Source organism: Bos javanicus, chromosome 2 (genome assembly GCF_032452875.1).
Source record: "Bos javanicus breed banteng chromosome 2, ARS-OSU_banteng_1.0, whole genome shotgun sequence".
Lineage (NCBI taxonomy): Eukaryota > Metazoa > Chordata > Mammalia > Artiodactyla > Bovidae > Bos > Bos javanicus.
The window spans coordinates 20,598,561-20,742,739 of record NC_083869.1 but is presented as its reverse complement, the minus strand read 5'-3'; the positions used below and the strand labels follow the sequence as shown (position 1 = coordinate 20,742,739).

The 144,179-nt window shown below is 37.5% G+C and overlaps 1 protein-coding gene across 5 annotated transcripts; it reads left to right on the top strand.

Moving 5' to 3' along the window:
• Positions 1-27,649: 27,649 nt before the first annotated feature.
• MTX2 (metaxin 2) lies at positions 27,650-104,530 on the top strand. 5 transcript variants are annotated; one of them, XM_061434519.1, is made up of 12 exons: positions 27,650-27,902; positions 51,546-51,708; positions 61,251-61,298; positions 62,500-62,546; positions 85,079-85,149; positions 88,008-88,080; positions 90,788-90,864; positions 92,708-92,800; positions 93,293-93,331; positions 93,685-93,810; positions 94,803-94,879; positions 104,069-104,530. In XM_061434519.1, the coding sequence occupies exons 5-12, from the start codon at positions 85,081-85,083 to the stop codon at positions 104,241-104,243; spliced, it is 729 nt and encodes a 242-aa protein (XP_061290503.1). In that variant the 5' UTR covers positions 27,650-27,902; positions 51,546-51,708; positions 61,251-61,298; positions 62,500-62,546; positions 85,079-85,080; the 3' UTR covers positions 104,244-104,530. The 5 variants fall into 5 exon arrangements, with proteins under 5 accessions (XP_061290503.1, XP_061290496.1, XP_061290522.1 ...); XM_061434538.1 differs by lacking the exon at positions 85,079-85,149 and adding an exon at positions 67,954-68,051 and having other exon boundaries at positions 27,652-27,902; XM_061434529.1 differs by lacking the exon at positions 85,079-85,149 and having other exon boundaries at positions 27,652-27,902; positions 87,990-88,080.
• The last annotated feature ends 39,649 nt before the right edge of the window (positions 104,531-144,179 follow it).

The following is a 144,179-nucleotide window of genomic DNA, read 5'->3' as shown; positions in this document are numbered from 1 at the left end:
GTTATTATACAGTATCTATGATATGTTGGCTGAGCAGGGTATGCACATTTGTGCATTGTGGTGTTTTTTCGAAATGTAAATCTAGTCCCCAGAGATATAACAAGAGCAAGACTGAATAAATTGTCTGAAAAGTAAAATTCATATTTCTTTTTTTATTGGTAGTTTAAAAGGTGGGGGAAGGGAAAAAGTAAGAAAACAAATTTCTCTATTAAATGATATTTTTTCTTATCAAAGTTATAAGCAAATTCTTAATATTATTGATATGAAATGAATAGTTTTTTATTTTGGCATCAATTATTCCTATTACCCTGCTTTGAAAGGAAGCAGTGGAAACCAAATATGTTCATTTACTTAATAAGTTCTCTTGCTGAGGTACTGACCATATTATAGCATACTCTATTTTTAAAGCTTCCTGTATTTTAAGACAAATTTTATCTAAGATGTTCAAAACAAAATAAAGCATGGTGATTTACAACATCAGAAAGTTGTACCTATATTATAGAAGTATTTTGGAGAGTTTAGTAGATGTTCAAAACAAAATAAAGCATGGTGATTTACAACATCAGAAAGTTGTACCTATATTATAGAAGTATTTTGGAGAGTTTAGTAGATGTTCAAAACAAAATAAAGCATGGTGATTTACAACATCAGAAAGTTGTACCTGTATTATAGAAGTATTTTGGAGAGTTTAGTAATTTGTAAGGTCCCTTGTCCTTGTTGGAGTTGGTAGCAAGGATAAAATAGTAGCAGCAGTTTCATTCTGGAAGCTTTCTCCTACTTAACTCCATTTGGAGTTGAAACTCAGTGGTAATAACCATAAAGGACATTTTTTTTAAGTGCAAAATTATTTTGGTTAACCCAAAGGACAATTTTTATCCAGTCACTATCTCGTTCAATTATTCAATAGATTTTGAACTCAAAATATCATTATAGAAAGCGGAAGGGGAAAGTTGTCAAGTAGGTATATTCTTTATAAAAATAACACAGCTAATGTACCATTCTCTAAGTACTTTGGCGTTAGGCAAAAGCTTTCAAGGTACAGATCTGGAAATGAGGTTTCTACATTCTAACACGAGCTGGTTGTGCGACCTCGGAAAAATAATGTCAACTCTTTGGAACTATGTTTCTCTATTTTAAAAATAAGAAAGTTAAGTTAGACCAATTTTTCTGCCCTGCTTCATCATCAGAGTATCTCATTTCAGCAGTTGTCAGAGGAGTCCTAGTTGGGAACCTCTAATTCACTTATGCAGTCAATCTGAGGACTAAGGCACAGTATCTGTTAGATGTTAGGCTAGGATCATGGGGTTTTCAGTTTCCTTCCAACTCTAGCAGTCCATGGGCCTATGACTTATTTGGTGCTTATCCTTCAATCATCTTCAACAACAATGTGTTATGGGGTGCCTATTATTTTACCATATTGGGCAAGGCTAGGAGGATACTAAAACTTTTGAAAGATTCCTCTTCAGCCTGGTTGGGAAGAGAGGTTACACGGATAGAAATTTGGGAATAGAATAACGTGTACTGGTTGGGAATGATGCTCCAGGGCCAGAGTGTTGAGGAAGGCCTTCACAGATGGGACTGGAGAGAGGTTAACAAAGCAGAAGAGGGTGGACCTGTGGAAAGGAGTGATAAGATCTTTCTAGGTGGGATAAAGAGAGTAATTGGGAATATGGAAGCAGGGATATTTAATGCCTGTCTTGGAATAATGTATAGGCCAGTTTTACTGGAAAGAATTGTGTTATTATTTAATGAGTTTTTAATCCCAAATTGTGTATAGCAGCTTAGCTGTTATTTTAGCAAATGTGGTAGCTATTATTGCTATATTTAGCCAGTCTGTAGTATAGCAGACTATCCAACTGTTCACAATTACTTTTATTAACCCTAGGGAAATTATTGATGTGTCTCAGAATCTAACATGGACACAGTGGAACAACTGACAAATACTTATTGAATCCATATAGTGTGCAAGTCTTCATGGGGTGTAAAGCTGGATTGGACAGTTTCTGGCCCTAATGGAGAAGACTAGTTGCTGTTATAAAATGCCCTCAAGGAAAAAGCAAAATAAAATCCAAGACCATACAGCGCATTTAACACTTAAAAAAAAAAAACCTTCAAGCCAACTGTACTTAGAAAAATGATCTTAATCATGCCCATGTTGAGAATGATTATCTTACTACACTGATCAGACTAAACCTCTAGCTGTGGCCCAAGTCACTTTGTTATTTTTTTTTGGCCTCATTTTGTGGCTTGTCTTAGTTCCATGACCAGGGATTGAACCCTGGGCCATTAGCAGTGAAAGTGCAAGAGCAGAGCCCTAACCACTGGACTGCCAGGAAATTCCAAGACACTTCTTATCCACATAAGCTCTGAAAGAGCATGCCCTTTATTTTTTTTCACTTTGCAGATCTTTACGTGATATCTTGCAAGCATGCCAAATTTTAATCTCCTATAGTATACATAATCCTCTTTCCTCAGTGTATCATCTCTCTTCTAAACAACATATAACAAAAACAGAAACCAATTCCATGGCCACTGCTATCATAAAAAGTTCAGTTCAGTTCAGTTGCTCAGTCGTGTCTGACTCTTTGCGACCCCATCATTCGCAGCACACCAGGCCTCCCTGTCTGTCACCAACTCCCGGAGTCCACTCAAACCCATGTCCATTGAGTCGGTGATGCCACCCAGCCATCTCATCCTCTGTCGTCTCCTTTTCCTCCTGCCCTTAATCCCTCCCAGCATCAGAGTCTTTTCCAATGAGTCAGCTCTTCGCATGAGGTGGCCAAAGTACTGGAGTTTCAGCTTTAGCATCATTCCTTCCAAAGAACACCCAGGACTGATCTCCTTCAGAATGGACTGGTTGGATCTCCTTGCAGTCCAAGGGACTCTCAAGAGTCTTCTCCAACACCACAGTTCAAAAGCATCAATTCTTCGCTGCTCAGCCTTCTTCACAGTCCAACTCTCACATCCATACATGACCACTGGAGAAACCATAGCCTTGACTAGACGGACCTTTGTTGGCAAAGTAATGTCTCTGCTTTTGAATATGCTATCTAGGTTGGTCATAACTTTCCTTCCAAGGAGTAAGCGTCTTTTAATTTCATGGCTGCAGTCACCATCTGCAGTGATTTTGGAGCCCCCAAAAATAAAGTCTGACACTGTTTCCACTCTTTCCCCATCTATTTCCCATGAAGTGATGGGACCGGATGCCATGATCTTCATTTTCTGAATGTTGAGCTTTAAGCCAACTTTTCCACTCTCCTCTTTCACTTTCATCAAGAGGCTTTTTAGTTCCTCTTCACTTTCTGCCATAAGGGTGGTGTCATCTGCATATCTGAGGTTATTGATATTTCTCCCTGCAATCTTGATTCCAGCTTGTGCTTCTTCCAGTCCAGCGTTTCTCATGATGTACTCTGCATATAAGTTAAATAAACAGGGTGACAATATACAGCCTTGACATACTCCTTTTCCTATTTGGAACCAGTCTGTTGTTCCGTGTCCAGTTCTAACTGTTGCTTCCTGGCCTGCATACAGATTTCTCAAGAGGCAGGTCAGGTGGTCTGGTATTCCCATCTCTTTCAGAATTTTTCACAGTTTATTGTGATCCACACAGTCAAAGGCTTTGGCATAGTCAATAAAGCAGAAACAGATGTTTTTCTGGAACTCCCTTGCTTTTTCGATGATTCAATGGATGTTGGCAATTTGATCTCCGGTTCCTCTGCCTGTTCTAAAACCAGCTTGAACAGCTGGAAGTTCACGGTTCACGTATTGCTGAAGCCTGGCTTGGAGAATTTTGAGTATTACTTTACTAGCATGTGAGATGAGTGCAATTGTATGGTAGTTGGAGCATTCTTTGGCATTGCCTTTCTTTGGGATTGGAATGAAAACTGATATTTTCCAGTCCTGTGGCCACTGCTGAGTTTTCCAAATTTATTGGCATATTGAGTGCAGCACTTTCACAGCATCACCTTTTAGGATTTGAAATAGCTCAACTGGAATTCCATCACCTCCACTAGCTTTGTTCATAGTGATGCTTCCTAAGTGCCACTTGACTTCACATTCTGGGATGTCTGGCTTAGGTGAGTGATCACACCATTGTGATTATCTGGGTTGTGAAGATCTTTTTTGTACAGTTCTTCTGTGTATTCTTGCCATCTCTTCTTAATATCTTCTGCTTCTGTTAGGTCCATACCATTTTTGTCCTTTATTGAGCCCATCTTTGCATGAAATATTCCCTTGGTATCTCTAATTTTCTTGAAGAGATCTCTAGTCTTTCCCATTCTGTTGTTTTCCTCTATTTCTTTGCATTGATCATTGAGGAAGGCTTTCTTATCTCTCCTTGCTATTCTTTGGAACTCTGCATTCAGATGGATATATATTTCCTTTTCCCCTTTGCTTTTTGCTTCTCTTCTTTTCACAGCTATTTGTAAGGCCTCCTCAGACAGCCATGTTGCTTTTTTGCATTTCTTTTTTGGAGATGGTCTTGATCCCTCTCTCCTGTACAATGTCACAAACCTTTGTCCACAGTTCATCAGGCACCCTGTCTATCAGATCTAGTCTCTTAAATCTATTTCTCACTTCCACTGTATAATCATAAGGGATTTGATTTAGGTCATACCTGAATGGTCTAGTGGTGTTCCCCACTTTCTTCAATTTCAGTCTGAATCTGGCAATAAAGAGTTGATGATCTGAGCCACAGTTAGCCCCAAGTCTTCTTTTTACTGACTGTATAGAGCTTCTCCATCTTTGGCTGCAAAAAATATAATCAATCTGCTTTCGGTGTTGATCATCTGGTGATGTCCATGTGTAGAGTCTTCTCTTGTGTTGTTGGAAGAGGGTGTTTGCTATGACCAGTGCATTCTCTTGGCAGAACTCTATTAGACTTTGCCCTGCTTCATTCTGTACTCCAAGGCCAAATTTGCCTGTTACCCCAGGTGTTTCTTGACTTCCTACTTTTGCATTCCAGTCCCCTATAATGAAAAGGACATCTTTTTTGGGTGTTAGTTCTAGAAGGTCTTGTAGGTCTTCATAGAACTGTTCAGCTTCAGCTTCTTCAGCATTGCTAGTCGGGGCAGAGACTTGGATAATCATGATGTTGAATGGTTTGACTTGGAAATGAACAGAGATCATTCTGTCATTTTTGAGACTGCATCCAAGTACTGCATATCGGATTCTTTTGTTGACTATTATGGCTACTCCATTTCTTCTAAGCAAAACACAGAAGCAAAAATAACACCCAGTTGTGGATGGGACTGGTGACAGAAGCAAGTTTCGATGCTATCATAAAAAAACAAACACCAAAAAACTCCAAACCAAATATATCCAAACTCATCTTTTCACTGGCAAGTCCCACCTCGGTGAATGGCACTGCTTCCAATAACCCAGTCACTAGGTCTGAAATTTGGGCCTGTGGAAGAATGGTTGACGAGATGAAGGAGTACAGCATACAGAAAGGGGGTAGGGAAAGTATCCATTATGAGGCCAAAGGATATGTTTGTCTTAATTACTGTGTTTCTACAGTACTTGTCACTTAGTAATTGTCTAATAAATGTTTGTTAAATTAAGTAGAAAGTTGCCCAAGAGCAGAAATTATTGCTTTGTCAAAGGGGAGGAGTTAATATTTATACTATTGCTTTTTCTGAACAGCATAACATTTCGACGCACAGATTTTTGAACTGGTACTGAGCACTTGAGTTCAGTTTCCTGAAAGGCCTTAGATTTCTGTGAGCTAGCTTCAGAATCTAACCAGATACAAATGAACTTATTTACAAAACAGAAACAGATTCACAGACTTAGTGAACAAACTTATGGTTACTGGAGGAGGTGGAAGGTGGGTTGAGGAGGGGAGGAATAGCTAGGGAGTTTGGGATGGACATGTATACACTGCTGTATCTAAAATGCATAAACAACAAGGTCCTTTGTAAAGCACAGGGAACTCTGCTCAATATTATGTAACAACCGAAATGGGAATAGAATTTGAAAAACAATAGATACATGTATATGTATAACTGAATCACTTTGCTCTACCCTGAAACGAACAGAACATTGTTCACCAACTATACTCCACTCTAAAATAGAATGTGAAAAGCAATCTAACTATCATTTATAATCTGACTTCTGAGGGAGATGGTATTCAGAGCCACTTTATTATTTTTTAGTATTTAATTAAATCACAATAATGCAAAAATCAACCAAATATTACTGAGCATTTTTTGAACTGCATCAGATCAGATCAGATCAGATCAATTGCTCAGTCGTGTCCAACTCTTTGCGACCCAATGAATTGCAGCATGCCAGGCCTCCCTGTCCATCACCAATTCCCGGAGTTCACTGAGACTCACGTCCATCAAGTCATTGATGCCATCCAGCCATCTCATCCTCTGTCGTCCCCTTCTCCTCCTGCCCCCAATCCCTCCCAGCATCAGAGTCTTTTCCAATGAGTCAACTCTTCGCATGAGGTGGCCAAAGTAGTGCAGTAATGGAGTATCTAATTTTTGCCTTCCCATTACCAAAAGTTACCTAAATGTTCAATTTTATTAAACAATGACCAACAAAGTAGACCCACTCAAAATACACTGTTAAGCAACCACTTTATAAAGATACCTTTTCCAAACTTATTTGTAAATTGGGGATTCTCTTTATTATATGTGACAATAAGTGAGTATTTCAGCTGCTAAACACTAATGGAATGCTCAAAAGGGCGAGATATTTCCAAGGGGTAGATGAGAGAACTTTTCAAGATGAAAGGTTTAAACAGAAACTTTAAAAATGGGCAGGGGTTGGAAAGGAATACAGAAGGAAGAAGGACATTCTAGATGAGAATAAAATTATGAACAAAGCAAGAATTAACAAGGAGTACAGGGTGGTTAGTGAGTAAATATCTAAGTTGTGTAAGGAAGTATGAGAGATAAGAAGCATGTCTCTACAAGAGCAGCTTTTTAGGAGGATTAATCTGGTGATTATCTGTGGCATGATTTGCAATTGAGGGAGACTGGAAATGGTAAAATCAGTTAAGAGTCTGTTTCATAAGTCCTGGTATGAGGTTCCATCCTATTTATTTAATGTTGATATTTAAAATGCGAGACATTTTGGCTGAGGCTTAGTGGTAGGGATCTCCATGAAGTAGGGCTAATTTTAGTCGAATAATAAATAGTGGTTGTGGGATTTCTATCCAGCTGGGAGCCAGACCCCAGCCATCAGGTAGAGCACAGGAATAGTGGTGGTGGTGATGGTGGTGCCTAAGGGATTAGAGTGAGCGGTGGAGGATTAAGCATGTCAACCCGCTGACACTAGGGTGATTGTCAAGACCCCAGTCAAGAGGGCTTGAGTTTAGGGTAGATGTATATCCTAGGAGAGGAATGAGCTACAAAACAAACTGGAAAAGAAGTCCTGTAATGCAGGTTAGATGTGCACAAACAAGACAGGGGGTAGGGAAGACACGACACATTCAGGATTTGGACTACTGGTGTCCAGGCTACCAGACTTCAATCAACAAGACTAATTCCAGAGCCCACATAGTTATGGGAATGAGGTTTCCAATATGCTGCCAGGCTTGGTTAAGACTTGATGAGAACTTAAGCAAATTTAAGACCTAAAACTGAATGAAAGTCCATGAGACAGGCATGAATACATCTGATTGTATTTATATACCCACTTATCCAATGTCCTTAGGACTTAAAAAATGAAGATTCTTACATTAGCATTGGGTAATAAAGCAATTGTCTTCCTCTTTAATTTACTAAAAAATATACAAATATTCCTTTTGCACACAATATAGTCTCTATTTAAGTGAATTCTAGTATTCTTGCCTGGGAAAGCCCATGGACAGAGCCTGGCTACAGGCTACAGGAAATCCCGTGGTTAGAGGGCTACAGTCCATGGAGTCACAAAGGAGTCAGACACGGCTTAGTGACTAAGCAACAAGGAACATCTTCATGAACAGATTTATCATAAATTCATCCAACTCTTTTTTATCTGGCTTCCACTGTCACTAGAACTTCTTTTTTGGTGTTTACTAGAGAAATGTTTTTTCCTTTGATGATAAAGCATCTTTTGAGGAGTGATTTTTTTGTTTTAGAAAATTTAAAATAACATTTTAAATGAGTGAATTTAGAATATTTTGTTTGCAAGGGGAAATTCCAGTAAGCCCTGTGCCCACCCTAACTGCCTACCATGTTGGTTGGCTCTATCTGGACAGGCTGTGTCAGGAGCTGCTCCCTTCTGGAAAAAGCCAGACTCCCAGCATTGAGGATCTGCTTCTGAGAACCAGTCTTTCTGGCTCTCTGGCATCAAACCTCTTGGGAACTGTGCTACCAGATTGCATGTGAGTTTCCAAATATTCTTGGGCCTTTTGATTCCATTGGCTTGGTGTTCTCTCTGCCCTCACAGAGCCCCTCTCTTCCTCAAAGCACCCTCCTGTTCCCCCCAGCTCTCAGGTGCCTGCTTCAGAGTAATTCGCAGCACGCTGTTCAGCTGGGGCTGCGGTGTGTCAACACCGCGAGTACTCTGTGGCAATATTCCAGGGTAGGAAAGTTCTGTTTCCTGTAAAATAAAAATAAAATTCCTAGATTCTGTTTTTGACTTTGAAGGCAGAGAGGAGGCTGAAGAAAACTGATTTATGGCATGGTCTAAAATTTCCAAAGTGTATTCCAAGATACATCTTGTCCTGAGAATCTTTTTTGGAAAAAAATGTTTTAAGGCATGATTAGGTTAATTTGATACAAAACATTATGCAAAATATTTCTTTTTGCACATAGTATAAGTTCTGTTGAATGCTACTTCTCAATGAATAGATTTATGGCAAACCCATCTAGCTCTTTGTTATCTGGCTTCCACTATTGCTATAACTTCATTAACCTTTAGTTGGTTAGAAAAAAAAAGTGTAGAAATCTGCATACTGCTGTCTCTTGTGGGAATTCATAATCCATGGCAGCATGCTAACAGCTCTGAGAAGTCTAATTTGATTTTGATTAATCCAATGTTTTTCAAAACTTTTTGATCTCCATAATGTTTTTTGAATAATACCTATTCTGAAGGAATCAATGCAAAGAAATAGAGGAAAACAACAGAATGGGAAAGACTAGAGATCTCTTCAAGAAAATCAGAGATATCAAGGGAATATTTCATGCAAAGATGGGCTCAATAAAGGACAGAAATAGTATGGACCTAACAGAAGCAGAAGATATTAAGAAGAGATGGCAAGAATACACAGAAGAACTGTACAAAAAAGATCTTCACGACCCAGATAATCACAATGGTGTGATCACTCACCTAGAGCCAGACATCCTGGAATGTGAAGTCAAGTGGGCCTTAGAAAGCATCACTATGAACAAAGCTAGTGGAGGTGATAGAATTCCAGTTGAGCTATTCCAAATCCTGAAAGATGATGCTGTGAAAGTGCTGCACTCAATATGCCAATAAATTTGGAAAACTCAGCAGTGGCCACAGGACTGGAAAAGGTCAGTTTTCATTCCAATCCCAAAGAAAGGCAATGCCAAAGAAGGTTCAAACTACCGCACAATTGCACTCATCTCACACACTAGTAAAGTAATGCTCAAAATTCTCCAAGCCAGGCTTCAGCAATATGTGAACTGTGAATTTCTTGATGTTCAATCTGGTTTTAGAAAAGGCAGAGGAACCAGAGATCAAATTGCCAACATCCGCTGAATCATGGAAAAAGCAAGAGAGTTCCAGAAAAACATCTATTTCTGCTTTATTGACTATGCCAAAGCCTTTGACTGTGTGGACCACAATAAACTGTGAAAAATTCTGAAAGAGATGGGAATATCAGACCACCTGATCTGCCTCTTGAGAAATTTGTATGCAGGTCAGGAAGCAACAGTTAGAACTGGACATGGAACAACAGACTGGTTCCAAATAGGAAAAGGAGTATGTCAAGGCTATGTATTGTCACCTTGTTTATTTAACTTCTATGCAGAGTACACCAGGAGAAACACAAGCTGGAATCAAGATTGCTGGGAGAAATATCAATAACCTCAGATATGCAGATGACACCATCCTTATGGCAGAAAGTGAAGAGGAACGAAAAAGCCTCTTGATAAAAGTGAAAGTGGAGAGTGAAAAAGTTTGCTTAAAGCTCAACATTCAGAAAACGAAGATCATGGCATCCGGTCCCATCATTTCATGGGAAATAGATGGGGAAAGAGTGGAAACAGTGTCAGACTTTATTTTTGGGGGCTCCAAAATCACTGCAGATTGTGACTGTAGCCATGAAATTAAAAGACACTTACTCCTTGGAAGGAAAGTTATGACCAACCTAGATAGCATATTCAAAAGCAGAGACATTACTTTGCCAACAAAGGTTCATCTGGTCAAGGCTATGGTTTTTCCTGTGGTCGTGTATGGATGTGAGAGTTGGACTGTGAAGAAGGCTGAGCGCCGAAGAATTGATGCTTTTGAACTGTGGTGTTGGAGAAGACTCTTGAGAGTCCCTTGGACTGCAAGGAGATCCAACCAGTCCATTCTGAAGGAGATCAGTCCTGGGTGTTCTTTGGAAGGAATGATGCTAAAGCTGAAACTCCAATACTTTGGCCGCCTCATGGGAAGATTTGACTCATTGGAAAAGACTCTAATGCTGGGAGGGATTGGGGGCAAGAGGAGAAGGAGACAACAGAGGATGAGATGGCTGGATGGCATCACTGACTCTATGGACGTGAGTCTGAGTGAACTCCGGGAGTTGGTGATGGACAGGGAGGCCTGGCGTGCTGCGATTCATGGTGTCGCAAAGAATCGGACACGACTGAGCGACTGATCTGATCTGATCTGATCTGAAGGAACTAGAATGCTAGGAACTCAGCTTTGGAAAAGATTAGAATTACCTGCATCTAATGGCATTTGCTTAGGTCTCATTGACTTTACAGCTTTTGCAGAGAGGCCCACTTTTACTCTGGACTGTTCTTTCTTACTTTGCCAACAAAGGTCCGTCTAGTCAAGGCTATGGTTTTTCCAGTGGTCATGTATGGATGTGAGAGTTGGACTGTGAAGAAGGCTGAGCGCCGAAGAATTGATGCTTTTGAACTGTGGTGTTGGAGAAGACTCTTGAGAGTCCCTTGGACTGCAAGGAGATCCAACCAGTCCATTCTGAAGGAGATCAGCCCTGGGATTTCTTTGGAAGGAATGATGCTAAAGCTGAAACTCCAGTACTTTGGCCACCTCATGCGAAGAGCTGACTCATTGGAAAAGACTCTGATGCTGGGAGGGATTGGGGGCAGGAGGAGAAGGGGACGACAGAGGATGAGATGGCTGGATGGCATCACTGACTCTATGGACATGAGTCTGAGTGAACTCTGGGAGTTGGTGATGGACAGGGAGGCCTGGCGTGCTGCGATTCATGGGGTCGCAGAGAGTCGGACACGACTGAGTGACTGAACTGAACTGAACTGAGCTGTTCTTTCTTGGCCTCTGTGACTTCCCTTATTCTGATGTTCCTCCTATCTCCACTCTGTGTCCTAAGCCTGGATATTCTTCATGGTTCAGGCTTCAGCTCTCAGTTCTTTTTCTTCTTCTTCTTCTCCCTGACCCTTTCCTTTTAAATAACTCTCTTCCTCTTTTATTACATTTCCTCTGTAAATTCCTTATATTACATTTATATTACATTATAAAGATTACATGTCACACTTTATATTTGTATTACATTTAATATCTATATTTACATTTTATATTATTATGTAATTATTTTATATTTATTTATATTTACATTTTATATTTATTAGGTAATTATTTTATATTTATTATGTAATTATTATTATATTATATATATTTATATTTACATTTTATATAATAAACACATTACATTTATATTACATTATATATATATTACATTATAAACATTTCTTTATATTACAATCATCACGCACATATAGATTAAAAAATCAGTCCATAATTATTTCTCTTAGCCTTAGTCCTGTACCTCAAAATGCCTCCAGAATATTTCCCTTGAATATTGTTCTACCACCTAAAATTCAACATGTTTCCCCACTTCTCTTCCTGTAATACAAGTCCCTTTCTATGTATATACACAAATAATAACCAGTTACAGACTATAAATTTAGAGAAAATCCCATTTTTAATAGCAATAAACAAGATTAAATACTCAGGAATAAACATAATAAGAAATGTGCATAACCTAGATGTGAAAAATTTAAAACACACCTGAAAGCCAAAAATGTAGACTTGAACAAATGGAAAGACATTCTCTGTTTCTGGATAGGATGACTCAACATTATAAAGATGTCAGCTCTCCTTAAATCAGTTTATAGATTTAATGCAATTCCAATAAAAATACCAACAAGCTTTTTTTTATGAAGCAATATAAGTTGATACTAAAGTTCATGTGGAAAAACAAACATGAAAGAATGTACAGGGTAACATTCCAAATTTATGAGAAAAGAAAGACATTGATGAAGATGAACTACTTGGTGTAAAAAGGAAGGAGATTTTAAGAAAATAAACATTTATCTGCTAACGTGTACAAAAGAAACATAGGAAGGATAAATCAGAAATAATGAGATACAAGGAGTGGATGAAAGTGAGTAGAGACAATGTGTACTATGAATGAGAGGAGCTGACATTTCTCTGTGACATCCTTTTATATTTCTGTGACTCTTATAACCATGGTAATGCTTCACAAGCTCGTCCCTTCCCAAAACAAATAATTGAAATAAGCCAAGACTTGGGGATAACCTCAAATAGAACATGAAGAGCAATAAGTGAAACTAAGTGTATTAAATGAAGAAAAGAACTAACCTAATTAATCTTGGAAAAATAGTTTTTTGGCTATAAACTATAATGCTTAAGCCAAAAGTCCTGCACAGAAATGTTGTACTCAACTTAGTGAATTTATTTCCCATGGGGATATGGTTTGCAATTCGGAAAGCACTTTATACGTGCACTGTGTCTGTGTGTATGGTAGTTGCTAGTCGTGTCCGACTGTTTGAGACCCCATGGACTGTAGCCAGCCAGGCTTGTCTGTCCATGGAAGTCTCCAGGCAAGAATACTGGAGTGGGTTGCCATGCTCTTCTCCAGGGATATATACACTATGATTGAACAAACAAGAAAATATATTGCAGATAATGAGAGCCAGACTTCTCCATGTCAGATAAGGATGTTATAAATAAGGAAAGTGGGGAATGGGGTGGGGGTTGGAGGAACCTTCCTGGTGGTCTGGTGGTTAAGACTCTGCACTTCCAGTGCAGGGAGTGTGGATTTGATCCCTGGTTGGAGAGTTAAGAGCCCATATGCTGTGGGGCTTTGCCAAACAAATAAGGAAAGGGTGATAGGCTAAAATGAAATTTGGATTAAACTTGAAGGTATCCATATGAACTCATGGTTTTATATATATATAATATATATATTTAATATATATACATATGCATTGTGAAAATAAAGGAAACCTTATTTTAAATGGTTGTGAGGGAGCTCTCATACACTATCATTTGCCATTCCTTGCAAGATGCCAACAAGAAGCTTGCTTTACACCTCAGCAGAAGGTGGAAAGATTTTTCTCTTTTCCTAGCAACAGGCTAGCCAATGAGAAACCACCACCCCCAGCCAAGAAGAAGCTACCACCACCCTGAACTTCTGCTCTCCTCCAATAAACCTGTGTGGCAGACAACCCCTCCTAACCTCCTCCTTTGCACTGTAAAAGAAGATGGCCTCTATTGTGTTCTCTAGACTTGCCTATGGTTCTCCACGGTTTGCATGTCCTGAATGCAATTCCTCTGCTATTCCTTAATAAACTTGACTTTGCGGGCTACATCACTAACCCTTTTGTTTTAAGGGTAGAATATATATATTTGCTGTTTGTTACTCTGTCGCTCATTCATGTCCTACTCCAAAGAGTAGGACCCTATGGACTGCAGCATGCTGGGCTTCCCTGTCTGTCACCATCTCCATGCTCAAACTCATGTCCATTGAGTTGGTGATGCCATCCAACCATCTCATCCTTTGTCATCCCCTTCTCTTCCTGCCTTCAATCTTTCTCAGAATCAGAGTGTTTTCTAATGAGTCAGTTCTTCACATCAGGTGGCCAAAGCATTGGAGCTTCAGCTTCAGCATCAGTCCTTCCAATGTATATTCAGGACTGACCTTTAGGATGGACTGGTTGGATCTCCTTGCAGTCCAAGGGACTCTCAAGAGTCTTCTCCAACACCACAGTTCAAAAGCATCAATTCTTCAGCACTCAGCTTTCTTCACAGTCCAACTCTCACATCCATACATGACCACTGGAAAAACCATAGCCTTGACTATATATATATATAGATTGTATATGGGCTTCCCTGGTGACTCAGACGGTAGAGTCCACCTGCAATGCAGGAGACCTGGGCTCTATCCCTGGGTTGGGAAGATCTGCTGGAGGAGGGCATGGAAACCACTCCAGTATTCTTGTCCGGAGAATCCCATGGACAGAGGAGCCTGGCAGGCTACAGTCCATGGGGTAGCAAAGAGTCAGACATGACTGAGTGACTAAGAACATAGCACATAGACTATATATATAGTGTCTCTCTCTCTCTCTCTCTCTCTCTATATATATATATATATATAATAAAATGAATAGTTTTAGAAATAAATATAGGTGTGTGCCTGGAAAATCCCATGGGTGGAGGAGCCTGGTAGACTACAGTCCATGGGGTCGCTAAGAGTCAGACATGACTGAGCGACTTCACTTTCACTTTTCACTTTCATGCATTGGAGAAGGAAATGGCAACCCACTCCAGTGCTCTTGCCTGGGGAATCCCAGGGACGGGGGAGCCTGGTGGGCTGCCGTCTATGGGGTCGCACAGAGTTGGACATGACTGAAGTGACTTGGCAGCAGCAGCAGCAGCAGTATTACTATACACGTATTTTTATTTCCTACCTCTGTCCACCGAATGGGTCTGAAAGCAATAATGGCTCAGTAGTATTGGGCATACCTAGCAACCAGATGCTGGTTTCTAATTACCACTCCACTAAAAGGGATCAGGATTTCTTGGGAAATTATTGATTCTATGACTGGAGCAGGAAAAATGCAAAATGAGCCTGGAACATCTAGCTCTCGAAAATAAGGAAATGTTCAAAAATTGATAGTAAGTGAAAGTGAAAGTCACTCAGTTGTGTCCGACTCTATGCAACCCCATGGACTATACAGTCAGGGAATTCTCCAGGCCAGAATACTGGAGTGGGTAGCCTTTCCCTTCTCTAGGGGATCTTCCCAACCCAGGGATTGAACCTAGATCTCCCACGTTGTAGGTGGATTCTTTACCAGCTAAGTCACAAGGGAAAAAATTGATAGAGGCATTTTGAAAAAAGACACAGGAATCAACTTGAAAGATTTACCAATAGCCAAATCTGGGGAAATTTGAGCGACAAAACAAACAACGATAGCTTGAATTTTAGAATAAAATTAATATTCACAAATCTATACTGATAAAGATGAAAAATTGAGTAAGTAAAAGGAGAGAAAGCACAGCTTTCTTTTTTTTTCCCAGAAAATGAAAATGTTTATTTCTTACTTTCTTTAAAAAAATTTTTTTTAATTGAAGGATAATTGCTTTACAGAATTCTGTTGTTTTCTGTCAAACCTCAACCTGAATCAGCCATAGGTATACATATATTCCCTCCCTTTTGAACCTCCCTCCCATCTCCCTCCCCATCCCACCCCTTTAGGTTGACACAGAGTCCCTGTTTGAGTTTCTTAGCCATACAGCAAGTTCCCATTGGCTATCTATTTTACATAAGGTCACGTAAATTTCCATGTTACTCTCTCCATGCATCTCACCCCCTCCTCCCTGCTCCGCATGTCCACAAGTCTATGTCTGTTTCTCCACTGCTGCCCTGTAAGGAAATTCTTCAATACCATTTTCCTAGATCCCGTATATATGTGTTTGAATATGATATTTATCTTTCTCTTTCTGACTTACCACAGCTCTTTCCTGAAGTAGGATACCATTTACAAATGTGGGAGGGAAAATAAAACCAGAAAATCATTACTAAGCAAAGATCAAAGTAATAATCGTTGCAGGCAAGAACAATCAATAGATATCAAAAATAGAGACAGAATTTTGTAGAGTCTCAAAGTATCTTCCACAATGTACGTATTAATTGCAAAAACTGTAACTGTATAGTGGAGAAAACTCACAGATAGTATCTTAACCAAGTGATCAAACTGAAGATGACTAGTAAGATGTATTGATGTGTACCCCTGATATGATGCACTGAAAAAGACACAGCATCAGTTCTGGGCAATTCTTGCCAAAAACACATAACCTCAGTTTATCATGGAAATATCAGAGAAACTCAAATTGAGAGACATTCTACAAGATAACTGGTGAGTATTTTTCAAAAGTGTCAATGTCATGGAAGACAAAGAAACCAGAGAAGCTGGCACACACTGGAGGAGACTAGAGATATGACAACTAAATGCGGGTGAGATCCTGGACCAGAAAAAGGAGGTTAGTAGGAAAATTGGAGAAATTAGTATAGATCTGTAGATTAGCTAATGGTATTACATCACTGTGTTAATTTCTTGGTTTCAGTAATTTTATGATGTTTTATTTTACATTTACCAATGCACATACATTTTGCAAATATATAACATTTGCAAATATAATTTTGCATGTACATAAAATACAAAATTATCTTTTACCATAAGATATTAACATTAGAACTAAATTAACAATAGAAATGAATAGAGTCCCAGATGGTGCTAGTGGTAACGAACCCGCCTGAACCCGCCCGCAAGTGCAGGAGACATAAGAGATGCGGGTTCAGTCCCTGGGTCAAGAATATCCCCTGAAGGAAGGCATGGCAAAAAGTACGGACAAAACTAAATAGACGATCTCAGCAAAGTTCATGTGGGTTCATGTGAATGACTGGGCTAAATGGCAAAGAGAGAAATATTCAAAAAAACTTTGCAGAAAGAAAATGGAAAACACTGCCGTGATTGGGGAGAAGTGCTGCTTTCCAATATCAGTTGTTTTTATTCCTTTTGAGTTCCTGTGTTTTATTTCTGGAATACTGTTTTTAAAAAGGGGAAGCTGGTAAGATATCAAATGTTTTCTGCTGAAATTTGAACTGACCAACAGCTTAACATGGTTGCTTTTAATTTTGAAATGTTTTCACTTTATCTAGAAAGGAAAAATATAATGAATTCCTATGAAGAGAAGCACGTTGTGCCCCTAGGACTGTGAAGTTCAAGCATATGCCAAAATAAAATTGTTCATTACCCCTGCAAAAGCTATTCGATAAGCTGTAAGATTACTGAAGGTGCACTTTATACCAGCCTGGGTAGTTATTTTTTTTCAGACATCTAATTTCAGAAAGACATTTGATATCCTGGTAAGGGCATCATTTCACTTACCCTGAAGAGTTGTGGTAGCTATGGCAACGCAGCGACATAAAACATTTCTTAGGTAACATTTCTTGCCTATAACTTTGAATGGGTTTGGTCACTCATAATGCTTATTACACTGTGTTGAAATGGCTTGTTTGTTTGTCCATTGTCTCAGCTGGGTCCATCTCAATTAGGCTGTAATTCAGAGCAGACTCTGAATCTTGTTCACCATGGTATCTCCGTGATCTTTAGGGCCTAACATTACAAAATAAGGTCCAATAATTACCTGATGAGTGGCTAAATCTCATGAATGAGTGACTAAATCTCACTCTGTAACAGAGATTCTGATTTGACAAAAAGGCAAAGGAGAATAGTGGTGGCCGTGTTGATTGACATAATCTTATAGATGCCAAATGTGTGTCAGAGGTGACCTATTTTTCCACCGTGGGAACCTTTTTTCCAAAGTGTCTCCAACTGTTCAGGGGTCCTTTTAAATTGTCTGCTGTCTTAGGCCCCTCTCTTTACCAGTTGTTGGTGACACATGTGTTGTAGACACACTGGCTTCAGTCTCCTTAATCACCATCATCAACTCTTCAGCTTTGCTTAAGAATTATAAGGTAAAATGTGATAACTCAGGTAAAGTTTAAAATCAATGCCAAACCATCATCAAAAGCAAGAGTGTCTATAATTGGTCTACAAAGTTTGCTAGTTTTTCTCTGTTCAACATATAAATCAGTATTTGACAACAGGAGTCACACATTGAGATATGTCTTGCCCAGGTGTATACAGCATTGACCAAGGACACACAACCAAACAATAATGTATTTTGCATCTTCTCAATCCTTGTCTCCAAGCTATTTATCTGTGATTCCATTTTAATTTCAAGATTTTGGATCAATTTCACTATCATTATTCGGAATTCTTTATCAGGTAGATTCCCTATCTCTTCCTCTTTTGTTTGGTTTGGTGGGCATTTATCCTGTTCCTTTATCTGCTGGCTATTCCTCTGTCTCTTCATCTCGTTTAAATTGCTGAGTTTGGGGTGTCCTTTCTGTATTCTGGCAGTTTGTGGAGTTCTCTTTATTGTGGCTTTTCCTCGCTGTGTGTGAGTTTGTACAGGTGGCTTGTCAAGGTTTCCTGGTTAGGGAAGCTTATGTCGGTGTTCTGATGGGTGGAGCTGTATTTCTTCTCTTTGTTCAGTCGCGCTCCTTTCGAAGAGTTGGATTGCTTTTCTGGGTGCCTGATGTCCTCTGCCGGCATTCAGAAGTTGTTTTGTGGAATTTACTCGACGTTTAAATGCTCTTTTGATGAATTTGTGGGGGAGAAAGTGTTCTCCCCGTCCTACTCCTCCGCCATCTTGGCTCCTCCCTAATGTATTTTGGACATTATTCTGTCTGCATGTATTCTTCTCTCATTACCACAGGAGTGAGTCTCTGCTATGGAAAAAGGGGCTGGTTCAAGGCAGGTTCTCAACAGTATAATTAAGGCTCCGGAGACCTATGCCATGTGAGGCCTGGATGTAGACAGGTCAGAGGGCTTGCCATATTAGCCACCTTTAAAAAAGTTCTACTCAGTGTGATAAAAGTACTTATTTTTCTAAGTGGTAAAAGTGGCTAAAAGTATAGAAAAAAAATCAAAATACCATCCCTTTGTTACGACAGCTTTATTACATTTAAGAAATCCCAGACAGTTTTTTTTTTTGGTACATATTTTTACACAATGGGATTCACAATAAGGGGCTTCCCTGGTGGCTCAGAATGTAAATCTGCCTGCAGTGTGGGAGAACTGAATTCGATCCCTGCGTGGGGAAGATCCCTTAGAGAAGGAAATGCAACCCACTTGAGTATTCTTGCCTGGAGAATCCCATGGACAGAGGAGCCTGGCAGGCTACAGTCCATAGAAGCTCACAGAGTTGGACAGGACTGAGGCGACTTCGCGAGCAAGCGAGTGAAGTTTATGGTTACAGTAATTTAGGACTGAGTTAGCTTATTACATTTACATGAAAGTAATCACTACTTTCACGTAAATATAATAATGTCATGATAAATTATATAAATAATAAACATAAATTGTTGACAGTTTCCTCAGCTCTTCCTTTTAGTTAACACAATCATCTGAATTTCTCTCCCCTTCCCTCACCTCAGAGGCTGTAGTTAAGGCATCATTACATTTTATTATCCCCTTTGCAGAAATAAAAATTACCAAAGAGCTTAAATGACTTTTCTAGTTTTAACACTAGCAGTGGCAGCCGCAGCATAGGACTCTTGGGTCTTACTGTAGGCTGTGGTACTCTGATTTTGGCTCCTGGCATCTTTTCTTCCATTTTGCCTTCTTGTAACAGGTCCCATTTCTCCCTGGCCTGATTGATCATTGAACCCATTCACCCGGACAGAACATTTAATCCAGAGATGAGAAAGAAAGTGCAAGTGAAAGTCACTCAGTCGTGTCCGCCTCTTTGCGATCCCATGGACTATAGAGTCCATGAGATTCTCCAGGCCAGAATACTGGAGTGGGTAGCCTTTCCCTTTTCCAGGGGATCTTCTCAACCCAGGGATCAAGTCCAGGTCTTCCGCACTGCAGGCAAATTCTTTACCAGCTGAGCCACCAGGGAAGCCCAAGAATACTGGAGTGGGTAGCCTATCCCTTCTTCAGCAGACCTTCTCAACCCAGGAATCAAACCGGGGTCTCCAGCATTCCAAGCAGATTCTTCACCGACTGATCTATCAGAGAACATACAAACAATTATCATTCTTTCCTGGAATTAGCATATGGAAGTTGGAGCTGCCAAACCAGGAAGATGTCATGTTAGTGCTGCTGGCAGCTATTTTTCCTGCCATCTGTGAGGTGTGTCTTCAATTAAAAAAATTAAGCTGAACATAGATGAGAGGTGGTGAGACAGAAAGCTGAAACACTAAGTTCCTGGCTCCTATAGCTCTTCATTCAGTTATCGGAATTACCCTTGCGTCTTTTTTGCCACTATGAAGCAAAATATTTTATCTTTCTTATGTTAGGTTTAATTGTGTTTATATAACTCAGAACCAGAAAAGTCCTAACTCAGTTTCTGTAACCATAGGTAAGACATTTATCCACCATAAGAGTACTTTCAGTAGATACGATGAAAAGACTCAGCTCCCAATAATAACAAAAAGCTATGAAAGTGAGGTAGGGGCTTCCCAGGTGGCTCAGTGGTAAAGAATCTGCCTGCCGATGCAGGAAACGAGACAACAGTTCGATTCCTGAGTTGGGAAGATACTATGGAAGAGGAAATGGCAACCAACTCCAGTATTCTTGAATGTGAAGTCCCATGGACAGAGGAGCCTGGCGGGCTATGGTCTGTTGGATCCAAAAGAGTCCAACGAGACTGAGCAGGTGAAAGTGAAGAAACGTACATATTCTGCAGAATTTTTTGGAAATTAAACATTTTAATTTCTTTTGATAATCAGTTAATGTTTGTAGAATCCAGGCCCGTTAGAGTTAATAATGGAGTTATTTCCCGAAGTGTAGTTTTATAGACTTGCAGTTCATGTGAGGGTGTGCTAACTTAAAATGTAAAAGGGTGGGATCAGAAAGTGAGAAAAAGTTAAGAATTTAATAGTACTGGATTGGTCATGATTTCTTAGGAAATAAAGTGGGGGAAAGAGGGATTGAGAACGATAAGAACCAACGGCTGTCACATTTCTGTACCCTTTAAAAAATGTCTTTGTAATATATCAGATTGCTTATAGTGGTCTACAGTTCCATTGTTTTTAAAGAATGAATTTGTTAACAGATGAATAGAAAAGCTCTGGGGCATAACATGGGTACCTTAGTGGTTTTTTTTAACTGTATTAAAGTTGATTGATTAATCATAGTTAATTCTGTTGATGGGATTGGGGGGAACTAACTTGATAAAAAAGGCCTGAATTTATGAAATCATTGTAAATAGTATAATTTTGAAGAAATCTCAGCCCCCCATTTTTTCTTACAGGCATTTTTGATAAAAGAAAATGTTTATATTTAAAATATTAACATTCTGCTGCTGCTGCTAAGTTGCATCAGTCGTGTCTTACTCTGTGCGACCCCACAGACGGCAGCCCACCAGGCTCCCCCGTGCCTGGGATTCTCCAGGCAAGAACACTGGAGTGGGTTGCCATTTGCTTCTCCAATGCATGAAAGTGAAAAGTGAAAGTAAAGTCGCTCAGCCATGTCCGACTCTGTGCGACTCCATAGACGGCAGCCCACCAGGCTCCCCCGTCCATGGGATTCTCCAGGCAAGAGTACTGGAGTGGGATGCCATTGCCTTCTCCTATTAACATTCTATTACATAAAAATGAGGATAAAGTGCTTTAGTACTTTAATCTTAATAAAGCATATATTCACTACGATTACCATGTATTTTTTATTTAACATGATAATATAAAATTCAGATTAGAGACATGAAAATTACATGACAGAACAGTTTTTCAAGAAAAGTGATTTTATTAGAGCAAACAATAAGGCTGTTAGTGTCATGCATTAATACTTTATTTTAAACAATTACGTGATTAAACTTTTAGTAACATATGAATTCCTTAGCACTTTTTTTAAACCTCATTCTTAAAAATTCCAGTGGCTTGTTTTCTTGTATTTTTCTTAATCATGGTGATCTTAAACAGATCTTCAGTTTTAAATCTGCCAGTGTTCTAATACAGATGCATAAGTATATTTTATCCAGTTGGCTATTTATTACAAAGACAACTTGTTTGTGGGCATTGTCAGGACATCTGCATTTTATTGGATTTAATTTTCAGTAATAAAGACCTCCCACATTATAGATTCTTTCCAGCCCAAATTAGCCTGTGTGGGAAGCAAAGAACCATCAGTCAGGGAGAAAAAGTGAATCCATATGGCACCAATGATTCAGTTTCTCTGGCTACAGTGAAGAAAGAGTTGAGTATAGACAGTTTCCCCCAGCAGATCTTTTTTTTTTTCTCCCCAAAAGCTTGCTACAAGATTGGTGTCAGTCCCAACCCAAAGCCTTTTAGCTAGCCCAGCTAATCCATGTACCATGTATCTAGCCATAGACACCTAACTGAAATTTCAAGGGCGAATTCTCCTTCCGCTAATACTTCTGTTTCTCTTATACGCATGCCCAGTCCCTGGCTCTCACCATACTCTTTCATCTTGGGGCTCACTTATGCCTTGTGATTCATTTTTGCCCGTCCAAATTCTTAGTGCTTTCTCAGGACTTTGGTTCAGGTTCCTAAACAAGGTCTATAATATGGAGAAATCTTAAAAAAAAAAATCATTGTGTCAAAAAGCAGTCAAAACATTCTATCTTCAGCTTTAAATGTGACAAACTAAACCTGGTAATAGAACTTGAATAGATGATGGATATTCTTCACTTTTAAAAGTTATATATAATTCTCTGCTGTACAGAGAACAGACAGGAACCGAAAGATTTTCTTTCAATTGACACTTAAGTACCTGGAACAGTTCATTTCTCTTGGTCAGTGTCACTCATGGGATGAGGAGGAGGAAACTGGGAATAGCATACACTTTATTATCAGTGTTAATTCCCTCAGCACAAGAGAAAGAAAGAAAGAAAGAAAAAGATAGCGCTAAGTCGTGTCCAACTCTTATGATCCCACAATCTGTAGCCCGCCAGGCTCCTCTGCCCATGGGATTCTCCAGGCAAGAATACTGGAGTGGGTTGCCATTTCCTTTTCCAAGGGATCTTCCCAACCCGGGAATTGAACCCAGGTCTTGCGCATTGCGGGCAGATGCTTTAGTGACGGAGCTATGCAGGAAGCCCAAGAGATAAACCTATTATCTCTACTTCTTGGCAATTCTGAATCTCAGCCAGCAAGATGCTGCTGCTTCTTAAACACTGCTATGTTTATGTCCATGTGAGTTTTTGGTAAGTTGAAATGTAGTTTAGCAAGTTTCCTGGTTGCAGAGGGTGATATTGATGTGTGTGTATGTGTGTGCTCAGTTGTTCCTGCTACTGTTAAGTCGCTTCAGTCGTGTCCGACTCTGTGCGACCCCATAGATGGCAGCCCACCAGGCTCCCCGTCCCTGGGATTCTCCAGGCAAGAACACTGGAGTGGGTTGCCATTTCCTCCTCCAATGTATGAAAGTGAAAAGTGAAAGTGAAGTCGCTCAGTCGTGTCCGACTCTTAGTGACCCCATGGACTGCAGCCCACCAGGCTCCTCCATCCATGGGATTTTCCAGGTAAGAGTACTGGAGTGGGGTGCCATTGCCTTCTCTGTCAGTCGCTTCAGTCATGTCAGTCGCTTCAGTCATGTCCTATTCTTTGTGACTCTATGGACTGTAAGTCACCAGGCTCCTCTGTCCATGGGATTCTTCAGGCAAGGATACCAGAGTGGGTTCTCATGCACTCCTCCAGGGGATCTTCCTGACCTAGGGATTGAACCCACATCTCCTACATCTCCTACATTGCAGGTGGATTCTTTACCATTGAGCCATGGGGAAAGCCCACAAATGTTGCTTTATCCTTGAAAAAATTATCTACTGTAGTCAGTAAAATTATGTCCCTTCTCTCCCACAATAAGATAGGTAAATTTCTGATCTCTGATACCTGTGATCTTATTTGGAAATACGGTCTTTGCAGATGAAATCAAATTAAGATGAGGTCATCTTAAATGAGGTGGGCCCTAATCCAATGACTGGTGCCCTTATAAGAAGAGGGAAATATGCCCACATAGACACACAGCCTCTTGCCTATTGATGAAAGTGAAAGAGGAGAGTGAGAAAGCTGGCTTAAAACTCAACATTCAAAAAACATATAACCATAACATATAACCATAAATTGGGTGGCATCCAGTCCCACCACTTCATGACAAATAGATGGGGAAACAATGGAAACAGTGACACACTATTTTATTGGGCTCCAAAATCACTGCAAATAGGGACTGCAGCCATGAAATTAAGACTCTTTCTCCTTGGAAGAAAAGCTATGACAAACCTAGACAGCATATTAAAAAGCAGAGACATTCCTTTGCCAATAAATTCCGTCTAGTCAAAGCTATGGTTTTTCCAGTAGTCATGTATGGATCTGAGAGTTGGACTATAAAGAAAGCTGAGCGCCAAAGAATTGATGCTTTTAAACTGTGGTGTTGGAGAAGACTCTTGAGAGTCCCTTGGACTGCAAGGAGATCCAACCAGTCCATCCTAAAGGAAATCAGTCCTAAATATTCATTGGAAGGGCTGATGCTGAAGCTGAAGCTCCAATGCTTTGGCCACCTGATGCGAAGAACTGACTAATTTGAAAAGACCCTGATGCTGGGAAATACTGAAGGCAGAAGGAGAAGGGGATGACAGAGGATGAGATGGTTTCATGGCATCACTGACTCATTGGACATGAGTTTGAGCAAGCTTTGGGAGTTGGTGATGGACGGGGAAGCCTGGTGTGCTGCAGTCCATGGGGTTGCAGAGTCGGACATGACTGTGTTACTGAACTGAACTGAGACACACAGCAAAAATGCATATGATGATGGGGGGTGGTGATTTGAGTGATGTGTCTACAAGCCAGAGAAGGCCAAGGATAGCTGACAGCCCCTAAAAGCTACAAAGAAGCAGGGAAGAATTCTTCTCGGCAGCTTGGAGAGAAAGCATGGTTCTAATGACACTGATTTCAGACTTCTAGCCTCCACATATTTGAGAGAATAAATTTCTATTGTTTTTAGCCACCCGATTTATGGTTATACGTTGTGAAACTAATATACTAGTTAAAGAAACAGAACTATGGACCAAAAACTGTAATAGAGCTATGGAAGCATAAAGAAAGAAGACATTGCTTTCTAAATGTCATGGACAGTAATTCTCAGAACATCATGTTTCTTTGCAGAAACTTAGTAAGCTATCTGACTTTTAAATTACATGTGATTTTTTAAAATTGAGGTATGATTGACATAGTAGTAGTAGTGTTAGTTGATCATTTGTGTCTGACTCTTTGCAACCCCATGGAGCCCACCAGGCTCCTCTGTCCATGGGATTCTCCAGGTAAGAATACTGGAGTGGGTTGCCATTCCTTTCTCCACGGGATCTTCCCAACCCAAGGGGCAAACCCTGGTCTCCTGCATTGCAGGCAGATTCTTTACTGTCCTAGCTACGAGGGAAGCTCTATGATTGACATACAACATTATATTAGTTTCAGATGTACAGCATAAAGATTCAAAATTTGTATGTATTGTGAAATGATCACCACAATACATCAAGTTAACATTTGTCATTCTACGTAGTTACAGAAGTGTTTCTTGTGATGTAAACTTGTAGGATTTATTCTCTTCAGTTCAGTTCAGTCGCTCAGTTGTGTCTGACTCTTTGCGACCCCATGAATCGCAGCACGCCAGGCCTCCCTGTCCATCACCAGCTCCCGGAGTTCACTCAGACTCCCGTCCATTAAGTCGGTGATGTCATCCAGCCATCTCACCCTCTGTCATCCCTTTTTCTTCCTGCCCCTAATCCTTCCCAGCATCAGAGTCTTTTCCAATGAGTCAACTCTTTGCATGAGGTGGCCAAAGTATTGGAGTTTCAGCTTTAGCATCATTCCTTCCAAAGAACACCCAGGGCTGATCTCCTTGAGAATGGACTGGGATCTCCTTGCAGTCCAAGGGATTCTCAAGAGTCTTCTCCAACACCACAGTTCAAAATCATCAATTCTTCAGCACTCAGCTTTCTTCACAGTCCAACTCTCACATCCATACATGACCACTGGAAAAACCATAGCCTTGACCAGATGGACCTTTGTTGGCAAAGTTTATTCTCTTAGCAACTTTTAAATATGCAACACGTTATTACCTATAGTTGCTGTGCTGTGCATTATATACTCTTGACTTATTTTATAACTAGAGAAGTTTGTACCTTTTTATTTCTTTCACCCATTTCTTACACCTTGCCTCTGTCACCCACCAATCTGTTCTCTGTAACTATAAGCTTTCATTTCTTCTTGTGTGTGTGTGGTTTTTTTTTTTTTTTTTTAGGTTTCATGTATAAGTGAGATCATATGGTATTTGTCTTTCTGTGACCTATTTAAGTTAGGATCATGCCCCCAAGGTCCATCTATGTTGTTGCAATGGCATTATTTCATTATTTTCTATGGCTGAATAATATCCCTTTGTATGTGTATACATACGGTATACCTATATATTGTTACCTTGGGCAAACCACTTACGTTTTTAAGCCTCAGGCTTCCCTGGTGGAGAGCTGGTAAAGAATTCGCCTGCAATGCTGAAGGCCTGGGTTTGATCCCTGGGTTGGGAAGATCCCTTGGAAAAGAGAATGGCTATCCACTCTAGCATTCTGGGCTGGAGAAGAATTCCATGGACTGTATAGTCCAACGGGTCGCAAAGAGTCCAACAGGACTGAGTGACTTTCACTTTCTTATTTGCTCCAGCTACGTTCTCTCTGGCAAACATGGTTGAGTAAAGAAATAATTAAACATTAATGTCTGTCCATGGACCAATCAACAATAGCTGAATAAAGGAAATTAATGTGGATTTGAAATCTGGGCTTGAGCGGACTCCCTGGGCAGGCAGTTTAACATTCCTAAGCCTGTTTCTTTACCTGTAAAAGGGCAATAAGATCTCACCGGGTTGTTTATAGAGGATGAAATGAAATAGAATACTGTATATATACTTTAAGTCTGGTATTCAGTGGATGCTTAGGAATGCTACTTGCCTTTATCATATCACTAATACGTGAAATCTAAAAAATACAACCCAGTAGTGAATGTAACAAAAAAAAAGACTCACAGATACAGAGAACAAATTAATGGTTACAAATGAGGAGGAGGAAGGGGCAATACAGGAGTGGGAGTGTGGGAGATAGAAACTACTGATGTAAGATACACTACAGGGGATAAGCACAACACAGGGGATATAGCCAATATTTTGTAATGTAAATGGAGTTTAACCTTTAAAAATTGTATAAACATAAAATTTAAAGGAAATGGCAACCCACTCCAGTCATCTTGTCTGGAAAATCCCATGGATAAAGGAGCCTGGCGGGCTACAGCTAATGGGGTTGTAAAGAGTCGGACACAACTAAGTGACTGAGCACATAGAATCATGGGCAAACAACTGCCTCTTGTTTGAAATCACTTTAACAAAAAAATAAAACAAAACAAAACAAACGTATTTGCTTACAAAAATTTCGCTTGGAAAGGAAACTGAAAACTTCTGGGGTACACCCGCCCACCCTGTACGCCAGAGTCGGGAATCAAATACCCTTCTCTTCTCCCTCTCCCTTTCTGGGGTGGCCCCCAGTGGCCGGGAGCCCGGGGACAGGAAATGCCAAAGAAGGCGGAGGCGGGGCCAGCGGAAGCGCTCGCGCGCCGCTGTCAGCTGCGCCGGAAGTTCCTGGCCAGGCCTGGCGGTAACCTTGGAGTCTGAGCCGGTGGTGCTGCCGCCGCCGTCGCCGCAGGGGTGGGCTTTGGGAGTCCAAGCCTCTGCCGGAGCCAGGCTTGTTAGGTGCCAGGAGCCGCCGGGTTGCGCGGGAGTTCGCTGAGGATCTCGGGGAGCAGGAACTGCGGGCGCAGGGCCGCCCAGCCGACATGTCTCTAGTTGCGGAAGCCTTAGTCTCCCAGATCGCAGGTAGCGTGTGTGGCCGCGGACCCGGACGGAGGCGGGGGCCGGCCTGGGGTAGTCATAGGGAGCAGTGCGGCTTTAAGCACTGCAGCTTTCCTCCAGCCTTGCAGCATTAGACGCTGAACCCAAGCTTCGGGATAGAGGCGGGCACTGACTACTATCTCCTGGATGAGAAAACAGGGGGAGAAACTTGGCTAAGGTCAGCCTGGAGGAGTGGGAATCCCATCCGTTTTTCCTGGGCAGTGCTTTGTCCAGCTACCCATTGGGTCTGTGTTGGGATAAGTGGAGAACGCTGTGGGCTGAAATTAAGGTGGGAGGCGTGGCCATATCCGAGAGCTTCAGAGTTAAGTGTTGGGGCAGCCTCGGTGTGGGACCTGAAGTTTAAGGTGCTTGTCACTAATGAGTCGCCATTGTCATTTGAGAGGCCAATGAGCAGCACAATATTGCCATTTGTTAGGTCTCCAGCATTCACTGACCCAGTTTTAAGGCTGCATGAATTTTTTGAAACACCTTTGACTCGACGGACTGAACATGACTGTTGTAAATAGATTTACAATATATTTTGAATTTTTCTGTTATTGAGTATATTTCTGTTATCGAGGTTCTTATTTACTGTAGTGAAAGATATTAAATATTGTTCAGAAAGTGAGAGACTAATTGTAGGTATAGGTTGATGGGTTAATCTTTAAATGGAGTTAGTCTTAAACGTCCTAGAAGTATTTTCATTGAGTACGGTAAATATTCAGATACCAGGATACTTAGGTACCTTTGCAATAAGGTAGTATTTTTGAAATGAAAAGTATTGAATGTCATGGAATTTGCCAAATGTTTTTCATTACATTTGTGTTAAAATTCATTTCTCTTTTCTTTTTCTCAAAGACATTGTCTTCTAAAAGTGAGGGAAGCCCCCACTAGATTGCAAGCTTCTTGAAGGCAGGAATGATACTTACATTGTTTCTAGTATCTTGAGGACCTGTCAGTTGGTGCTCAATAAGTATTCGTGACCTGAATCAATGAATAATCTTGAGATTTCAAGCAGTGATTATTTGTTTTTACTGTTCATGTTTTTTAAAAAGTTAGATCATGAATGTAGATTGCTATATTAAAATATTTCACAGTGTATGCTGATATTGGTATACAGTGTACATGTACCCTAATGTGTGATTTCTTAAGGAAAAAATGAATATCTTTTAATCAATTTGGAACTTTGCTTCAGTTCCTGAAATTTAGGAGTTTCTATGAATTTGATCAGTCTGCCATCTTAGCTATTTGGGGTGATCACTCTAGGAGGAGGCATTTATAGATGGATAATTTAATAAGTCGTGTTGGGACAGCTCCTACGTTATGACACTGCAAGAATAAATTCTAGATGGATTAAAAATTTAAGTGTAAAATAAGAACAGAAACCAAATTGTAATAAAATAATTAGGAAAAATATAGGTGATATAGTGTAGGATGCCTAAGCAAGACAGAGTTCAGAGTGCATGGAAGAAAAAATTAATAGAATTTTTGCAGATACATTTTAAAAGCTTCGTATGATGAGGCACATAAGTTTCTACAAATTAATAAGAAAAAGGCAGACCAACAGAATCAAAGATAAAGAATAAGAACAGGCAGTTAACTAAAGGGGAAATGCAAATCAGCAGTGAATATATGAAAAGATGCCCTCCATCACTAATTTCCACCCAGTCAGATGGGCAGAAATGAATACTATAATTTTTAGTACTGACACTGGCATGGGGAAAACAGTTGCCCTCAAAGTATTGGGGAGTCTGTAAGAAACAGCTGCTTTTGGGGAACTTAACATAGCAATAGTTATTTAAATGCTACTGCAGATGGTGACTGCAACCATGAAATTAAAAGACGCTTACTCCTTGGAAGGAAAGTTATGACCAACCTAGATAGCATATTAAAAAGGAGAGACATTACTTTGCCAACAAAGGTCCGTTTAGTCAAGGCTATGGTTTTTCCAATAGTCATGTATGGATGTGAGAGTTGGACTGTGAAGAAAGCTGAGTGCTGAAGAATTTATGCTTTTGAACTGTGGTGTTGGAGAAGACTTTTGAGAGTTCATTGGACTGCAAGGAGATCCAACCAGTCCATTCTAAAGGAGATCAGTCCTGGATGTTTATTGGAAAGACTGATGCTAAAGCTGAAACTCCAATACTTTGGCCACCTCATGTGAAGAGTTGACTCACTGGAAAAGACCCTGATGCTGGGAGGGATTGGGGGCAGGAGGAGAAGGGGACGACAGAGGATGAGATGGCTGGATGGCATCACCGACTCGATGGACGTGAGTCTGAGTGAACTCCGGAAGTTTGTGATAGACAGGGAGGCCTGGCGTGCTGCGATTCATGGGGTTGCAAAGAGTCGGACACAACTGAGCGACTGAACTGAACTGAATTGACTCAGAAATTCTTTATGGGATTTATCTGATAGAAATATAAGGGCCAGTATTTAAAGAAATTTACAACTGTAGTAATTGTAGTATTATCTGTAATAGCAAAAACCCAGAGACATCTTAAATATATGTTAAGTTACAGCATGCGTGGTCAGTTGTGTCTGACTCTTTGTGACCTCAGCCTGCCAGACTCCTCTGTTCGTGAGCTTTTCCAGGCAGGAATACTGGAGTGGGTTGCCATTTCCTACTCCAGGGGAATTCCCTCATCCAGGGATCTAACCCACATCTCTTGTGTCCCCTGAATTGGCAGGCAGAGTCTTTATCACTGTGCCACCTGGGAGGGTATAGTTATAGCATGCCGCATTATTACAGATACTAAAAATATAGAAGTATAGCTGTTAAGCTTTCCTGGTGGCTCATTGGTAAAGAATCTACCTGCCAATGCTGGAGACATGGATTCAATCCCTGGGTTGGGGAAATCCCCTGGAGAAGGAAATGGCAACCCACTCCAGTATTCTTGATTTGGAAATCCCATGGACAGAGGAACCTGATGGGCTGCAGTCCGTGGGGTTGCAAAAGAGTCAGACACGACTTAGTGACTAAACAACAATAGCAACATAGCTGTTAAGCATATTGGCTGAAGACTCTGATTATCTTAAATATTAATAAAAACAAGTTTAAAACTATATATATATATATGTAGTATGAAACTATATATATAGAGTATGAACTATATATATAGTGTATATATATAGTATGAACTATTTAAATAAATGAATTCTGTGTAAATAGGTATATGTAAGCAAAAAAAATGTAGGAGAATACTCAATTTTAACTAGTAATTTCAGAGTAATAAGTATAGTGTGTTGGTGGAGTGAGAATATTTTACTTTTAAATTTAAATGGTTGTAATTATAAAAGTTTGGAAGATTATATTTTGGCAACAGCAAAAAAAAATGATGGCTAACATAATTTATATGAAACCTTGTATTTCACTAGTAAGTGTGACTATTCAGCAACTATTTACAGTATTCTGCTTCTTGTCACAGCTATTTGTAAGACCTCCTCAGACAGCCATTTTGCTTTTTTGCATTTCTTTTTCTTAGGGGTGGTCTTGATCCCTGCCTCCCGTACAATGTCACGAACCTCCATCCATAGTTCATCAGGCACTCTTGTCTATCAGATCTAGTCCCTTAAATCTATTTCTCACACTGTATAATCGTAAGGGATTTGATTTAGGTCATACCTGAATGGTCTAGTGGTTTTCCCTACTTTCTTCAATTTAAGTCTGAATTTGGCAATAAGGAGTTCATGATCTGAGCCACAGTCAGCTCCCAGTCTTGTTTTTGCTGACTTTATAGATCTGCTACATCTTTGGCTGCAAAGAATATAATCAGTCTGATTAAAGTGTTGGCCATCTGGTGATGTCCATGTGTAGAGTCTTCTCTTGTGTTGTTGGAACAGGGTGTTTCCTATGACCAGTGCGTTCTCTTGGCAGAACTCTATTAGCCTTTGCTCTGCTTCATTCTGTACTCCAAGGCCAAATTTTCACAAATAGCTGTGAAAAGAGAAGTGAAAAGCAAAGGAGAAAAGGAAAGATATACCCATTTGAATGCAGAGTTAAAAAGAATAGCAAGGAGAGATAAGAAAGGCTTCCTCAGTGATCAGTGCAAAGAAATAGAGGAAAGCAATAGAATGGGAAAGACTAGAGATCTCTTCAAGAAAATCAGAGATATCAAGGGAATATTTCATGCAAAGATGGGCTCAATAAAGGACAGAAATGGTATGGACCTAACAGAAGCAGAAGACATTAAGAAGAAGTGGCAAGATTATACAGAAGAACTATACAAAAAAGATCTTCATGACCCAGATAATCACAAAGGTGTGATCACTCACCTAGAGCCAGACATCCTGGAATGTGAAGTCAAGTGGCCCTTAGGAAGCATCACTACAAAAAAGCTAGTGGAGGTGGTGGAATTGCAGTTGAGCTATTTCAGATCCTGAAAGATGATGCTGTGAAAGTGCTGCACTCAATATGCCAGCAAATTTGGAAAACTCAGCAGTGGCCACAGGACTGGAAAATGTCAGTTTTCATTCCAGTCCCAAAGAAAGGCAATGCCAAAGAATGCTCATACTATCGCGCGTTTGCACTCATCTCACATGCTAGTAAAGTAATGCTCAAAATTCTCCAAGCCAATCTTCAACAATAGTTCACGTGAACTGTGAACTTCTAGATGTTCAAGCTGGTTTTAGAACAGGCAGAGGAGCCAGAGATCCAAGTTGCCGACATCTGCTGGATCATCAAAAAAGCAAGAGAGTTCCAGAAAAACTTCTATTTCTGCTTTATTGACTATGCCAAAGCCTTTGTGTGTATCACAATAAACTGTGGAAAATTCTGAAAGAGATAGGAATACCAGACCACCTGACCTGCCCCTTGAGAAACCTGTATCCAGGTCAGGAAGCAACAGTTAGAACTGGACATGGAATGGCAGACGGGTTCCAGATAGGAAAAGGAGTATGTCAAGGTTGTATATTGTCACCCTGCTTATTTAACTTCTATGCAGAGTACATCGTGAGAAACACTGGGCTGGAGGAAGCACAAGCTGGAATCTAGATTGCTGGGAGAAATATCAATAACCTCAGGTAAACAGATGACACCAGCCTTATGGCAGAAAGTGAAGAACTAAAGAGCCTCTTGATGCAGGTGAAAGAGGAGAGTGAAAAAGTTGGCTTAAAGCTCAACATTCAGAAAACTAAGATCATGGCATCTGGTCCCATCATTCCATAGCAAATAGTTGGGGAAACAGTGGAAACAGTGTCAGACTTTATTTTTGGGGGCTCCCAAGTCACTGCAGATGGTGATTGCAGCCATGAAATTAAAAGACACTTATTCCTTGAAAAGAAAGTTATGACCAACCTAGACAGCATATTAAAAAGCAGAGACATTACTTTGCCAACAAAGGTCCATCTAGTCAAGGCTATGGTTTTTCCAGTAGTCATGTATGGATGTGAGAGTTGGACTATAAAGAAAGCTGAGCGCCAAAGAATTGATGCTTTTAAACGTTGGAGAAGACTCTTGAGAGTCCCTTGGACTGCAAGGAGATCCAACCAGTCCATCCGAAAGGAAATCAGTCCCGAATATTCATTGGAAGGACTGATTCTGAAGCTGAAACTCCAATCCTTTGGCCACCTGATGCAAAGAGCTGACTCATTGGAAAAGACCCTGATGCTGGGAAAGATTGAAGACAGGAAGAGAAGGGGATGACCGAGGATGAGATGGTTGGATGGCATCACCGACTCAATGGACATGAGTTTGGGTAAACTCTGGGAGTTGATGATGGACAGGGAGGCCTGATAATGGATAGGGATCCCTGTGGATAGGGAGACACACATACAAACACACACAGACAGACAGACACATAGACACACACACAGGCATATGTTCTTGTGGAGGTTGGCCAACCAGATGCTAAGGCCACAATGTAGATAGCCCTGAAGGGGCTCCAGGAGAAGAGAGCAGGTGCAGCTGCTTGCAGAGCCTGAGCTTTGTTTGTTAGTAAGTTAGGCCCACCCAGGATAATCTCTGTTTTGATTAACATAAAGTCAGCTCATTCGGGCTTGCTGTAATTATGTCAGCAAAATTCCTTCCCAGCTTGCCTAGAGTAGTATTTGAATAACTGGGAGGTATTTGCTACAAAGTGGCTGTCTTCCCTCTGTGTTCCCAACACCTGCTGGAGGATGTCCCTTGTAGCTCACCCTAGTAAGACACAGTAGAAAGGGTATTCTGGCAAAGGTAGTCTCACCAGTTTAATGGACTTCAGAGCCATCACAGGTGTATATGAATTTGCTGATATAAATGGTACTTGGCAAATACATATTTGTGTATCTAACTGAATAGTTTATTTGGATAGTTTTTTTAAGGAGAGAATTTTGAATTTTTCTTTTAACTTAGTGATGTTTAAAGGAATGGTAACTTACGATTTTTGAACTAAAGTTTGAATCTCTAGATAAGGACGTGCTAGATTAAGAACTGTAAAAGGAGGATAAATAGTCTGGATATTGAATGGTTTTCAGAATCTTTTATAACAGCCTGTGTATTTTAAATTTTCACTTGTTTTTTTTTTAAACTGGCAAGATTTTCAACACATTACTTGAGTTTCAGGTTAAAAAATTAGTTTTTACAGATAGTTGGGTATGAACATATCCTGGGGAATGATTCAGTATTCGCATTTGGGTTGTGTGACCACATTTGGTGTGGTCACTGTAGTAGTCAAAGGGATGGAATACTGTGACAGGAAAGGGCTGACTCATTAGCCTATCTCTGTACCAGGAGAGACCTATGTACCTATCTCTGCTCCAGCTTTTAGGGTTCCACACTGTCATCAGATACATGGAAAAAGCTAGAGAGATACTGAATTTAAACTGCAGGAATCTTCTACAGTGCTGATCACTTCCTTCTCCTTGCTTTCTCCTTGTGGACTTGGAGGTGAGAGTCAGACCTGGGTTCTTATTCAGCTACTTGCTCAAAGTGTGACCTTAGGCAAGTCACTTGCCTTTTTAAGCTTCAGGTTTCTTATTTGCAAATTGGTAAAGATAATTGTAGATTATTTAAGGATTAGATAAAAAATAGAAAATGTTTGGCATTGTGTCTGGCACATAGTAAGTGCTCAATAAGTGTTCATTTATGTTATTTTCTGTGGTGTTGGAGAAGACTCTTGAGAGTCCCTTGGACTGCAAGGAGATCCAACCAGTCCATTCTAAAGGAGGTCAGTCCTGGGTGTTCTGTGGAAGGACTGATGCTAAAGCTAAAACTCCAATACTTTGGCCACCTCATGCGAAGAGTTGACTCATTGGAAAAGACTGATGCTGAGAGGGATTGGGGGCAGGAGGAGAAGGGGACGACAGAGGATGAGATGGCTGGATGGCATCACTGACTGGATGGACATGAGTTTGGGTGAACTCCGGGAGTTGGTGATGGACAGGAAGGCCTGGTGTGCTGCGATTCAAGGGGTTGCAAAGAGTCAGACACAACTGAGCGACTGAACTGAACTGAACTGAATGTTATTTTTGGCTCATTTACCTATCAGTTTTTCTCTCTCACTGGACTTTGCCTCTGTCCTCTTGTGTAAAAATACAAGTTTGGTAAAACTTTTAAAATTACTTTTGGATAGAATACATAATTTATTTCAATAATATAAAACATCTGTAAACAGTTATTACATTTATTAAAGTTACTCCTATAACGAATTATTCTGATATTTGTTTCAAGATTATACCTTTGATAAGTTTCAGCCATATTTATCTTCATTATATAATTGAATCTTCAGTATAGGTCATAGGTGTAGATACTCTGAGGCTTTTTCAGTAGTGGTTTATTTATGAGGTTTTGCTGAAAAGTTTTAGCCTTAAAAAATTAGTTGTTATGTATCTGGTTGATGATAAGAGTAAGTGTCCATTTTTGACCTACTGTGCTAGATAATACATAGCTGCTGATACTAACAATTTGATCCTTTTAGGTGTTGTTTTTGTTTTATGGATAAGGAAATTGAAACTTGTATAAAAACAAGGGCACTGGAGTAAGATAGAACTGAGTTCTAAGCCTTTTGTTTAATAATCTTGGGCAGACCTTAATAGGCCAGTTTCCGTATTTGTGAAAGGGTGACAGTATATTTTATAAAGTATGGTAAGCACCTCACTTAGGGCGGTACATGGTATGTTTAGTACATGGTAGTTTCTGTTATTCCTTTGTTTTCCTGGTGCCTTTGAGGATGTTACCATTGTAATATCCTTTTAATATTTTGGATACCAAAATATCCCAAGTGTCTTTATTTTTATTAACTATACCATCTTTTCTGAGTTAGTGACTAGTACTTCACTAATGTGTTGATATATTTTAAGCATATTAGTCAATTTCATCATAGCACAGTTAATAATCTTTTGAAATCAGGGCAATGTCTGTTCTGTTCTTTATTTAGAAGCTCTGTAAAGTACGTAAAGGATGAAAAAGAAGACTTGGGATATTTCATTTATCTCATTGTGGGTATGCAGGTGTTTGATTATTTAAATGTGTTAATAATTTCCTTCTAGCAGTAACATTACTTTATGGTATCATCTCAGAAAGTAGTTTTACAGTTCCAATGACATCCTTATGTAAACATGAAGTTCAGTATAATAAGTACAGACATGTTTACAAATTTTGTTTTGATATCAGTAATAAACTTTTTTATTCCATCTTTCTTTCACATGAATACTGGGAAATCTGGACTTAGAGCATTTCAGGAGGATTCTAGAGGCTCAGTGAAGTGGAAACTATGGGTTAAAAGTCCTTTGTATAATAGAAGTGATGCTGTTGGTCACAAGGTTTATTGAGAATAAAGAAATGATAGTCAGGGCTCTTACATCTGTATATCGAATATCTAATAATCATTGCAACAGATATTTGAAAAAATACGTTAAATTTCTTTGTTATTGAAAATAAAGGTTTGTTAGTTATTTGTAAACTGCATTCTGAGGATTTTCCAGTATTGAGGAAGGCACTGAAGGATTAATAAGAAGTTACTGAATCGGCCATAACATTGCAGAGAATCTTTTTTCATTTGTGTTCATTGTAGAAATAGTCTCTAACTGTAGTGCTTATCACCTTGGCACCTGTGAAGTAGATATTGAAGGGGCAGATGCAAAAACAAAGACAGAATAGGTTATACTTCACATTAGAGGCAAAACACAATTTATTGACATCAGTGTGATCTATTTTCTTTTACATGTTTGTATTCATGAATAGGTTGGAAACCAAATTCTTAGAGCCAATAATTTGTTTCATTTTAGAAAACTTTGGTATGCTGTGAAGATCACATGAGAGACTTGTTTTTGACCTTGTAATAGTCTATATTAAGCATAACATGAATTTTGCTACTGTTGTATGCTTTATTAACAATCTGTACTCTGAAATTACTTGACTTTTCATTTTTAGCTTAAGAGATTTTGGTGCCCCATACAATTTGTCAGTCTCTCTTCTGTGAGAACTTCTGAGTTATTAATGTTAGCTCAAGCCTTTCATATTTGAGTGAAAATTGAAAGAACACATCATCAAACTTAACATTTTTCAAACGTTTTTGATATTTCTTGATAAGCAGTTATCAGATGGACTGAAGATGTCAACTGGAGATGAGATATTAAATTCAGGCTTCTCATTTTTTGTTCAAAGACAGAAGTTATATTCAGCAAATCTAGCTACAGTCATTTATGTGTAGAAGTATCTGCCTTGGCAGTAAGAGAAATGCATGTTTAATTTTTTATTGCTTTGTAAATGATCCTGTACTCTATTCTTGAACACTTTTCTTATTTTTGTACGCTTTATAAATGAATCATGGTTTTGAACTTTTCTACATCAGTAATAAAAATGAAATTTGATTGGTTAGTAATAAAGAAGGTTCTTTTCATAAAAACAATCATTTTGTCATGGCAATTCCCATTAACTGTAACTGCTTTAGCAAAATAGAAACCATAAAAAGCATTTCATTATGCTTATACACTTAGCTCTGTTTTTGTGCTGATTATATATTTTTATCTCTAAGAACTTTTATAAGCCGAAGAAGTTACTTCATGACTTAACCTGAGATGTTAATTTGGTTAGATGGTTTTATTTCCAGACTTACAGCCATTTTTTGCTGTCAATTATCTTTTAGGCTTTAGATAGCAAAAGACCTGCTTGTATTTTCCATATAATATATTTTTAGGCTGAGTATCTAGTTTGTGCTGTGTGCCCTGCTAGGTGCTGGGGTACAAAACTGGGGAACAGTTGTTGTTTTTGATGAACTTAACATCCTTGTGTGGGACACATCCACCAAAACTGATAATTTGAATACAAAGTGGTATATCCTATAATACAGATGCTAATTTAGGAAGTCTTTACTGAGTCTTTTACCTGTCTTCTCTCAAACCGAGTTAGGGGTGTTAGATATTTAGTGAACATCTGAACTCCTCTCCCTGCACCCTCACCCTCTGTCTGGCGCACTTGTGATTATTATTATTTGTGTTTTTACTCAGTTCAGATTTCATCTCCTCTTGTGAATTCTTTCCTGTCTTCCTCAAGCAGGTTATTTCTTCGAGAAGATTCCTATAGTGCTTTATACAAACCTCTGGTCTGATGCTTATATTAATGTTACTGAATACATTCTGTGAGCTTAGAGATTGTATATGGCATTTACATAGTTTATCTAGTTTTATTCTTCCAACAGCCTTAAAGGTGGGTCATTTTCCTCTTTTTACAGATGAAGTAAATGAGGCAAGAAAGATTACACAACTTGGCCTAGGTCACTTAGGCGATAAGTTGTAGAATTGGGAGGGGAACCCAGCCATGTCTCACTTTGAGGCCTGTGTTTCCCCCGACTCCCCCATATTGTTTATTGTATTATAAATGCTTATGTGTATCTCAGTCACCTCTTCTCACTCCCCCTGTTCTGTGCCCCCCACCTAGTCAACAAAATTAGATCCTAGAGAACAGTGGCAGTTTTATATTAATCTTTGTCTATTTATCATAGTCCTTGGTACATTTTCAGAGAAGGCAATGGCACCCCACTCCAGTACTCTTGCCTGGAAAATCCCATGGATGGAGGAGCCTGGTAGGCTGCAGTCCATGGGGTCGCTAGGAGTTGGACACAACTGAGCGACTTCACTTTCACTTTTCACTTTCCTGCATTGGAGAAGGCAATGGCAACCCACTCCAGTGTTCTTGCCTGGAGAATCCCGTGGATGGAGGAGCCTGGTGGGCTACATTCCATGGGGTCGCAAAGAGTCGGACACGACTGAGCGACTTCACTTTCACTTTGGTACATTTTGCAAGTTTAATAACCTGTGGTAGTTCAGTTAAAGGCTTTAATATGTTTTTTCTGCCTCTCTGAGCATTTTCTTTCCCTGCGTTCCTTGTTCATGAAGGGATTCTGTGATGTTTAGGCTGTATTATCTTATTTCCTGTTTATTTTGTCTTTTTGTTTTTGTTGTTGTTCTTGGGGAATCTTGCAGTTCTGCTAGGATTTCTGGAGATATAACAGATCAAATCCTCTGTAGGAAATCATTTGTCTCATGGCTACCAGAGAGGAGTGAGGCAGGAGAAATAGAGAGTTCTCTGGTTACCTAGCTTGATAGAGAGTTAATCTATGTCTAGTATTAGAACATAGTAGATACTTAAAATAACAGATTCTATTATTACAATGATTGTAATGAGTTTACAGTGGTGGGGAGGATTGCTTCTTAGTTGAAGGGACATTTATTTTACATTTACTGGGATTAGATTTAGAAAACCATTACATCTTGGAGGTTAACATTGTTAGCAGTGTTGAGGTCTGATATTTGTGTGGGACTGTCTTTTCTCAGTTTTTTGGCCAGATATTGTGCTTTTAATCTAAACCAGCTGTTTTTGTATAGCTCTGCTATTGATCACATATTCATCTTTGTTTCTGAGAAAAGCTCAGACGTGGTGTCAGTGTGTCCTCTTTTATGAATTCCAGATTACCATTTTTAAAAACAAAATTCACATTTTGAGCCCTAGCTACAAGTTTCATATCTATTCATAGTCACTTGGAGTTGGCCAGCTTTTTATTGGAAATTAATGAAAAATGATGGATCATGTTTATAATGAGACAGAGTCTAAACATAACCCTTTGAGAGGATGGCATATGAATCCTTACTGAATAAGAATGGAACGTTTTCAGTTTTAGCTTGTATTCACTGTAGTCTGGGTTATTGGCTTGATGATGCTATGAATTTGTTTTCTTCACCCTTGTTAACCTCCAGAAATTTGTCTGTTTTATGAAATTGATCCTTGAGTAACTTTTTGAAATTGATCTCTAGTTTCAAATAGATAGGTTCAAATGGCTCACATTCAAATCTCATAACTACTAACTTAATTTTACTTTCCTTATTGATTACATCTTAATGGAAAAACTATCATTTAACCACTTTCTGTTTCCAGAACAAGTGCGGCCTCAGTTCATTAATCTTAAAAGCTTATTCTGGAACACTGTAAAGTTGCAACATGTTAACTAAAGCATGTTTTAAAACATGGCTTTAAGCCATATCCACAAATACTTAAGTAGAATAAGATGGGCAAAAATCTTCTTGAATAAAATTAATCTACACAGATCTTTACTGCCAGTCTTTAATGAGGCAAGTGAATGAAAGGGGTGAAAAGAACTTACTCTTATTTCAGGTGTACTCCATGCCCTCTCGACAGTCTTTTTTTTTTGGTGGTCACAGACCATCTTCATCAGATTTACTGGGCATGCCTGTGGCAAGTTTGGATTCTTGGCCTTCATTTCTATAGTATCAGAATCTCTGAGTTTAGGGTTTGATGGAAATACATTTTTATGAAGTTTTTTAGGGGATTCTTGTATATTAAGGGTTGAGAACCATTGTTGTAGAATGATTATAATTGCTTTAATTGTAATTAGTTATAATAATTATTACCCAAGTATGTTGATTTGTGGGTTCTGTAAGAGGTTAGCTAATACAGTTGTGTGTTCATTGACGTGGGAGCCACTACCTGACAAACCCTAGCCCTTGTTACTGATTAGCACTGACTTCGGCAAATTATTTGTGGATGTGCCTTAGTTTTCTTACAGTAAAATAGGGATAATAGTAGTGTCTACCTCATCAAGGGCTTCCCAGGTGGCGCCAGTGCTGAAGAACTTGCCTGCCAATGCAGGAAACATAAGAGACATGGGTTCAGTCCTTGGGTCAGGAAGATCCCCTGGAGGAGAGCACAGCAACCCACTCCAGTATTCTTGCCTGGAGAAACCCATGGATAGAGGAGCCTGGTGGGCTATAGTCCATAGTGTCGCGAAGAGTCAGACACGATGGAAGTGACTTAGCACACACGCACCTCATAAAGTTGTGAAATGGTTTCTATGTCAAGCACTTAAGTGCACAATAAATGCAAGAAGTGTTTTAAGATCTATTTATGATCTATAATTTATATACCTTTTTAAATGTAAAATTTAAAAAAATTTAGTATATTTATAGAGATGTGATTATTACCATAATCCAGTTGTAGGACAAACATTTTCTTCACCCCCAAAAGAAATTTCTTGCCTATATACAATCATTTCTCTTCCCAGGCCCGCCTAGTCTACCACTAACCTACTTTGTCTGTAGATTTGCCTCTTCTGAATATCTTGTATAAATGGAATCATACAGTGTGTATTCTTTAGCATGGCTTTTTTCACTGGGAATAATGCTTTTGAAATTCATCTATGTTGCATCCATCAGGTATTCTACTTGATTCTTTTTTATTGCCAAATAGTGTTCTGTGGTATGGGTATACCACATTTTGTTTACTCATCAGCTGATGGTCATTGAGGTTGCTTCCACCATTTGATTATTATGAATAATGCTGCTGTGAACTTTCTTGTACAAATCTGTATGTGCATATGTTTTCCCATTTCACATGGGTGAAATCCTAAGAGTGGAATTCTGAGTCATAATGGTAATTTTCAGAAACCACTAAACATTTTATATCCCCCCCAGCACTGTGTGAGAATTTCAAATGCTCCATAGCCTTTAAATATTTGTTACTGTCTGTCTTGTTAATTATAGTCATTTTAGTGGCTCTGAAGTGGCATCTCCGTGTGGTTTTGAATTGTGTCTCCCTAGTGACTCATGATATTGAGGATTTTTTCATGTGCTTGTTGGCCATTCATGGAGAAATATCTATTCATATTCTATGCTCATTGAAAAGACTGAGTTGTCATCTTTATTACTGACTTGTAAGCATTTTAAAATATATGCTAGATATTAGCTGTAAAATTCTTGAGGAATCTTAACTGCTGTCGCCATCACCGCCACCACCACTACCATCATCATCTGCGAAAGTAGAAGTCTAATTTTTTTAAATTTATTTTTTTTTGAACGATAATTGCTTTACAGAATTTTGTTGTTTTCTGTCAAACCTCAGCATGAATCAGCCATAGGTATACATATATCCCCTCCCTTTTGAACCTCCCTGCCATCTTCCTCCCCATCCCACCCCACTAGGTTGATACAGAGCCCCTGTTTGAGTTTCCTGAGCCATACAGCAAGTTCCCGTTGGCTATCTATTTTACATACGGTAATATAAGTTTCCGTGTTACTCTTTCCATCCATCTCACCCTCTCCTCCTCTGTCCCCATGTCCATAAGTCTGTTCTCTATGTCTGTTTCTCTATTGCTGCCCTGTAAATAAGTTCTTGAGTACCATTCTTCTAGATCCTGTATATATGTGTTAGAATACGATATTTATCTTTCTCTTTCTGACTCATTTCACTCTGTATAATAGATTCCAGGTTCATCCACCTCATTAGAACTGACTCAAATGCATTTCGTTTTATGGCTGAGTAACATTCCATTGTGTATATGTACCGTACTTCTTTATCCATTTATCTGGTGATGAACATCTAGGTTGCTTCCATGTTCTAGCTTTTGTAAATAGAGCTGCAGTGAACAATGGGATACATGTGTCTTTTTCAATTTTGGTTCCCTCAGTGTATATGCCTAGGAGTGAGATTGCTGGGTCATACGGTGGTTTTATTCTTAGTTTTTTAAGGAATCTCCATACCGTCTTCCATAGTGGCTGTATCAATTTATATTCCCACCAGCAGTGCAAGAGTGTTCCCTTTTCTCCACACCCTCTCCAGCAATTATTGTTTGTAGACTTTTTGATGATGGCCATTCTGATGGGTATAAGGTGATATCTCATCGTAGTTTTGATTTGCATTTCTCTAACAATGAGTGATATTGAGCATCTTTTCATGTGTTTGTTAGCCATCTGGATGTCTTCTTTGGAGAAATGTCTGTTAGGTCTTTCCCCCACTTTTTGATTGGGTTGTTTGATTTTTCTGGCATTGAGTTGTATGACTGCTTGTATATTTTAGAAATTAATCCTTTGTCAGTTGTTTCATTTGCTATTATTTTCTCCCATTCTGAGGGTTGTCTTTTCACCTTGCTTGTAGTTTCCTTTGCTGTGCAAAAGCTTTTAAGTTTAATCAAGTCCTGCTTGTTTATGCTTTTATACTTATACTTTACTTTTATACTTTTGTTTTTATTTCCATTACTCTAGGAGGTGGGTCGTAGAGGATCTTGCTTTAATTTATGTCATCAAGTGTTCTGCCTATGTTTTCCTCTAAGAGTTTCAAAGTTTCTGGTCTTACATTTAGGTCTTTAATCCATTCTGAGTTTATCTTTGTGTATGGTGTTAGGAAGTGATCTACTTTCATTCTTTTACATGTAGCTGTCCAGTTTTCCCAGCACCATTTATTGAAGAGGCTGTCTTTGCCCCACTGCATATTCTTGTCTCCTTTGTAAAAAATAAGGTACCCATAAGTGCATGGGTTTATTTCTGGGCTTTCTATCTTGTTCCATTGGCCTATATTTCTGTTTCTATGCTAGTGCCATACTCTCATGATGACTGTAGCTTTGTAGTATAATCTGAAGTCAGGAAGCTTGATTCCTCCTTCTCTATTCTTCTTTCTCAAGACTTCTTTGGCTATTTGGAGTCTTTTGTGTTTCCATAGGAATTGTGAAATTTTTTTCTAGTTCTGTGAAAAATGCCATTGGTAATTTGATACGGATCACATTGAATCTGTTGATTGCATTTGGCAATATAGTCATTTTCACAGTATTGCTTCTTCCTACCCAGGAACATGGAATATCTCTCCATCTGTTTATGTCATCTTTGATTTCTTTCATTAGTATGTTATAATTTTCTGTGTACAGTTCTTTTGTCTCCTTAGGTAAGTTTATTCCTAGGTATTTAATTCTTCTTGTTGCAGTGGTGGATGGGATTGATTCCTTAATTTCTCTTTCTGATTTTTCATTGTTAGTGTATAGAAATGCAAGTGATTTCTGTGTGTTGATTTTGTATCCTGCAACCTTGCTAAATTCACTGATTAGCTCTAGTATTTTCTGATACTATCTTTAAGGTTTTCTATGTACAGTATCATGTCATCTGCAAACAGTGAGACCTTTACTTCTTTTCTGATCTGGATTCCTTTTATTTCTTTTTCTTCTCTGATTGCTGTAGCTAGGACTTCCAGAACTATGTTGAATAATAGTGGCAAAAGAGATATCCTTGTCTAGTTCCTGATCTTAGGGGAAATGCTTTCAGTTTTTCACCATTGAGAATAATGTTTGCTGTAGGCTTATCATATATGGCCTTTACTATGTTGAGAGGTTCCTTCTATGCTCATTTTTTTAAAGAGTTTTAATCATAAATGGGTGCTGAATTTTGTCAACGGCTTTTTCTGCATCTATTGAGATTATCAAATTAACAAATTGAAAGACATGTTTGTCTTTCAATTTGTTAATATGGTGTATCACATTGATTGATTTGTGTATATTGAAGAATCCTTGCATCCCTGAAATACACCCAACTTGATCATGGTGTATGAGCTTTTTGATGTGTTGCTGAATTCTGTTTGCTAAAATTTTGTTGAGGATTTTTGCATCTATGTTCATCAGTGATATTGGCCTGTAGTTTTCTTTTTTTGTGTTGTTTTTGTGTGGTTTTGGTATCAGGGTGACACTGGCCTCGTACAATGAGTTTGGAAGTGTTCCTTCCTCTGTAATTTTGAAAAAGAGTTTTAGAAGGATAGGCATTAGCTCTTTAAATGTTTGATAGAATTCTCCTGTGAAGCCATCTGGTCCTGGGCTTTTGTTTTTTGGGAGATTTTTGATCACAGCTTCAATTTCAGTGCTTGTAATTGGAGTGTTCATAACTTCTATTTCTTCTTGGGAAAGGTGAGCGCAGAAGAATTGAAGCATTTGAACTGTGGTGTTGGAGAAGGCTCTTGAGAATCCCTTGGACTGCAAGGAGATCCAACCAGTCCATCCTAAAGGAGTTCAGTTCTGGGTGTTCATTGGAGGGACTGATGTTGAAGCTGAAACTCCAATACGTGGGCCACCTGATGCGAAGAGCTGACTCATTTGAAAAGACCCTGATGCTGGGAAAGATTGAGGGCAGAAGGAGAAGGGGATGACAGAGGGTGAGATGGTTGGATGATGTCACTGACTCAATGGACATGGGTTTGGGTGGATTCTGGGAGTTAGTGATGGACAGGGAGGCCTGTGTTGGTGATGGACAGGGAGGCATGCTGCGGTTCATGGGGTTGCAAAGAGTCGGATACGACTGAGTGACTGAACTGAACTGAACTTGGTTGAGTTTGGAAGATTGAAGTTTTCTAAGAAAGAATAGATATGCCAAGTTAAATAGAGGTAGATGAAGAAGGTTTATATACATTAAAGATTAACTGCTAGGAGAAAAGAACAGTAGGAAAGGCAAAGAAGGGAATAAATGTAAAAAAAATTAAAAATTAAAATATTTAAAAAATTAAAAATTAAAATTATAAAAAAGAAAAGAAAGAAAAAAAGGAAGAAGAAAGAAAAAAGGAAAAGAAAAAAAAGGAAAACTCCACAGAACTGTAAAAGCCCAATGTAGAGGCAGAGGTTTATAACATCAATAAAAATTGTGACTGAATATACACATATACATATACACCCATAAGCAAAATCAAAACAGTCCAAGAAAAATAAAGTACAACAGATTGACCCAGCAAACAAAGAAAACCAAAAATTATATCTCCCAGACAAAACTAACTAAAGCAAAAACTGGAAAACAAAACTAAAGCAAGGTGCCAATTGGGGAATAATGCAATGAAAATAAAACTAACAAATATGTTGAGAGGAAAGAAAGAAAAGAAAGAATAGATATGCAAAGTTAAATAGAGGTAGATGAAGGAGGTTTATATGCATTAAAGATTAACTGCAAGGGGAAAAGAACAGTAGGAAAGGTAAACAAAGGGATAAAAGTAGAAAAATTACAATAGGTTTAAAAATATTAAAAATTAAAATGATAAAAAAGAGAAAATAGAAAATGAACAAAGAAAGAAAAAAGGGGAAAAAAGGAAAGCTCCACAGAACTGCAAAAGCCCAGCTTAGAGGCAAAGGTTTATAACAACAGTAAAAGGTGTGACTGAATATATGCGTATACATATGCACCCATAAGCAAAATGCAAACAGTCCAGCAAAAATAAAGTTCAGTAGATTGACCTGGCGAACAAAGGAAACCAAAAATTTTATCTACCAAAACAAAACTAAAGCACAAACTGGAAAACAAAACTAAAGCAAGGTGCCAATCGGGGAATAAAGCAATGAAAATAAAACTAACAAATATGTTGAGGAAAGAAAGGAAAGAAAGAATAGATATGCAAAGTTAAATATAGATAGATAAAGAAGATTTATACACATTAAGGATTAACTGCAAGGAGAAAAGGACAGTAGGAAAAGCAAACAAAGGAATAAATGTAGAAAACATAATAGGTTTTAAAAATTAAATTTAAAAAAAGAGAAAAAAGGAAAACTCTGCAGAAATGCAAAAGCTCAACAGAGAGACAAAGGTTTATAACAACTATTAAAAAATGTGACATAAAAAAGCAAAAAAGCACAAAAGCTTAATTAGATTTCATAATGCCAATAAAATCGACAACTACAACAAAGCGGGTGAAAAAAAGGAAAAAAATCCAAAAGAATCTAGAGAACAAATCAAAACTCTTGCGTTAAGAACAGTATATGTTTTTCTTGAGTCACTGCTGTCAGAGTCCTTTCCCTCGCTGGGAGTCACAGTCCCCCTCACCTCCCTAGGATGCCCTTCAACACTGTGCTGATCTCTGGACCTGCTGTGGGGGCAGCTCAGATTCTAATCTGGTCCTACTCCTGTGTTTTCTTGCCTCCAGTGTCCACAGCTGTCAGAACTAGTGTGTTCTCTTTTGTGGGAGCTCTCAATGACCTTTTATATATTCCATAGACATAGAGTCTGCCTAGTTGATTGTGTGGATTTAATCTGGAGCTTGTACAGCTGGTGGGAAGGTTTTGGTTCTTCTTCCTTAGCTACACTGCCCCTGGGTTTCAATTGTAGTTTTATTTCCACCTCTGCGTGTGGGTTGTCCACTGGGATTTGCTCCTGAGGCTGCCCTGGAGGACTTGGGTTTGCCTCTGTGAGGGCCAGTTGAGGTGGTGCAGCTGCTTGGGTTGCAGGGGTTCTGACGGCACCAGGTACTCAGGGGAGTTGGCGGCTAGAGCAGAAGGAAATACAGTGCTCTAGAAGGGTATGCAGTATTGGCCCATATGTTCCAGTATTCTTGCCTGGAGAACCCCGCTCCCTGACAGAGAAGCCTGGCAGGCCACAGTCTACAGGGTTGCAGAGTCGGACACTACCGAAGCAACCCTGTGTGCATAGATGCAAGACTTTTCTTGCCTGTGGCAGCTCTGCCCCAGTGAGAGTTGAGTGTGAAGGTGGCGCAGCTGCTTGGCTTGCGGGGACTCTGGCGATGCCAAGTGTGCAGGGACGCAGACTGCCTCCGCTGCAGGAGTTATGGCCCTATCAGAGTTTTTTTGAGCCTCTTGGAGTTGGCAATCAGAAGGCCTCTTTGGCCAGTCTTTCTATGTAGCTCTGCCTGTTCAGGCACTGAGAGGGCTCCCTTGCCTGGGGTCCTTCTCTGTTGTTTGGTGCATTGGGCACATAGAAGGGCCCCCCTGGTTGGAGTCCTACTCTGTAGATCCGTGGGTCAGTCACTTAAAGGGGCACCCTGGGTGGGATCCTACCCTGTAGTTCAGTGCGTCAGGCATTTGATGGGCCAGCCTCTCTATTGTTCACGTGCTGATGCTGGTGTGTGGGGTGAGAGAGGCTATGGTGATGGCTTAACCCCTACACATGACTCAGCAGTATTGCCTTGCTTCCATGGCTGCCTGGCTTTCCTCCACAGGCATTTCCCACCATAATCTCCTCCCTCATATCCCCTCGATCCCGTCTCTTCGCAGCCAACAGCAGCCCTCACCCTGGGATTGCTCCACAGTTGCTAAACTCCAGCTCCCAGCTGCTGCGCTTTCTAGAGAACTTGCGTCCCTGTCCGGGGTATGTGTGGCTGCAGCAAGGACTGTCTGATTCTCATTCCATTTAGGCTACCACAGATCAGCTGTTTCTCTCTCAGCCTCAAATGTTTCTCCTCTGACTTAGACAATTGCCCCGATGTGGGGATTGGACCCCTGTTTAGTCCTTCTAACCTGTTTTTCCCCCTAGTTCCTTCATCATACCGAGTTTTGCATGGTTTCATATATTCTTTTCCACTGGTCAGGTACTCCTGTCCACTCTCAGCCAGCGTTCTGCATGCACTTCTGTGTCTGAAGATATATTCCTGATGTATCCGTGGAGAGAGATGTGCTCCACGTCCACCTACTCCTCTGCCATCTTGTTCTCTTTCTAGGTAGATTTTGACCAGAAGGAGATTTTTATTGTTCTCTAGTTTCATTTGGGCCCCCATTTTGGTTGTAAGGAGGAAGTTCTGCCCCTTACTAGTTTTCCTGAATTTTTAATCAGTTTTGCTTTTCTTCCTCTGCTTCCTGAATGTCAGGGTATTAGAACCCATTTATCTAATGCATCACTCAGTCATATATCCTCACTTTGAGTGTTTTTAGTCTTTTGTTTACCACTTTGTTACAAATGAGTAGGTGGTTGGAGATATTGATGATGGGTTGGTGAGACTGATGATTTATCTGCTGTGGGCTCAGTAAATTGGCATTCCTTTGGCATTCTGTAGATTGTGCACTGTGGTATGTAGTTCTTAGTTGTCTGTAACATGTTGATAGAGTTAAGACTTGTTACGAGTGTATCATGTGTGCATGCATGCTCAGTTGCTCAGTTGTGTTCTACTCTGTGACCCCATGGACTGTAGCCTGCCAGGCTCCTCTGTCCATGGGATTATCCTGGCAAGAATACTGGAGTGGGTTGCCATTTCCTCCTTCAGGTTGGAATCTTTCCAACCCAGGGATCGAACCTGTGTCTACTGCAACTCCTGCATTAGCAGGTATATTCTTTATCACTGAGCCGTATCAGGTAATCCTTATTGTTATCTTCAGATGGGCTCGAGTATTATAAAAAATATGGAGATGGGCCATATGGTACCACTGAAGTCTAAGTACCTTAAAGGCAGGTACTTGGTTTTCTTTATAATTTTATCCTTAAGTTCTTAGACTGGTGCCTGGTACATTATATTTGGGGGAGGGTATATTTTTTATATATATAAGTATATATATAAAATATGTGTGTGTTCTGTGAATATATGTTGAATGACTGATAAAACAGATTTGTAGAATGTAGCTAAATTTACTTTCTAAAATGAAAACTACATACAGTTTACTACATATATACAACAAGCAATAAAGAATATTCAGTGAATTTTGATGTCAGTCAACACGTTTTTTCTCCTTAAGGACTGATGGATCAAGCCAAGGAAATGGTTCTAGTGTGGATCTTCTTTTAGAGTTTGGCAGTCCCTTTGTTGGAGAAGGCAGTGGCACCCCACTCCAGTACTCTTGCCTGGAAAATCCCATGGATGGAGGAGCCTGGTAGGCTGCAGTCTATGGGGTCACTAAGAGTCGGACACGACTGAGTGACTTCCCTTTCACTTTTCACTTTCATGCATTGGAGAAGGAAATGGCAACCCACTTCAGTGTTCTTGCCTGGAGAATCCCAGGGACGGGGGAGCCTGGTGGGCTGCTGTCTATGGGGTCGAGCAGAGTCGGACACGACTGAAGCGACTTAGCAGCAGCTGCAGTCCCTCTGTATTTATCTTACACTTCTCCAGTCTGTCTTAGAATGTCTGCTTCTTGCTTCAGGGCCCTTATTTCAATCTAAGGTAGTCTTTAATTTTTTATCTGTACTTCCTTGCAGTTTATTTTTTAAGTGGCTCCTATGAATGTGTCCCCCTTCCCCCTACTCATGTGTTGAAATCCTAATCCCCAAGGTGATGTTATTAGAATATGGGGCCATTGGGAGGTGATTAGGAATTAGTGCCATTATAAAAGAGATCCCAGAGAGCTCCCTCGCCCCTTCCACCATGTGAGGACCTGGCAGGAAGTCAGTAGTCAGTGACCTGGAAGAAGTCTTTTACCTGAACCCAACCGTGCCTGCACCCTGATTTTGGACTTTGAGCTTCCAGAACTGTGAGAAGTAAATTTCTGTTGTTTGTGAGCCACTCAGTCTATGGTATTTGTTATAGTAGCCCAACTGGACTAAGAGAGTAACCTTACCACTGTGTTACCGAATACTGCCTGTCAGTACTTTAGGTTTATGGAAATGACAGCATGACATTGCACCTCTCCATTCTTTTTACATTGTCTTAAAAATTGAAATATAGCTGATGTGCAATACTGTATAAGTTACAGGTGTACAACATAGTGATTCACATTTTTAAAGGTTGTACTCCACTAATAATTATTATCAAGTATTGGCTCTATTCCCTGAGTTGTAAAATACATGGACCACTGTCCCACATGTTGAACATTGATCTCTGACTGTTGAGGTGATTGGAGAATGGTTTTAAACTCCTGTTAGGTGAAGAGTCACTTCCTGCTTACACATCCTCTGTAGTATCATTAAACATCCCCTAAGAGACAGTGCCTCAGGGACATTGTCATTTAATCATTTCATGATCACTATTATCTGGGATATAGTGTTATCTTTGAATTGTACTATAATTTGGAAATTGAATTGCAGGTTTAATAGTTCTTAAAATTCTAGTTTTGATAAGGTTACATGTCATTATATTTTAAGTCTAAATATCTTGAAAATCTGTTTTAAATGAAGGCTTCATATCATAAGTTCCTAAAATTTACCAGGTTTTGAACTTAGTGGCTATGTTGATATCACTGAGATCATCAGTATAGTATTTATATCAAACTAGTAAATATATTTCCTTTTCTCTGTGTGTCTTGCAGCAACTTGTCCATGTTTAAGAGCTGCCAGATGTTCTTTGAGCATTTTGTTATATTAGTAGTATTTGCATTTACACCTTTGGCAGAAAGACATCCAAATTTAGAGACAGGTTACATGTGTTTCTTACTCCTTTTGTATTACACTGTCTAAATAGTCTTTGGAAGCTGAAGAGATGACATCTATGGGCTTTTGGAGTGTAGTTGCCTAAGGATAAACTGGGTTTGACTTCATTAGTGCACTGATAGGTTTGTGTAGAGTTATTATAGCATTAATCAATTTGATGGAAATATGACAGTACTGAAGCAGCATGTATTATTAGTGCCTATTATTCTACAAATTATGTCTTCACCTATATTCATATGCCAGAGGAGTCATGTTGTACATTAAGAATGCAGAACTTAAAAAATCAACAACAGGGCATCTCTTTTCACTGCCCTTTTCTTGTCCTTTTAGATTAGATCATCAAGAGGTGGACTTTGGAACTAGACTTGTTTATTAGGTCATAGCACTTTCATGCTGTGAAATGAGTGGAATACCCTGAATTGAGTGGAATAGACAGACCATCTGGCACCAGAAATACTTATCACCCAACTTGATACTTGAGAGAATACTGCAGGTAAAATGGAGTATTTAAGAATCTTAGGTGTATACATGTTAATTTGTTGGCAGTAGTCATTTCTCTAAAAGTTGTAATGGATTAATAGTAAAGAATGTTGGTGTTTTTGTTGTGAAGTTGCTCAGTCGTGTCCGACTCTTTGCAACCCCATGGACTGTAGCCTACCAGGCTCCTCCCTCCATGGGATTCTCCAGGCAAGAGTACTGGAGTGGGTTGCCATTTCCTTTTCCAGGGGATCTTCCTGACTCAGGGATCGAACCCGGGTCTCCATCATTCCAGGCAGATGCTTTAACCTCTGAGCCACCCGGGGGTTGATAAAACTTAAAAGTAGTAGGTACCTTAAAGAGAATGAGAATCAAATGTGTATTTTGGGGGGCTATGAGAATTATTTTACCGTGTATGCATTTCTAGCATAAATTTGTTTAGACGTTATTTATTTTATGTTAAGGTTTTCACAAGTCCAAGAGTGTGTATTCTCTCTCTTTCTAAACTTGCTTCTCCTCCAACCTAAATACTTATAGGAGATAGAAATTATCTATGAAAAGCTTTGAAATTTATTTCCATAAAAAAGCCCTGTATCTCACTAAAGGTTGCAACTTTAAGAGGAATCAGCTTTGCTCCTAGTGAAAGAGACATTAGTGTAAAATTCTCAAGATAATTTTACCTAGATAAAATTGGAAAGACAGTAAAGGACAAAGGGGTTAAAAGACTTCTAATAGTGTTATTGGAATAGGAAGTGCTGAGGTGCTCCAATATTTGCTTTATTTCTAGATGTTTTAAATTTATGCCTATAAAATAGTATATTTCTTCTTTATAAAAATGATAAACATTTTCATGAATCTTTTGCTAGGGAATGGGACATCATTGTAATGTTTAAAAATGAATTAATATAGGTCACTAAGAATGTCTTAGTGTAAGTTATTTCTTTGATATGAAAATGAGATAGTAGTTTCTGATTGTAAAAGAATTAATTTCTGAAAGGTGGGTAATTTTACTTTGGAACTCATGTGATAAAGATTAGTTTTTAAATGATACTTAGACCAAAATAATTTAAATATTGCTTAATTTGAATTTCATGTTTTTCCATATATTGTACATATTGTTATTAATATTGTATTCAGTTTGGGGCAGTTGAGAAGCTGAGTCTTTAATAAATACTCTCAGGATCATGGGAATTTTCACATTTTAGGAACTTACTGCCTAGAAAGGAAGATAAGATATTGACATAATAATAGAATAGAGTAGAAAGCAATATATGATATAAGACAAGTGCAGCCTGCTATGAGCAGTATAGATAAAGGAGAAATTAGATTTGTTTAGTTACAGAAGCCTTCTTGATGGAGGTAGCATTTTAAGCTTGGTCTTGAAAAAGGTGTAGGATTTGGGCATGTAGTGGGAAGAAATATTCTGGGTAGAGGGTAACAGTTTAAGCAAAGTCTCTGAGGTGAGAAAGTATAAAGTGTATGGGGGAAATTTTAAATACTCTGGTAGAATGCAAGGGTCCTATTATTAGATGGTTGGGTAGTCAGGTATCCCCCCCACCCCACATTAATTTGAGTGTGTTCTTTCCAAGCTTTTTTTGTGATCAAAGAGATGATTTCAGTAGAATAGAGGAGGACTTGTCTTTGATCAAGGATATGTGAATGGCTGAGTTCCCTGATGAAACTTCAAATAAGTAGTTATTTAATTTGAACTGTGTTTTCTAAAGTGGGGTTAGGTGTATATACAGGGGTTTTGTACTAGATAATCCTTTCAAGTATGGAAAAGAAATATTGGAATTTAGGTTTCAACTTTTTTCAACTGTTTTCTTTTTTAGTGTGTTTTATAATGTGCATGGTTCACTAGGTTAGGAATACCAGCCATATGATTTCCAAATCTATTTGGGTCTGCTACTCAAATATTTTATTGATGGGGATGAGAGATTTTAAAAAGTGGTAATTCCTAGGTTAGAGTTAAAGAATATGGACAGGGGAATAGTGAGATGACTTGTCAGATGGTTGAGGGCATCGGTGATGGTCTTAGGAGTATTACAACAGTAATATCCAATGGACATTATGTATTTGATATAAAACAGAAACAGATTTCCAGTTTTAGGGTAAGTTTACAGGATTAGATTCTGCCAGCTATATCAGGGAGCCGTTTAATATTTTTATAGTTGTGTTATTGGCTGTAGAGTTGGAGTTCTCTGGGGCTTCCTTGGGGGCTCAGTTGGTAAAGAATCTGCCTGCAATACAGGAGACCCAGGTCAGGAAGATCTCCTAGAGAAGGAAATGGCAACCCATCTCAGTATTCTTACCTGAAGAATTCCATGGATGGAGAAGCCTGGTGAACTACAGTCCATGGGGGACTGTAGAACTATAGTCTACAGTCTACAATCGTAGGGTCAGATAAGAGCGACTTACACTTTCACTTTATCCAGAGAACCCCAAAGTGTGTGTTAGTCTCTCAGTCATATCTGACTCTTTGCGACCTCCTTCTCTAGAGGATCTGTCCGACCCAGGGATCAAATCTGGATCTCTTGCGTTGCAGGTAGATTCTTTACCATCTGAGCCACCAGGTTCGATGCATGATGCTGGATGCTTGGGGCTGGTGCACTGGGACGGCCCAGAGGGATGGTATGGGGAGGGAGGAGGGAGGAGGGTTCAGGATGGGGAGCACATGTATACCTGTGGCGGATTCATTTTGATATTTGGCAAAACTAATACAATTATGTAAAGTTTAAAAATAAAATAAAATTAGAGAAAAAAAAAATTTACCTTTTTTGGCCATTTTGTATAGTTTTCTTGTCTTTTCTGCTGCATTTTTAGCCTAAACAGTACAGAATCATTAACAATAATGATAGCAGTAATAGTAAAAACAAACATTTATTCAACTAACATTTACTGATTGCCTATTTGGCACTGGGTTCTAGGAATGAAAGTGAAAGTGAAGTTGCTCAGTCGTGTCCAACTCTTTGCTACCCCGTGGACTGTAGGCCATCAGGCTCCTCCATCCATGTGATTTCCCAGGCAAGAATACGGGAGTGGGTTGCCATTTCCTTCTCCAGGGGATCTTCCCAACCCAGGGATTGAACCCAAGTCTCCCACGTTGCAGGCAGACGCTTTAACCTATGAGCCACCAGGAAAGCCCTCCAGGAATGAAGTGGTAAGCAAAAATCAGAACTGAACACTGAATTCATGGGGCTTACATTCTAGTGGGGGAGATAAACAAATAGTCCTCAAATCCCTGTGAAAATGTTGACAGGGATTGTCAACATATGGTAAGTGGTACAAAGGAGTGTACATGCTATTTAAGCTTGGAAAAGAGAGGGTTTGAATTATTCTAGAGGTCACTGAAGTCTTCCCTGAGGACAGGACCAGCTACATAATTTGTAGGGCCCAGTGCTAGATAAAAATGTGGAGCCCCCTTGTTTAAAAGAATTCTAGGACTGCCATAGTAGACTGATAAACTGAGAGTAGAACCCTTCAAGTACCAGCCCTGTGCAGCTGCTCAGGTTGTGTGTCCATGAAGCTGGACCAGTGTAAGGAAGTGATGTTTTTGCTGAGATGTAAGGACACAGTGGGAGGGGAAGATTGCTCCAGGGTAAGGGAAACACTCTAATGGCAGAAAGAGCCTCTTGATGAGGGTGAAGGAGGAGAGTGAAAGAGCTGGCTAAAGACTAAATATTAAAAAAAAACTAAGGTCATGGCACCTGGCCCCATTACTGCATGGCAAATAGAAAGGGAGAAGGTGGAAGTAGTGACAGATTTCCTCTTCTTGGGCTCCAAAATCACTGTGGATGGTGACTGCAGCCATGAAGTTAGAAGATGATTACTTCTTGGCAGGAAAGCCATTACAAACCTAGACAGTGTGTTGAAAAGCAGAGACATTACTCTGCCGACAAAGGTTCACATAGTCGAGGCTGTGGTCTTTCTAGTGGTCATGTGTGGTTGTGAGGGCTGGACCATAAAAAAAGCTTTTGAACTGTGGTGCTGGAGAAGACTCCTGAAAGTCCTGTGGACAGCAAGGAGATCAAACCAGTCAATCTTAAGGGAGATCAACCTTGAATATTCACTGGAAGGACTGATGCTGAAGCTGAAGCTCCAATATTTTGGTCATCTGGTGTGAACAGACAACTCATTGGAAAAGTCCCTGATGCTGGGAAAGATTGAGGGCAGAAAGAGTAGGGGGTGTCGGAGGATGAGATGGCTGGACAGCATCACTGATGCAATGAACATGAACTTGGGCAAACTCCAGGAGATGGTGAAGGACAGGGAGGCCTGGCGTGCTGCAGTCCATGGGGTCGCAAAGAGTTGGACACGACTGAGCAACTGAATGACAACAACAACAAAGGAAACAGCTTAAATGAATTTCCGATGCAGGAAGAAACATGATGCATTCAGAAACTGGGTGAAGGCTAGTGTGGCTGATGTACAGAGTGGTTGGAAAAGAATGATGAGGCCTGAGAGGTAGAGAGAGTGATGTGTAAGGTCCAGTTGATCTTTATTCCAGAAGCCACAGAACTGTTGAGGTGTATTAAGCATAAAGTCTACTTTTGATATGGTAATTATACCAGTATCTTGTATCCTGACAGCCTTGGACAATGTTCTCTCTCAGTCCCCATTTTTTAATCAGTCTCCTTTCCAGAAACTTTTAGTCTCACCTTCTATATTCTAAGGCCGGTCCTTCCTTAAGGCAAGTCTAAAAAGGCTCTTCACATCAGGGAGAGCTTTTGGTGGTAGAACTTGAAAGTAGGATGAGTTGTGAAATTTTACTCTCTGTTGGATTAGTGTGGTCTAAAACATTTTAGGTTGACTGAGGTAAAACTAGTAAGAGATGAAAATGTTTTAATATTGTTTTAAAAAGATTTTTGATTTTAAATGCTGAGATATTTAAGGCTTTTATCAGCACTATGATTTTGAATTTTTCATCTCCCTCTCTTTTATACATGATCAAGGGCAAGGGTGGGTATTGACTTGCCTGACCTTTGGAAAGAGGAGTGGGGAATAATCGTATTTTTGGACTTTGTCTTTCACATAATGGGCATTCTTAATGAAAAGGCTTTATATAATATTACCCAAACCAAGAAATAGGCTTTGTACTTCGTTATGTGTGTATAATGTTTATGATTCCTAGACTTACTTATTATGAAGGCTTATTTCCTAGAAAGATAGCTACATGGTTGATTTGTAGATCCAATGCCATGCCACACAATTTAGGATTTTCGCTGTTGTCTCTCTATTGAATAACACACCAGTCGTTTCTTCTCCCATGTCATGCTTAAAATGTGAGCAGATTCACATAGGTGATGCACTTAAATCAATGATGTTTATATTTTCTGAACTTCTCATGGGTGAGATCATTCCCTGCATACTCTGCCATTTCTTGCCTTCTGGTCTGTGGGCGTACTGGAATTCCAAGCTGTTGAAATAGCATGGTTATATAGGTTTATATCAGCTTGCCTTCCCTTTTTAAATGAAATGTTCTGTTTGTGACCCACTCCAGTATTCTTGCCTGGAGAATCCCATGGACTGAGGAGCCTGGTAGGCTATAGTCCACCGGGTTGCAAAGAGTCAGACACGACTGAGCAACTTCACTTTCTCTTGTTTCTTTTTTCTGTTTGTGAAGACAACATCAAATGTTTTGGCAGAGTTACTTTCTGAGAATTTATTTTCAGTAATAGTTTCTGAGTTAGAGCAGAAATTAGATAAAGGAAAATATACTCTGCCAACCCCATTTTCGCTTTAGGTTCTTAATGACAACTTCAAAAACATAATTTTTTTTCTTCCTTCCTTTATCTTTGGATTTGCTGGGTCTTCGTTGCCGCGTGGGCTTTTCTGTGCTTGCTGTGAGCGGGGGCTACCCTTTGTTGTGGTGCACGGGTTTCTCATTGCGGTGGCTTCTCTTTTTGTGGAGCATTAACTCTGCATCTGTAGCACGTTGGCTTCAGTAGTTGTGGTTCCCGGGCTGAGGAGTTGTGGCATATAAGCTTAGTTGCTCCGTGGCATGTGGAATCTTCCCGAACCAGGAATCAAACCCATGTCTCCTGCATTGACAGGCAGATTCTTTACCCCTGAGCCACCAGGGAAGCCCAGTTCAACTCCTTTATTCTTATTTGTGGTTGAGTAAATACTTTGGCCACCTCATGTGAAGAGTTGACTCATTGGAAAAGACCATGATGCTGGGAGTGATTGGGGGCAGGAGGAGAAGGGGACGACAGAGGATGAGATGGCTGGATGGCATCACCAAATCAATGCACAAGAGTTTGGGTGAAGTCCGGGAGTCGGTGATGGACAGGGAGGCCTGGTGTGCTGCGATTCATGGGGTCGCAAAGAGTCGAACACAACTGAGCGACTGAACTGAATATGTTACAAGATTTCTTTTAAATACGCTGGTTGTATTAGATCAGGAGAATGGGAGTGGGGCCAGTGATGATAAATGAATTTTTAACTAAAAATTTTTAGTTAAAATTTCATTTAGCTAAACATATAAGTTCCTGTTCTTATGAGACCTCTGGTATTGCAGAGTAGTGGCTTTAGCTTCTGATTTATTAAAGAACACTTCACTTACATTCAGCATATATTTAATGCTAAATGTATGTTACTGTGTTTTGAAAATTTGTAATCCATGGTCTCGTATGTATACAAAATAGCTAATCAAAAATTAAAATTATCAGAATATTTAATTAGAGCACCCTAGTACCTTAACCGGAGAAGGCAATGGCAACCCACTCCAGTACTCTTGCCTGGAAAATCCCATGGACGGTGGAGCCTGGTGGGCTGCAATCCATGGGGTCGCTAAGGGTCTGACACAACTGAGCGACTTCACTTTCACTTTTCACTTTCATGCATTGGAGAGGGAAATGGCAACCCACTCCAGTATTCTTGCCTGGAGAATCCCAGGGACGGGGGAGCCTGGTGGGCTGCTGTCTGTGGGGTCGTATAGAGTCGAGCACGACTGAAGTGACTTAGCAGCAGCAGCAGTACTTTAACATATTGATCAGTAAAACTTTGATTAGCCAGAATGTTTAGGGAATTGAGTGATAAGCTTAGTATCCGTTTTCTTTCCATGCATGATTAATGAACACCAACTGTATGCAAAGCTTGGCACAGTGTGGCATACACAATGCATGTGACACATTTTTGCCCTCAAGGAACTTAATTTCAGTGTCTTTGGAACTTTTGTAAATTTTATTCCTTTGCTTTATTGCTTTAATAAGATTAATAAATGCATATAATTGAATCTTTGATGATTCATTCATTCATTCATTCACATTCATTCACCTCACAAATGAACCTCACAGTATTGTTCTCATATGAATGTATGGTGTAGGTATGCTGACCATACAGTTTATCCTAAAAGGTTATTTTTGAGTAGTTTGCAGATGTCAGCATGTTTTTGTTTCCCTACCTTTTATTTTTAAAACTGTTAACACTGGTAAATTGGATTCTTAATTGAAATTTTACTTTGTTAAAAGGTTTACAGTAACGTAGTAAGTATTTAATTGCGCTGCCTTTTTGGTATGTGAGTTGAAGTTTGGTAGCTTTTATATATATGTATACAGACAGTCTCCAACTTAACAATGGTTTGACTTAGAATTGTCTGACTTGACAACAGTGCAAAAGTGATATGCATTCAGTAGAAACTGTACTTCAAATTGTGAATTTTGATCTTTGCCTGGGCTAGTGATGTGTAGTGAGATACTCTTATCTTGATGCTGGTTAGCTACAAGGAGCTGGAGTTCCCAGTCAGCCTGAAATCTCAAGGGTGAACAACTGGGACACTTAAAATAATTTTATACCTATAAAATTTTTCTGTTGTCACTTTCAGTACAGTATTCCATAAATGACATGAGATATTATCAATACTTTATTATAAAACAGGCTTTGTGTTAGGTGATTTCGCCCATCTGTAAGCTAATGTAAGTGTTCTGAGCACATTTAAGGTAGGCTGCTACTGCTAAGTCACTTCAGTCGTGTCCGACGCCCATAGACGGCAGCCCACCAGGCTCCCCATCCCTGGGATTCTCCAGGCAAGAACACTGGAGTGGGTTGCCATTTCCTTCTCCAATGCATGAAAGTGAAAAGTGTCCTACTCCTAGCGACCCCATGGACTGCAGCCTACCAGGCTCCTCCATCCATGGGATTTTCCAGGCAAGAGTACTGGAGTGGGGTGCCATTGCCTTCTCCATTAAGGTAGGCTAGGCTAGGCTATAATGTTTGGTAGGTGCGGTATCTTAAATGCATTTTCAAGTTACAGTTTATAACTCACGGTAAGTTGAGGAAGGTCTGTAATATTGTAGATAACTGTACAAAACTATTAATTATTTGCTTGGTGATTTCATGGTGTCCCTAAGTATAATTTTGTGTAGCACAGACCAAACCAAATTTTACAGTTTATAATAATTACTACAACTTTTTCTTTTCATTCTAAAGTAGAAGTAAAAGCAAATTAAGGTGTCCACCTCCTACCCCCTCCTAAGACTAAGTGAATACATCTTAAATGATCATTCTTAAAAGAAAAAATGCTTCATGTGTATAAATTTCTTTTTTAAAAAAACAGCTGGAAGTATATATTAAAAAATAATTTGTTGCTGTGTCACAGAGACTGCATTAGTTTAAACATCATAAGAAAAGTTAATCAAATTTCATATATTTGACTGACTTTCTTGCTGACAGCAAATATAGTTAGTGTGTTAGAATTGGTGATTTTGATGTTCTATGGATTTTACAAAGAATTCAGCAAATAATATCCTGAATATTCTGTCTGTGGAGGCATTGCTTCTTATATGCAGTTGATTAGACAAATTCAAATCTAGGGCTTTTTCCAAGCACTGGTAGGTTGCTAATACTCTTTGTTGCTGGAGTCTTTGCTAGATGAGAGGTTAAGAGTCAAGGTCAAGCCTATTAGGCCTAAAATGAGCTTCACCAGCTTTATTTCACATTGTTTTGATAGGTACTGCTTCATCGTATTCTCTGTTTTTGTGAGATGATGTTGTTGGGTTCAAGGCAATTAAACGTAGACAACAGGATTCCCCTGTTTAAATACTACCAGGTTATAAAGAAAGATGCACAGCCTGATATGCATAGATTTGATTCTTTCATAAAGTGTCTTCTGAAAATTTACTTAGTTAAAAGTTTACAGTAAAATATAAATACTGTTTCACTATTTTTCTTTTTGATAGTGAGCTGAAATTCAGTGTCTTTTTATATGTATGAATGTAATTTTGGATATGTCTGTGTTTGAAGAAGACTAAAGAATAGTAGCATATAAGCAGTTTAATTTTTTAAATTTTCACTTTTGATTGGGCAAAATGTCTTCCATTTCCTCCCCATAAAAAATTAAACTGCCACCAAACATTCATTTAAATGAAATTATCTAACCTGCTTATATAGATTCTCATAGAATCTACAGTAATGTGACTGGTTGCCATATTTAAGGTATCCTTGGTAATTTAATCCTTGGCAGTTTATGCTTGACATTAAATGCTCTAGGCAAATGTATGTGTTTATTAATTTGGTTGGTTATTGATATATTTTTTCCCTGTGTACCTGTTTCCACAGCTGCAGAACCTTGGCCTGAAAATGCTACATTATATCAGCAACTGAAAGGTAGGTGCTTATTCCCCATTAAAAATGGCTTCATATCAAAATATGTGTGTTCAGTCATGTCTGACTCTTTGTGACCCCACGGACTGTAGCCTGAGGCTCCTCTGTCCATGGGATTCTCCAGGCAAGAATACTGGAGTGGGTTGCTAATTTCCTCCTTTAGGGGATCTTCTCAACTCAGGAATCAGACCTGCATCTCCTGTGACTTCTGCATTGACAGGTGGATTCTTTACCACTGAACCACCTGGGAATCCCAGATATATCAAATACATATCAAACATATCAAAATATATTTATTACAAAAAACACCCATTGATAATGCAATTTAATGCAAAGAGAACATGAAACATAAAGAAGGAATTCCCTTATATAATTTGTCTAGGAGATTTTACCTAAACTTGTATGTGCCAGTGTAAACCAACTCTTCATGGTCTGTAAGGCGCTTAGTTTATTATTGACTCATTATACTGGCTGCTGCAGGCAGGGTAGTATGATGTGGTTGCAGGAGTAGTTGGCAGATTTACTGCGCCAATAGCTGACACAGCAGATTTTTGAAGTCCTGTGGTAAAGTGGGCTCTCAGTAAAAAGGAACTGTTAAAATGTACAGGCTAGGATGGTTCAGCCTCCCTTTAGCAGCTCTTCATATATCATCAGATCACATTATGGACCCCATTTGGGGCTCAGCAGCCTGCTACAGTTGTCAGAAGACTGCAAAGTAATGAAGACTAATAGGCAGCAGCCCTCGTCTTCTAAGCATGGAATTTTTATTGCAGTGAACTTGTCATCTTTCTTTTGTGTGACAGATCTAGACACACTGTGCAATATTAACTGTAAGCTGGTTTTATACGAGTTTGAATGCTTTTAACTAGAGAGGTTTGAACAGAGATGCTATTTTACTTAATGAAAGGGATTATTTCTTAAAAACTTGAAGAAACCTTTCATTTTTAAGTGAGCAGTTTTACATACATATTGCTGATAAAATACAATAAGTGATCAAATAGATTTAGAGGAAATAGTCTTCGTTGTTATTTACATAAAATACTTTAATCCAAATTATAATCTTGTAACATTGATATAGAACTTGATGATTGCGCTTTCTTTTTAGAAATAGGAATAGTTTTTTAAAATAAAAAACATTTATACGTGTATTTTACTTGTTTAGTAGTTACGCTTTTGACTCAGACCTTTCATTGTATTTCTACAGGGGAGCAAATTTTGCTTTCTGACAATGCAGCTTCTCTTGCTGTGCAGGTAAATATGTAAATAGTGCAGTATTTTTTTTACTTTTTGCTTTTGGTTAAATATGCTAGTATTGATTATTTGGGTTGATTTCTTCATTTATAGGCACAAACCTATTTTCTAACTTACTTGTAAAGATTTATTCACTACGTATTTAAGTGTCCTCATTGTACTCATTCTAGCCTTAATCCATTTGGTGGTTACGAAGCAGACATATTTTTCTTCAGCGACACCTTATATATTTATTGATTACATTAGTGCCTATTATCCCCAGACCACTTATTGAATATAATAGCTCTTGGAGTTTTATATCATGGTTGTGTAATCCAAAAGATTTGTGGCCCTGTAAACTTTAAACTGCACTATAGGAAGAAGAGGATACTTGGGGATTGTTTGCTTTTAAAGAAAAGAGAAATGTTTATGTAGATTATGGAATTACAAATATTGAAACATTTTGCATATTTAGCTGCTCTTTGTTTGGTTAGCTTGCATAGTTTGAATCACAAAGAGTATTTTAATGAGTAGCACCTAAAAGATAACTTAGAAATTTAAGACATGCCATTTGTTGGAAGTGAGATTGTGAGCTTCTGGAGGACAGAAAGAAAAGAAAGAGGGACTGCTTTTGTTGCATTTTAGGCATGATGCTAGGCACTTGGGCATCTTGTGTTTTCAACACAACTAGGTATCTTCTGGACATAATAACTATGACTGTTACACAGCCATAGTATGTCATTCAGTACATTTTACTTTTAAGTTGGAGAAAGAAGGAAAAGATAGAAGGAAATGTGTTTGAACAATATTTGTATGAGTATGAGTATTTTTAAGTTTCAAGTTTTTTTACTTCTTTTAGAAGATTTGTATATTTTTACCAAGAATATAAATTTTATTTACTTACGTTTATCTTTAGGCACTAGTACTATAACTAGTGTATTTTCTTGTGTTAATCTTTGAGAAGCAGAAATTCTCGGTTGGTTATATTTAATAAATAAGTACTTTATACTTCCTTTTTGGCAGGGGGCATAAGGAAGTTGGAGTTTGTTTAGTTTTCAAATACTAATAATGTAGTGCCTAGCATATAAAGTGTGCTCAGTAAATACTTGTTGAATGAATGGTTTACAAGTGGGGTAGAAGCAGTCTTGCTTGATAACTGATAACACAAGTAAATTATTTGTTATGTATGAAATAATGTCTTCAGTCTTTATATTTTTGAGAAGATAGCTTCAGGGCACAGTGAATATTTTAGTTGAAGCACTAATTCTTAACCCTGTTTTAGTTGCCATTTTGGGGATAATTCTTTCAGTCTCATGAAGCTATGGGATATTTTTCCAGAAAACATTGCAACACACACAGATATAGACATACCTAGGCAATTCTGCATATGGTATGAGGAGGTTTATTGATCTCCCAGCTGAAGCTCTCTGGGTATCCTGTATGAAGAGCCTCTAAAACTGAAGAATATTAGTTTAGGAAGTACTACAGTAATTTTCACCAGTAGGAATGTTATTTTGGGTAAGAGTAGACCAGTGGTTCTTAGCTGAGGGAGGGTTTCAGACCCCCAGAGAACATCTGACAGTGTTTAGACATTTCTGATGGTCACAGCTGTTGGGGAGGCTGTTTTTGGCATCTGTTGGGTAGATGCCAGGGATTCTGTGAAACAGTGCACGAGACAGTCCCGCCCCAGAAAGAATTATCCCACCCTAAATGTAAATGGTGTCAGTGTTAAGAAACCCTAGAATAGATGGCTTAACTAGTTTTTGGCATAAACCAAGATATCGGTATATTACCGTTAAAAAAATTTAACATTTTAAATAACCTGGAGAAGGAAAGAAAAAAGAAATCTCAGTGTGTACCTTCTTTAGTAATTCTGTTTTTATGGTTCTTATTGATTTATTTTCTCAACATTCATCTCAAATCATAGTTGCAATTAAAGCTAAGACCAGAAAATAAGAATCTTTTAAAATGCAGAATTTTGCATAAATATTTTAATTTTTTGTTATCCTACACATGTCACTTAGATGATGAATTAACCAGCATATATTAAAAATTCTTGGTTTTCTTCAATATTCTTTGACTTGACAGCTGATAGTAGCCATGACTATAAATGTGACTTTTCCAGATATCTGATGTAAACTTTATGGAGTAATTTTCTTCTATATAGTGGATAAGTATTCATTTGGAAGAATCAGTTAAATGTATAAAATTGATCTAACAGTGTGACAGGTATCCATAAGCTGGATATTTCCTAGAAAATACCAGATATTAAGCATTAGATACTTTAGTAGTTAGCCACCTAAGCCATCAGGAAATTTAAATTTTACATACCACATAGGCTTTGCATTTATTATGTTCCGGAACTAAATGGTTAGAGGGTTTTTTTTGTTTGTTTTTTTGATTAAAGAAACCTCTTTATGATTTCAGTTTAAAACAAAATTAAAAAAATTTTCCCCTATGGCTGTTATTTTTGTCTTAGATTTGCTTTCCTTCTTTCATCCACAGAGTATTGTTATTACCTGAAGTGTTTGCCTAGTCATAAAATAATCTTGTATGTTGAATATTATGAAGTATTAGAGTAGTGTGTCCCTCTGGTTCTCACAAGCAGTACTGTGTGTGTGTGTGTGTGTGTGTACACATACACATATATGGCAGTGCGAACAGTGTTATACATACACAAACATTAGGGAGAGAAATCTTCCATTTCATAGTATTACTTCCACTTTGAAGCTTGTATTGATTCGAAAAGAACTTTGATAACAATTCTCTGTTACTATCCTTTCATCCCCTAAACCAACTGCCCGATAGATACATAATATATATAATGTTGCCCACATAAATGTAAGGTGGTGGCCGTTGTTTAGTCACTAAGTCATGTCTGACTCTTCTGACCCCATGGACTGTAGCCCGCTAGGCTTCTCTGTCCATGCAAGAATGGACAGGCAAGAATATTGGAGTGGGTTGCTGTTTCCTTCTCCAGGGGATCTTCCCGACCCAGGGATTGAACCAGCTTCTCCTGTGTTGGCAAGTGGTCTCCTGCATTACAAGTGGATTCTTTACCACTAAGCCACCAGGGAAGCCCACTCACATATGTATAATAGTTTAAAATTTTCTAGTAGCCACACTAAAAGAAGTAAAAAGAAATGTGAAATCAATTTTAATAAATATATTTTATTTAATATTGTCAAATATTATCATTTTAACATAATATAAAATTTATTAACAGGATGTTTTTCCTTTTTTTTTTATGTTCAAAATCTGATGTGTGTTTTACACATCTCAGTTTGTGCCAGCCACATTTCAAGTACTCGATAGCCATATGTAGCTGACAGCTCTCATATTGGACAGCACATGTCTAGAAATACTGGTATAAGCAAATATATATGAACTTCAAAGTTTTCTGCAGAAAATACTTTATTTGATTTTTCTTCAAGAAATTTATGTCTTTACGAATTCAGTATCTCATCTTTTATAGCAGATTCCACAAGTGAAATGAGTAAATAATCTCTGTTCCTCAAATAATCTCGGATACCTCAAACATTACTGTTTAAGTTTCCTCATCTTTAAAATGCAGGTATAATAGAAGCTGTCCTACTGAATGTCATGAAGATTGAATGTGTTAAAAAATTTATGAAATGTGCATAAACATTAAAGCACTTAGAAGAGCACCTGGCATATTATAAACATACGGTGAATATTGGTTATTTCCTTCTTCCCTGGTTCTTTGACAGAAGTACACATTATCAGTGTCAGCAGCAAGAATGAAAGCTTGCAGGCTTTGTAATACCTAAAGTGATTAAAGCAAATGTTCGGTCTAAGAATTATTTTTGGATGTATTTACATCTATAAGAACATTAATAATTTTTCTAATCATTCTTCCATTGTATGCCTAAAAGTTGTTAGTGTAGATTGCTTTGATCAAACAAAATATTATTTTAATAGTATTTACTAAATAAGGCCTGTTTTAGAATTAAGTATTGAATGCTTTTGTTGTTTAAGGCACTCTTTTTAAAGAGCTTTTCTGAGAGACATCTTATTCAATCATTACCATGACCCAAGTGTATGGTACTTGTTATGAAGCTCATTTTTAAATATGTGGAAACTGAAGCGCAGGAAAAGTCTGGCCAAGGTCATAGAGTCCATAAATTGTGGAGGTAAAGAGACACCAGCAGCATTGGCTGAGTGCCTGCTGCATGCTAATCACTGTGCTGAGCATTTAATTCTTAGGAACTCACTTAATCCTTATAATAACTGTATGAAGTCAGTGCTGTTAAAATCCCCCTTCTGCAGATAATACTAATAGAACAACAATAATAACTGTAGCTAAAATTTATACTGTACTTACTCCATGTGCCAGGTCTTATTATATATACTTTAGGTATCATAGATAATCCTCACATGCAGCCACCATATGAGGTAAGTAGCATTATTATTATCATTTTACAGATTAGGAAGTTGAGGCAGAAAAGTTAAGCAGTTGGCCCAAACTTATATAATTAGTACTTGACAGAGCTGGAGTGCAAACTCAGGGAGTCTGGGTCAAGTCTATGCTTGTAACACTTCGCTGCATACCAGTTCAGTGTGTGATACAGATCTTTGGAGTTTTATCTAAAAATAGGTAGATAAGTTAATTCAAAAATCATTTCTGACATTTCCTAGAAAATTATATATAACAATTTATGGATTACATTAAGATGTGAAAGCTGTATTGCAGCTTTTGGATCTCTAAAATGTGAGGAAGGTAGTCTTACCTATATTATGGGTTATTATGAAGTTCAAGGTAGGTAATGGGAAATTCTTTTGAAAGAGGTGAAAGCAGTATAATTACAAGATGATGTTGCCTGAATTAGTGCCTGTTTCTCAAGGATTTGTGCATATTTTGTGAATGTATAATAAAATGTTATTTCTAGTAAGTTTATTAGAAAGAATAGGATTACAAAATTCTATTCTAGAAAGGATTTTGTTTCATATGTATGAAACCAATTTAAAAATAAAACTATTTCCCTTTTTTGTATGGCTTAATCTGAATACTGTAAAAATTTAATTATTGAATTTATTTTTTAGACAGTGTCTCAAACTGATTAGTAGAATGCTGCATGAAAAAGTAGTCTGTCTTTTTACTTCTGCAGTTTTTACTTACTTCCAGTAAGAATAACATTTAAGCTCAGGTTAAGGGAAGTGTCCCTATTTTACTTAATATTATTATTTTTTCCTATCCTTTGTGAATAAATACTTAATCTCTAAAAATGAAAGGGAACACAACAGAAAAACACTGTATTCTTTCTGTTGAATGTGTTTTAATCATTTAAAAAGTCAGCATTTTTATAGGCTGCATTAATACTGGACCACAAACACTAATGTGTTAGTTAGATATGCTGATAAATAGCTGACACTTGCTTTTTCCTTTTTTGCAAATGATGCCTTTTAGGTGGACATATTAATTTGAGGTTAAATGGTAATGATATCCTGATGTTGTGATTGGGGAAGAGCAGAAGAGAGGAGTATCTCTTTTCTTTGAGACTGCAGGTCAGTTGTGTGGGGAAACAACTGTGGTTAAGAAATTACAGCCCTGTAAACTTGTTGTATCATTCAGATGGTCACAGTGGACAGCTTACCTGCAGAATTTTAGAGGAAATGATTTTGAATTTTCAATTTGTTTTAATACATTTTTTGGTTTGCTGGTTATGTGCAGTTTCCAAGTGTCAGTTTAAAACTGCCTTATGACCCAGCAATCCCACTGCTGGGCATACACACTGAGGAAACCAGAAGGGAAAGAGACACGTGTACCCCAGTGTTCATAGCAGCACTGTTTATAATAGCCAGGACATGGAAGCAACCTAGATGTCCTTCAGCAGATGAATGGATAAGAAAGCTGTGGTACATATACACAATGGAGTATTACTCAGCCATAAAAAGAATACATTTGAATCAGTTCTAATGAGGTGGATGAAACTGGAGCCTATTATACAGAGTGAAGTAAGCCAGAAAGAAAAACACCAATACAGTGTTATATATATACTAACGCATATATATGGAATTTAGAAAGATGGTAACAATAACCCTGTATACGAGACAGCAAAAAAGACACTGATGTATAGAACAGTCTTTTGGACTCTGTGGGAGAGGGAGTTGGGTGGGATGATTTGGGAGAATGGCATTGAAATATGTATAATATCATATATGAAACGAGTCGCCAGTCCAGGTTCGATGCACGATACTGGATGCTTGGGGCTGGTGCACTGGGACGACCCAGAGGGAGGGTATGGGGAGGGAGGAGAGAGGAGGGTTCAGGATGGGGAACACATGTATACCTGTGGCAGATTCATTTTGATATAAGGCAAAACCAATACAATATTGTAAAGTTAAAAAAAAAAAAAAAACTGATATAAATACAACAGGTAGGAATGCACCAGTGCAATTATTTTAATAGAGAAGTAATAGAATGCTATTTTATGTAAAACATTTTAAAATTGATACAACTTTCTTAAAATTTCATAAAGGATACAATTTTAGTTTTTTAAAGTATGTTTATCCTTTCCACTTTAATCATTTTCTGCAAAATGAGGCTCCTGTGTTCCCTTTCAGGATGAGAAGGAAAGCTAAGGGGTGGAGAGAATTCATTGAATCCTTTTCAGTATTCTAAAATGAGCAAAATGCAGGCTGCAGATGTTTCCTTGATTTAAATTCTTCAGATTGAATGTTACATTAGGTTACCTTTTTAATCTCAGAAGTATTACAAAGTATTTTGGTGATATATGCTTATAGCACCTGTAATGATTTAAATGTACAAAACGTGACCTTTAAAAAAGATAACTGTGAGCTTAAATTGCAAATAGAATTTAGCAGATTAAAAAAATTCTCAGTATTAATCCCTCAACACATAAATGGTGTGGTATATGTAAAACATTTAAATTAATCTTACAAAATTTGTGAAAATGAAGTATATTCAAAACAGAATTAGATGGATATTAGGGTTGTCATTATTAGTAATTAGTGAAATAATGTAAAATGGTTACACAGGGTAATAGTTTGCTAATATCAGTATCTACCTAACTTAGCAAAAAATTTACACTCCTGTAGTTCTGAGAGATTACAAATTAGAATAACAACCATAGACTTTTTCTGTTTAAGAAATAAACAGCAAGCAGAATTTTAAAATTTGTTGCTGTTAAACAGAACAATAAAGACATAGCAGTAAGATGGAAAAAATGACAGTCTGTTTTCTTAAACAGAAAAAGGCTAGAATTCTTCATTATTAGATACACAGTATCAACATAATCAATCTAGCAGCATTATATTTGAGCTGAAAATACACTTAAATTTGAGGTCATACACTACCCCATGTGAGTGAAACATCTTTCATATAGTTCTAAGATGAAATTACCCTTGAATGAATAGCATCTTCATTTATCTTCAAACCTCTTCTGTGCTTTTAGTGAATCTACTCTTTCAACATTCTACAACAAGAATTACATTATACCATTATACCAGAGTATTTCTGCAGTGTGAAATAGATTGGTTTGGAAAATGAACCTGGCTTTGCTATAAATTACATTCCCAGGTACAAAGGAATTTGTTATTTTGTCTAAAATAGTCACAAATATAATTAAGGTCTTAATTTATGTTAACTACAAATGTGGCTATTGCTTTAACTGGATTAGGAACTTAATCTGTCACTTTAAGAATGATACCTAACACTTTTCATTTGTAACCTTTAGATACATTATTTCAATTATAGGGTCTACAGTTGTTTGATGTAAAAAATGAATTATTTTAAAATTTGTTCTTGGTTTTTAATTTTAAAACATGTCTCTTGGTAAGGTGGAAAATAATCCTTCAATTGTCACAGATTTTCCTTTGTGTCCTGGTGAAACAAGATATGAATTAAAATTTGGAATCATTTTAATTTTGTGCCCTGAAAATGGCATTGCATGATTTAGAAGAGTCCTTAGTGAGTGCTTACCTAAAATATTTCAAATTTAATTACGAAATGAATAGAAGCTTTGTCCTAAAGAGGAAAACCTGAGGTCTGCTGTCTGTGGATAACTGGTAACAGCTGAGCTGAAAATGGATTTTCTCTATTTAGAATTTGGATAATTTTGTAAATTTTAAATTTATATACATTTAGAAACTATGTTTACAATCTCTTAAATTCCACAGTGTTAATCAGTGTAAAGCAGTGTAATAAGTTTTAAAAATTTATTAAAGACAATTCTTTAAAATTTTGAGTTATTTTAATGTTTTTATTGGCAAGCAATGTTGATTTTTTGCTTAAGTGTTAAAGAGTATTGTTTTGTATTTAATTTATAAGACAAATATTCCTTCTATTTTGGGGCTAAAGAAGGGGAAGGAAATTAATTGTGTTGTTCATTGGTAAATGATTCAGTATTGAGTTTATCATTAGGTTAAAAAATGAAATGAATACATTTTATATTACTGCCATCTACCACTTAGTTTATCCAAGAATTTTAAATTTAGTGGGTTTGTTGTTGTTGTTGTTATTGTTATTTTTCTCAGTTGGAATATTTATTTTATCTGTGAATCATGGAACTTCACAACATTCACAGGAGCTTAGAAAAAAGTAGTTTCTTGTCATTAGGCCCAGATTGTTCATTGAATGCCAGTTATGTGACTGGTATTTTATTAGGTTCTTGGGTTACAAGAGTTGCTTCTAAATCTTTAACTACTTTATAACTCTTTTACTTAAATTTTGACTCTACAGTTTACATTTACTTATATTTATTCTAACAGGGAAAGTTTATACCTTTTCCTGTTATGGTCGTGTTTTTTTGTTGCTTTCTTTCTGAACTTGATTTTTTTCTACAGCTATCAGGTATGGGTATATCTAAACTTGAGTCAGATATTCCAAGAGTGGTATTCAGGTGAGAGTTGTGTTAATTAGGAAGGTCCTCTTTTATGTGATCTGTCTCATATGTGCTCCCAGTAGTATTTCTTGTTTTTGGTAACAAAGTTTCTCTGTTTAAAACTTTTTGTGTGTATTGAATTGTAGTTTCTGATGATTTCTGCATAGCTAATTTTTTAAAAAGTTGAATTCCTGTTAGTGTTTTTCTAAAACATTACTTGTTTAAATACTTCTGATTTTAATAGGAATCACATTGATCTTTTTAATGCAGTGAGCTTTGGTACTATAAAATCATGAAATGCTAATCTGTGTTATAGCTTACTCATTTTCTGTGAACTTGGGTATGTTTTTACTTTTATGGATATCTGTGTCTTATTCATTATGCATATGTTTATTGAGAATCTATGATGTGCCGAGGATAAAGTAGTGAACAGGACAGGCATGGTCATTTTGTACTAATGGAGCTAATGTTCTGGAGGGGGAGGCCTTTTATCAGTTTCATCAGTGCATGTGACTTTGAAAAGTTATTTGTAAAGTAGAAGTTTATGTCAGTATTAAAATATCTTCATTCTTACTTTTGCTTTGTTGAATCGAGTATGTATTGTATAGGCTTTTGGTTATATTCTGTTTATTCTTTTAATATCTACTTAGAGGTTTTTATCTTAGTATACAGTTTTTCTATTTTGATTATAAATAGTTACAGTATATAATTATTATTTATTTACCCTTTTCTCTTAAGGAGATGTTAATAGGTAAAGTTTTCTTTTGAAATCACCAAGGTTGAGAAGTCTTTTTTTCCCCACAGATAGATCTATAAGTATTTATTATTACTAATATTATTACTACTAATTTTAATAATAATATATTTATTAAAATACTGTGTGCCAGCTGGTGTGTAAAGTGTTTCACATACAACACCTCAGTTAATCTGCCTAATAAATTGTCTTCCTTTTAGAAATGGGGAAGCTTATGAGGTAAAGAAACTTTCTCAGACTAACACAGGCATCAAGATTCTTCTCTGAGATGGCTCACTGGGAGGCTTCTGCTGTTAACTCTTACTGTTCTGTATTGACTCTTAAAAGACTAATGCAGAAGTTTCCATTGTTTTAAAAGACACTCTCGTCTTCCACTTAAACAGCTTGCTTCTTAAATCTCTACTCTGTTAGGATCCATTAGGTTCTGCTGCGGCACTTAACCAGTGACAAAGGAGTGGGAGTGTGCTAATAGTAGCTGGGTTATAAGAGTGGTATGGCTTATGAGTCAGCAGCAGCAAGTCAAATTACTTTAAATGATGATAAGGACAGCATCTCAATGAGGGAGCATCTTCCCTGTGCAGATGCAGCAACAAGTGTGGGCCTGTTGTTGGCTGGCTATGTTTCCATTCAACCAGGGTTGAGCCCTTTTCACCATTTCATAAACTGAGTATTTTAAATTATCTTACCAGAAGCCTTGCCACCATGTTACTGAAGAATTGCTGTTATAGAATCCGTCTATATTCCTGATGCTCTTTTTAAAAAAAAATTTATTTTATTGAAGTGTAGTTGATTTATGGGCTTCCCCAGTGGCTCAGTGGGTAAAGAATCTTCCTGCAGTACAGGAGACACGGGAGACACAGGTTTGGTCCCTGGGTCGGGAAGATCCCCTGGAGAAGGAAATGGCAACCTGTTCCAGTATTCTTGCCTGGAAAACCCCACGGACAGAGGAGCCTGACGGGCTACAGTCCAAAGGGTTGCAAAGAATCAGACACAACTAAGCACGAAGGCATGGCGTAGTTGATTTACAGTGTGTTCATTTCTATTGTACAGTAGAGTGATTCAGTTATGTATATATATATTCTTTTTCTTTTTCCATCATGGTTTATCACAGGATATTGAATATAGTTCCGTATGCTATACAGTAGGACCTTATTGTTTATCCATTGTGTATATAATAGTTTACATCTGTTAATCCTAAACTCCTAATCAATACCCCCTCCTTGCCCCCAGCCTGTTGTCAACCACAAATCTGTCCTCTGCTGCTGCTGCTAAGTCGCTTCAGTCATGTCCAACACTGTGCGATCCCATAGATGGCAGCCCACCAGGCTCCCCTGTCCATGGGATTCTCCAGGCAAGAACACTGGAGTGGGTTGCATTTCCTTTTCCAATGCATGAAAGTGAAAAGTGAAAGTAAAGTCACTCAGTCATGTCTGACTCTTTGAGACTCCATGGACTGCAGCCTACCAGGCTCCTCTGTCCATGGGATTTTCCAGGCAAGAGTGGGTTGCCATTGCCTTCTCCAGTCTGTCCTCTATTGCCATTCTTTTATCTGCAGTGTGTGTTAGGTTTTTCCCCAACATTTAAGCTGCTAGTTTTATCATCTAATCAAAGCAGTTGCATTGTTATCTACAATAGCAACTTTTGAATGTAGGATTTAAGATATTTGTAAGGGTCAAATTGATCGGTAACAGATTGTTCTTATTTCTTTAGACTCTTGGCCTTAATTTTAATTGTATGTAAATGAAATATATTTTATTCCACAGAGTTATTTTTTTTATAAAGTATCTGAGCTGTAGTTCCCAAAAGGTATGATTCAGAAGTAATTACTGAAGAAATAGAGTTTAAAATCTTCATCGAATATCATAGGTGTCATCTTCTGGGACTGTTTCTAGAATTTCTCTTATTTAAGTTCCCAATGAATGCTATTTCTAAAAAATTTTAGAGTTAAGAAAAATGTATAACCTTTTTATCTTTACTTTTCCCTTTTTTGTAATAGCAGTTGGTGACATATATCCTTTTTAGCTTGGAATTAGAAATTTTGGAGTTGCTGCTCATGTTAGTGGGTATTTGAGTTCCTGTCATTTGATTGCATGGATGAAGTTGCTAGGAGCATCCTTGTATGTTAGTGGCTCTATGCCTCCTTTTTGGTATATTTCTGGGAACGGGGATTGTTGGCTGATAGAGTAGGCATCTGCTTAGTAGTCAGTATTACTAAACAGATCAAAGTGACTCATTTATACTCCCACCAGCAATGTATGGGAGGCCTATCACACAAAAAATGTATACTGTCCCACCCTACCCCAAATCCTGATACCCAGAGACAACATCTTTCAGTTCTTTTAGCTGTATTTTTTCCCTTGGGTATTTACTGCTATAATTTCGAAGTAAGATGTTTGTGTTCCTGTTGGGGTCCTTTAATGGACCGGAACCTGGTGGTCCTCAGTCGATGATAAGAAAGTAAAAGAGAGAGCCAGAGGGAGGGAGAGAGAGAGAGAAAAAGAAAGAAAGACATGGGGACCCAAGCTCTGATGGAGCAGAGGTGCTTTAACGATGTTTCTGTGAGTATGTGTAGGCTGTTGTACAAGAAATTTCTTTCGACAATGATAAAGATCAGAAAACCAAACGTACAGCAACCGTTACCAACGGAACAAGGGATTAATAATGGTCACAAGGTCAGGAGACAATCCATATCTCAAGAAAGAGGATTGAGACTAAGCAGTTTTGTCATAAGGAGAATGTTTACTGAAGGAGATTCAAGCCTGTCTCATCTTACGACCTCAGTCCTGGGAGTGGCTTGCCGTTCCACTGGTTTCTGGCAACAGAAACTGGTAAGGAACAGAGGATTTATGAGAAACAGCATAGGAATCCACCTGTTAAACATTTCCTGACAATTCCCCCTTATTTATTTATAATATTTGTAAAAAGGGTTCTCACCTTTTGAGTTTGTTTAGTTTTAACAATTTTTGCATGAAGGCAACGGTAAACGACAAATATAATTGTCAAGACAATCACCAAAATTACAGTTCCAGACCCAATGCTGTGAGTAATGCTTTGAAACCATCCATGTGGGTCTAGCCTAGATAATTGATCAGGTAGTTGTTCAGCTAAAGTTTTCAAATTAGTAGAAGAGGACAGATTTTTAGAAGAGGTTTCAAAGATTTCTTTTTGTAATAATGAGGCATTATCATGTATGTTTTATAAATGAAATTTGATTTGTTCCCAGTTGTAGGCACTATTACTGAATTGAACAAGAGTAGAATTCCAATCACATTTTAGCATCACCTGTTTTTGTAAATCTGTTAATTGATCTCCAACCCATTTGATGGCTGTTTTTAGTTCCTGTATTTCATCTTGAATATCCTCATCTATCTGAGCCTGAGTGGCCCACATAGTATGAGCGTCTTTAGTCCAATTTTGGATAAAATTGTGTGTTTGAATTGAGGTTTGTAAAGCAACGCCAGTGACGGCAGCAGTGGTGCAAATAGCTATTAATCCCAGAATGCCAAAAATCACCCATCCAATGAATCGTTTAGATCGCCGGAGCAATTTAGTAAGTAACTGGGAAGCAAATCCAGCCATGGGACCTTCTTCCCAGGGCCACTGGAGATTTATTGGTAATCACAGACTACTTCGAGATCAAAGAATCAAAAGGGATTCATTTCTTAAGGAAACAGAAGAGTTTAGACGAGTATATAATTTGCAATTTATACAAGTTACAGAACGTAAAGTCTTATTGAATTGTAAACTTCCTATAGCTAGAACAAAAGGAAGGGGAACACAAGCTTGTATGAAATACGATTGATTATAACGAAAGAAATAGTTTCTGTGACTATGATTGGTCCCTGTGAAATGTCCAGTCCAAGTCCCAAGTTCTTCGGTGCTCGCAGCAAGTTTCCAGATGTCCCATTGTTCAGGCCCAATGTGTTTATCGAGGATGATTCAAGGACGAAGGGGGGCCATTCCAGCATCAAGCCACCCAAGAAGTCCTTTGTCATGGTAATGCTCCGTTGTAGTGTTAGTAACCTTCTATGCTACTTGACCTGCCTCTTGAGAAACCTATATATAGGTCAGGAAGAACAGTTAGAACCGTACACGGAACAACAGACTGGTTCCAAATAGGAAAAGGAGTACGTCAAGGCTGTATATTGTCACCCTGTTTATTTAACTTACATGCAGGGTACATCATGAGAAATGCTGGGCTGGAGGAAGCACAAGCTGGAATCAAGATTGCTGGGAGAAATATTAATAACCTCAGATATGCAGACGACACCACCCTTATGACAGAAAGTGAAGAGGAACTAAAAAGCCTCTTGATGAAAGTGAAAGAGGAGAGTGAAAAAGTTTGCTTAAAGCTCAACATTCAGAAAATGAAGATCATGGCATCCGGTCCCATCACTTCATGGGAAATAGATGGGGAAACAGTGGAAACAGGTTCAGAATTTATTTTTTTGGGCTCCAAAATCACTGCAGATGGTGATTGCAGCCATGAAATTAAAAGATGCTTACTCCTTGGAAGAAAAATTATGACCAACCTAGATAGCATATTAAAAGCAAGACATTACTTTGCCAACAAAGGTCCGTCTAGTCAAGGCTATGGTTTTTCCAGTGGTCATGTATGGATATGAGAATTGGACTGTGAAGAAAGCTGAGCGCCGAAGAATTGATGCTTTTGAATTGTGGTGTTGGAGAAGACTCTTAAGAGTCCCTTGGACTGCAAGGAGATCCAACCAGTCCATACTAAAGGAGATCAGTCCTGGGTGTTCTTTGGAAGGAATAATGCTAAAGCTGAAACTCTAATACTTTGGCCACCTCATACGAAGAGTTGACTCATTGGAAAAGACTCTGATGCTGGGAGGGATTGGGGGCAGGAGGAGAAGGGGACGACAGAGGATGAGATGACTTAATGGCATCACTGACTCGATGGACATGAGTTTGAGTGAACTCTGGGAGTTGGTGATAGACAGGGAGGCCTGGCGTGCTGTGATTTATGGGGTCGCAAAGAGTCAGACACGACTGAGCAACTGAACTGAACTGAACTGATGCTACTTGAGTAGCATAGTCACACATAGTGCTGTTAATATCATCTGAGCAGGTACATACCCACATACCGTGGGTCCCCAGTCAACAATGGTGTAATTGGCTGTAAACATTAATTTCCCTAATTTAGCTTGACATTCATCTCAATAAACAGAAGTATATTTAAAGTTTTTATAAGTAAACCCCTTACATTTTAACTTTTGTCCTTTCCCTAGAGTTTTGGTAGTATTGACATGGTTTTTATAAAAGGACAGGGCAGTAAACGGTCCAAGCAATGTGTGGAAGTTCCTTTTTGGAGGCAGGACGAAAGCCCATGTTTGTCGACTAACATTAATACATAATTTTGTTGGGCCCATGCATAAAGGAAGGATTTCATAGCCTAGAGAAATGTTAATTAGTCGTCTTCGTCAGAATGAGAGGTCCCCTCCAAGCTCCAAGGAGGGGGCATATGTGTTGAGTCATTAGTGGATATGATTGGTCCTATATCTGTCCATTCTATAACCTACAATAAAAGGGGGAGGGGTTAGGTATATAAGCCCAATAAGTGTGATCAATCAAGTGAGTCTGAGTGGGGGAAGCAAAAGCAAACAAAGCAAGCATAGTGAAAAAATATTTTCAGGATTCGGAGGCATTCCCTGTTGAGAAATCAGATTTTCAGCTTGATTCAGTTCAGTTCAGTTCAGTCGCTCAGTTGTGACTGACTCTTTGTGACCCCATGAATTGCAGCACGCCAGGCCTTTAATAAGGGTTTTTATCTGTCCCCAAATAGGGAGATCATAAGGTTGATGATGAGTGCGGCGTTTTTTGGAAATTCTTAAAGCCACCATGGCTTGTATTGGAATTTCTTCCTCTTGGAGTTTTTGTTGTTTCGTCTCTAGTTTGCATGCTGGGGGCCCCCTTAGGTTAAATCTTCCAAAGAGGAAGCCATGTGAGTTCGTTGGATCCATCTGGAGAAATACAGGCATACCCCTTTCCCTGTAAGATTAGTTTCCTAGATTTCCATTGATTAGTTAACCCGTCCTGATACCAAATGGGCAAAGGAAGGGAGGTGTCCTTCAATGTCTCGAAATGTTTTTCTGCTTTTGTGAAAATATCTCCTTGTGGTAAGCTTAAAAAATTTAAAACAGATGAGGCTATATTAACAATAGTCATAGGCTTAAAGAATATATTGCGTTGGAATCTAGTAAAGTCTGCTCTGGATAAGGAAGATAAAAGTGTTCCTGTGTATTCTCCCTCATTTAATTTTTTATTTGTAGTTTCAGTGTGTAATATGTTTGTTTAATTATGTCTTGTGTTTGTGGATTATAAGGAATGTCTGTAATCTGTTTAATAGAGAATGAAAGTAAAAATTGTCTGAACTGCTTAGAAGTATAGGCAGGGCCATTGTCTGTTATAGAATTAGGTGTTCTCATTATTGCAAAGTAAGCTAACAGGTGGGTTATAACATGTTGTGTGGTTTCACCTCGGAGAGGTGTGGCCCATATAAAAGAAGAATTTGTATCCATCAAGACATGTAAGAAGGAAGAGGAAGAAAGTTCAGGGCAATGAGTTACATCCATTTGCCATAAAATTCTCTTTCATTTGTCATAAACCTTCTTTATATTTCTGTATTCATCATTTTATTTGCTATTTCTTATATCTTTTTATTAAAGCATATATCTTTTCTTTAGCAACTATGAAGTGTCTTGCATATTAGCATTTTCTAGATTGGTGAATATATTTATTATATTATATATATTATATATTTCTTAATAATATATATATATTTATTAATAGTCTAAAATCTCTTTAGTTTTTCTGTAAGAAAAACTTTTTCTAAGAGGAAGTTAGTATTCAGTAATTAATGTTTTAAAATCTTAGTTTATTTGGAAATGACCTAGCTATTTAATAAACTTTTATCATTTAGTTTAGTACAATTCTAGAAATTTAAGTTACCCCAATCCTACGAGATTATTTTAGATAGACATTTTAAAAAATACAATTATTTTTAATAGAGTTTATCTAAGTTTTCCTCTTTTATATATTTATATATATATTCATGGGGTCGCAAAGAGTCGGACATGACTGAGCGACTGATCTGATCTGATATTTATATATATATAGAGAGAGAGTTACTTTTTTGTTGACAAATTTAGTTTACCTTAAATCTAGGCACGATAAAAGTATTATGTAATGTTGATGATTTAAGACATGAGTTAATTAGATTAGCAAACAATTATATTTAAATTATATTTATATTTAAACATGTTTAATATTGAATATTTTTCAGGTCACGTGAAGTTGAATTTAAATAGAGTTCATTAACTTCATATTATTCAAAAACAAAGACATACATTGAGACATAGATAATTTTAGATAAACAGATATAGTTTTCTGCTTGAAGTTTAAAATATCTTTTATATATGTATATATATATATTTTTTTTTTTTCTGAGTTCCACCAATTTGTTTATGGCTGGAGTCCCAGATAGAGTGGGCTGTGTATCCCAAGGACATGATAAGAGTTAACTTTAGGTTTTTTTCTTAGGCATTTTTTGTTTCCCAGGCAGAATTGGAGCTCCAAAAAAGTATTTTAAGAAGTTAACCTTTTCCTTACTGCACGTGTAAGAAGAACTAGTTTTGCAATTTCAGAAAAGATTTTATTTTAGTCAGTTTTCTCTGGAGTCTAAAGAATATCATGGCCATTCAGTGTCAGAAACATCATTTCTCCTTTTTGTAGTTACAGTATATTATTAATGATATATGCATGAGGGCGTTGCTGTCACATTGGATGTAAAGCCTTGGCTACAAAATTTTGACAAATAGTAGGACTATTAAGCATACCTTGAGTAACACAGTCTATTGAAATCTTTTATGAGGCCCGATATGATTAGAATAAGGGAGAGAGAAAGTAACTCTCTCCCAGTCTAAACGGTGCAAAGGTATATTAAAAAAGCAATCTTGTAAATCGGTAATAATAATGTACCAATTTTGAGGAATAGTAGATGATGGGATCCCTGGTTGTAATGCACCCATAGGTTTCATAGATGCATTAACTTTTCTAAGGTCTGTTAAGAGATGCCATTTGTTAGATTTCTTTTTTATAACAAAAATAGGAGAGTTCCAAGGAGAGCAAGATTCCTCAATATGTTTTAATTCTAATTGTGTGTCTATAAGTTCTTTAGTAGCCTATAATTTTTCTTTTGTAAGGGGCCATTGCTCTGTCCAAATAGGCTTGTCATTCTTCCAAATTATTTTAATAATTGCTTTGTTTGTTAAATGAGCAGTGGCCCTTAGGAAAAATGTGAAATGTATTTCTGAGTTTGCCATTGCATAAGTAAGTCCCTTGCTATTAGATTAAGGGGTGCATCTATCACATAAGGTCTTAATGTTGCAGACTGGCCTTTTGGTCCTTCCCATGGGTAGATTTGAACATTTTGATAAATTTCTTGTACTTTGGTTTGAGAAATTCCTGCAATTTGGCAAGAGATTTTTTGTATAGACCAGGATGTGGGCCATAAGTGTTTGGAAATAATAGTAATATTAATATTAGATCCAGTGTTGAGGAGACCAGAAAATCTTTTACCATTAATGTTGATACTTATATTTGGTCGGGCGTATTCAGATACCAATGATGTCCATAAGGATTGTTTTTGATCTGTACTGCCAAATCCACCTGTCCATACACTTAGAGGAGTTAATAGAAATGTAAGGTAAAAGAAGTAATTGAGCAATTTTGTCCCCTTTTTTGAATTGTCATAGAATCTGAGATGATGTCATAATTTGAATTTCTCTTTATAATTTGAATCAATTATTCCAGGGTGAACAGTAATTCCTTTAGAAGTCAAACTAGATTGGCCAAGTAAAAGACCAAAGGTTTGTGGGGGCAGGGGTCCAGAAAATCCAGAAGGTATTTTAGAAGGGACTGCTTGAGGGTAAAGGAAAAAATCATTTAGGGCTGGTATATCGACGGCAGCACTGCTGGATGTTGAGGGTGTGAGGGAAAAGATAGCATTTGCCCCTGGTTTTTGTTGAAGGGGACCTGGGGGTCCCCTGCTTGGAGTTTCCTAGAATAGGTTTTCTTTCAATATCAAATTTAGATTTACAATCTTTGGCCCAATGCATTCCTCTATGACAATGAGGGCAGATTTTTGTAGGTTTTTTTATTTGCCTTCTTAGGGTAGTCCCTTTTTAAATGGTTTTTATCTGTTGCTGTTCGGGCCCACTTCTTGGGGTCCTTTAATGTATCGGAACCTGGTGGTCCAAAGTCAATGATAAGAAAGTGAGAGAGCTGGAGGGAGGGAAGGGGGGAGAGAGAGAGAGAGAGAAAGAAAGAAAGAAAGACACGGGGACCCAAGCTCTGATGGAGCAGAGGTGCTTTAATGATGTTTCTGTGAGTATATGTAGGCTGTTGTACAAGAAATTTCTTTCGACAATGATAAAGATCAGAAAACCAAACGTACAGCAACCGTTACCAACGGAACAAGGGATTAATAATGGTCACAAAGTCAGGAGACAATCCATATCTCAAGAAAGAGGATTGAGACTAAGCAGTTTTGTCGTAAGGAGAATGTTTACTGAAGGAGATTCAAGCCTGTCTCATCCTATGACCTTAGTCCTGGGAGTGGCTTGCCATTCCACTGGTTTCTGGTAATAGAAACTGATAAGGAACAGAGGATTTATGAAAAACAGCAGGTAGGAATATTCCTTTTAACTATTCCCTGACATGTTCCTATTTCATTTTTTAATTTAAATTTATCTATTGAATTTCACTGTGAAATTTAATTTCCCTTTTACAACTCTCTCCCATCTTCCCAATAGTTCTCTAACTTTGGGGTTAAATTAATATTCAGTAGTTTATATTATAATTGGAATGTAAATATTGATCCTAGCTGAGTGGCTTGGTGTACAATGGACATATTCTTTCTATATGATTTTTTTTCCTTTGAATAAATAATTGCTTTATCTAATTCATTTGGGTAATTTTCTCTCTTATACTCCTTGAACTGTAAAACTTTCCCTCACAGTAGTCAAACACATCATGTCTTTTATTTATTTATTTCTTGGAAATATTACCTTTCTACTTTAAATGGAATGGTTCCTTTCTTGGTAGGCTTCAGAAATGTTTTCCTATGACTGCTATTCATTATCATTCAGGGAATTCTCTTTTCCTTTTTTTTTTTAATGTTGGATCCCCTAATTTTCTCCATTCTGTGCTCATTTTTTCTTGGTTTATTATTTTTATTTTGGCTTTTTAAAAGACCTTGCTTGTATTGTGTTGTTTTTATTCTATCCACACTCAATTGATACCTTAGCCACATGGAGAATTTTAGGTTGGCAAGGTTTTCCCTTAGAATTTGGAAGGCCTTTTGTCATCTTCTAGCATTTGGAATTGCTGTTAAGATATTCAGTGTCATCTCAGTCCCGTGTATGCTTTGCTTTTTTTCTTTTTCCCTCCTTTTCTTTGTTTCCTTTTTTCCTTTTCCTTTTTTTCTTTTTTCTTCCCTCCCTCCCTCCTTTCCTTTCTACCTATATGCCTTAAGTAGATTCCTTAATCTCGCTGTACTTCTGTTTTCTTATCTTAAAATAGGGATTTTTTTTTTTTTTAATGTATACCCCATAGAGTAAAGCTTTTATGTAAGTACCTGGGACATAGTAAACACTCAATAAATATTAACCATTATAAATTTTTTTTGAAGTTGCTTTCTGCTTTCTGCATTTTCTGTTTCTTCTCCCCTCCTTTTTTTGTGGTTTGTTTTGGCTCTGTATGTTTGAGGCTATTCTCAAATATCTCTTGATCTCTGCTAACAATTTATATATAAGAGTGAGGCACTAAAAAGCTGATGGGGGATTTTTGACATGTGGGCTTCACTGTAGACTGATTGCACAGTTAGCTACTATTTTTTTGGCCATTACCTTAAATGGCCACCTACCCATCAGTATTTGCAGGTGCCCGAGGAGCCTGGTGGGCTACAATCCATGGGGTCGCAAAGAGTCGGACACGACTGAGCGACTTCTGTGTGTGTGTGTCCATGAAGAGATAGTCTATAAGGACTAAATTTGGCTGCCAGTGTTTGGGAGCTTAGAGAGAGAGGGACACTGTGGGTCTCTACCTTCAGTGTACATACTTTCCCTTCACTTTATTTTCATTGTTTCTCGCCACTCAGGGCCATCTGCTTTGCTTGGATTCTGAGTGGAGCCTCTGGTTTAGTTCTTCCGGAGGATGAACCTGTGAATTTTGCCAGATTGGGGATGGGCTGGCTGGCTGATGACTTTCATGCAGTTCTCCTGTTTGTACTGCTTGATCTCACCTCTGCCTTCTGTGGTACTTGGCCTCCAGTTTTGGAGTCTTCCTAGTTTCTGTGATGCAAATGTATTGCTTTTCTCCTCTTTGTGCTCTTAGGTTTCAGCGTCCTCTGCCCTGCTAAGTCTGCTTTTCGTCTTACAAAAGCGGGTTGACATCTCTGGTCTGCTTTGGTCTCCTCTTCCATTCTTCGTGTTTTTCTGAGTTTGTATGCTTTCTGTTTCTTCACTGTTATTTCATTGGAGTTTTTTGAAAGGTTGAAGAGATAAATATAGAAGTTCAATCCTTCATATTTAACTGATTATCGATGATCTAGTGTTACTTTTTCCTTTGAGTTTTTTTCAGAAATAAAAAAATATACCAACACTCTACCCCTTCAATGAATTTTTGTGTGTGTTATGAATTTAATTAATTCATTCAATATGTTGAAACTACATCTAGCTTATTAAATTTCAGGGTCTCAGCAGTTAGGTGCTGGGTACTGTGTGTGTGTGTTAAAAAATTCCTACCATGTCATGTGTTCAGACACTCAGTAAATTTATATTCAAAGAATTAATACATTTAATAGCCGTGGTTTTATTTAATTTATTCATTCTAAAGTCTTAGTTTTCACTTTGTAATAAACTTACCTGACCATTTTGTCAATTGGGATTGCTCAGCAAATGAGTAAACCCTATACTAGGTCTTTCTGAAATTGAAAATATTATGGTATTTAATGTGTCACTGTCATCAAAAGGTGATTGATCACTTGCAGGATTTGTGGACACTGTAATACTATGCAGCCTGTTTTTATAATATTTAGCCTAATCTCTTTCAGATGATGTCAGCCTCTTTTGCTTAGATGTCTTTTATGCACTGATTGCCATTGCAATAGACCCATGCTGTCCAATAGAACTTTCTGTAATGATGGAAATGTTCTGTTATTTATACTGTTCAATAAGTGTGATAGCCACTAGCCACATGTAGCTGTTGAGCACATGAAATGGCTAGTACAATTGGGGATCTGAAATAAACTTTTCAACTTTAGTCAATTTAAATTTATGTTAAATAGCCACAGGTGACTAGTGGCTTCCATATTAGACAGCACAGTTATAAGTCATTGTTCTTATAGGATGTGCTAACTTTTTGATTTAAGTTATTTTATGTTGTCAGTCACTTGAATTAGTTTGGAATAATGTTTCCAACAGAGGAATAGGAGTTGACTGAGTTATCCTGACTTGCCTTATTATTATTGGAACTACATTTTTCTTTGGATTTACATAAGAATAAAAATATGCAGATTGCTATTTCAGAATTTAAAATAAAATGTGTTTTAGGTTGGTGTGTCATGCTTGTTTTATTTGGAGTATTTGAGGTGAGATAAGAGATTGAAAATGCAAGTGAAAGGTGAAAGTACTGTTTTGAAACCTCAGAGATTTTTCTCCTAGCCTGCAAGAGAAAGGAGAAATACTGCTGAATCAAAGTCTGGTTTGGATTTAGAGTTTTTATATTCTTAAAGACAGTCATGGTAATGTTTTGTTTTGCATTTTTAATGTTTAGATGAAAATACTGTGTTTATGACCTCAGATGTCTTTGTGATTAATTCAGATTAATTCAGAAAATTTCTTTTGAATCAGGGATGAAGAATAATTGCAGTGAATGCTATAACATTAATCTTTGGCTAAGTAGAATTTTGGCATCAGTTGAGGTCTGTGGTAAGTTAATATTGTTAAATTGGTCAAAATTAAGTCAGTTATTTTTTAGTAAAGCAGTAAAAATTTCATAAGACTGAAAACATGGCTTTGATTGTAGAGCATTACAGTTTTGCTTAACCTTTTTCTGGTGAAACAGAACTTTTTGGAATAATGATTAGTATAGTTACCAATATAATACATGGAGTTAGCAAAATATACTGTATTTGCTATTTTATATACTATTATGACTGTGGCTTCCCTTGTGGATCAGCTGGTAAAGAATTTGCCTGCAATGCAGGAGACCTGGGTTCGATACCTGGGTTGGGGAGATCCCTTGGAGAAGGGAAAGGCTACCCACTCCAGTATTCTGGCCTGGAGAACTCCATGGGCTGTATAGTCCATGGGGTTGTAAGAAGTCGTACACGACTGAGCGACTCTCACTTTCATGACCTAAGTAACAACTGAATATTTATTATAATCTTCAAGAAGATACTTCAGGCAGTTCTTTCCAGTTCTTTTTGTTCTTCTGAAGCCTAAAACTCCTCCAGGTCCTTCATTCTCAGACAGATTCTCCTCCCATTTCACAGAATGTGGCACTCCCTCATTTTCCCATCCTCACTTATCAGCTTATAGTCATCATCGCTGATTCTGACCACCCCTTGCAAGTACAGTGAAAAAGTGTCCTGTTTCCTGGAGGCGCAAAAAAGATGTTTCCACCTATGCTCTTAATTCATTACGTTTTATCTTCTGTTACTTGTATATCAGTTATTACCTGGTTCTTGTCATTTCAGCCTATTTCCACTGTTTTTTCCTGCTATATATGGTTTAATGAGCTCAACTTTTTTGTATCATTGGGTACAGATACATATGTAATGAAGAGAGTTGATCCTTCTTAATTCCTTTCTCCCTTTTTTTCTCAGTCTTCTCGAAAGATCTCTTGATACTTATTTTAATTCTTTCCTTAGCAGTCTGTGTTTTAACAAGCCTTCCGCATGATTGTGATGCACACTGAAGCGTGAGAACCACTGCCTGCAGTCCATACTTGTGGATTAACCAAGAAACTCACTATTATTGTTATAAATTGGGAGCGTAGGTTATAGTTTTTAGAGGACTGTTAATGTATACTTATATAGACAGAGAGAGTCTATGGTTGGATGAGTTGTTCTTTAAACCTGGAAGCAGTTAATTGTTGGTCAATTAGGTAGGATTAAGTTTGGCTGTTAGTTTTGGAAAGCCCAAAATAGCAGTGGCTTAAAAAAGAGGATTCTTTCTTTCTTTCTCTTTCTCTCTTTCTTTTTTAATACAAGTAATCCAGGTTTGGTGACTGCATGATTTTCAAAGACTTAAGCTTCTTTACTCTTATTGTTGCTCTACCACCTTCAACACAGCTTCTGGTGTGATTCAGTTTGGCTACTGTGGCTGATCAGCCTTTTCACATTCTAGTCAGCATGAAGGAAAAAGAGGAGTGGTCATATCTCTTCTTTTTAAAGACACTTCACAGGCAGTTGCCCAGACTTTAAGCTCCATAAGCCAGAATTTAGACACTGGTCACACCCAGTTGTAAGGAAGCTTTGGAAATAAAGTTGTTATTTCAGGCAGCCTTGTGTGAAAATATAATTAATGATTTAAAAAATTGTATAGCATTATGTGGTTTGCATTTACCATAAATGATTTACCAATTCCCTGTTGTTAGACAGTTAAGTTGCTTATAAAATTTTTGTTGCTATTTTTGTTGTTCAGTTGCTCCATCATGTCCTACTCCTTGCGACCCCATGTACTGCAGCACGCCAGGCTTTCCTGTCCTTCACTGTCTCCTGGAGTTTGCTCAGACTCAGGTCCATTGAGTCGATGATGCCATCTAACCATCTCATCCTCTGCCGCTCCCTTTTCCTCCTGCCCTCAATCTTTCCCAACATCAGGGTCTTTTCCAGTGAGTTGGCTCTTCACATTAGGTGACGAAAGTATTGGAACTTCAGTTTCAGCATCAGTCCTTCCAATGAGTATTCAGGGTTGATTGCCCTTAGGATTGACTAGTTTGATCTCCTTGCAGTCTAAGGGACTCTCAAGAGTCTTCTCCAGAACCACAGTTCAAAGGCATCAATTGTTTGGTGCTCAGCCTTCTTTATGATCCAGCTCTCATATCCGTATGTGACTACTGGAAAAACCATAGCTTTGACTCTATGGAGCTTTGTCTGCAAAGTCACATCTCTGCTTTTTAATACACTGTCTAGGTTTGTCATAACTTTTCTTCCAAGGAGCAAGCATCTTTTAAATTCATGGCTGCAGTCACTATCCACAGGGATTTTGGAGCCCAAGAAAATAAAGTCCCTTATAAAATTTTTGTTGCTATAAACAAAGTAAAAATAAACAATTCTCTGTCTTTAAAAAGTCAATTAGTGAGCATAAAAGCTACATGTTAAGATATTGAGTATTATTGGAGAGAACTTTGAAGTAGTAAAAAAATCAGTTTGAGAGTTTCTGCCTAAGACGAAGATAAGAATCCTAAGAGAGTAGTGGAATTAAGTAATAACTTACAAAGTTTGGACTTTTAGTCATCTGTTGTAGAAAATTAAAGAAATACACAGTATTGCTGACTTACCTAAACTAATGCAGTAAAATGTGGATAACTTACATTTGAGTATATAAATGCGTTAAGCTTCATACATTTATTTGAGTCTGAGTCATATGTATTGATCTTTTAGTATTGAAATGACATTTTATTTTTGTTTTAGAGTACAAATCTTTCACTTTAAATTGATTTATTCTTTTCCTTTTCCTGAGCTTTACTTAAGTTTAGAAAAGAAATAAAACGTTGTGTTCTAATATGCATATACTTTCATTAGACTTTCATTAGATTTCTTTTGATTGACAGGCCTTTTTGCAAATGTGTAATCTGCCTATCAAAGTGGTCTGCAGGGCAAATGCAGAATATATGTCTCCATCTGGTAAGTGTTTTTTTTTTTTTTCCTCCTCTGTTAATACTCTGCATTGATAAAATTGCAGTGATAGTCCAATTTGTACCTAGATTTTTTTAAAAAAATGCCTACATTATCCTGTAGTTTGTTAAGTGTATAATAGCATTGTGGCTAAGAAAAACAATATACATATTTCAATTAGAAATACTTTATTGCTAAAAAAAAGTGCTAACCATTGTCTGAGCCTTTCATGAGTCAAAACCTTTTTGCTGGTGGAGGATCTTTCCTCCGTGTTGATGGCTGCTAACTGATCAGGGTGGTGGTTGCTAAAGGCTGGGGTGGCTGTGTCCATTTCTCAAAGTAAGGCAACACTGAAGTTTGCCTCATTGATTGACTGCCTTTCACAAACCATTTCTCTGTAGCATGTAGTGCTGTTTGATAGCATTTTACCCCACAGTGGAGCTTCTTTCAGAGCTGGAGTCAGTCTTCTCAAATCCTGGTGCTCCTTTATAAACTAAGTTTATGTAGTATTCTCACTCCTTTATTGTCATTTCAACAGTCTTCACAACATCTTCACTAAAGAGTATATTCCATTTCAAGAAACTGCTTTCTTTGCTCATCTATAAGCAGCAGCTCTTCATCCTTTAAAGTTTTATAACAGAACAATAATAAAAATGTTTGAATTATTGTGAAAATTACTAAAATGTGATACAGAGACATAAAGTAAGCAAAAGCTGTTGGGAAAATGGCACCAGTGTACTTAGTGCAGGGTTGCTGCTGTAAAACTGCTCAGTATTTGCAAAGCGCAATACAAGTGCAGTAAGATGAGGTACATAGAAAGTCTTCCAAGAACTCCAGACTGGATATTGGAAATGCGAAATACACTTTGCTCTCAAAATGTACCCCCCCAAAATACTCTTCAGTCTGGACATTCATTCACAAGTATTTTTCATTCTGTAATCGTATTATCTCAGAGGACCTGCACTATTTCTAGCAGTATAGTAGTTGTAAAGATTTTATCCCAAGTTAAAAAAAGAGTGTGATCTAATGCTTGTGCAGATAAGATTTTTTTTTTCTCTTTTGCAAGATTTATAAAGCAGTAGGAAACAAGAATGCAGAATTCAGTGTTTTTATATTGGTAAATGGAAATGTCTTCTAAATTCATTTGCTGAGTTGTATTCCAAAAGGCCTGTGTTTCCTTTGTAATGTTATCCTATGGATGCAGATGAAGCTTTTGTTGGTGCAGTGCACCTCATCCATTACCCTCAGTCTGTCTGAGCCGGAGAGGAGTGAATCTATTGAAAAGGACCATGAAGAAGCTCGCTGTTAGTGTGAACTCTATTTGAACTAGGTCTGACAGAGTTTCATCCTCTAGCATTTGAGGTAGACTTTATTACTATTTGGAGATTGTCATCTCTGATAATTTCACCAGTTATTAATATTTATAAAATTAAAATATTACTTTTTAATGTGATATTTACTCAGAGAAGTCAGTTTTTCTTTAAATTAAATTATTTATTTTAATTGGAGGCTAATTACTTTACAATATTGTAGTGGTTTTTGCCATACATTGACATGAATCAGCCATGGGTATACATGTGTTCCCCATCCTGAACCCCCCTCCCACCTCCCTCCCCATCCCATCCCTCTGGGTCATCCCAGTGCACCAGCCCTGAGCATCCTGTCTCAAGCATCAAACCTGGACTGGTGATCTATTTCACATATGGTAATATACATGTTTCAATGCTATTCTCTCAAATCATCCTACCCTTGCCTTCTCCCACAGAGTCCAAAATACTATTCTTTACATCTGTCTCTCTTGCTGTCTCGCATATAGGGTCATCGTTACCATCTTTCTAAATTCTACCTATATGCGTTAATATACTGTATTGGTGTTTTTCTTTCTGACTTACTTCACTCTGTATAATAGGCTCCAGTTTCATCCACCTCATTAGAACTGATTCAAATGTATTCTTTTTAATAGCTGAGTAATATTCCATTGTGTATATGTACCACAGCTTTCTTATCCATTCGTCTGCCAATGGACATCTAGGTTGCTTCCATGTCCTGGCTATTGTAAACAGTGGAAAAGCCAGTTTTTATAAGCATACTATTTATTCTTTTTTTCCCACATGTGTTGGGAGCAAACTTTGTGTTATAATTCATAAGTTAGCATACCTTCAAAGATTGTTATTCACTTAATTCCTGATATTTTTTGAGTCAGATACATTCATTAATGCACCATTATGTGCTTAAACAATTGACCTCAATGGTTGTCTGAGATATGAAAGTAGTACATGTAAAAAAAAAAAAGTCTTTATAAATATTGTTTACATACAGGTTGATTTATTGTAATCTGAAGGGAAGGCCTAGTTAAAGTTTTAAAAATCTATCAGTCATGAAACAATGTCCAGGCTTAGTTCATATAATTTGAATAATTAGTATTTACTGCTGCATAGTGATTTGTTAGTGTTAGCTCTGAAAAGGGAGTATTATGTTATTATATGCAAGTGAGAGCTCTAGAAATGAATCTCGTTTCTTTCTTTTATTTTAAAATTAGTAATTAATGTTAGAAAATTTTTAGAATTTAATATACATGCTTAACTGTAATTTTAAAAAGTCATAATGTTACAAAACTCTGTATTAATAAGACATAACAAGTTTTCTGTTGATTTCCTTTTTAGCACAAACTTTAATTTACTGGTCATGTTCTCACATTGTTTTTCCCCTTCCACAGGTAAAGTACCTTTTATTCATGTAGGAAATCAAGTAGTATCAGAACTTGGTCCAATAGTCCAATTCGTTAAAGCCAAGGTAATAAAAAAGATATTAAATGGATTTGATCCCAGTTACTCTTAAATAGGTCATTCATCATCTTTAGAGTGTTGTAGCATTTACATTGATTTTAACCTAGTTTTATAAAATGATGATAATAAACTACTGGAGAAATATTTCTAAAGTGTAAGTTTTTTTTTTTTTCTTTCATAATGTAAATCAATGGCAAAAGAGGCTGATCTTTACAAAATGAGAGATAATTTTCTCACTCATGTTTATGAGAAATTTTGGGCACAAATGAAAACAATTAGGCTGTTGTAAAATATCAGGTTAACTTTTGAGAAGGGAGTTATAGAATGTTTACAAGTTGAATGTACTCCTTTACCCGTTATTCAGTGTAGATTTTAATAGTTATCAAAGAACAACCTCTATTAACATTTTGGGGGACATCCATCTAGAATTTTTTTTGCATATGTAGAAAAATATAGGTAATAGTATTATTTTGAAACCTGCCTTTTAAGATCATCATTATGTTTAGAAATTCTTCCATGTTAATGACTATAGATATGTATTATCCTTTTAAATTGTTGTATAGTATTCTTTTGTATTCAGTTCAGTTCAGTCCCTCGGTCGTGTCTGACTCTTTGCAACCCCATGGACTGTAGCACTCCAGGCTTCCCTGTCCATCACCAACTCCCAGAGTCTACTCAAACCTATGTCCATTGAGTCGGTGATGCCATCCAACCATCTCATCCTCTGTCATCCCCTTTTTCTTCTGCCTTCAATCTTTCCCAACATCAGGTTCTTTTCCAGTGAGTCAGTTCTTCGCATCAGGTGGCCAAAGTATTGGAGTTTCAGCTTCAGCATCAGTCCTTCCAATGACTATTTAGGACTGATTTCCTTTAGGATGGACTGGTTGGATCTCCTTCCCGTCCAAGGAACTCTCAAGAGTCTTCTCCAACACCACAATTCAAAAGCATCTTTTGTATTAGAATTTTTTTACTTAATTCTTTATTGATGGACATTTAAATTGTTTGTGGCTCAGACGGTAAAGTGTCTGCCTGCAGTGCAGGAGACCAGGGTTTGATCCCTGGGTTGGGAAGATCCCCTGGAGAAGGCAATGGCAACCCACTCCAGTACTCCTGCCTGGACAATTCCATGGACTGAGGAGCCTGGTAGGCTACAGTCCATGGCATCACAAAGAGTCGGACACGACTGAGCGACGTCAGTTTTCAGTTTAAGTTGTTGGCAACTTTTTGCTGTTATTGAGTGCCAAGATAAGTATTCTTTTATATACACCTTTGTACACTTGTTAAATTATCTCCTTAGCATAAATTCCTAAGAGTGATATTACAGTGTTACAGGGTATACATTTTAAAAATTTTATAACAGATCATCAGATTGAACTAAAGTTTATACTATTTTATAAGTCTACTCATTACTGTAGTATATTAGAATTTAAAAATTAGTGTCTATTTCCCTATCCTTTACTAATAACACTTAAAAAAAATCTTTGACTACTTTATAAGTAACACATGTCAATCTTTTAGAATTTATTTTATTACTAAGGTTTAGTGTCTTAAAAAAACAGTTTACTGACCATCCTTGTTTTCTTTTTTGGTGAAATAATAAATTTTATCTCTTGAATGATACATTTTTATAATGACAAGTAAATACTTCTTATTAATATTTTGTAGTCATAGCAAAGTATTATTTTTTCATAATTTTCACATAAAATAATCATGTTTTAGGGGCATTTTGAAAACTAATCCTTTGGACATCTACAGTAAAACATTGGTGTTTATTACTTGGTAGTAAGATAACTGAAAGTTTTTGTATGTTTAATATGATGCTCTTTAAAATTTTTTTAAATTCCCTTTAGGGCCATTCTCTTAGTGATGGGCTGGATGAAGTCCAGAAAGCAGAAATGAAAGCCTACATGGAATTAGTCAACAATATGCTGTTGACTGCAGAGGTATAACAAGATAATAGGCCTTGAAAATATGCTTTTTCTCTCATAAAAGACTGTCTTTTTTATGGCTTATTTTAAAGTTACTGAAATAAAAGAAAATAGTCAAGTAAACTCTAGGGCTAGTATGGTTACCCAGATTATTTGGTCATTATGTTTGAATAAGTTGCCTGTTTTTTCATTTCTAGTTTTTTCTTTTTGTAAACAGGAGTGATCATTTTATTTTGGTCTTGTGAAGTTTTCTTAAATAATATCCATAAAATACTCTAATGGCATTTAGAGATATATTTTATGAATAAAAAATATTTTTTAGGTACTATCATTAAGCTTAATAATTCTATGTAGAACATTAGCCAAGGCGGGGGGGGGGGGAAATGCTCACATATATGACTTCTATGATATTGGTTTATAAAAATTACTCTGGCAAGAAATAACTTACTTTATCCATTTTCTCTTTGATAGTCTAAAGTTTTGGTGACTTTTTTTTTTTTTTCCTAGCTATATCTTCAGTGGTGTGATGATGCTACTGTAGGAGAGGTGAGTGGTTCTGCAGCATTTATCTTAATTAAAATTTAATGAAAAAACACTTTTGCTCAGAATCATAAGTCCCTGCTCATAAATGAAACATTGTGGTTTGTACCATTAGTGATATAGTTTTTCACTTAACTTTAATTTTGCTTGCACATACATTTTAGGGAAGCTATGTGTTGTTTGATATAACTGGTTGCAAAGTACATAAAAGTTTATATATTTTTAAAGGGAATCGTTTAAAATTTTAATTTTAAGATTGCAAGCTATGTTTTTGTTTCTCTGAAAATATATTTCCTTTAGAAATCTATTTGTGAAAATATTTTTAGGACTGCAATTTTAACATAATCTTTTTGCTTTAGATCACTCATGCTAGGTACGGATCTCCTTACCCTTGGCCTCTGAATCATATTTTGGCCTATCAGAAACAGTGGGAAGTCAAACGTAAGATGAAAGCTATTGGATGGGGTAACAAGACTCTGGACCAGGTCAGTTCAGGTTGAAGCTGATAAAACCCTCAACTTTAATGCATAAAGAAAAAGAATTTTTTAAGTTCATAATCCTTAAAAAAAATCCCAACATAATAAAATTAACAAAACATTTGTTCTTATTTTGTCTGACAGGAAGTAGTGTATTGTTTTGTAAAAATCACACATGCTTATTGTAAGACAAATTATGTAATACAGAAGACTTCAAAAAGGGAGTAAAAATTGCTTTGGATCCTACCACCTAGAAATTGCCACTGTTAACTATGTGAAGAACATTCTTCTAGATGTCTCTTAATAACATTTTTAAAAAGTGGAATCATATTATACTTGCCACTCTCTAACCTAATTTTTTTTCCATTCAACAATACACTGTGGGCATTTTTTATGCCACTAAATATAGATCTGCAGCATCAGGGCTTTAAAAAAAACAAAACCCTGTTAAATGCAGTGCTTAAAATGCCCACTTTTCTTTGGTCTTAAATTTACTGAAGTAGAAAAATTATAAAAATATGAGTTTGAGTATCATTAAGCTTATTAATGTCTCTCTTTCAAGGATCCCCCTAGTCCTAGCAAGCCAACCATTGATTTGTGCCACTGGCCATGAGGAGGATTGGGTAATTGAAAGGAACAGAGGAAATAAAACGTTTCCACTAGTGGAAAACAACTCAAATGCTTCTTATTCATGGTAGATGAGTAGTGTCATCTTTATGAAGCAGATTTTTTAATATATGTGAAATCATTTGATTATATGGATTCAGGAAAACTTTTATAGGGAATAGAGTATTGAGATAAAAACTTTCTTGATCATAATCCTTATGAAAGGAAATTTGTTCTCTAATTTTCCTATTTCTTATATAGAAAGTATTACTTATGCTCTCTATGTGGTCTCTTTACCTAAATTTATTATAAGCTATGTTACAAATGAAGTTTTAGACACATTTTATTGCTTGCTAATTTAAGTATTTTTCTTTGGGGTCTGTTGCTTGTGTTAGGTCTTAGAAGATGTAGACCAGTGCTGTCAAGCTCTTTCTCAAAGACTGGGAACACAGCCATATTTCTTCAATAAACAGTAAGGATTTTATTCTTTTTAGTTAGTTTCTTTTCTATATTGTTATTTTATCATATATGTAATATCATTTTGTCATAGAGAATTGTTTTATCAAGAAATATTTATGAAAACAGTTACATTAAAATTTATTTTTGCATTCATTAAACATTTAATTTCTTGAGTATCAGGCACAGAACTAGCTTCTGGGAGACTAAGATTTCTAAAATGTGGTGCTAGCCATTAAGAATTTTCTCCTGAAAGCAGATGTGTAAACCTGTCATTATAGAATGGTATAGAGGTTCTACTAGAAACACATCAAGGTGCTTTGTATGGAACTATGATATCTTAAAATTCTGAGCTTGCAAAGTACTATTAAAACATAAAGTGTAACCATTGTCTGTATAGGATAATTCCCCGAGGACTAGAAAAGTGAATAAAACTAAACAGTAAAAAATATTGTTGGATGGACAAACATTATTAGAAACTTCTCTTTTTAAAATTTAATGAAAATATTTGTAAAGCATAGAAATGATTGTGAAGGATATAGATTTAAAATATGTATGTATATATGTGAATTGAGTATTTCATGTTTCATTAAGATAGAATTTCTTGTAATTTGGAAAATAATATCTAATGTTGGCAAAGAATGAATTTTTCCTTTTTTTTTTAAAGTTACTATTTTACTATATCAGAATCAGTTATCCTGTGATCTAGTTTAAGATGGGTTTCAATAAGGATTTTAACCTCAGTGGTTTGCTTGGAATTGAATCTTTTTTTAGCTTTAATAAAAATCCCTTGACTTTTAGATTGATAATTTTTAAAAAGATTTATTTGCTATTATTTATTATATCTTCATAGGCATTCATCTGTAGCTATATCAAGCATCTTTTGGTAGAGATATTAATATTTGTAGCAAAAATGACAATGATGATAGCTTGGAAATATTTAAGTTATATTAATGTATATGCTATACAATTGATATTCAAATAAAATTGGAGTCTGTTGATTTTTGAAGCAGAAAATGTCATAGTGTTCAAACTGTGAAATCCTGGTAGGTGAAGCTTCTATATGTTCTTACTTCTGGTGATGTTTGCTATATTGATTCTAGTTGTTTAGTCTCTAATACAAAAGAAATGTATCAAAATGTTACTATTATGTAGTTCCTTTTCTTTCTGATACAGGAATTCATAGGAGCTGAAAAGCTCAAAAAGGGTGTATTTTATTAATCCAGCTTGAACATCTGGAAGTTCACAGTTCGCATAATGTTGAATCCTGGCCTGGAGAATTTTGAGCGTTACTTTACTAGGGTGTAATTATTTTTAAACTTGTAATTGAAAATTCAAAGTTTAGAATGGGTGTAAAAATAAGATTTGTAACTGAGAAACTGTTTAACTGGTATTAAGATTTAGGTTTTTGAAATAATTTTATCTTATATGAGACTTAAACATTTTTATTTTTGAAGTATAGGTTTAATTTAATTTTACACAGTTGTTTAATAATATTAAAATTTATTTCCCTGTGAATCCTCTGCTTACCCTCTAAAATTAGAATCAGCTTTTCTTCTAGCTTACGTACTGGACATGTTGAGAGGCCTCATGAAAGAAACTCAGTCACTCTTGAGAAGAAAGAGAAAGAGAGTTGAGGGAGATCTTGCGAGAATTTGCTGTTGCTGTTTAGTGCTAGATTGTATCTGACTCTTTTGTGACCCCATGGACTGTAGCCCATCAGGCTCCTCTGGTTCATGGGATTCTCCAGGTAGGAATGCTGGAGTGGGTTGCCATTTCCTTCTCCAGGGGATCTTCCTGACCCAGGGATTGAACCTGCATCTCATGCACTGCAGACGGATTCTTTAACATGGAGCTACCAGGGAAGCCCTGTAGCAAGAATAGTAATTGGGAAAGGGAGACAAAGAAGCTCAATGGTGGAAAGGAAAAAGGAAAATGAATTTGAAAACAAATTAGAAATAATACAAAGTAGATACTCATGATTGTTGGCCTGTTTATCCTTCATGATACATAATGTTGCTGTGTGCTTAGTCTCTCAGTCGTGTCCGACTCGTTGGACCCCATGGACTATAGCCCGGCAGGCCCTTTTGTCCATGGCGATTCTCCAGGCAAGAAAACTGGAATGGGTTGCCATGCCCTTCTCCAGGAGATCTTCCCAACCCAGAGATTGAACCCAAGTCTCCTGCATTGCAGGCAGATTCTTTACCATCTGAGCCACCAGGGAAATTCATATTTCTAAAATGAAAGTCAAAATCTGTGCTATCTGTTGTATACACACAACCTTGCTGATGTGATACCTGTTAAGACACTTATACAAAGACTGAGTCATTTGTTCCCTTTCACCTGGTGAGTGGATTTGAAATAAAAACCTAAAAGTTTTCTTAAAGTGATATTTTCCTGTTACTTTTTAATAGAGGAAGAAGAAGTAAAAAAAAAGTAGTTTTTAGAAATGTAATCAGGATAGTAAGAGTTATACTACTCTAAAGCATTTAGGAGCTCCTTGCAGGTCTAAGTGTTTTCCAAATAAAATGTTAGAGGAAGCTCAGTAGATGTTGGTTAAAACTAGATTAAATTGAATAATAAATTGAAAAAGAGTTAGATTTGAAAAAAGAAAAAAATACTTCTGTTAACCATTAAGTAAATGGTAAAATTTGAAAATTATTCCTTCATATACAGATTGGAAATGCAAAAATTATACTTGGGAACCTTAAGAAAAATTTCAGGGGGGAGGATTTCATTGAAGTTTTTTAAATTAAGAAATCACCAGTTAAGAAAATTAAGGAGAAATTGCTCAAAAATACCCACAGGCAAAATACCCAAAGGCAAAATATAGAAAAGTTAATGGCAAGAAGCTTGATTTACAAATTTGAGTGATAGTCCTAAAGATCAGTGATTGATATAAAGAACGGATATGTAAATTATTTCTGTTAGTATGAAGAAATGACAAATTAATAGTATAACAGGAAAGAAAAATAAGGGAATACTCAGACAAAATTAATGTTTTTGGAAAGAAAAATTAGAGAACACTCAGACAAAATTAATGTTTTTGAAACCAGACTATGAAAGGTATCAGAAAGAAAGAAATGTGGAACCATAACAATTGAAGAAAATGAAAAGGATGAGTGCAAAATTTTTTAATGGGAAAGGTTAGGAAAACATTCATATTTTATGCTACTGTTTTTATTTTGATATGCAAATGAAAGACTAGTAGGTAACTGATGCTTGTTAGCTGAACCTATTGATAGCAATTTTATAATATATGTAAATCAAGCTATCATGCTGTAAACTTTAAACTTATACAGCGATGTATGTTAATTATTTTTCAGTAAAACTGGAAAAAAAAGAATAGTGGATAACCAGCAGAAAAGTAGAAAGAATGATAATGCAAGATGAGAAGGCAACATTATGAAAGATGTTAAAGGTCTTAGGAGGGGAGTTGCTATTTATATCCAAATTATAATCCACAAACTACTTAGTGGGCAGAAGGGTAGTGATGTTATGTTTTCTCTCCATATTATATAGAAAAGATAATTAAAGCTGGAGGTACAAGAAATCTTGGCTTGATTACACGATTCAATAGAAATACTGGATGTCTCATAGGAGTTGCAAACATTTTTTTTTGTTTGTTTGTTTTTTAATTTTATTTAATTTTTAAACTTTACATAATTGTATTAGTTTTGCCAAATATCAAAATGAATCCACCACAGGTATAGTTTATTGCTTTTTTTTAAAAGTCAAGTTTGTGGTATAATTTACAAAAAGTAGAATTGGCACTTTTATGTGTACATAGTTTTGTGAGTTATAGCAGTGCTCTATAGTTGTGTCCCACTACCACAGTGTACTCTGTTTATTTTTTAACAATATCAATATTTCAATATTGATATTTTAACAATATCAATATTTCAATAGTCATAAAAAGGAAAGAGAAATAGAAACAATAGAGAAGAGTAACAGCACATACACAGTGTACTCTTTAAAAAGAGTATTGTGGGAATTGATAACTTATATATGTCAGAGTCAGCTAATGTAAGTAGTTGCTGAAGGATTGCAAAAAATATGCATTGGAAGTTATGTGTGTGTTTTGATTTAGTGTAGTGTATCCTACTTCCTGTTAGATGTTCTAAAAGTGATTGGTCATGAAGTTGCTGTCTTTAGGAAACATCAGATCAATTTTTATATGCTTGTTACCTGTATATAATTCAGCACCTTTTCAGTTATATAGATTACATTTGCAACAGATGACATTTTGACCACTTCAGGGATCCTACTAGACCACTCTGGTTTTAACATACTTCATACCCAAGCTCATTCAGAGCCTTCATTTATTGATAAAAGATGCCCTACTACTAGAAGTTGCATCACAGAATATATTCATCTCTTTTAGGCTCTAGTACAAGAAACAGAGGGTAGTTAATCCTAAGATTAGAAAACTAAATCCTAAATTGGTAAGGTACACATTTTAAGAAATACGTTTAGGGATCTGGAAGGATTGGTGTTCATATTACTTCTCATAGAGTGCCTCAGCTCTACATTTATCTACCTTCTGCATCTTTGGTTTTTTCAGGTGTTCATTTGTTATTAATTCTTAATCTGTGATGTTAGGATCATAGTGCTATTAAGTCCCAGCACACTTGTGATTTTTTTTAAACTATCCTGTTGACTACCTTCTTAAACATGGCCATAAATTGCACATTTGACTTTGATTAATAGTTCATGAATGTGTCAAAAGAGGGAAGGCTTTGGAAGAATGTGAATAACTACTATTGAAAAATTAAATATCCTATACAGCTTAGGATGCTTTCTTTTTTGTTTCATTATTGATTCAGCATATAACCATTCAGTTCCTTAGATTTCCTTGCTAAGAACTGGGGTTATAAAGATATATGCTTTGTTACCTTTAGAGAACTTAAGAGTATAAGAGGAAAACATTAAGTAAATAGTTATAATGTGGTATGAAAAGTACTTCACCTTTTTATTGATTCATTAAACACATACTTATTGAGAACTTACTTTGGGCCAGGCGTTGTTCTAGATAATGGGGACATAACAGGAAACAAGTAGACAGTGTCCTGGTGGAAGGAGACAGACGATTAAAAACAAATATGAGAAAGTTTTAAGTGCCATATAGAGAATTAAAATAGGATCACATCACAGTAAGTGACTATATGCCCACTTTAGTTTGCATGGTCAGGGGAGACTTTCAGATGTGACATTTAAGCTGTATTCTAAAAAACAAGGAGGAGCCAGCAATGTGAAATCAAGGGAAGAGTGTTCCAGGTAGCAGGAGTAGTTGGGTCAAGTCCCTAAAATCGGCTAGTTTATGTTCAGATGGAAGAAGCAAAGCCATTTATGGTTGTGTGTTGAAAATGGTAGGAGGTACGGCTGAAGAGGTAAGCCAGAGCCAGATCATCTGCAACTTGCATGCTTTGGGTAAGGAGTTTGCATGTTAGTGTAAGTAGAGTGGAAATTCATTGGAATGTTTTATGCTTGGCGTGGTATGAGCTGGTGGTATTTTTTAAAAAGAAGCAGAGCAGTTAAGTAGAAGCAGGGAGATACAGTAGGAAGGTAGTACAGTGGTCTTGGTGAGACGATGGTGGCTCAGAGGAGGAGATAATAATAGATAAGTGGTGGTATTCAGGACGTATTTTGGTGGTTATGTCTCGCCCAGCTTGCTAATAGATGTGAGAGGATAAGAGAAGACTCAAGGGGAACTCACATTTGTGGCTTGAAGGTGGTGCATATACGTGCATATAGACTTTTATTTTGAGAAGATGAGACAAGCTGATTTGAGATCCTTATTGAACATTCATATGGAGATATTTGAACGTATTATTCTGGACTTCAAGGGAGAGACTCAGGCTGGAGATAAATATTTAGGAATTAGTGACATGAAGACATATAAAGCCATGCAACTACAAGAGGTCGTTCATGAGTGGCAATCAAGGCTACATAGCTAGTAAGTTAGTGGCAGAATTAGGATTTGACAGAACCCCATTGCTGGGAGAAATATCAATAACCTCAGATATGCAGATGACATAACCCTTATGGCAGAAAACGAAGAACTAAAGAGCCTTTTGATGAAAGTGAAAGAGGAGAGTGAAGAAGTTGGCTTAAAACTCAGCATTCAGCAAACTAGTACAGCCACTCTGGAGAACAGTGTGGAGATTCCTTAAAAAACTGGAAATAGAACTGCCTTATGATCCAGCAATCCCACTGCTGGGCATACACACTGAGGAAACCAGAAGGGAAAGAGACACGTGTACCCCAATGTTCATCGCAGCACTGTTTATAATAGCCAGGACATGGAAACAACCTAGATGTGCATCAGCAGATGAATGGATAAGAAAGCTGTGGTACATATCCACAATGGAGTATTACTCAGCCATTAAAAAGAATACATTTGAATCAGTTCTAATGAGGTGGATGAAACTGGAGCCTATTATACAGAGTGAAGTAAGCCAGAAAGACAAACACCAATACAGTATACTAACGCATATATATGGAATTTAGAAAGATGGTAACGATAACCCTGTATACGAGACAGCAAAAGAGACACTGATGTATAGAACAGGCTTATGGACTCTGTGGGAGAGGGAGAGGGTGGGAAGATTTGGGAGAATGGCATTGAAACATGTGAAATGTCATGTATGAAACGAGATGCCAGTCCAGGTTCAATGCACGGTGCTGGATGCTTGGGGCTGGTGCACTGGGACAACCCAGAGGGATGGTATGGGGAGGGAGGAGGGAGGAGGGTTCAGGATGGGGAACACATGTATAATTTCTTTTTAATTAAAATTGAAAAAAAAAAAAAACTCAGCATTCACAAAACTAAGATCATGGCATCTGGTCCCATCATTTCATGGTAAATAGATGGGGAAACAGTGGAGACAGTGACAGACTTTATTTTGGGGGGCTCCAAAATCACTGCAGATGGTGAACTGCAGCCATGATATTAAAAGACAGTTGCTCCTTGGAAGAAAAGTTATGACCAACCTAGACAGCATATTAAAAAGCAGAGATGTTACTTTGCCAGCAAAGGTCCGTCTAGTCAAAGCTACGGTTTTTTCAGTAGTCATGTATGGATGTGAGAGTTGGACTAGAAAGAAAGCTGGGCACTGAAAAATTGATGCTTTTGAACTGTGGTGTTGGAGAAGACTCTTGAGAGTCCCGTGGACTGCAAGGAGATCCAACCAGTCTATCCTAAAGGAGATCAGTCCTGAATATTCACTGGGAAGACTGATGCTGAAGCTGAAACTCCAATATTTTGGCCACCTGATGTGAAGAATTGACTCATTTGAAAAGACCCTAATGCTGGGAAAGATGGAAAAGACCAAAGGTGGGAGAAGGAGACAACAGAGGATGAGATGGTTGGTTGGGATCACCAACTCAATGGACATGAGTTTGAGTAAACTCTGGGAGTTGGTGATGGACAGGGAGGGCCGGTGTGCTGCAGTCCATTGGGTCGCAAAGAGTCAGACATGACTGAGCGACTGAACTGAACTGAAAAGGTCTATTTTGCCAAACCAGGTTACTGCAACATATTTTTACATTTCAGGTGGATTAACATGTTTTCTCTATAATTTAGGACTACCACTGTAGGATTGACAGCAATAATTACTGATGGCATATAATGATGTATTTTCTCCTTTTAGTAATACTGTGCTGTGCCTAGTCATTCAGTCATGTTCAACTCTGTGCAACCCATGGACTGTAGCCCTCCAGGCTCCTCTGTCCATGGGGATTCTCCAGGCAAGGATACTGGAGTGGGTTGCCACACCCTCCTCCAGGGAATCTTCCTGACCCATGGATTGAACCCATGTCTTCCCCATAGCAGGCAGATTCTTTACCGTCTGAGCCACCAGGGAAGCCCAGTATTGTGCTAATGCAGTATAATGAGAGGGTTCGGGGTGCTGACCCTCTGCTACAGTTGAAAGTCCATGTATAACTTTAGAATCAGGCCTTTGTGTCTGTGGCTCCACATCCACAAACTGATTCAACCAACCATGGATTGTGTAGTAATGTAGTATCTATTTATTGAAAAAAAAAACTTGGCATATAAGTGGGCCTTAACAACAATTCCAGCCAGTGTTGTTCACAGGTCTACTGTAATTGTTTTAATATAATGTAAATTTGTGATATCCCATATATAGACCATTGGTAGCAAGGTAGATAAATTTCATCTTTTTGTTAGGAATATTTAATTAAAGGGGGGAAAAAAACCCTAGAAAAATTTTTGTTGAAGCCATTCTTGTATATCCGTCAGAAAGCTAAGTTTATTTTAAAAAGGGTAAGTAAATTTGCTTTCGTACTTTTTTATATCTTTAGCATCTGTCACGGTTACTAGCTCATTGGAGAACTGTTGTATATTTAGTGAATAACTTAATAAAATGAATGTGATTATTTACACTAATATTATTTTAACACATTTAAATGATACTACTATTTAAGAAGGGCTTCCCTGATAGCTCAGTTGGTAAAGAATCTGCCTGCAATATGGGAGACCCCAGTTTGATTCCTGGGTCAGGAAGATCCACTGGAGAAGGGATAGGCTACCCACTCTATTATTCTTGGGTTTCCCTTGTGGCTCAGCTGTGGGACCCCTGCAGTGTGGGAGACCTGGATTTGATCCCTGGGTTGGGAAGATCCCCTCAAGAAGGAAAAGGCCACCCACTCCAGTATTCTGTCCTAGAGAATTCCATGGATTGTGTAGTCTATGGAGTTGTAAAGAGTTGAACATGACTGAGCGACTTTGGGCTTCTCTGGTGGCTCAGACGGTAAAGAATCTTCCCACAATATGGGAGACCTGGGTTAAATCGATGGGTTGGGAAGATCTCCTGGAGAAGGGAATGGCAACCCACTCCAGTGTTCTTGCCTGGAGAATTTCATGGACAGAGGAGTCTGGTGGGCTACAGTCCATGGGATCGCAAAGAGTTGGACACAACTGAGTGACTAACACATGCACACACACACACACTATTTAAGAAAGCAAGTCATATAACTAGCAAGTCATGGTTCAAAAGTTTTCATATTTTTTAACAGAAACTCTAGTAAAATAGAGTAAATTCTATCAGGTTGGGGTAGGATTTATTTCTTAAGTTAGTTTTTTCTTTTAAATATAACAAAGTGTTTTTTAAAAAAATAGTGTATATTCTGCCTTGTAAGTTAAACGCTGTTCATGTTGCTCTCATTTCTGCTTTTGTCTTAGGCCTACTGAACTAGACGCACTGGTGTTTGGCCATCTGTATACCATTCTTACTACACAAATGACCAATGATGAACTTTCTGAGAAGGTGAAAAACTACAGCAACCTCCTTGCTTTCTGTAGAAGAATTGAACAACACTATTTTGGCAAAGGCAGCTCATCTATCAGATTGTCTTAGAGTTATTTGTTAATTTAGTTATTATTAAAAAATTTAAACTTTTGAAATATGTGTTTCTTGAATGATGTAATAGATAATAGTATCAGAATTCAAAGCCCCAAATACTGCTTTTCAAAACCTCAGAACAAATTATATAATGTATCATATACCTGTACTTTATGCTGTTCTTTGTGTATACATTAAAATAATTTTAAATGATTTCATTTGATATGTTGTACCCCATATCTTTGAAATTTTTGTGTTTTTGGCACATGTATGCATATAAAAATAAAGCTCAAACAACTATATGGCTGGTGTATTTATTAATACTTTCCATCTTTCTAAAAGCTGCTCTTTGAGCTTTATACGTGTAATAAGCAGTGTCTTTTCTAAGGAAGTAATTTGTGTTCCATACTCCCAAGATTACTAGATACATGATGAACCTGGTCATGGGAAATACGTTCTTAACAGTGTACTTAGAAAATGCAAATGATTACAAAGCATTTAAATCCTGGAACAGATTTAAGAGCATTTTTCTTACCTCGACTTTATTGAACTTAAAAACATTTTATCAGAGCAGCTATAATTTACATTTGATAAAAAGATAGTTTTAAGAACTTTTTTTAAACTTCTTTTGGAATAGAATGTTTTAATATTGCTGTTTTATTCCTTTTGTGGCGAAGTTGAGGCTTCCCTGTAGGCTTAGACGGTAAAGAGTCTGCCTGCAATGCAGGAGACCCAGATTTGATCCCTGGGTCGGGAAGATCCCCTGCAGTAGGAAGTGGCAACCCACTTCAGTATTCTTGTCTGGGGAATTCCATGAACAGAGGGGCCTGCTGGCTACAGTCCAGGTTGTCAGAAAGAGTCCGACACAACTGAGAGACTAACACTTTCTTTACACTTTTGTTTTCTGAGGATAGTTTTCACAGAAGTATTTATTTATACCTAGACACTAGGATTATATGCTGTATTTCTTTCAGTTTTTTGAATATTTTATGTAAAATCAGGGATGCTATAAGAGTCAGATGTAAAAATCATTTCTTAAAATAGTCTAGAATAGTAGTACTCTTATGTTTATGTACCAGACATTTTAACTTATTTAATCCTTACAAAAACCATGAAGGTTATTATTCCCAGTTCACACAAGAAGAAATGGAGACACAAAAAGTATAAGAAAGTCATGGAGTTAGTAAGTGGTAGAATTGGAATTCAGACCCAGGTGGTCTTGGCATCTGTTTGGCTTTTTTAAAGAACACTATAATTTTTTTAAGATGATAGATTTATACCTTTTAAGGAATGTATTAGGTTCTCCTTAACCCAAGTCCCACATAAACATCGGGTTCTCCCTTTTGACTGTAGTACTATTCATTATAGCTTTCCTGAACTAATTTTGTAATTTGTATTATTATTTAAAAAAATTCCAATTTATGTGTGCTTTTCTGTAATTTTTATGACAGGTTTTTTGGCTCTGTATTTTTGTATGGTTTTTTTATACTGGATAAGATTCTTTTCTTTTAATAATACCATTATTAAAGGAAATTAATGCATTCTTGTAAATGCTGCTGTTCTCTCCAAGGAACCATAAGGGACAGTTTCTAAGTTTCCTGCCATGTCCCCCATTTTTTGTTTTCTTTTTCCTTTTTTTTTTGGTGAACTTCCTGTGAGGTCCTTTGAGAAAATCCTGTGAGTAAATGTGAATTCGTCTTGGTTTGTGGCCTCCAAGGTTTTGATGGTCTTTTGTTAGCTCACACTCTGCCTTTAGTCATTAAAGTATTAGCTAAGTTACTATTGTCCAGTAGTATCTTTTTCAGGTAAACTGGTGCTCATGTCCCTTCTCTCCTTAGATTTGGGTTAGTTGGCCCTGCAACCTCAGCTTTCGGCTGGGTTCAAGAACCAGAATGAATTTTTGTATGGTGTTTATCATTATTACAAGATAGGGAGCAATGCTTTTCTTTACATTCTGAAATGGGAAATCTGGGAATCTGGGTTGCTTTTTATTCTTGAGGTAAGAAATGCCCATTAAGAATTAAAACTGCTGAATTTTTAAAGTGGCTTTATTATGAAAAATTTCAAACATGAAGAGAAAATAAAAAGAATTCCCATGTACCTATGAACCTACCTCACTTCAACAGTTAGCAACTCAGTTGCTTTATAATATATATTGCTTTTTTTTTATATGCTTTATAATATATGTTGCACAAAAGTTCATGTAAGTCTGCTTTTGAAGATGTAATATAGAAACAAATTCTTAAAAATATTTCTTTGTTATTTCACACTGTGTTCATCTAATCCCAGTCCCTTTCTACCACTGAAAGTTGCCATTATAGTGAATTTCGTGTTAACCATTCCCATGATTTAATTTTTTGCTTTTGATGTTTATATAAATGGAACCACAATCTATGCATTTTCTGTTTTGTTTCTTTCACACAATATTACATTTAAAATTTTCACTCATTTTGTTGTACCTAGCAGTGGTTCAGTTCAGTTCAGTTCAGTCGCTCAGTCATGTCCGACTCTTTGCGACCTCATGAAGCATAGCACGCCAGGCCTCCCTGTCCATCACCAACTGCTGGAGTCTACCCAAATCCATGTCCATTGAGTCGGTGATGCCATCCAACCATCTCATCCTCTGTTGTCCCCTTCTCCTCCTGCCCTCAATCTTTCCCAGCATCAGGGTCTTTTCAAATGATTCAGCTCTTTGCATCAGGTGGCCAAAGTATTGAAGTTTCAGCTTCAACATCAGTCCTTCAAATGAACCCCCAGGACTGATCTCCTTTAGGATGGACTGGTTGGATCTCCTTGCAGTCCAAGGGACTGTCAAGAGTCTTCTCCAACACCACAGTTAGAAAGCATCAATTCTTTGGCACTCAGCTTTCTTTATAGTCCAACTCTCACATCCATACATGACTACTGGAAAAACCATAGCCTTGACTAGACGGACCTTTGACAAAGCAATATCTCTGCTTTTGAATATGCTGTCTAGGTTCGTCATAACTTTCCTTCCAAGGAGTAAGCATCTTTTAATTTCTTGGCTGAAGTCACAATCTGCAGTGATTTTGGAGCCCCCCAAAATAAAGTCAGCCACTGTTTCCACTGTTTCTCCACCTATTTGCCATGAAGTGATGGGGCCAGATGCCATGATCTTAGTTTTCTGAATGTTGAGCTTTAAGCCAACTTTTTTACATAGTATTCTTTTATATGCAAACATAGCACTTCTTTTCTGTGTTCTCTTGTCAGTGGACATTTTGGTTGTTACAGAAATTTGCTGTTATAAAAAATGCTGCTTATGAACAATTCTGTGCATATGTCCTGGTATAAATATGTATGAAGTTTTCCAGGGTATATACTTAGGCATATAATCGCTGGGTTGTCGGGTGTGTGTCTGTTTAACTTCTCTAGGTAATTCCAAATCGTCTTCCTAAATATTTGTGCCAGTTTACACTCTTACACTTAGCTACTTTGCAAACATTTGGAATTATTAGTTTTTTTCGCTAATTGGTTTTTAATTAGTATTTTCCAGGTGACATCAATGAGTTGATACAGTTATGTTTATTTATCTATTCTTAGCTGTTCTGGGTCTTCCTGGCTGTGAAGGCTACTCTCTAGTTGCAGTGTGTGGGCTTCTTGTTTCTGTGGCTTCTCTTGTGGAGCACAGGCTCTAGGGCTCATGGACATCAGTAGTTTTGGCACATGGGCTGAGTAGTTGCCGCTCCCAGGCTTTAGAGCACAGGCTCAGTGGTTGTGGTGCACAGGCTTAGTTGTTCCGAGGCATGTGGAATCTTCCTGGATCAGGGAACGAACCTGTGTCTCCTGCATTGGCAGGTGGATTCTTTGCCCCTGAGCCAGCAGTGAAGCCCCTACATCTGTGTTTATTGGGCATTTTCTTTTTTTTTTTGAAGTGATTACTTGCTGTTCAGTCACTCAGTCGTGTCTGACTCTTTGTGACCCCGTGGACTGCAGCATGCCAGGCTTCCCTGGCCTTCACCATCTCTCTGAGGTTGCTCAAATTCATGTCCACCGAGTCGGTGATGCCATCCAACCAGCTTATCCTCTGTCATCCCCTTCTGCTCTCCATCCTTCCCAGCATACAAGGTCTTTTCCAGTGAGTTGGCTCTTCGCATCAGGGGGCCAGAGTTTTGGAGACTTTTTCTATTGGGTTGTTTGCTACTCTTACGACTTATCAGAATCCTATTTGTATCATTGATATTAATGTCTACTTGATTATAAATGTTATAGATATCTCCTAGTTTGTTGTCTTTTCACTCCCTTTATGATGTATTCTAATGTACAGAAGTTCTTAATTTTTATATAGTCGGTGATGATCAATCTTTACCTTCATGATTTGAGCTTTTTGTCCTGTGTTTATGCAGAACATCCTTCCCAATCATTATATATGAGTCAGGCTTCAGTGTTACAGTCCTGTCATTCATGGGACTCCAAAATACTGCCTTATTTCCTTTCCATGGGAAGTGACTCCTGAGTCCATGTGCTGGGCTTATTTTCTGTATTTTAATCAATCCAGTGGACACAGTCTTGGGAACCAGTATGGTTATGGTATATCTCAGTGTCACAGAGCAGGTAACTGAAAACTACACCCACCCATTGTATGATGTTAAACAAAATACTTCTGTGAACTTATTTTGGTGTTCCCCTTGTAAGTTCTTGCCTACTTATATCAACAGAGGGGGAGACCTTAAAAACAAGATGTCAAAGTAACACCAAAAGAACACTTTGTGAAATTCCTAGGCACATTCAGTTTACTTTTTGTAAAAATTTGTAGAGAAAGACAATGTGAAACTGACAGCAGACATGTTGAGAAAAGTATAATCTCACCTGCACAGCACTCCTATATTCAACCTGAAAGAAAGAAAAAGTTAAGTTCCTCAGGGATTGGTTAGCTTGAAGAACTTCTACAAAAGCCCATCTAAACTCTGCCTACCTGGCTCCTGTGTTCTGTAGACTTTTTTGGCATAATTTATGATGACTCCATTAATATAAAACATTAAAAAACAAAAATCCCAACAGAATTCACTTCAGAGTGTTCAAGCGGGAGAGCATTTATTGCAAGGTATTAAATGGCTTACAGGATCACTGAGAGTACTGAAGAAACACTAGGCTGTACTTGCAGTAACGACTCCACAGAACTGGGTCATCAGTGAAGCTCTTGCCTCTTCTATGGTCAGGAAGCCACGGGCTCCACAGCTGTTTCTCACTGTTGTGATCAAGAAGCTACCATGATTGGAATGCTTTGGTCACTGCTGCAGCATTCTGAGCAAGAATCAGATAATGCTTGCTGTAGTAAGCGTTAGCAAAAACAGATGCTTCTTAACACCCTTCCTCTTAACTTCACAAAGCTAGTGGCTAGATACCAGAGCCTCTACGGATGCTCTGTTGTGTCAGACTCTTTGCGACCCCACGGACTATACAGTCCATGGAATTCTCCAAGCCAGAATACTCGAGTCGGTAGCCATTCCCATCTCCAGGGGATCTTCCCAACCCAGGGATCGAACCCAGGTCTCCTGAATTGCAGGTGGATTCTTTACCAGCTGAGCCACAAGGGAAGTCCCTACTGATGCTACTACAAAAGAAACAGAGCCTATATGATAATGATACCAGAGAAAGAGTAGAATCGTACCTCTCACCTCACTTTAGACTTTCAGATCTTTCACAAATGCATCTGATTGGCTTACTCTAAATAATATCCAAAACCCTATTTGTAAAGCGTCTGGAAGATGTAGGTTTTAACTTTCTAGCTTCTGTAGGAAAGGGTGATACCGTGAATGTTGAACACCAATCCATACTGTATTCATCACCCTGGAGTTTATAAAACTACTCCCCATCATATTCCTATACAAGTTTTGCCTCTCATACTAAATTTCTTAATGTATCTGGAATATTCTTTTTTAATTGAGGTGGCTGTTTAATTTCTTTCTTGTCTCAAATGGATAACTAATTTTCTCAGCATCATTTACTGATTTTATTATCTGGTTTGACTTTTTCCTACTGGTCCACAATCCCAACTGTATTATCAGTTTGCACATAGGATTGTTTCTTGGTTGTTTTGTTACATGGTCTAGTCCATGTATGGCTATCCTATTTGGCAACAAAATCAAATTCTCTTAGTTACTATATTTTATGTCAAATTTTGATATGTGATAAGGCAAATTCCCCATTTTCTTCTTCACCTTCATAAATTGAAGTTGGACTTTCGCACGTCAGTGTAAGTTTTAGAATCAATTTTTAAAATTCCATCAAAAACAAAAAGTGAAATTTTGATTGCATTTACATTGAATCTCTGAATTATTTTGGGAAGGATCACGAAATTCAATTTTTATATTCATGAATGTGTCATGCTGCCACAAATCTCTTTAATGTCCTTCAGTAAGGTTTTCTTCATAGAGGTTTTGAAAATCTTTTGTTGATTTTGTTTCTATGTTCCCTCTCCCTCTTTCTGTTTTTAGCCATTATAAATAATTCCAAATGCAAATTGTTGATATAAAAAATCTTCATGATTTTTGTATGTAATCTATCCAGTCATCTTGTTGAATGTTTTTATTCTAATGGTCTTTCTAAGGATCCTTTTTGGTTTTCTGTAGATAATATAATTCCTAGATAATGGAAGTTGTATTTCTTTCAAACTTTTGTTTTTTACTTGTCAGATTGTGGTAACCTGCACCTTACATTAATGTTAAATAAAAATGGAATATCCTTTTTTGTAGATAAATTAGATGGGAGTTGACAAGCTTAAACATATTATTTCTGCTCTTAAAACATGGTAAACATCTCCATTCATTTATAATTTTCTTTTAAGTACTTCTTGAAAGTTTTATATCTTGCTGCATATAAACTGATTTTCCCCCTTATTACAGGTTGTATTTCCCTGCTTCTTTGCATATCTGGTAACTTTTTGATGTTGGATAATGTTAATTTTGTCTTTTGAGGGCCTGGATTATTTATTTCTATGAATATTTGTGAGCACTGTTCTGGGATGGTTTTCTGTTGAATTTTGGAGTCTTTCTCCCATGGAATTGGTTTTCTTTGTATGTTTGCCAGTTCTTGGTTGTCTGCTTATCTGTCTTTGAGTATTGCTATGCATTTCTTTGTGGATGCTCGTTACCTTACTTTATCTGGTTCTTTTCATTTTCACAATGTGCTTCTAAATAGAGTGTGGTGGCAGTGTGTGAGTGTGTTGTTTCTCCTCCTTGGGATTAGTTGTTTGTGTGCCTCACTGTCTCTAACCTCAGATCTGTGCTTGCTACATCATTCTGAGAGCAAATACTCAACTGCTGTTGAGCACTTGCTCCTTAGCCAAAGTTGAAGGAGAGCCCCACTAGCCCAACTGCTCTGAATTCATTTTCTTAATTAACCTCTTGAATCCCTAAAATCCTTCCTGCACTTTGTTTAAGGTGCCACCTGCCAGGAGTTTAAGATGCCTGGAGTTTCCTTAGACTCCTGCCATTTTTCTGAGATAACTTTCTGCTTCGACTTGGAGCTTTGGTTTCCTCCAAACTTATTTCTGTATAAATTTTATGCCATCTGCATCATTTTTTTAATCAGAAATTCTTCAGAATTTATGCTCCTTAGTAGCCCTTTTGTGTGTGTTTGTTTTCCACTGTTGCTATAGATATATTCTTTTAAAATACAAGGTTCATCTAGTCAAGGCTATGGTTTTTCCTTGGTCATGTATGGATGTGAGAGTTGGACTGTGAAGAAGGCTGAGCGCCGAAGAATTGATGCTTTTGAACTGTGGTGTTGGAGAAGACTCTTGAGAGTCCCTTGGACTGCAAGGAGATCCAACCAGTCCATTCTGAAGGAGATCAGCCCTGGGATTTCTTTGGAAGGAATGATGCTAAAGCTGAAATTCCAGTACTTTGGCTACCTCATGCGAAGAGTTGACTCATTGGAAAAGACTCTGATGCTGGGAGGGATTGGGGGCAGGAGGAGAAGGGGACAACAGAGGATGAGATGGCTGGATGGCATCACTGACTTGATGGACGTGAGACTGAGTGAACTCCAGGAGCTGGTGATGGACAGGGAGGCCTGGCATGCTGCGATTCATGGGGTCGCAAAGAGTCAGACACAACTGAGCGACTGATCTGATCTGATATTCTGACAGTTTGTGGGCTTTTGGGTAGAATATTATGGACATATGGCTAGCAGTTACATGTTCATTATATCAAGGCATATAGTAAGTGTTTATCACCCTCATTAATAAGGGACTTGGTTTACTGTATATGTTATAGTGTAATAAACATTCTTGAACATATATCTTTAAATATGTAAATATTTCTGAAGTGTTAATTGTTAATGGTGGAAATTTGTTGTTCTTGCTTTTGGTAAGTTTTAAGAGTTTACATTGTCAAATTATCCTAAAAAAATGTATATTTGTCCAAACCCATAGAATATATAATACCAAGAATGAACTGCAAACAGTGGACTCTGAGTGACTACGATGTGTCATTGTGGGTTCATTAGTTGTAACAATCGTACCCCACTGTGTTGAGGGATGTTGATAATGGGGGAGAAGCTACGCATATGTGGGGGCACGGAGTATAAGGGAAGTCTTTGTACTTTCTCTTCAGTTTTGCTGTGAACCTAAAACTGCTATAAAAAATTATTTTGATTTTTTAATAGTGTATTTATTGAGTAAAGACTTACAGTACTTGCAGTTTTGAGGCATTATTCTAAGTTCTTTACTGATATTAAAAATATGTTCATCACAGTAACTCTCTGATGTATTATTATCCCCATATTAGAGATGAGAAAACTAAGGGCTTACAGAGAAATTAAGAAATTTGTTCAAGGTTATATAGCTAAATTAAGTCAGTTTACATCCCACAAAACTGTGTTTCACCATGAAACACTTAAATATTTGCCAATCTAAGTGAAAAGTAACATTTCATTAACTTTTTGACTTTGTGTCTTTATATAAGTGAGATTAAACATTGTCATATCTTTATTAGTTATTTGTAATCTTGGATTTTATCTGTAGCCAATTGGATTGTTTCTTTTCTTTATTGATTTACACGTGATCTTTGTATCATGCATAAATTAACCCACTGTGTTCATAGGGACTGTGGATCTTTGTCCTCAGCTTGCCATTCACTTTTGACTTCATTTTTCCTGCAATGCAAGAGACCCTCAGGTTCGATCCCTGAGTTGGGAAGACCCCCTGGAGGAGGGATAAGCTACCCACTCCAGTATTCTTGCCTGGAAACTCCCATGGACAGAGGAGCCTGACAGGCTACAGTCCATGGGTTCGCAAAGAGTTGGACATGGCTGAGCAACTTTCGCTTTCTTTTTTTCCAGAAGTAAGTTAAAATTATTTTAATATGTTTGCAGCTTTCAAATAATTAAAATGCAGTAGATTGTAATTAATAGTGAAATAGCATCAGGTATAACTTTAATTACTCAGAATGAATTAGAAAGTATTTTAAGATATTGTAATGCTTCAGATGGTTTTTGTTAAGATTAGTTAGGATGAAGAAGTTTAGTGCCAATTGATAACATTTATTGCTTGAATGATAGATATATTTGTTTATATCATAATTACTAATCTTTATGAAGTTCTGAAACACAGCTTATTTGATTTGCTCACATTCTATTTAAACTCAAAAGGTATATAGTATTCATTTTATCCTCACCTGCCTACTTGATGAGATTATATTAGAGGATAAAATATTGATTCTAATTTGAAAAACAGTGTTTATCCTTCCTGATTCCTAATTTCCTCCATTAATGAGTGATAGAAAAGGCTTTATGTTAAAAAACAAACCCTTTTATTTACTAGGTATTTTGAAAATTTTTACAAAGTATGTCAAATTAACATATTACCTAATATCTTAGGTGATGTTGATCTATGCTGACTATCAGATCAATGTCTTAAGTTTGATGTGTTAGATATTATTCAGTATGTGGGTTTCATATGCAAATATATAATGTATGCACTTTCAGTAACTGCTGGGTTGAAATTGTACTCTGGAGGAGAGAGCATATTTAAATCTCTCTGCCTCCACATAACATGTGCATTTTGTTCATTTTGAACATGTAATTATTTCATTTTGGTTTAATCATACATTTAAAAGAGATACCATTCATAGGTACAAAGTTGTTTCTTGGGTTTAGCTCCATGTTTTTCATTGCCTAGGTTTTAAAACTAAAGTTATTTTAAAGCTAATATATGAAAGACTACAGTGTAGCTTAGATCAGGAAAATGATTAATTTTATGGTGATTTTTTTTCCTTTAAATCAGAAACATTGGCTCACTGAGTTTAATATAATATACTTCATCAATGTAATGTTTCATTCCTATAAAATCAGAAAGAAATGAAAAAACAATAAAGATGTTGCTATTTTTAGCTTTTTGTTGTACATATTTAGATTGAATTCCCAGTTGAATTGACTTTTTTTCTGTTGGACTAAATAAGATATGTACTTAAGGATATTATTGAGAATTTTTATCACAAACAGGGAAACTGAAAGAGAAGTAGAATGTACCATGAGGAAAAACATATGACAGTCTCATTACTGACCATGTATGGAGTTTCAAAAGACACTCTTTTGTCTTTTTGAAAAGACAAAGCTAATGAATGAAATTAAGTAAATTAATGAATTTTTAAAATGTCTATGTAAAAAGTAGGAAAGATAATTCTCTAGCTAGTTGTTTATTATGATAGTTGATTTTTTAAATAGACTGGAAAATTAGTTAACAATCTATGATATGTTCTTGCAAATAAACCTGAAATTGTGTAAACAGTAATTTAACCCACTAGCGATATTGGGTAGATCCATGGTATTATTTATTGACAGTCATTTGACTATGTGATGTTACAAGCTTTTTCTAACTAAAAGCAATAAGATTCAGTTCAGTTCAGTCGCTCAGTCACGTCCAACTCTTTGCAACCCCATGAACCGCAGCACGCCAGGCCTCCCTGTTCATCACCAACTCCCGGAGTTTACCCAAACTCATATCCATTGAGTCGGTGATACCATCCAACCATCTTACCCTCTCTTGTCCCCTTCTCCTCCTGCCCTCAATTTTTCCCAGCATCAGGGTCTTTTCAAATGAGTCAGCTCTTCGCGTCAGGTGGCCAAAGTATTGGAGTTTCAGCTTCAACATAAGTCCTTCCAATGAACCCCCAGGACTGATCTCCTTTAGAATGGACTGGTTGGATCTCCTTGCAGTCCACGGGACTCTCAAGAGTCTTCTCCAACACCACAGTTCAGAAGCATCAATTCTTTTGCACTCAGCTTTCTTTATAGTCCAACTCTTACATCCATACATGACTACTGGAAAAACCATAGCCTTGACTAGACAGACCTTTGTTGGCAAAGTAATGTCTCTGCTTTTTAATATGCTGTCTAGGTTGGTCATAACTTTCCTTCCAAGGAGTAAGCATCTTTTAATTTCATGGCTGCAGTCACCATCTGCAGTGATTTTGGAGCCCAAAAAAATAAAGTCTGACACTGTTTCACTGTTTCCTCACCTATTTGCCATGAAGTGATGGGGCCGGATGCCATGATCTTAGTTTTCTGAATGTTGAGCTTTAAGCCAACTTTTTCACTCTCCTCTTTCACTTTTATCAAGAGGCTCTTTAGTTTTTCTTCACTTTCTCCCATAAGGATAGTATCATCTGCATGTCTGAGGTTATTGATATTTCTCCTGGCAATCTTGATTCCAGCTTGTGCTTCATCTAGTCCAGCGTTTCTCATGACGTACTCTGCATATAAGTTAAATAAGCAGGGTGAAAATAACAGATTAGGCATCCTTTATCTGTTCTCTTTTGGAGAATTTAGAAGTGCTGAATTTCTCATTAGCACAGGAAGCATTATTTTGGCAAGTTCTTAAATACCCAAGTAATCTTTATGCCTTGTTATCAATCATATTGTTTATCACTAGACTAAAGAATGCTCAAACTGCCACACAATTGCACTCGTTTCACACGCTAGTAAAGTAATGCTCAAAATTCTACAAGCCAGGCTTCAGCAGTACGTGAACCGTGAATTTCCACATGTTCAAGCTGGTTTTAGAAAAGGCAGAGGAACCAGAGATCAAATTGCCAACATCCGCTGGATCATGGAAAAAGCAAGAGAGTTCCAGAAAAACATTTACTTCTGTTTTATTGACTGCCAAAGCCTTTGTGTGGACCACAATAAACTGTGAAAAATTCTGAAAGAGATGGGAATACCAGACCACCTGACCTGCCTCTTGAGAAACCTGTATGCAGATCAGGAAGCAACAGTTAGAACTGGACATGGAACAACAGACTGGTTCCAAATAGGAAAAGGAGTACATCAAGGCTGTATATTGTCACCCTGCTTATTTAACTTATATGCAGAGTACATCATGAGAAACGCTGGGCTGGAAGAAGCACAAGCTGGAATCAAGATTGCCGGGAGAAATATCAATAACCTCAGATATGCAGATGACACCACCCTTATGGCAGAAAGTGAAGAGGAACTAAAGAGCCTCTTGATGCAAGTGAAAGAAGAGAGTGAAAAAGTTTGCTTAAAGCTCAACATTCAGAAAACTAAGATCATGGCATCTGGTCCCATCTCTTCATGGGAAATAGATGTGGAAACAGTGTCAGACTTTATTTTTCTGGGCTCCAAAATCACTGCAGATGGTGACTGCAGCCATGAAATTAAAAGACGCTTACTCCTTGGAAGGAAAGTTATGACCAGCCTAGATAGTATATTCAAAAGCAGAGATACTACTTTGCTAACAAAGGTCCGTCTAGTCAAGGCTATGGTTTTTCCAGTGGTCATGTATGAGTGTGAGAGTTGGACTGTGAAGAAAGCTGAGTGCCAAAGAATTGATGCTTTTGACCTGTGGTGCTGGAGAAGACTTGAGAGTTCCGTGGACTGCAAGGAGATCCAACCAGTCCATCCTAAAGGAGATCAGTCCTGGGTGTTCATTGGAAGGACTGATGTTGAAGCTGAAACTCTAATGCTTTGGCCACCTCATGTGAAGAGTTGACTCATTCTAAAAGACCTTGATGCTGGGAGGGATTGGGGGCAGGAGGAGAAGGGGACGACAGAGGATGAGATGGCTGGATGGCATCACCGACTCGATGGACGTGAGTTTGAGTGAACTCCGGGAGTTGGCGTGTTGCAATTCATGGGGTCGCAAACAGTCGGACACAGCTGAGCGACTGAACTGAACTGAACTGAACTGAATACCCTTGAGAGTTAAGTTCTAATTAAATTTCATTTTCGTATCCCCCAAAGTGCTATATTCATTCATTCAGTAAACACCTTTAATTTGCCAGTTACTGTGCCAGGTTAAGTAGTCTGGATAGAGATCTGCTGTTTTCCTGTCCTGTTGCCTCCAGACACTTAATTACTTGTTGAGCATATATGGTAGGTGCTCAGCAAATAGTAACTGAGTAAATTTAGGTCACGGATGATCTCCTGATGCTTGGAAATTAAACAGAGCACTTAGAAATAATCCATGCCAAAGAAGAAATCCAAAGAATGTTAGAAAATATTTTGAATTTAGGAATAATGAAAATATACCCACGCTTGTGGCATTTAATTTAAGCAGTGCGTAGAGGGAAAACTATGGGTTTACATTCTCATATTAGAAAAGGAAAAAAGTTTTCAGTCGGTTATCTAAGCTTCTACCTTTAGAATCCAGAAAAAAAGAAGAACAATTAACCCCCACCCAATAAATACAATGAAGGAAATAACAGTGAAAATCAATAATATAGGAAGTGGGCAAACAATAGAGAAAATAAACCCAAAATGACATAGAAAGCAGAGACAAAATACAGAAAATCAAAGAACTCTATAGACAGTTCAAATACTAGAATGGGCTGTCATGCCCTCCTCCAGGAGATCTTCCCAACACAGGGGTCAAACCCAGTTCTCCCACATATAAGGCAGTTTCTTTACCATCTAAGCCACTGGGGAAACCCAAGAACACTGAAGTGGGTAGCCTATCCCTTCTCCAGGGGATCTTCCTGACCCAGGAATCAAACCAGGATCTCCTATATTGCAGGTGGATTCTTTACCAGCTGAGCTACCAGGTAAGTCCAGAAAACAGATGAAATGGAGAAAATCAAAACCCTAGACATTTCCAAAGGGGAGAATGGATGTTTTAGACAGATGATTCTGGAATAACTCAATATCATATGGAAAAAAAACCAACCCAGTATTACTTTGATCATTCACAAAAATTAACCCAAAATGTATTATAGAGCTAAATGTAAAAGTTTAAAACTAGAAGAAAACACTTCTAGAAGGAAGAAATCTTTGTGTCCTTGGGTAGGCAACAGTTTTATAGATAGGACAGAGAAAGCACTTATGAAAAAAGAAAATATTGAAAAATTGAACTTCATTTAAAATTCTGCTCTTCTAAAGAGACTTTGTAAAATGAAAAGGCTTGCAACAGATGGAGAAAACATTTTGTAATAATGTATCTATTAAAAGTCTTGCATCCAAAACAGATAGAGAACTCTTAGAATTTAATAAAAAGACAACCCAGATTAAAAAGTGAACAAAATACATACACAGACATTATACAAAAGAGAGGATATAAACGGCTAATAAATACATAAAACAAGCTTAATGTCATTAGTTATATCAGGTGAAAGTAAATTAATCCATGAGATACCACTATACACCTATTAAAATGGCTAAAATTGGAAAGTTTTACATTATCAAGTGTTGACAAAGATGTGGAATAGGGCACTTTGCTGGTGGTCCGGTGGTTGGGACTCTGCCCTCCCAGTGTGGAGGGCATGGGTTTGATTCCTGGCCAGGGAACTAGGGTCCCACTTGCTGCACAGTGTGGCTAAAAATAAGTAAATAAATAAATACATGTGGAATAATTGGAATTCTCATACACTGACGTGCTTTGCTTAGTTGCTCAGTCATGTCCAACTCTTTTCAACCCATGGGGTGTAGCCTTCCAGGCTCCTATATTCGTGGGGATTCTCCAGGCAAGAATACTGAAGTGCATTGCCATGAGAATATAAATTGGTGCAAGCATTTTGGAAAACTAAGTTTCTTAAATATACATTTACTATATGACTAAGCAAATCCACTTCTAAGTGTATGCCCTAGAGGAATGAAACCATGTCCATTTAAAGATTTGTACGTGAATGTTCACAGCAGTTTAATTCATAATAGCATAGAATTTGAAAAAAAATCTCAAAATTCCATCCACAGATGAATAGATAAAAATTATGGTTTATTCAAACAATGGAATACAACTTGGAATAAAAGAGACAAAGTACTGTAACTTGCAGCACTCTTGATGAATCTCAGTATCATTACCTATGCTGAAGGTAAGAGGCCAGAAGTGAAAATATATACTCTATGTATGGATATATGAAATTCTAGAACACGAAAAGTTAACCTATAGTGACAACAGATCAATGGTTACCTGGGGTGAGATAATTTGGTTTTGAGGGGTATTTGTTTTTCTTTTTGATTGAATACAGAGGGGCACAAGGGAACTTCTGGGAGGGATGAAAAAATTCTGTATTATGATGTTGTTTGTAAATTGTATGCATTTGTCAAACCTCACCAAACTATTCTTTTCCTATGCAAATTATACCTGGATAAAGTTGATATAAAGTAATGAATTAGATGGGGGCTTCCCTGGTGGCTCAGTGGTAAAGAATCAGCCTGCCAATGTAAGAGACACAGATTCAATCCCTGGGTCAGGAGGATCCTCTGGAGAAGAAAATGACAACCCACTCCAGTATTCTTGCTGGGAAAGTCCCCTGGACAGAGGAGCCTGCTGGGCTATAGTCCATGGGGTCGTAAGAGTTTGACACGACTTAGTGACTAAACAACAACAACGGTGAATTAGATAACACTCTGTTCTCTGCAACTTACATGATATAGTGATTGTTATTCTTAAAGTTTATTAGACTTGGGAGTGGAGTAGATTTTTGACTACCAATTCAATTTATATTTTTTGTCATTAATTTATTTAGATTTTTCTCTCAAAGAGCAAATCAGTGGTAAATCAATAGTCTAGAATTTCAATTTCAGGTACTTTTCTTCACTTTTTATTAAAAATTGTAAGATATTTGGTTACTGAGTGAAGAGCGTTCTTGTTTCATTCTGTTTTTCTCCATTTATTTCAAATCTTGGCTAAAACTGTTCTTTAGAGTTATCCTGAGATCTACAGTGGGTTACATTCCCCTCTTCTGTGTTTCCATATCACTTATAATACTGAGCAGTTTTCAAGAGATCTTGATACCATGCCAGGCATTGCTTATTTAGATACAACAGAGATAGAATATTTCTTAACTGAAGAAATTGATGCTTAGATAATTTGTGATTCTTGAAAACTCTATTGATATATTTAGCCACATATTTTCATCCAAGTCATTTTCTTAGTTTTTTTTTTTTTTCTTGGTTATTATTTATATCTCTCCATTTAGCTAGGGATCACAAACTCAATTCAAAAGTTAGAATGAAGAGAGACAGGATATTAAGACAATAGGGAATAGTGGGGGCTGTGCCAAACTGAAGAATGTATCCTTCTACTTAAGGCCTTTAAATAACATAAAAAAATTAAAACAACATGCCCGCCAAACAAATATATTTTTAGACCATGTTCAACAGATCGACACCATTATGAATCCATAGACTTGTGACTTAAGATATATCAGTGAACCAGTGAAGTTGCTCAGTTGTGTCCGACTCTTTGCAATCCCATGGACTGTAGCCTACCAGGTTCCTCCATCCATGGAGTTTTCCAGGCAAAAGTACTAGAGTGGGTTGCCATTTCCCTCTCCAGGGGATCTTCCCGACATGGGGATTGAACCCAGGTCTCCTGCATTGTAGGCAGACACTTTACCGTCTGAGCTACCAGGGAAGCCCAAATACATGGTTTCATTTAAAGAAGTTTCTCAATTTGGAGACAAGGAATATCCTGGAAAGCTTTTCAAACAATACATATTCCCCTTACTATCTGCTTAATTGAGGGTGACTAGTAGACTACCTTGGTATTCAGTGCTAAATGATAATAATCAAGTTGATGGCCCCATGCGGCTTTAGTTACTGGCCATTACTAACAGTTTTCCTTTTGCCAGCAGAGAATGTTAATTTTGCTATGGGTTTTAGCAAAACTACATTGGGCACAATTGCATTATTAGAGAAATGACAAGAGATAACCATAGATAGCATCTTGAAAAGCAGAGATAACCATATGCAGCTCTCAAATGACTCATATTACTATGGTGAGTACTTGGGCAAGAATTCTATTTTCTCATTTATTATTCATGTATCCATTTATTCAATAAATGTTTAAATGTATGCAAAAATGAGTTAGTGGCTTCTTTTCTCTGAAGATACTTAAAAATTAGTGTCGTTTGGGAGAAAATCCAGCCCTGGTATTCAAATGGCGAATGTCGCTGAGATGGGCTTAATGAAGCCTCTTAGGATCAGCTGGACTGCTAGCAAACGCATCATTTCCTATGGATTTCTTTCCTCACAAGCTGAGCAGAGCTTCAACAGTTCTCACAACAATTATCACCCACTTGTTCTGTAGGTCTCAAGTTTTTTGCATTAGTCAGGTTGAAGGATTCATGGTATTAATCACCACTGAAGTTGTTATTTATCACCTGCTGGGTGAGAAATAATAATTTTGGCACTAGTGGGGCAGCAGGCCAGAGGTACCAAATTAAGTAAAACATCTAAACACTAGCAAGGATCATTTCTCTGATTAATGAATTGTTACAAAGAAAAAGCGCTACTCATTATCTGGTCTTACCAATACAAAGTGGGGCATGTAAGAAAAAAATATACCAGCTTGCTCAGGCCAGTTTGTCTGTTTATTTCATTCCTTTCTTGTTCTTTCCCCATTCTCTTTCTCTCTCTTTTTTCTATGAACAGACTTCCGTAGCCAATCACAATATTTTTTGTTTATTTTTGCTACCAAATAACACAAATGGACAAATACTTTATATTTGAATAGTACATCAGCAATGTTTTTTGTGACCTTTAAGAAATTAAAGTGACTTTGAAAGAGGTTAGGTAAACTACATTTTAAATGTTGAATTATCTCCTCATACATGTATAAATTAAAGGTTTTTAATTTATACGTAGAAGACGACATATTTTACTTTTTCTACTTTGAACTAAATACCATTTCTGAAGGGCTTATTTTAGAAAGAATAAATTTTCATCTCTATTGGTTAGGTTTCTTTTTTTTAAAAACATATTCCAAAGAAGAAAGACTCACTTGGACTCTGACTTCTAAAGCAATCTTTAACTTTCATTAATGCCACCAACGAGCTACTGCTTCTAGTCATAATGGGACTAAGAGAGATTGGGTTTAATCTCCTAACTTAAACAACTAAAGAAAGCAGACAAAATAGGTGAAACAATGGCTTTCAGACATGAAACATAGTTTAGGACAGTGATCCTTGCATGAAGGGAAACACAGGTGAGACCCTCAGTTGCCTCAGTTTCTGCCTAGAAAACATCTCCATGCTGCAATGAAGGAAAGAGGAATCCAAACAGAGCCAAGCAGAACTGAGAAGATAAGAGCTGAGAGTTCAAGAAGGCCAAGGTAGCTAGAATTCAAAAGTAGAGTGCTGGAGATAAGCCAACTGCAGAAAGAGAACTCTAGAGAGCTGGATATGGTTCCACTTCTCGTGTCCAATTGAGTGTTGATCACCACATGCATATGAAGAAACTACCAAGACTCCGGGGTGGGGTTGGGGGAACATGGAAAAGAACAAGCGGAGCAATCTTTGGAGCACCTAGAGGATTAGGAAGAGTTTGTGTTCCCACCAGATCAGGGTGGAAAGGTCAGACCAAGCTGTGTGGACCTGCCTAATATAACTTCAAAACAAGCCTGAAAAGAACTGAATTTCAAATAACTGCATCCCAGAACAAAACCTTAAAATATTAAAGGAACATAAATATCTCCACCACCCAATAATGTAAAATTCACAATGTCTGGCATGCAAGAAAAAAAAAAATTACCAGGCATGCAAAGAAACGTGAGAAATATTAGTCAGTAGAAATAGACCCAGAAATGACACAGATGACAGTATTAGTGCACAAGGATGTTATAGTTATTATAAACATATCCCTATACTCCCTATATACAAGAAGGTAGATGAGAGAATGTTATGTAAAATAAGTGTTATTTTAGGTTGACAATTGATGGCAGAGCTTTGAAAAGGTGCTAAGGACTGAATCGGTGCAAATAAGCAGGATAAATATGATTAACTTTTCAGAAGATGCATTTTAATAAGTAGAGAAAGCCTTGAAAATTTTGTTATTTGTATTTCTAAACAATAGAAGAAAATTATCCTGAATAGTAAATTGAAATGCTGAACTTTATGCTTGTGTTAAAAATTATCCTAAAATGATTAAAAATATGCAAAGAGATAAAAATGCAGGCTTATGTCCTCTTCATTTGGTGTACCATCAAAACTTTATAATATATTTAATAATTACTATTGATTAGTGACACATTTCCCCTATAGAAGTTGTTTCAAGTGGTTTTCTAACAGGAATCAGTGAACACTATCTCTGTGTAAAACCTAATTAGAACATAATGTCACAAGAAAATTTGGTTTCTAAAAGAGACCAAGAAATAAGTTACTTTATTTTAAACTCCTCATTTAATGATGATTAATAATATATATAGTATTTAAAATAAAATGTAAAAGAATATGTCAAGTCGACAGCATTTAAGAGAGGGTTGTTAGGATATCTGAATATGGAGACCTATTTTAATGCCAGAATGGAAATTCCAAATTTAAAAACCATCTACTAACAAAACTCAATCAAAATGAATTCAGTTAAAAATATTTGAACATTTTAATATTGCATTTATTAAGTTCTTAAGGAGATACAAAGGTAGACATAGCTTCTGCTATCAAGAAGATTGTAATCTATATGGGTAGATCACACAAAGATGTGTGAAGTTAAATGAGAGTACAAAAAAGCAACAATTTAAGAAGGGACATGGTTATATATAGTTAAGTATTTAAAAATGACACAGCTTAAACGTGAAAAGTTATTAATGGGTTGGTTGTAGAAAGATTCATGGATAAAGTCAACTAAATTATGCTAGACTTTGAATGAGTGGAAACTCTCATTAGAAGGTCACAGTATTAGTCAAAAGTACCCAGCAAGTTCACGGACAATAGGTAAATAAATGTGGTTGGATCAGAAGATTTCTATGGGATAGTCATGAAAGATGAAGTAATAAATGTAAATTTAGACTAGATTATAAAAGGTCTTGAGTGCACTTCAGAAATTTCAACATTAAGGCAACTTGCACTGATCCTACACAGAAGGTAATGGAAATTGCTCCAGGCTAGGAATCAAAAGATTTGATTTAGATTCTTGGCCTCAGGTAGTAGCTATGCACATAGTTTCAGGCAAGTCACTCCCTCTCCAAGTTTTAGTTTCCTGGTTTACAAAATGGAAATGTGAATACCTTTTCTGCCAACCTCCAGCCTTGGTATGAAGATCAAACAAATTAATTAATGTGAAAATGCTTTGTGGACTATGAAGCACTCCACAAATCTAAAGTGTTATTTTTATTGGAGAGAAGAATAAAATATGATTAAATTGGCTGTTGAACAAGTTTGATCAGGAAGTGAGGTGTCAGATGCTTCCTGCAGCTAGGAGACAAAAATGAAAGGCTGTTTCATTAATTTAAAGTGAGGTAATGAGACCTGGATTAGGAAGGTCGCCAAGTAAAAGGAAACAGAGGGCAGATCTGAGAAAAATGTAGAAGGAAAAGCTAACAAGGCTGATAGCTAATCAGATGTGGAGGAAAAAAAAAAGCATCAAAGGTTTTTCATCTCAATGGCAGAAAAGTTATAGTTTCTAGAAAGCAGTCTCATGAGTTGCTGACAGTTTGAAGGTCAATTTAGGTCTGGTACCCTGAACATCCAGATGAAAGTGTCCAGTAGGCAGTTTACAAAGACATTTACAATTCAAATTTAATGGATCTCTTGAAGAATCTTCTGTATGTACAGAAAAATTTAATAACTATTTCCTTGGTATTTTTAGGATATAGGAGAACAAACAGCCTGGGGCTAGGGAAAGGGTAAGTTGGGTATAATTTAGCTCTGCCAACCTTGACAATGCTCATTTTAAAACATGCAAATTAAACTTGTCAGAATAAACTCCTGAGGAGCTGCTGGCCACATCTTAAAAACTCCCCAAATGTAAATTCACAAACTCCATCATGCTTGTTTTCTATAATTTTATTATTAACATATGTATGTTTCCATTTTCTTCCATTTTGTCATTAATGGAAAGAATTATAGGTAATCAGAAGTGGCAAATATTGATGGAAATTCTGTTAACTGCCTGTTATTTTCAATAGACAGTATTCAGTTTCTGGAAATCATATCATTTGTGTCACTATGAAGATGGCCTTGATGGCTTCTCTTTCATGAACTCCCATAAGCGTAGCTGGTCCTAAGGGGGATGTTTCATTTTGGCAAGTACACAGATTTTTTTGTTTTATAAATTAATTGTGAGAGATTGTTTTTTTAAATTAAAAGGTATTTTGGTTGAATTTTCAAAGTCCATGTTCACAGACTTTTTATGTCCAAGCCTGATAAATCGTAAAGGAGAACTAAATGTCATGTCTTCTTTTAGTGCCCCTCCCACTCCCCGCTGCCCACCCTTCACTGAAAGAGGGAGGCTGGGGAGATATTTTATGTCCATGTGAATTTTATAGGAAAATAAACCCATGTGTTTCTGATGAACTTACAGTTAACTCATCAAAATGTGTGGTTTTGTAAAAGCTATTTGATGTCTAAATAGATCCCTTTGGGACAATCTTTAAACTCCTTAGTTCTTCTCTATGGCTCCCTCTTCCTCCCTGATAAAAGCAGAGGAAAATGCTGTATTCTACCTTGAATCGAGTGTCTGGATTCTGGAGAGCTCTTAAAAGAAAAGATATCTTAATAGTTCAGAAATTATGTTTTATGATCTCATTCTTGATGTGCGCGCGCGGGCGCGTGTGTGTGTGATTTTGCAGGGATGATTCTTCCCTCTCCTTCCTGTCTATAGTAATGACAAATACACCTTCTGGTTGTAGGTGGAGCTGGTTCGGTACCACCAGTGATTTCAAGTATGCCTTACACCGCGTTCTCCTCCAAAGGAACAAAACAGGCCGTTTTCCCAGGCATTTGGCACAGCAGTTAACCCGGGGATGGCAAAGTGCCCTTTACTTTTCCCTTTATCAAAATACATTCATTCCAGTTTTCAAATTGCCGTTTTTGAGTCCTAAATCCCTACCCACACTAATTTCTGCGGGTCAGACTTTGACCCTGATTAGAACAAACCCGGAGTCGGATATTCACACCAGAGCGCCTCCGCCGCGCGCGTGTCAGAAGCCATATTGCGGCAAATGCCTCACCCACCTTGGAGCGCAGCTTGTGGAACTGATGAGGTGAGAGCGCGGCACAGAGGCGCGGGCCCGGTAATCACAGGACTGAGGAAACACATACATCATCTGCCACCCAGGTTGGCATTTCAAGTAAAAAACCTTCACACTGTGTAAGATGTTGGACAAATGATGGCCATATGCATGTTTGTCTGGGTGCAGATGGCTCTGCGTTCTCAGAGAGGAGAGAGCTGAGCTCGGCTCTTTTTGCAGACAGTTTAATATTGGTGACACAGTTTATGTCCTCTGCAAAAACAATAATGGAGGGGAAGGTGACATAAATTATTTGCAAATCGTTTGACATATGCAGGGCATTGTCCTTGCAATAATCACCATCAGTATGTCAGTTTAAGATATGAACCGTGCCACTGCCATTTTATATCACTGTGTTAAGCTTTCACATGTTGTAATTTTACAGATTTGTTCTTTGGAGAACCACGGCAACACAAATCAAATTGGATTATGTTTAGTCATGGACTGTATCCTGCACACTGCTTAGATAAAAATAAAAATGTGCTTTCTGTGGGATGGGGATCTTGAGGCAGTCTTCCATTCCATGTCTCAGTGAGGCGGTAGTTAAATAAACCTTTCCATCCACACCATTAGTCAACTTTACTTCATTTTTCAAGTTGGTGAGGTGATTTTTTAGAGTATTGACTTTGTTTCTTACTATAAAGATGTATAGGATGTGGATAAGATGAAAATGACCTATAGTAAGGATTTTTCTTATGCTTTCTAATAAATTTAAGAAGTTAATATGCAAAGAGTCAATGATATCTCATAGCCACCCTTAACTTTATGTATAGTATTACTGGATTTCTTACCCCATGAAATTGACTGTAAATAGTCATTAAAATGAAATTGTATTGTCCCTGTTTCTACCCTGCAAACTTAATGCCATATTGGCAGTTTTTGCTTATTAAGTTCCTGATGCCAAATGATGTTGAAAACGATGTTTTTTGGTGTAAACATACATGGCAAATGTTATAAACACTCCTGTGTCATTGGTCTATTGCACATGTTTGGATAAATTAACTGATATGAACTTTAGAGACATTTTCTCAATTTCCCCCAGGTTCCAAGAAGACTATAAATTCTAAATTTATAGAAAACTATAAATCTAAATCAGGGCATTCAGAAATTGAATATGAAAATTTCTAAAGAGAAATATGACTTTTTTTATTTGGAAAAGTTACTTTCATTCGGTTATCTAAGGAGAGCTTCATTTGCCTTTTTTCATTATATAATCTTTAAAACAAAGATTTATTACATTTCCATCTTTGAAATAACATTTTTTTTTTCAGAAAGTTACCTATTATCACTATGCTCTTTTGTATCTGTACTGATAAATGTAGTGAGGCAAGCATTTGTAAATAAATTATTTTAATCTATCTTAAATGATGCATTTAAATGGTGCATCAGGGAATTTGACATTAGATGTACATGATTTCAGAAAGTTTTTATAGTAACATTAAATCAGAATATTCTTAGCATTCAGAAAAGATTTAAATAAATAAATAATTAAACTTGATGAAGATTCTGATAATAGCAAATACTGTACTCATAGGACCAAAGTGTTAAAGATGACAATGTTTTCCAATAAACTTAACTCGTCTATTTATTTTGGAACTCGTTACCTATATGCTGATATATGAACTGGTCTAATCTCCCATCAAACCTATTCAACAGAAAGTTCCATAAGCACCTCACAAAATAAAGTCCTTTCTAAACCACTGTTCTGTCAGTATTTTCCCCACTTTGGTTAGTATCTCCATTTGTTCAGTTGCTCCTTCATCTCTGTTCTTTTACTTTCACGCTAATTTCTGTTATAAAATATTTGTGTAGTTTATTAACTCTTCAAGAAAACTGTCAGGTCTTTGAGACCATGAAAGGCACACTGATGCTCGGTAAATACTTGTTGAATCAAATTGAAGCAGCTTTGGCTCCTCTCTTTTCCTTGTTTCAATATTAAGTACTGTCAGTTGTTCTTGTGAATAGTCTCTAGAATTTATCCCATTATCTTCATCCCACTGTTTTGTCCCTGGTTTCAGATCCTGACTGTTCTTACTTTTGGCTGACTATTCCCTCCAGACTGAGGTCTTCCCTTTCTGCCTCTTCTCTAGTTGGGTACATGTTTCCTCATGGTCCATGTGTTGCTTATCTCTTCCTGTACCGGGCACCTCATGCTGCTGCTGCTAAGTCGCTTCAGTCGTGTCTGACTCTGTGCGACCCCATAGACGGCAGCCCACCAGGCTCCCCCGTCCCTGGGATTCTCCAGGCAAGAACACTGGAGTGGGTTGCCATTTCCTCCTCCAATGCACGAAAGAGAAAAGTGAAAGTGAAGTCACTCAGTCGTGTCCGACTCTTAGCGACCCCATGGACTGCAGCCTACCAGGCTTCTCCATCCATGGATTTTCCAGGCAAGAGTACTGGAGTGGGGTGCCATTGCCTTCTCCATGGCACCTCATGGCCTTAATTAATTGATCAAATAGGACTATCAAATTTTTTTGCTGTTGTTCAGTTGCTAAGTTGTGTCCAAGTCTTTGCCACATCATGAACTGCAACATGCCAGGCTCCTCTGTCCTCCGCTATCTCCCACAGTTTGGTCAAACTCATGTCCATTGAACTGGTGATGCTGTCTAACCATCTCTTCCTCCTTTGCTTCTTCTCCTTTTGCCTTTAGTCTTTGCCATCATTAGGGTCTTTTCCAGTGAGTCAGCTCTTCACATCAGGTGGCCAAAGTATTGGAGTTTCAGTTTCAGCAACAGTCTTTCCAATGAGTATTCAGGGTTGATTTCTTTTAGGATCAGCTGGTTTGATCTTCTTACAGTCCAAGGGATTCTCAAGAGTCTTCTCCAGCACCACAATTCAAAAGCATCAGTTCTTCAGTGCTTAGCCATCTTTATGGTCCACCTCTCACATCCATGCATGACTACTGGAAAAACCATAGCTTTGACTATGCGGACCTTCGTTGCAAAGTGATATCTCAGCTTTTTAACACTCTGTCTAGGATTGTCATAGCTTTCCTTCCAAGGAGCAAGCAATTTCATGGCTGTAGTCACTGTCCACAGTGATTTTGGAGCCCAAGATAATAAAATCTGTCACTGTTTCCACTTTTTCCCCTTCTATTTGCCATGAAGTGATAGGATCAGATGCCATGGTCTTAGTTTTTTGAATGTTGAGTTTCAAGCCAACCTTTTCACTCTCCTCTTTCACTCTTACCAAGAGGCTGTTTATCAACTATTATCTTATTGTTAATATTTTGCATTTATTGAATTTGGGAATAAATTCTTTACATTTTATTATAACTTTCACCAACTCTGATCTCTCTTGTATGTGACATCTATTTTTAGCTCACAAGTCCATTTCCTGATTTCCCTTTTGCTTTCAACTGTTAACATATGGTACTTAAAAAAACTTACAAAAAATTTTAAACATACAAAAATCTAGAGAGACTAAATGTAATAACATCCCTGTACCCATTGCCCTGCTTCTACAGTAATGAACTCATGGACCATTGTTTCTGTGTGTCATTTTACTGAATCAGATCCTAGATTATATATATCATCTTTAAACATAGTATATATTTCTAAATAATGAAGACTCTCTTAAAACCTTAATAAGTACCATTATAACACAGCAAAATTAACAGTGACATCTTACTATCATCTAATATGCAGTCAATGTTCATATTCCTTGGTTGTCGCATAAAGGTATTTTGAAAATTATGTTTATTTGACTAAAGATCTAAATGAAGTCCACACATTGCTGTCAGGTTGATGCATCACTTACTCTTGATTAAGCTATAGAGAACTCCTTCATCTGTATTTTTTCTTGGCATGTAGTTGTGGGAAAAACTAAGTGTTTAGTCTATATTTTCCTGCAGTCTGGATTTGCAGATGGCATCTCCTTCCCCCCACCCCCCCTTTAAATTTTTTTACCAGTTTCCAAATTAATGAATTTGTTCTCTAATATCCTTCAATGACCCATGAGTGGATTTGTTGTTGTTGTTTTAGAATCATTATGAACAAATTGATCTTTAAAAGTTTGTTTGTTCAATCCACACACTTAGCATCTCACTGATGCTCAAATGGTCCCATCGTTGGCCAGTGGTAGGTTCTTCAATTTGACATCTAAGTCCTTTTGACTGGGGTAGTATTCGGTAGCTTCCTTTGGTTTTTATTGTGATCCATTTATACATTTTCTTTCTCAGACATGGGATCAACTATCTCTCTTAAAAATTCTGGCTCTTTTTGGTGGTTAATGGTATTTGGACAACACAGATTAGATGTTTGTTGATATTGGGGCTGATCATTATTTTAGGCATTTTCAGTGAACAGAACTAGCAAATATAAATATAAGTATATTCATATATGTAAACAATACCCAAGCCATGTTCAGAGAATATGAATTTCTATCTCTGTCCTGAGTATACCATATTCCATAACCCTAACCCTTCAGTTCAAGATACCATATTATTTTTTTGAGATTTCTTCCATTCATATATGTGTTATTTACAAATATATGAGGATTTTACAACTATCTTTTTATTATTGATTTCTAATGTAATTCTATTATGGTCAGAAAATGTGCTCCATGTGATTTCAGTCATTTTACATTTACTGAGACATGCTTTATGGTCCAGCGTAAGGTCTGTCTTGGTGAATGTTCTATATGCAGTTGAAAAAATTTTGTTTGTTGTTTTTGCCTATAGTGTTCTATAAATGCCAATTTGACCAAACTGGTTATAGTGTTGTTTGTCTTCTGTGTTCTTACTGAATTTATGTATGCTTGTTCTATCAGTTACTGGAAGAGGAATATTGAAGTCTTCAACTTATGCTCGTGGATTGTATATTCTCCATTCAAATCTGTAGTTCTTGCTTTTCTCTACTTTGAAGCTTTTTTAAGTGAATTCACATTTAATATTGTTACATCTTCTTGATGCACTTACTCTCTTATCATTATAAAATATTCCTCTTGTTCCTTGTTTTGATATCTATTTATCTCTGGTGTTAATGTAGCTATTTTGTTTTCTTATGATTAGTGTTTGCATGGTCTATTTCCCCCATACTTGACTTTTTAGCTTACAAAGCACATTTTTTAGACAGCATACAGTTGGATATAACTTTGAAAAAACTCCAGTGTGACAATCTCTGACTTTTAGAGTATTTGTTTCAGTAATGTTTAATGTAATCATCAGTGTATTTGTCTTTAAGTTTACGATAGTCCTCTTTGTTTTATATTTATGCTGTCTGTTTTTCATTCCTTCTTTTTTCCTCTTCTCCTTCCTTATTTGAGATTGAATATTTTTTTGTCTTCCATTTGAATTTTACTATTGGCTTCTTATTGCTCCCTCTTTCTCATTAATTTTTTTTTAGAGGTTGCTGTAGGCTTTGGAGTAAGCATCTTTAACTTGCTTACAGTCTAGATCCAAATAATAAGGTACCATTTCCTGTATAATGTAAGGACTTTACAGTTGATATACCTCCATTTCCCCCTCTTATCCGGTGATTATTATTGTCAGTTATTTTATCAATACATATGTTATAAACTCCACAATATCTTGTCATTGTTTTTGGCTCTTAGTCAGTTGTTGATTAATGAAATTAATGAATGAGTGAAAGTCTTTCACGTGAATCCTCATATTTGCCACTGCCAGTTTTCCGTTCTCTTTTGTGCTTTTAGTTTGAGAACCTTCCTAATGCATGTCTCCTGGTGATAGATTCTCTCTGCTTTTGTTTCTAAGAGTGTCTATCTGCCTTCATTTTGAAGGATATTTTTTAGACATAGAATTTTAAGTTGGCAATAATTTCTTTAAATATTTTAAAGATACTGTCATCTTGTTATATTCTTTTGGATGTGAAATCTGTGATCATTCTTTTTTTGTTCCTCTTTGTGTATGCGCATGCTCAGTTGCTCAGTCATGTCCAACTGAGGTTCCTCTGTCCATGGGATTTTCCAGGCAAGAATACTAGAGTGGGTTGCCATTCCCTTCTCTAGGGGAAATTTCCAACACAGGGATCAAACCCATGTCTCCTGCACTAGCAGGAGGATTCTTTACCACTGAGCCACCTGGGAAGCCCATCTCTGTATGTACCATATCTTTTCCTCTGTCTGTATTTAAGATTTTCTGATTTTTCCTAGTTTTCTGAACTTTGATATCTTGGTGTGGTTTGTGGTGTGTGTGTGTGTGTGGGTGTGTGTGTATGTACACTTGTTCTTATTGGGGTTTATTGAACTTCTGGAATCTGGGTTTATATCATTCTCAGGTTTGGAAAATTTATATATAGCTCTCAAGTTTACCCAATGTGAGTTATTAAGAAGTCCATTTCCCCCACCAGTTTCAGTTACTGCCTTTATCATATCCTGAATTTCCATGTGCAGCTGGGTCTACTTCTGGATTTTCATTGTTTCCCTGTTCTGCCTATCAGTGCACTAAAATGATACTGTTTTAATATTTGAGCCTTTATAGTATGTATTCTACTCAGTAGAACCGGCTTCCTCACCATTGCTCTTTGTTTTCCAGATTATTATTTGTTTGTTCTCTCAAATGAACTTTATAAACAACTTGTTTAACTCCAAAAGTAAGTGGAAGATGAGGGGGAGGTGCTTATTTTTTAGGGGATACAGATCTATAGAGAAAGTTCCATTTCAAGAGTATTTTGAAGGTTAATTTTTTTGAAGCAGGTGTTGCATCAAAGGGTAATTGGGATAAAGGTCATTTGGGAAGTTGGAACCTGACTGAGACATTAACCTTGATGTTTCAGGAAGTTAGTATGAAAAACACAGAGAACACAAATCCAAAAATAACAATGAAAGAGATAGTGATGTATCTTATTCTTTTTGTACACAAATCTGATTTTATGTGTCCCTTTGAAGTTTTTAGTGAGAGCTGATTTGTCCTAACTTTGGCATTTCTCATCCCATGTAAGACACTCCTTCCAGACAGAAAAAGACACTACTGATCTAGCCTTAATCAGATGTGTATACTGAATTAACTAGCCACTAACAAAGATGGCCTACTGTAAGCCATCTGCCCTTGGTGTAATGCGGGGCATTCTGTTTGCCTCAGCAAAAGCACTGCTTCTGGAATCAATCAGATCTGGGTTCAAATCTTAGCACCTCTGCTTCCTAGTTATAACCTTGGGAAGTCAATTTCTTCACTTGTAAAATATATAATGCTTACCTTAGGTGAGCTGGTTCAATGTAAAATGTATAGTAGTCTTTTCTCTTGTCTTTTATAAAGGCATCATTAATCAGCTGTGACTCAAGAAGGCTATGGTTTATTTTCATGCCCTGGTCTTTCTCTGTGTTAGGCCAGTGGACACATCTAGGAATTAAAGCAATGATCTTGGCTTTATTATCACTGTGTTGGTGAAGAAACTCACATTTAACTTTTATTTCATTTTGTTTGGAGTTAGAATGTTATTGAAAAAAAGAATGTGTTTGTCTTTTTGCTAGAATGGTATTTGAAATAAGAGCTGGCAAAGAAGAACGTGGTAGGTAAACCTCCTCCTTTCACGGGGTATCTCCTTGAAGATGTGAATAGATCCAGGAATGCCTGCTGCTCTCCTCCACAGATGCAAATAGAATACTACTCAGATGCAGAGAACGCCAATACACCATTTTGGCTTAGAGCTCAAGCATGACTTCAGTGTTTTTAGACTCTGGATCGATTAAAAAAACCTCTCATTTCAAATCTTAACTGATGAAATCTGTGCTAAATGGCAGATTCAGTTTGACACTTTTCAATATTGTATATAATATCTGAATGATTTTCCAAACAAATCTGCTAGAATCATTGATTCAGTCATTTGACACAAATTACTGAGCTCCTATGGTGAGTAAGACACTGCCAGTTTGCAGGGACATAAAAAACAGTTAAGGTGAAATTCTTTTGCTTAAGTGAATTCTGAATAAAAAGAAGGAAACTAGTGTGTGTAATAAAGAAGTTCAATTTCAGTATTTTGAAATCAGTTTTCTGATTTCTAGGTGCATAGTGGGAAATAACAGAATTCTATGTATACTGAAAAAAATCCAAATACCCAAGAAGTATAGTAGATGGTTGAATGATTACCTCAGTCTTAAAGATATCCCATGTAATTGGAAATGAATGATATATGGTAATCTTTGATCTTGAGTCACCTTGGTATTTTTACTACAAATTAATTTCATAAATCAAATAAATGTTTAATTAGAGTTATTTTGTGCCCTTTTAGTTCAGTTCAGTTGCTCAGTCATGTCCAACTTTTTGTGACCCCATGGACTGCAGCATGCCAGGCCTCCCTGTCCATCATCAACTCGTGGAGTCTACTCAAACCCATGTCCATTGAGTCGGTGATGCCATCCAACCATCTCATCATTTGTCGTCCCCTTCTCCTCCTGCCTTCAATCTTTCCCAGCATCAGGGTCTTTTCAAATGAGTCAGTTCTTTGCATCAGGTGGCCAAATATTGGAGTTTCAGTTTCAGCATCAGCCCTTCCAATGAATATTCAAGACTGATTTCCTTTAGGATTCACTGGTTAGATCTCCTTGCAGTCCAATGGACTCTTAAGAGTCTTCTCCAACACCACAGTTGGAAAGCATCAATTCTTAGGCGCTCAGCTTTCTTTATGATCCATCTCTCACATCCATACATGACTACTGGAAAAACCATAGCTTTGACTAGACAGACCTTTGTTGGCAAAGTAATGTCTTTGCTTTTTAATATGCTGTCTAGATTGGTCATAGCTTTTCTTCCAAAGAGCACGCATCTTTTAATTTCATGGCTGCAGTCACCATCTGCAGTGATTTTAGAGCCCCCCAAAATAAAGTCAGCCACTGTTTCCACTGCTTCCCCATCTATTTGCCATGAAGTGATGGGAAGGGATGCCATGATCTTAGTTTTCTGAATGTTGAGCTTTAAGCCAACTTTTTCACTCTCTTCTTTCACTTGCATTAAGAGGCTCTTTAGTTCTTCTTTGTTTTCTTCCATAAGGGTGGTGTCACCTGCATATCTGAGGTTATTGATATTTCTCCTGGCAATCTTGATTCCAGCTTGTGCTTCTTCCAGCCCAGCGTTTCTCATGATGTACTCTGCAGGTAAGTTAAATAAGCAGGGTGACAATATACAGCCTTGATGTACTCCTTTTCCTATTTGGAACCAGTCTGTTGTTCCATGTCCAATTCTAACTGTTGCTTCCTGACCTGCATACAGATTTCTCAAGAGGCAGGTCGGGTGGTCTGGTATTCCCATCTCTTTGTGCCCTTTACAGTTATCTATTTATAAGAAAAGAAAAACGTACTCTGCAGTGCCCAAAATATTTATAATTCTGTATTTTTATTGCAGACTTACATATTTTTTTCATATCAGTGCAGTAGTCAAGGCTTTTCTGAGATTTATCCTATTGTAGGAGGGAACCCTGAGATGCACATATATACACCTTAAACCTTAAACCTCAAACAAGTCAACCCACTCCAGATTTGCCCATTTGTAAGTATAAGGGCCATATCAACAGCCCCTTCCTTCCCTATGTTAAATATAATTGAGGTATATATTTGCATGTCCCTTGTCATTATAGTCTTGTTAGAAATGCACATGGACTGTGTAGAGATAACCTTCCTCTGCTTTCACACAGGCTACCGTAAAATGCAAAGCTTTACATTTTTGTATTATGTTAACTCAAGGGAGCTGAAGCTCCAATACTTTGGCCACCTGATGTGAAGAGCTGACTCAATGGAAAAGACCCTGTTGCTAAGGAAGATTGGAGGCAAGAGAAGGGGGCGACAGAGGATTAGATGGTTGAATGGTATCATCAACTCAATAGACATGAGTTTGAGCAAACTCCTGGAAATATTGAAGGACAGGTAAGCCTGGCATGCTGCAGTCCATGGGGCCGCAAAGAGATGGACACGACAACAACAACAATAATTCAGGGGAATTTAACAAAAATAAAAGCATTATCATAGTATGCAGTGTCCCTCTACTTTAGGAAAGGACAATATTACTGAGGTTTTCCTTTGTACCAAATCTACTGCTCTTGGCCTAAGCACTCATGGTCTTCAGCTAATAATGAACCAGGCAAATTAGTTCAAATTTAGTTTCTTATAATAGACCTGTGTGATCTTTAGTGGCAGTAAGCTGATAGAGTTATCAGATAAAATATATGATGCCTAATTAAATTTGGATTTCAGGTTAAGAATGTATATATTTTTGTATGTTCCAAGTATTGTATGGGACATATTTAAACACTAAATGTTTATTGTTTATCTGAAATTCAAATTTAACTGATGTTCAATATTTTTCTTTGCTAAATTTGGCAACCCTGGTTGTTGGACTTCTTGGCAAGAGACACTTCTTATTGTATTCATGTTTATATATCTATGAAATTTAACATGGAAGTACGGCTAAAATAAGCCCAAACCTATGTGGGTTTCCAGAGAAGGAAATGGCAACCCACTCCAGTACTCTTGCCTGGAGAATCCCAGGGACAGGGGAGCCTAGTGGGCTGCTGTCTATGGGGTCGCACAGAGTCGGACACGACTGAAGCGACTTAGCAGCAGCAGCGGTGTGTGGGTTTCGGTTTATTTTTATTTTTTTTTTAATATAGACATCTGTCTGTAAACCCTGTCCAGAAGTCCTGGTACAACTTACCTATTCAGCTTTTAGAATCTTTAGAATGATGAAATAGTAAAGTACAATGTCTGAAAATGCAAACACCCCCAGTCCGTAGGGAGTTAAGAATCTCTCTGAGCTGGATCACACAGCCACTTTCCGCTGTCTGGCTCGATGTGAGACTGGGTGTTTCCATCTCACCTCCAACAGGTCACAATAGGTACAAAGTCTTCTTCCCCTAGTCCAAGTTCACTACTTGACTTTTGTTAAATGTTTCACAACAGTGGAGTTTGCATGTCTGGAGTTCTTTTTATTGGATTTTGATGTCTGATTCTGTCTCCATAGGCATTGAAACCACTCACACAAAGATTCAGTTTGAAACTTGTTTTAAGGAACCCCTGCCTCCTTACATCTGGATATGCAGGACCACCAGCAATGGTACTGTTCTCCTGTGTTACCCCAGTGTAATGAGTTTATAATCCTGAATCTTTAGATCTACTACAAGCTTAACTGAAAGAAGCATTTCAACCCTAAGAGCTATCATCCAGTGAACTGAAGGGGAAATAAGAAAAGAACATTGATGTGTGTCTAGGGTCCACAAATACAGCAGATGAACTAATATATTGGCTCAAAATTTATTTTTAAAAAGGTCTTATAATACAAAGTGTTGAGTAATGAAAGATGGTTGATAGATACCTATGACTAGGGCTACCATTTTTAGCGAACTATCCCCTTTTCTAAATAAGGGTCCATATCACCAGTGGCCAGTCTAATTATATGGAGAAACAGAAGAGACAGAGTTCTGGGAAAGCATCTGAAGGTGAATTACTATTATCAAATGGCCTACAACACTGTCGCTTGAGGGCAATTAGAAAATAACAGGTTGAGCATGGTAGTACCTCCTTTTGGCAGTGTTGTCTTTTCCCTATTATATAAGAAATTCACGTAATTCTCTTAAGAAGTTACTTGGCTGTAGTAGGGTGATCCTGATGTTGGCTGGTAACCTTTATTAAGTTGTAAGGGTAGTTTATACAGTTGTTGCACTTACCTAGCCTATGAGAAATTTTGCCCAGAAGAAACTTCTCTTGTTCTTCTATATTATCCAAGAAAAAGTCTTTCCAGAGTTTTCAGACTTAAGTGTCCCTGTATAGTGAATCAGCATCTGTTTTTTGTTTTGTTTTGGTTTTTTTACATTTTAAAAAATAATTAATTTATTTTTTAATTGAAGGATAATTGCTTTACAGAATTTTGTTGTGTTCTGTCAAACCTCAACATGAATCAGCCATAGGTATACATATATCCCCTCCCTTTTGAACCTCCCTCCTATCTCCCTTCCCATCCCACCCCTCTAGGTTGATACAGAGCCCATGTTTGAGTTTCCTGAGCCATATAGTAAATTCCTGTTGGCTAGATAGCATCTGTTTTTGATTGATTTGTGATGTTTCCTCTGCCGTTTGTTGAAGGTGTCAGCAAGCAGTGAAATGATCAAAAAACAAGGGACTACATTTGACTCAGACTAATGAAGATCTTTTCCTTGTTCCAGACCTTCAGCGTTTGGGATTTGGGCTGTGAAACAGTTGTGTTTATGATTCTAGTTAGTTGAGCTCTTACTTAGAACATATTCATTTATTACAAACTATTGAAATCTAAGTATGTTTTTGAAGCACCTACATACCACAATCATTAAGCTGTATGTGGATTGCCCAAGCCTAAGAAGCATCTGAGACATTTGTTAAAATATAAATTCCAAGGCCTTTTTTTGGAGATTCTGCAAGTTTAGAAGACATTGACTTAGAGAGGGTTAATGTATCAAGTACCCTGGTTGCCTGTCTAGAATTTGATCTGTGGGATTTGATGAGCAAAGCGTACATCATGTTATCCTACTCATTATTTATTTCAGTTTCATAGACTTTGGTACATTTTGCCCTTTGAGGTTGTATTAGGGAATCTAAATTTTTTTAAGTCTTCCTTTTTATGAAAACTGCTTCAAACACATGATCATTTTACTTGCCTTTCATCAAAGCTTCTGGCCATGTGTAAATGTTAGGTACAAGGACCAGAATCATATGCATTTTTCCAGATATGAATGTGCCATTGTGACTGGGAAGGTAAGAACAAGTATGTACCTCTCAGCCTTCATCTCATCCCGTCTCTTCACCTGTCTTCTGGTCACTGAGAACAGCTTTATCAACACCACCTAGGCTCCCTGTGGGCCTTTTCTCTTGTAGTCTTTTTCTTTCTGGGACACTGAATCCTTTCAGCCCATCTGTATCCAGCTAACTCTCACCACTTCTTCTATCTTCCTTGCCCCCAACCATCTATGCTGCTTCTTTTTCCATATAGCATCATGAGCTGCCATCTAGGAGAGAATTCATCATATTACATCAGTTTGTCATGCTGCAAGACTGTGTATTTCCAGCAGCAAGCGTACTACCTGGCGTGTAGTCTGTGTTCAGTACATATTTATTTGAAAGAATGTTTATTGCATTTTCTGATACCATCCCACATTTATTTACTTCTTTGCCCCCATGGCAGGGGACCTTGTCTATAGAGAAAGCCCTGGAACTCTATGGCAAAACCAAAAGCCCAAATCCTGCAGTTTCATAGATACATTTTGTGTGACTTCTAAATGCTGACACCCCTCTCTCAATTCTATATGAAATCATAGAGTTTTGAGAGATTCTTCTGGTATTTTGTTTCTATGGACATCCCATGGTGGCTACCTTACATCACCTATAGTCCAGGAGCTTCTTCTTGTGCTCTCTTGCAGGACATCTATATGGTCCCAATTCTGATCTCTGTGGAAACTCATTTTTGTGTCCAAGAGAATATTGACTTCTACTTGCTTTTTTGTTTTTATACTTCTCTCTCCTTGACAAAGTGACAGAGCTTTTAAGGACAGAGCTCTTAAACTCATGGATAGCCATTTGGATAAGAATGATTCTAATGAGACTTATAACTAAGTGATTAGAATGGGAAGAATGTATATAAAAATACATCAGTGAGAATCCATACCAAATAATGTTATGGAGTGTAGGACCTTCGAAAGAAGTGGGTACTTTCAGAATGTGAATGAAAGCATCTGTTAAGAACTCATTTCTACCAACTCAACTCAAAGTCCTTACAAAGGTGTAATAAGCCCGACAAGATCTGATCCCTGCTCCTTTTCTGAACACACCTTTTATCATGTCCTCCTTCACCCACCAGGTTCCAGCCAAATGGACCTTAATGCTGTTTCTTTTTCACTCAGCCTGGACGACTTTCTCACCTCTCTTCCTTCAATCTCTTGGCAAATATCACCTTCTTACTGAATTCAGTTCAGTTTAGTCACTCAGTCGTGTCCGACTCTTTGCGACCCCATGAACCGCAGCATGCCAGGGCTCCCTGTCCATCACCAACTCCCGGAGTTTACCCAAACTCATGTCCATTGAGTCAGTGATGCCATCTAACCATCTCATCCTCTGTTGTCCCCTTCCCTGCCTGCCTTCAATCTTTCCCAACATCAGGGTCTTTTCAAATGAGTCAGTTCTTTGCATCAGATGGCCAAAATATTGGAGTTTCAGCTTCAACATCAGTCCTTCCAATGAACACTCAGGACTGATCTCCTTTAGGATGGACGGGTTGGATCTCCTTGCAGTCCAAGGGATTCTCAAGAGTCTTCTCCAACACCACAGTTCAGAAGCATCAATTCTTCTGTGTTCAGCTTTCTGTATAGTCCAACACTCACATCCATGCATGACTACTGGAAAAACCATAGCCTTGACTAGATGGACCTTTGTTGGCAAAGTAATGTCTATGCTATCTAGGTTGGTCATAACTTTTCTTCCAAGGAGTAAGCGTCTTTTAATTTCATGGTGGCAGTCACAATCTGCAGTGATTTTGGAGCCCCCCAAGATAAAGTCTGACACTGTTTCCAATGTTTCCTCATCTATCTGCCATGAAGTGATGGGACCAGATGCCATGATCTTAGTTTTCTGAATGTTGAGCTTTAAGCCAACTTTTTCACTCTCCTCTTTCACTTTCATCAAGAGGCTTTTTAGTTCCTCTTCACTTTCTGCCATAAGGGTGGTGTCATCTGCATATCTGAGGTTATTGGTATTTCTCCTGGTAATCTTGATTCCAGCTTGTGCTTCATCCAGCCCAGCATTTCTCATGATGTCCTCTGCATATATGTTAAATAAGCAGGGTGACAATATATAGCCTTGACATACTCCTTTTCCTATTTGGAACCAGTCTGTTGTTCCATGTCCAGATCTAACTGTTGCTTCCTGATCTGCATATAGGTTTCTCAAGAGGCAGGTCAGGTGGTCTGGTATTCCCATCTCTTTAAGAATTTTCCACAGTTTATTGTGATCCACACAGTCAAAGGCTTTGACAGTCAATAAAGCAGAAATATATTTTTTTCTGGCACTCTCTTGCTTTTTCGATGATCCAGTGGATGTTGGCAACTTGATCTCTGGTTCCTCTGCCTGTTCTGAAACCAACTTGAATATCTGGATGTTCATGGTTCATGTATTGCTGAAGCCTGGCTTGGAGAATTTTGAGCATTACTTTGCTATCGTGTGAGATGAATGCAATTGTGCGGTAGTTTGAGCATTCTTTGGCATTGCCTTTCTTTGGGATTGGAATGAAAACTGACCTTTTCCAGTCCTGTGGCCACTGCTGAATTTTCCAAATTTGCTGGCATATTGAGTGCAGCACTTTCACAGCATCATCTTTCAGGATTTGAAATAGCTCAACTGGAATTCCATCACCTCCACTAGCTTTGTTCATAGTGATGCTTTCTAAGGCCCACTTGACTTCACATTCCAGGATGTCTGGCTCTAGGTCAGTGATCACAGCTTTGTGATTATCTGGGTCGTGAAGCTCTTTTTTGTACAGTTCTTCTGTGTATTCTTGCCATCTCTTCTTAATATCTTCTGCTTCTGTTAGGTCCATACCATTTCTGTCCTTTATTGAGCCCATCTTTGCATGAAATGTTCCCTTGGTATCTCTAATTTTCTTGAAGAGATCTCTAGTCTTTCCTATTCTATTTTTTCCCTCTATTTCTTTGCATTGATTGCTGAGGAAGGCTTTCTTATCTCTCCTTGCTATTCTTTGGAACTCTGCATTCAAATGGGTATGTTTCCTTTTCTCCTTTGCTTTTTTTTTTCTCTTCTTTTCACAGCTATTTGTAAGGCCTCCTCAGACAGCCATTTTGCTTTTTTGCATTTCTTTTTCTTTTTCTTACTGAATTATTCCTTGGCTACTCAGAAAAATGCACTTCCCCCATCTTGTCAGGTACTACTTGGGTCCCTCTCAGGCTTTTTCTTGAGTACCATCACCTTCTGATGTGAATACTTTATGTTTATTTCTGTGTTTTGTTTTTCTGTCTCATCTGCTGGCATATAAACTCCATGAAGGTGGAAGTGGGTGTGTTTTGTTCACTGCTGTATCTTCAGCACTTAAATCAATGCCTGGAAATAGCCTAGGAAGTCAATCAGTTGTTCAATATCAAATTTATTTTTTATTGTACAGTATTTGTAAAGTTTGCATTATTTTAAAAAACAGAGTAGAGCATGATCAAGGAGGAATGAAAAAATTATGGATTAATTACCTCCTAAACTATTGAATTTTAATAATTTTTATTGAGGTTTTAAACTCTTTCATGGAATATTTAGCTAAAAAGCAGATCCACTAAAAATAGGTGCAGTTGCTCAGTTGTAAGAATATGAGTTCACACCTTAGGCAACTCTTAGGTTATGACATCAGTTTATTTGAGTGCAGGCTCAGACAAAACATCTTCTGAAGTATCACCGTTGGTAGAGTCTATTTGGATATTTAATCAAAACACAATGTCAGTGAATACAGCCCTAGTCTAGAGTTTATAGTCTTCGGTGAGTAGCTTACAAGATGGTCACCATTTGTTTTTCTGTTTCCTTAAGCAGCTATCTTGATATCCAAAATGTCCTGTTTATAAACTGTCATCCCGGGGGCCAGGGAGCAAAGTGAGCCCTGTGATGGATCACCCTCAGCAGGCTGACTCCGCCTGTCGTTCTTGCTGCTCTAATTAAAAGACGGTGAAGTCAGGGGTCTAAGGCAGGGATGACAATAGGGCGGCAGTCCCCAAAATAGCAGCCAAGGAAAATGGATGCCTTTGAGTGATTGCATGATGTCTGAATTAATGGCCAGGAAATGAGCGATTATTGCATACTTAAAGCTGGGCTGTTTTATAAAGCTTGTGGTGTGCTCAACGCCTTGTACTTGAACTTGGGGAAACGTAAGAGAGGAATTTGTTTGGTTATTGTTTGGCTGGAGATAATGCATATCCAAGCAGTGCTTAAACTAAGGAGAAAAACAGTTACTGTTGTTTTAGTATTGACGTTTCTAAAATAAGCATGATCTCATGAAACTCATTTTGTAGATGCATGTAGTAGCTAGCCAGTTGTTGACTTAGAGAGACCACATTTATTGCCACTGCCTTTGTTCCTGACTTAAGATAATATTTAAATAGATGTTTTACTGTGGAAGCAAAGCTTCTAAGATCACCTTTCTTTTTTTAAAAAATATTTTCTCATAGCACTTCTGTTTGGCAAGTCAGTGATAAGCATCCTTATTTCTCTGTGGCTGATTAGTTCAGTAGGTTAAGGCATCACACAAAAGAGGCCAAGGTCCGGTGTTTGATTCCTCTGTGAGGGTGCGCTCCCCTAGGCTGCACTCCTAACCCCAGACGCCATCTTGTAATGGTGTCCATTCATCATGGGCGGAAACAGGAGAGGGTGAGGGTGGATCACAGCAAATCCATCACCACTGCTGGAAACCCAACTGATCATGCTGGCCTCACAGATTGGGGGCTGGGAGGGGTCAGGGCAGTTGTTTTATGCAAACAACAATGAAGCATGCCAATGAGGAAATTGAGGTACGGCTACGTTATATTGCTACATTTTAAAAAATTAATCACTTTAATAAACTTCAAATCCACAAT

Coding starts and splice junctions, on each gene's coding strand:
- MTX2 (XM_061434512.1), top strand. CDS start 27,863: ATGTCTCTAGTTGCGGAAGCCTTAGTCTCCCAGATCGCAG. Junction 62,547..88,007: donor CAGCTTCTCTTGCTGTGCAG/GTAAATATGTAA, acceptor TTTGATTGACAG/GCCTTTTTGCAAATGTGTAA. Junction 92,801..93,292: donor ATATGCTGTTGACTGCAGAG/GTATAACAAGAT, acceptor TTTTTTTCCTAG/CTATATCTTCAGTGGTGTGA.